Source organism: Balaenoptera ricei, chromosome 11 (genome assembly GCF_028023285.1).
Source record: "Balaenoptera ricei isolate mBalRic1 chromosome 11, mBalRic1.hap2, whole genome shotgun sequence".
Classification (NCBI taxonomy): domain Eukaryota; kingdom Metazoa; phylum Chordata; class Mammalia; order Artiodactyla; family Balaenopteridae; genus Balaenoptera; species Balaenoptera ricei.
Window position 1 is genome coordinate 19948488 of NC_082649.1, and position 121038 is coordinate 20069525.

Here is a 121038-nt window from a genome sequence, read left to right on the forward strand (position 1 = left end):
CTCTCTAATTTTACTCCTCCTTCCTGGCCATGCATTCTCGTATTCTGCTGCATCCATCTTCGATTCTTAACCATTAAATGTTGGAGGACCTAGAGCTGAATCACAGGAACTTTTCTCTTTCCTGTCTCACTTCCTAAGAGATTTTACCCAATCATATGGCTTTAAATATTTCTATATAGTCCCAAATGTATATATCTAGCTCCAAAATCTCCCCAGACTCCACACTGCTTACTTGATATCTATGCTTAGATACCTGTCTAGTAGAGCTCTCAAATTTAACATGCCCGGAACCAAACGCCAAGCCATCATCTGCTCTCCATCTAAACTTGCTCCTCTCCAAAATTCCCTAGCTCAGTAAATGGCACCATGATTGCCCAGTTGTTTAGGCCAAAAAATTTGGAGTCAGCTTCTATGCCTCTTTATTTACATCCAATCTGCAAATCTTGTCAACTCAGCCTTCAGTTTATAGCACCAAACCCATCCAGTCTCCCCTTCTCCACCACCTCCACCTTAACCCAAACCATCATCACCATCTCTCTGGTTCCACACTTACCTTTCTGTAATCTCTCCCCCACACAGCCTGAACAATCCATTTAAACATAAATCAGATTTACTTCTCTGCTCAAAGTCCCCGCAATAGCTCCCACCCTTCTCAGATGAAATTCTAAATCCTTGACATGAGTTTTAAGGCCATGTGTCTGGCCATGTCCCAGAGTTTTTCTAAGGCTCTGTAAGGGTCATCTTAAACAGAGTTGTCTCTTCATGCTGGGGACTAAGTTTTTAAAAAGTTATCACATATTGTTTCCAAGAAATGTCTCTGAAGGCACGCAATGTTCTTGAAAGATGTATTTCATCCTTGTTGCCCTTAGTTACATGAAAAATCTACCAGCCATGTACTATATACCCAGGGCTCTTTTCCAGACTTTCCAAACCCCACCCCATCCCACTGCCAAGGAAGCACTGCTTGAAGTCCTCCTTTGCCCTCAATGCTCAAGTCAGATGTCCCCTGTTTTGTAAGCCTTCTCTCTGTCTACTGCCTCCTAATCCATCCTCAGTCTCAATATCCTACAGGGGGGGAAAAAGTTCTCTCGTGCTTCCTCAGCTCTGTATTCATACATAGTGATTGAATGGTAATCTGTGAAACTTGTGTCTGCCTTGCATTTCTACCTTGTAAGGGACAAGTCTATTAACTCACACTTTAAAAAGATGTATATATACTATATTTCATCAATTCTAAGCCTCACTTTTTTTTCTTTTACAGACTGAAATTGGGATGACTCTTAAATGATATAATTAGAGAGCAAAGTTTATCAGCGATTTTTCTTTCTTGGTGGTATATAAAATGGCACCTTGAAATTGATACTATCTTACATTTGATTAAATACGGACTATAAATCCTACGCGTTTATGTTCCTCAGTCTTCACTAGCAAAATTTAATATATCATTCCATATGACGGTTATTTTTGCTACATTAAACTTAAATATAAATTGAGTTGGCAATGGGCATAATTTCTTCACTTCCAAATTGCAGACTGCATCATACGTATGAAAATGCTCCAGAGACCGCAAAGCATTATATACATGCTGGGTATTTTTTCACATTTAACGATTACTAGTTAATAGAAATAATCGACACTCTACGCGCCGACCTGACCGCTCCAAGGCCGTATGGGTCGAAGCTAGGTTAGAGAGTTCGACTCACGCAGGTAAACGCGCCCCGCCCCCCCGAGCCGGTCCCTACACGCTTTACAGGTACAGACTCAGGTGTAGGAGACAAACTCCGATTGGCCGAGGGATACGAGATGCCCACCCAAAGGCACCTTCCGAGCATGCGCGAGAAATTAGACGCAGGCGCGCTCCGCGCATGCCCGGTAGGCAGCGGCCGCAGCTTGGGCGCTCGCGTGAGGTCGCGAAGAGCCGGCTGCTCCGCTGCCGTCAGGTATGAAGGGCTGGGGTCTTGCAGCTGCCTCCTCCTCGCTCCAGCGCCATGGAATGCCTGCGGAGGTTGGCCCAGCTCCTGCCCCGCGCGGTGAGGTTGCCCCGGCGCACCCTGTGCGCTCTGGCCTTGGGCTTGACCCCCGGGACTCGCTCCGTTGCCGCCTGCGGCCGCGCCGCCGAACTGCTCGGAAGGAGGTGGGCCGCGCCGCTGTACGGGCCCCGCCGGCTCCCCACGGCAGGTACTCCCCTCTCCGCCCCGCAGCCCCGGGACGCCGGGCTTGCCGTGAACCCAGGGCCCCGACCCGACCGCCGGAGCCCACGTGGCTGTGGCTTCTCCGGCCTCGGTCTCCAGGTCCGCCCTTGGGCGCCCGGCTCTTGTACCCTTGCACAGGTCCGTGGGTCGAGCTTGCGTCCCACCAGCTCCGAACGCGACTGAGCACTGCGCCTTGTGACCAGCTAGAGCCCGACCCGACAGGCCTCTGTCTTTCCCACCGCCCAGCTGCAAATCTCCAGGCTTAAGTGCGCTTGTGAAAAGATTTTTTTTAAAGAGTTTCGCTCTTATCTGTCATCATAGTGCTGAAGCTAAGATTAGGCTTATCTACCTGAAATATTTTTTTAAGTATCTTCCCTGTCTTCTGTCTCTTCCTTATGGACGGACACATTTATACCTTTGTCCCGTTGCTCAGATAAGGGGTGGGGACGCACCTAGAAGTGAGGCTGAAGACTTTGAAACTTAATGGGAAGAGTTGCTTCTGAGAAAGATCTGACTTTTTTCCCAAGTACTGTGTAACCAGCCAGCCAGAAGGAGTCAGGAGATGGGGGGGAGAGGGGTTGAAATTTGAGTTATTTTTTTTTCCCCTGAATGATAGAGCATGACGGTAATACGTTGACATTTTCACAGATGTGACAGTGTGGGTGCTAATATTGCTGAGAAACAAAAGGCATTAAAATATATGGCTTCGCAAAAAATGTCCTCAGGTTTCTCAGTTGTACTCTCAAAATGCTCCCGAAGTAACTCACCATCTCCACCTTCTTCCCCGTACCCATTAGGAGACTCTTTCCAAATTGGGTTACATTTCATATTCCCTTCTTTGTTTGGTAAATCCCTGGGAACCCAGGTTCAGCCCATCTAATGTTTTAGGACAAAACATTAGATGGTAACATTTTATCTAACTTGTGACTGATTAGGAAATGCTGATGTGTAGCTCTTTAACCTTTATTCAGCTGACCCTCATAACATAGTTTGCATTTTGTAGAAGGGAACCAACAAACCTCAGGTGGTAACAAATTACATGTCTTTAAATGTAATAGGAAGGAATAAGATCAGAAATGAGAATATATCTACACGTTCTGTAGATAGGAATTCTGTTCATTCCTCTTATGTTTAGTATTTTGAACAGTGTCCTTTGTCAGGCATTAAATTTATTTGGTTATGCTCGAGAGCTCACTTCAGCTCAGTTTAAATCACATGTTTTAAATAGGTTTATTTTCAAATAAAGATTTGTCTTTATTCCAGTTCACTGGGGTCTCCATTCCAGTGCAGTAGGTTATTTCATAAGTATGTTCACTCTAAAGTATATCTGTGAAAAAGAAGTCAATACATAGAAGTAAAATCAGTAGGTTTCATAATTTATAGGTCAAATAATCCTGATATTGAAATGCTGAAATGTCAGGTGGTTCTTGGAATGTATGTTTTCTAAACTGTACCAATGTAACTTGCCTGAAGAGCCTTTCTAAACTAGGCAAAAAAGAATGGACACTTTATTTTAATCTCAGAACATTGTTATACACGTATTCATCCAACTATAAGATATCAATAATACTTAGAAAGGAAAAGCGGTGATTGGATTCCATAGATTATTCTAATGCCTCACCTAAGCTACTCATTCATTGCCAAACCTAACATTATCACCTACAAATATTAACAAGAGTGTTTCTTATTTTCCCTCTAGGAAAAAGATTCAAAACATAGTAAAATAGTCTGAAGACCTCCACACACTGTGAGAATTGTATCTTAGCTATATGTGAAAACCAATCATATGATCATAATGAATTCTCTGCTTCGTTTTTCAGGTGAAATTCACCAGTTTAGAACTTCTGATGTCTCTCAAGCCACTTTAGCCAGTGTAGCCCCGGTGTTTACTGTGGTGAGTTTGTGTGGTCCGTTTGATAATATTACTTACTTTGTTTTATAATGAATCCTTATACTTATAAGTCATTGTCTTTTGCTTAGCCAGTGACCTGAGTACCAGCTAGGTTTGCTTCACAGCACTCTTGAAACTTTGCTAATGACTGTAGAGCTCATCTTTTAATACTAGAACAGGTGGCTCAAATCACAATTCAGAGCTTCCTATTTGAATACTCGAGATTTCTCCAGAAATCTATTTAGAAGTCCTTGAAGGCTGTTAATTACAAAACGGCTTGAACCTGTGCTATGCAACATACTATATGCAGAAGCATTTTGAGGGCAGCACAGTGTATTAGCTGAGAGTGCATGCTTTGAAGGGTCATGATCTCTGCAGCTTTCTCTTTTTTTCAGGAAAAAAACTGAATAAAATAACACAAATGGTGTGTCTCACACACACACATATTTAGAGAGAGAAAAATAAAGTGCTTGCTCTGAGCCAGAGTTTCTAAATTCAGATCTCAACTCTGTCTCTTACTAACTGGATGGACTTGGACAAGTTATGATAACATCTTTGTGCCCTAGTTTTCTCATCTGTATACTTGGGGGTAAAAGTACCCACCTTATAGAATTGTGAGATTTAAATTAACTCACATATGTAAAACCCTTAAAAATAATACCTCATGCATGGTAAGCATTCAGTGTATATTAGCCATTATATATCATCCTTATTATTTAGGCTTACTAACATAAGAACTTTTCTTTATCAACTATACAGAACAAGATAACTTTTACACGTAGTTCTGGGGGTTATCACTGTTATTCACTGTTCTGGAAGAGTTAGCCAGTTTAATTAACAGTACAAAATCAGATGTTAAATATTGAAAGAAGGTTCTTTGCAGGTGAAATCATTGTCTACCAAGAGCACTTAAAATCAGTTGATGCTATTTGAAATAATGTGAGTTACATTACAAGGTAAACATTTTTTTAAAAAATCAGTTTGTCTGATCTCATGTTTTTTTTTTTAAATCAAAAAAATCCCATTAAGGAAAAAATATAAATACTGAGATGCAAAAATATTCACCATACATTGTTAACTTGAAGGTGGAGGGAAGACTGCAAAGAAGTGTGTGTAACATGAATATATTTAATAGGAAAAAGTCTGGAAGGACATTCAGTAAAATATTAGCATGATTTTCTCTAAAAATTTGTGACCAAATAGTTTTATTTATCTTTATTTTCAAATTTTCTGCAGCAGATGTATATATTTGTGAAATAAGTGTAAGGAGGAAAGCTAGTGTGTATTACACAAAACATAAAGCTTCCCTTGATGTAAATTTCCCTTGAACTCTGATGTTTTATGATACTCATATAATCCTGTTGATCTTATCTTTGCTCATGAGAAGCAAGCTGAAATATATATTGTGAGGTTTTATTGTGTTATTATTAACACAGCATGTGTATTTTCCATGGTAATAACCCAGGACTTGGACCTACAACTGTATCTTAGAGTGTGTCTTCCTGAAAATGCATATTTAATAGTAATTAACACAGCCCAGTACCTAGTGATTCATTAAATATTATTTGACATCTTCAAACTTGACTATGGACAAGTATTACAGGAAAACCTTCCCTCTGCTTTATAGGAAATAAGTACAGTTTCTGCATTGTGTCCTCTTTTTAAACTCTCAGAAGAGGTCTTTTTGTAAACATTTATTGATTCTGCAACACCCACCAGAGAGACTTCATAGCCTCCCATAGATACTTAGATTCACCAGATAAGCCACACTTGGTCCCAGTCTGTTCAAAAGGATAAAGGATAGGACGTGCAGAAGGGCAGCATTAGGTGTTTTCTCTTCAAAAGAAGTCCTTACAGCCATGCAGGGGCTCCTGTGGCCCCCTGTGTGACAGCTCAGGTGAGAGGAGAGGATATTCTCAAATGTGGGTGTGAGATCCACCTCGTTTTAGGATCCCAAGGCCCTCTAGTGCCAGTATCTTGTAACCATCCCAGAGACACATCCAGGGCTCCCACAAGGAGCAGTCAGTTACAAGAACCACTACACTCGGGAAAGGCAGAACCATGGCTTCCCAACAGGTGTCTGTAGTCTGTTCTTAGTCTTTCCAGTCCAGAGCAGTCTGTCTACCAGTCATTGGGCACTTTTACCATAAGCGTTGTTGCCTATTAACACAACTGACACTCCTTTATCAGATCTCCCAGGGAACCCAGTTAGAAAGTTAATCCAAGGTCAGATTTGTCCTAGCAAAGGGAAAGGGAATTTTTTTTTTTTGACCCTTAACTCATAACTGAATTTAACTTAAGGGCAGTTATAGTTTTTATCTGTATTTCAGTATTTGGGAGAATTATAATACCGTATGATATGATACCATAAATAATGTACTGATTTGGGAGAAAATAATATTTTATTATCTCTCTCCAGACAAAATTTGACAAAGGGGGAAAGGTTACTTCTTTTGGTGAGTATTTGTAATTTTCTTTTAAATCACTCATCAATGAATGAGTGAACCCACTGGAAGTCAAGAAATTATAATATTTTGAGTAGAATATTCTTTGCATATATGGATGTGTTGAAGGAGATCTTTTTCAGCACTTGCCCATCTGTCCTAATTGGAACTGGCAACACCTGACCTGTGTTGTTGTTGTTTCAGGAGGCCACTTTCACTCGAACAGGATGTTAAAGGAAGAGCGTAGGCTGGTGTGCAGCTCAGAGAGAAGCACTCTTCTCCCTTTTGTTTCTCTTCCTGAGTCTCCCTTTCACTGCCCCGGTCCTCATGTCCCTCTCCTCCTGTACCATGTTGAAGGCAGAGAATCACATAATACCACTGTTATTGCAGTAGCAGTGGGTGACAGCAGACAGAAGGGACAGGGCACTGGATGGCAGTCAGATGGAACTCTGCCAGTGATGGCTCTCATGGACGGTTACTTTTTTAAATGAAACCAAGCATTACTTTACTGTCTGACCTCAGGTGCAGGTTTCAGGTCTCCCATGTCCTTCCTACCCCGTGGTCCTGTTCCTGCTGTTGCTAAGATCCTAGTGGAGTATTTTGGGCGTTTTTTGGCTCGGCATCTCCTTCAAAAGGTGGTTCTACTTAGAGCTCTATCACAGGTGTGGCTTGATATTACAAGAATAGATGCTAGTATTACCAGCATCATTTCTTGAGTTTCTTCATCTGTTTTGCTTTCTCTTAGGTAATAAATTTAGTTTTCAGGAGAATCTAGTGTGAGAACTGACTTTATTTTCTCGTTTTGTATTAGTCCAAGAACAAAGAAAATTGAACTTGTCTGTTCATAGATTTAAAATGCTGAAGTTGATAATGTAGTAAGGAAAAAATAGAAAATAGAACTGTAGTTCTATACAGTTCATATTTAAAAATCCATGAATCTAGAGCTAGAGATTGATACTGTAAATTCCAATGATGTATAGCTATGGTTTTTATATTGGTCCCAAAGGGCTTTTCTAAGTACAGAGAAATTTTATGAAGTGTGGTTAAAAGGAGAAAAGAAAAATTAGTTTGACCAGATTTAGCCTGAGTATGTTTTTGAGGTAGAAATGGGTATTAAAAAGACCCATTTTAGCTCTTGTTTCTGGTAGTAATAGAAGATTATCTTGGTGGTGGGAGGGGTACTCTGATATAAAAATCTAAACTTTTTGGTATATTGGTTTACCCACTCTTTTTATTGAACATGTTTCTTTTATAGAAAGGAAGAAAACTGATTTATATCAAGAATTAGGTCTTCAAGCCAGAGATTTGAGGTTTCAGCATTTAATGAGTATCACAACCAGAAACAATAGGATTATCATGAGAATGGAGGTAAAGGATTTTATTCCATATACATTTCTCCACTGCAGTCTTATAAAAGTTACTTCCTAACTATCTTGATCAATAACTAGGTTAAAAGTAATTTCGTAATAAAAATAGCTATGTGAAACATAGAATATTTTATAATATAACATGTTGTTAAGAGTAAAACTCATTTTACGTGGATTATATACATATGCTCAGCAGGCATAGCTCTGCTCTGTTTATGATGGAAAAGATCTGACTTCGGTCTCCATTCTCACTGTTTGAATTTAGTCTCTAGTTTCTGAAATAAGAGAAAGAATCTTGATTTATAATAGACATTTTCAGTCGTATACGGTTATGTGTAATTGTAGCGTAACTTCAGCTACTAAGAATATATTCTGGTTTTCCGAATAGCCTAAGAATATCCTTTAAAGTTTATCATCTTAATTTAATTTTTTATTTTTATGGAAAGCTTTAAGTTATTTTGGTGGGCTAACGTTTAAGATTTGGACATAGATGAGGGGACGCAGGTGTCAATGGTATCGGCCCTGCAGTGGACATGAGACTTGCTTTCTTCAAGAAGTCTTTGATGGCAGGTTTTTGTCAATTTATCTAGAATTAACTTTTTAAAACATTAAAAAGGGAAGCAGTCTTTTCCCAAGTGATTTTTCTCCAAAACACATTCTTCACTTTTATTATCAATAGCTAGCACCCTTCAAAACAGTACCTCTTTAATGAAGAGATAGAGAAGTATGTGATAAAGCAAATTCAGCAGAATGTTAATCGTATCATTGAATTGGTATGTGTATAGGTATTCACTGTGTAATTTTTCAACTTTTCTGAATAAACATGTTCATATTGTAGTTGACCCTTGAGCCACATGGGGGTTGGGGGCGCTGAACCTCCACACGGTCAAAAATCCACATGTAACTTATAGTCACGGTTCCTCCATATCTGCTGTTGCACATCCTCAGATTCAGCCAACCACAGGTAGTGTAGTACTGCGGTATTTACTACTGAAAACAATCTGCATGTAAGTGGACCCTCATGGTTCATGCCAGTGTTGTTCAAGGGTCAGCTGTAAAATGGGGAAAATGGGAAAGAAAAATTTCTGATTTTTATATCAGTAATACAGTGGCCACAGGCTACTACTCTTCTGTGTTACTCTTCTAACATAAAAGACGTCAGTCTTTCTTTTCAGAATAAATTTTTAATTTCATCGTGTTCTAAATTAGAGCACTAAGGATACATTTTATCTTTATCATTTTGAATTAGCTTAATGTGTTTTGGTGATATTTTAAAAAGGAAACTTTCCCATTTCAGCCAAACTAATCATAATTAAGCTAAATCTTTTCTAAAAGTCTGCTGAATACCTGACTTTTAAGAAGACCTTATCTTATTTCCTTTGTTCTCTATATTTCTCATGATCACCCTGGAAGTCCTAATAAATACATAATTTGTTTAATTCTAGTTCTGTTGAGACTGAGTTAGAGGTATCAAGACTTGGATTTATTTTAGGCTTCCTCTCTTTAAAAAAAAAGTCTTGACTTTTTTTGAAAAACCAAATGAACAGTGATTTGGTTTAGGCTTAGTCCAAAATTAATAGAATATTAAATCCTATTTTATGAAGGTTATTTTTTCCCTACAACTCTACAACTTACATGTGCATGTGTGTGTGTGTGTACATATATATATATATGTGTGTGTGTATATATATATATATATATATATATATATGTTTTTTGTTTTTTCTCCCCCCAGTATTTGAAAGCTGTGATAACTCCAGAGTGTCTTCTGATACTAGATTATCGTAATTTAAATTTAGAGCAGTGGCTGTTCCGGGAACTCCCTTCACAGTTGGCTGGAGAGGGTCAACTTGTCACATACCCTTTACCTTTTGAATTTAGAGCTATAGAAGCACTCCTGCAATATCGGGTAAGCCTGTTTTTATTTAGCTTCTTGAATGTTTTCTGGTTTTACAGTGCTATTGAGGAGGAAGACACATTGGTATTGTTTTAATAGCACTTTCCCTAACCACACCCTCCCCCCAAATAAAAACATTTCTAAGGGTCTTATATGCAGAAAGTACTTAATTCTTAAACTTTATGACCCAAACAAATAGATCTAAAGTCTCTAGGTACGGTATACATAGAGTCTCTTTGACAGTCATGTTGTGACATTCAGTGAAGCACATTTCAGGTTGTCTATCCGTTGTTCAATTTTAATAAGTGTATTCAGGGATGCTAATTCAAAATACTTACCCTAAATATGATATAAATGAACATATCAAAAGGTTTTAACTGTACTCCATTTTATTCTCTAACTTGTTGTGTAACTGCTTGCACATGATAAATATTATAGCACGAATCTTTCATCAAATTATTCTGATAGTTTCCAGATCATTCTTTGTTTGTGTAATCCTTTGTTTGAGCTAGCTAAATGATGCCTGTGTCTGAGACCTAGTTTGACATAGAAACCGTGTAGAATTCTTCTTACGATTCCTCCTTTAATTTGATCATCATTGAGTGTCTGAGGATCCTGTCAGGCTCTGAACAAGGATGGTCACTGCTTTCCTGGCCCCGACAAATCTTTCATCATCTTTTCTTCCCCCTATTAGTCAGGATAGTACTGTTCAGGACCTGGCTACATGCAAGAGTCAGTGCCATGAGCCAGAGTGGGAGAAGAAGAGGGGAGAGTAAAGGGGACATGAGGTGGCGGGAGGGGGGGGTTGGTGGAACCTGGCACCCTTCTTTGTCTGCCTTGCTCTACTGAGGGAGTAGGAGATGGCTCTGTTCCTTACTCAGGTTAATGAGGCAATAGCACCAGCTGGTGCCAGCCAATGAGATGGTGTCTAGTTGAAGCCCAGTTACTAAGCAGGGAAAAAATGGAAAGAAACGAAGGTATAAACAATAGTCAGTGGCAAGCTACACAGACTGACTAAGCTCTCAGGAGCTGATGCTGGGATGGATAGTATATGTTGGAATTTACATTATTAATTAATCTTACTGCTTAATTCAGCTGCTCTTATGCTGTTTACCAACAGGTATGGAAGAATTTTAATATTTTAAGAACTAGTATAGCTGTATCAATGTATACCTGCTGATTGATTCCTGCTGTGCCTATATTAACCCGAATAATAAATACACTTTTGACTTTTCAAGTTTATTTTGTAAAGTTTAAGGTATGTTTTGGTTTTCAAAAGAGCCTTGTTCATAGGAGTTTTGAATTGTATCCTATTTACAAAGAACATATGTATTGTTTACCAGATGTAAAGTTTATGTTTTAACCAAAGAACGGCAGCTTTTCTTTTAATCAGTCCTCCATTCCTTTCATAATAAGTGTCTGGTGTCTGTAGGGGGAAGAGTCTTATGGGAGTTAATTCCCTAGCAACCAAATGGGAGCTTACTAACAACATTATGCATGGTTATCTTTTAACCTAGGACGTCTAGTTTTTAATCATCTGGGATGGGCGTTCCAGCAGTGACCATGTTCTGAAATGTTACCAGCCTTCCTAGCTATTACAGATTTCTGTATTTAATCAGAGGATTCACTGACCCTGAGTATTCTAAAAAGATTGTTTTAATTCTTATGAAAGGTCATGTTGTTATCTAGATCAACACTCTTCAGGGGAAACTTAGCATTTTGCAACCACTGATCCTTGAGACATTGGAAGCTTTAGTGGATCCCAAACATTCTTCCATAGACAGAAGCAAACTGCACATCTTACTACAAAATGGCAAAAGGTAAATAAGGGTGATTTACCAAGTTGGGAGTTAGACACAAATGTCTTAAACTTCTCTTTCAGTAGTCTTAACAGTGAAATGTTTAACGTAAATTCAGGTCCAAAATTAGTGTAATTCTTAGCTGTTTTAAAAATACCAACTAGTCTTGCTAGTGGTAATGACATTTTTTTACTTTGTGACTTACTCTCAGTACCTTCATTTCCATATTTGGTTTTCACTGTCTTTCATAACTTTAAAGTAAGAAAGTAGCCTAGGTGGGAAGTTGAGCTAAAGGGGGCACACAAACTAATGTTTATTGAAAAGCTATTTTGCATGAAATGCTGTATCAGTCTCTTTTATGTGTGTGATGTCATCTCATCCTGTCAGCAATCCTGTTGACATGGTCCTCATTTTGAAGATAAGAAAACTGAGGTCTAAGTAACTTGTCTAAACTTTAACAGCTACTAAATAGCAAATCTAGACTCAAATCCAATTTTCTTTCCCTCCAAGGTCCATGGGTTTTTTTGTTTATCATAATGCATTCCAGAATTTAAGGATAATATTTTAATTTATATTACAGACTGAATGAACATGCCCTCAGGATTTGTACCCCCTAAAAATCCATTCAGGAGTTAACAGTTAAAATTCCTGAATCAGTAGTTCTTTGTCTGAAAATATTAGGATGTTTTTATGAATTAAAAGTAAATAGTCTGTTCATCACTGCCATACTTATTAAGAGTAAAGATAAATTTCTAAGCCCAGAGCTTAAATCACAGTGATTATATGTTTCTGAGATAAATAATATATGCTGAAAATTATATCATTGGTTAATTTTACCACTTAATGTAGTTTTGGGATTGGGAATTGATTCTCAGAGTGCATAAATATAAAAAAAATTTTTTTTACAAATCAGTGTTTACCATGAATTTATAAGTGGATCTACTTGATAAGACACTAAAAAGGCACTATTCTTGTAGGGAAATATTTTTATAGGTTTATGTTATTGATCATTTCTATGCAACTACTTTTACAGCCTGTCAGAGTTAGAAACAGATATTAAAATCTTCAAAGAGTCCATTTTGGAGATCTTGGATGAAGAAGAGTTGCTGGAAGAGCTCTGTCTGACAAAGTGGAGTGACCCACAAGTCTTGTAAGCAGATAGTCATGCTTTGTTAGTTTCTCTCTTAGGATCAATTGTTTGTCTTTTCAGGATGACTTTTTAGGGAGGACACAACATTTTTCTGGGATAGAGGATGTAGGCACTTTGCATCCCCAGTTATTTCACTGTTTCCTGTACCATATTGCATCTGATTGAATTTCATGAGGAGATATTAAGTGCACACTGTGTATACAACAATATGCTGGGCTTTGACTATACACGCACCATTACCTTTATCTTCAGAGGACTGGCCACCAAAGTGACATACACATCTACCCAGATAACTTACCTGGAGAGTTCAGCGGGAGAGAGGAGGGAAAGGGTGGGGTGCAGGGAGGCGAGTAGAGACACTGGCACAGATTCTTAAGTCTGGTTAATATAAAAACGCTCTCGGGCTTCCCTGGTGGCGCAGTGGTTGAGAGTCTGCCTGCCAATGCAGGGGACACGGGTTTGGGCCCTGGTCTGGGAGGATCCCGCGTGCCGCGGAGTGGCTGGGCCCGTGAGCCACAATTGCTGAGCCTGCACGTCTGGAGCCTGTGCTCCGCGGCGGGAGAGGCTGCGATGGTGAGGGGCCTGCGCACCGCAGTGAAGAGTGGCCCCCGCTTGCCACAACTGGAGAAAGCCCTCGCACAGAAGCGAAGACCCAACACAGCCATAAATGAATAAAAATAAATAAATTAAAAAAAAAAAAAAACACACAAAACTGCAAATACTCTATAAAAAAAAAAAAAAACCCTCTCATCTTATAAACCTTTTATCTCTTATGAATTCAGGAATCATTTACGCTTCTTGTGCACACCCAAGTTTAAATGTTTACTTTTTAAATACCCCAAATATTTCATTTTTGTACTTTGCAGATCAGTATCAGAGATTAATACACCTTTGTAATGTGCATAGTTTCTGTAGTGTGTACAGATTTTTCAACATTTTGAGAAATTAGTTATCTATATTCTAATGAACGATTAAGATAAAAAGGGCTCTATAACGCTTGATATTATAGCAGCTAGATATAGTAGCAGAAACTTGATCACTCTTGTAACTCTTGCTTGCTTTGCTTCTTAGGCCAATTTATCTCTAATATGCTTTATAAGTGTCTTTTACAGAGTGCTTCATTCCCACTTATCCTCCTTGGTAGGGAGGATAATTTACAATGTGTGCTAATTTCTGCTATACAGCCAAGTGACTCAGTTATACACATATATACATTCTTTTTGTATATTTTTTTCCATTGTGGTTTATCCCAGGAGATTGGATGGATATAGTTCCCTGTGCTATACAGTAGGACCTTGTTGTTATCATTCTGTATGTAATAGTTTGCATCTGCTAACCCCAAATTCCCAGTCCATCCCTCTCCCTCCCCCCTTCCCCCTTCCCCCTTGGCAACTACAAGTCTGTTCTGTATGTCTGTGAGTCTGTTTCTGTTTTGTAGATAGGTTCATTTGTGCCATATTTTAGATTCCACTTATAAGTGATATCATATGGTATTTGTCTTTTTCTTTCTGACTTCACTTAGTATAATCTTTAGGTCCATCCATGTTGCTGCAAATGGCATTATTTCATTCTTTTTTATGGCTGAGTAGTAGTCCATTGTGTGTGTGCGCACACATGCGCATATATATATATATATATATATATATGTATATATACACACACAGACACACCACATCTTTATCCATTTATCTGTTGATGGACATTTAGGTTGTTTCCATGTCTTGGGTATTGTGTATAGTGCTGCTATGAACATAGAGGTGCATGTATCTTCTTGAATTATAGTTTTGTCCAGGTGTATATGCCCAGGACTGGGATTGCTGGATCGTATGGTAGTTCTATTTTTAGTTTTCTGAGGAACCTCTGTACTGTTTTCCATAGTGGCTGCACCAATTTACATTCCCACCAATAGTGTAGGAGGGTTCCCTTTTCTCCACACCCTCTCCAGCATTTGTTATTTGTAAAGTTTTTAATGATGGCCATTCTGACTGATGTGAGGTGGTACCTCATTGTAGTTTTGATTTGCATTTCTCTAATAATTAGTGATGTTGAGCATCTTTTCATGTGCCTACTGGCCATCTGTATGTCTTCTTTGGAGAAATGTCTATTAAGGTCTTCTGCCCATTTTTTGATTGGGTTGTGTTTTTGTTGTTGAGTTGCATGAGCAGTTTGTTTATTTGGGGAATTAAGTCCTTGTCAGCCTCATCATTTGGAAATACTTCCTCGCAGTCCATAGGTTGTCTTTTTGTTTTTTTTATGGTTTCCTTTTGCTGTGCAAAAGCTTGTAAGTTTGATTAGGTCCCATTTGTTTATTCTTGGTTTTATTTCTATTACCTTGGGAAACTGACCTAAGAAAACACTGGTACAATTTATGTCAAATACTGTTTTGCCTCTGCTCTGTTCTAGGAGTTTTATGGTGTCGTGTCTTATGTTTAAGTCTTTAAGCCATTTTGAGTTTATTTTTCTGCATGGTGTGAGGGTTTGGTCTAACTTCATTGACTTACCATGCAGCTGTCCAACTTTCCCAGCACTACTTACTGAAGAGACTTTTTCCTGTTTATATTCTTGCCTCCTTTGTAGACGACCGTAGGTGTGTGGGTTTATTTCTGGGCTGTCAATTCTGTTCCATTGATCCATTGTTTTGCTTACTGTAGCTTTGTAGTATTGTCTGAAGTCTGGAAGAGTTATGCCTCCTGCTCTGTTTTTGTTTCCTCAGGATTGCTTTGGCAATTCTGGGTCTTTTATGGTTCCATATAAATTTTGGATTATTTTTCTAATTCTGTGAAAAATGTCATGGGTAATTTGATAGGGATCTCATTAAATTTGTAGATTGCTTTGGGTAGTATTGCCATTTTAGCAACATTCTTCTAATCCAAGAGCATGGGATATCTTTCCTTTTCTTTGAATCCTCTTTAATTTCCTTTATTAATGTTTTATAGTTCTCAGCATGTGAGTCTTTCACCTCCTTGCTCAGGTTTATTCCTAGGGTTTTTTTGTTTGTTGGTGTGATTTTAAAAGGTATTGTTTTTTACATTCCCTTTCTGATATTTCATTGTTAGTGTAAAGAAATGCAACCAATTTCTGAATGTTAATCTTATATCCTGCTACTTTGCTGAATTCACTTATTAGATTTAGTAGTTTTTGTGTGGAGTCCTTAGGGTTTTCTATGTATATGGTATCATGTCATCTGCATATAGTGACAGTTTTACCTCTTCCCTTCCAATTTGAATACCTTTTATTTCCTTTCTGATGGCTGTGGCTAGGACTTCCAATACTGTGTTGAATAGAAGTGGTGAGGGTGGGCATCCTTGTCTTGTTCCAGATTTTAGTGGAAAGGCTTTCAACTTTCCACCGTTGAGTATACTGTATTTGGGTTTGTCATAAATGGCTTTTACTATGTTTTTATCATGAATGGATTTTGAATTTTGTTAAAGGCTTTTTCTGCATCTTTTGATGATCATGTGGTTTTTTACTTTTATGTGGTGTATTACACTGATTGATGTGCATATGTTGAACCATCCTTGTGAACTTGGGATGAATCCTGCTTGGTTGTGGAGTATGATCTTTTTTATGTGTTGTTGGATTCAGTTTGCTAATGTTTTGTTGAGAATTTTTGCATCTATGTTCATCAAAGATATTGGCCTGTGATTTTCTTTTTTGGTGGTATCTTTGGCTTTGGTATCAGGGTGATGGTGGCTTCATAGAATGTCTTTGGGAGTGTTCCCTCCTCTTCAGTCTTTTGGAAGAGTTTGAGAAGGATGGGTATAAGTTCTTCTTTGTATGTTTTGTAGAATTCACCTGTGAAGCCATCTGGTCCCAGACTTTTGTTTGTAGGGAGTCTTGTTTTGTTTTGTTTTTTTACAGATTCTATTTCACTTCTAGTGAATCAGTCTGTTCAAATTATCTACTTCTTCTTGATTCAGTTTTGGTGGGCTATATGTTTCTAGAAAGTTGTCCGTTTCTTCTAGGTTGTCAAATTTGTTTGCATATAATTGTTCATAGTATTCTCTTACGGGTTTTTGTATTTCTGTGGTATCGGTTGAGATTTCTCCTTTTTCATTTCTTAATTTGCTTATTTGGGTTCTCTCTTTTTTCTTGGTGAGCCTGGCCAGAGGTTTGTCAATTTTGTTTACCCCTTCAAAGAACCAGCTCTTGGTTTTATTGATCTTTTTCTATTGTTTTTTTAATCTCAGTTTATTTCCTCCCTGATATTTATTATTTCCTTCCTTCTGCTGACTTAAGGTTTTGGTTTTTCTTCTTTTTCTAATTCTTTTAGCTGGTATGTTAGGTTGGTATGTTAGGTGGTATGTTAGGTTGGTGAGATGTTTTCTTGTTTTTTTGAGGAAGGCGTGTATCGCTATGAACTTCCCTCTAAGAAGCGCTTTTGCTGTATCCCATAGATTTTGTGTGGTTGTGTTTTCATTGTTGTTTGTCTCAAGGTACCTTTTAATTTCCTTTTTGATTTCCTCATTGACCTATTGGTTTTTAGTAGCATATGGTTTAGTCTTCATATAATCATTTTTTTCTCATTTCTTTTCCTGTGGTTGATTTCTAGTTTCATGCTGTTGTGGTCAGAGAAGATGCTTGAAATGATCTCTATACTCTTAAATTTGTTGAGGTTATTAGTTTTGTGCCCTAGTATGTGGTCAATCCTAGAGAATGTTCCACGTGCACTTGAAAAGATGTGTATTCTGGTTTTTTGTTTTTTGTTTTTTTTGATGTAATGTCTTGAAAATATCAATTAAGTCTAACTGTCCTATTCCATCATTTAGGATCTCTCTTGCCTTATTGATTATCTAGAAGATCTGTCCATTGATGTGTGGGGTGTTAAAATCTCCTATTGTATTCCAGTCAATTTCTTCCTTTATGTCTGTTAGTGTTTTACGGATTTGGTGCTCCTATGTTAGGTGCATATATGTTGACGATTGTAAAATCCTCTTCCTGTACTGATCCTTTTACCATTATATAGTGTTCTTTTCCTTTATGGCCTTTGTTTTAAAGTGTATTTTATAGTCTGATATGAGTTTTGCAACTCCTGCTTTCTTGTCATTTCCATTTGCATGAAATATCTTTTTCCATCCCCTCACTTTCAATCTGTGTGTGTTCTTTGCCCTAAGACGGGTCTCTTGTAAGCAGCATATTGTAGGCTCTTGTTTTTTTTATCCAGTCTGCCACTCTGTCTTGATTTGAGCATTCAGTCCACTGACATTTAAGGTAATTATTGATACATATGTATCCACTGCCATTTTAAACCTTGTTTTCCAGTTGATTCTATGGATTTTTGTTGTTGTTCCTTTTCTTTTTTGTGGTTTGATGATTTCCTTTTATTTTATGCTTGTGTTCTCTTCTTTTTGGTTTTTGTGGATCTAGTGTATGTTTTTGATTTGTGGTTGCCCTGTTTTTCAAGTATGTTAACCCCTTCCTATATCTGCTTGCTTTAGACTGATAGTCATATAAGCTCAAACACATTCTAAAAAACAGGAATCTACATTTTCTTACTCTCCTTCCCCACGTTTTATGATTTTGATGTCCTTTTTTACAGCTTCGTATTTATCCTTTTGCTGTTTCTTGTGTTTATCATCCTTTCACAGTAGGGTTTTTTTTTTTTTTTTTTTTTTTCTTTTTGATCTTTATACTGGCTAACTTAAGTGATTTACTTTTCAACTGTGATTTCCCCTTTCCTATATCTTCTTCTTTTGTATTTAGAGAAGACCTTTCAATATTTCTTTTAGGATAGGTTTGGTATTGCTGTATTCTTTTAGTTTTTGCTTGTCTGAGAACTTCTTTATTTCCCCTCCTATTCTAAATGATAATCTTGCTGGATAGAGTATTTTAGTTTGCAGATTTTTCCCTCTCAAAACTTTGAATATGTTTTGCCGCTCCCTTCTGGCTTGCAGTGTTTCTGTGGAGAAATCAGCTGATAACCTTAAGGAGATTCCCTTGTAATTAACTCTTTGTTTTTCTCTTGCTGCCTTTGGAATCCTCTCTTTATCTTTAACTTTTGCCATTTTTATTATAGTATGTCTTGGTGTAGGTTTGTCTGGGTTCATTTTGTTTGGGACCCTCTGTGCTTCTTGTATCTGGATATCTGTTTCCTTCTTTAGATGTGGGAAGTTTTCAGCCATAATTTCTTCGAATACATTTTCAATCCCCTTTTCTCCTTCTGGAATCCCTATTATACATAGATTGGCACGCTTTATATTATCCCATAGGTCTCTTACATTGCTTTCATTTTTTTTCATTTGGTTTTCTGTCTACTGTTTTGATTGGGTAATTTCCATTATTCTGTCTTCCAGATCACTTATTTTTCTGCATTATTCATTGCCTTTGGCTTAGCTTTCATTTCAGCAAATGAATTTTCTAATTTTTCTTGGCTCCTCCTTATAGTTTCTAGTTCCTTTTTACAGTAATCTGCATTTCTGTTGATAGCCTTTCTTAATTCCTTCAGTATTTTCATTACCTCCTCTTTGAACTCGGTGTCTTTAGACTGAAGAGGTCTGTTTCATTGTTTGTTCCTTCAGGGCAATTCTCTTGGTCTTTTAACTGGGAGTGGTTCCTCTGCTTCTTCACTTTGCTTATATTTCTCTTACTCTGAGTTTAGGGGAAACAATTATCTACTGTAGGCTTGGAGGGCTATTTATATGCGGGAGCATTCCTGCTTAGCTTTTGTAGGTTTAATATTTTTTTGGCTTGAGGGCTGTTTTTGGTTTGGATGCTTGCCATCTGTTTCCTCAGCGTGGGCTGGCCATTATCCCCTTGTCAGAGGGTGAGCAGGTGTGTGCCCCACGCATGCTCCCAGGAGGTCAGGGGCAGCGGTTGGTGCCTGGTCACGAGACCCTCGGCATTGGCAGGCTGCTCCCACCTCTGGAGCCTGAGATGGCAGTGGTGGCTCGTGCCCGCACCCAAAGCTCATGTAAGCAGTGCCCTGCTGCCTGAGAAATAAGCTCCTATGGAGGTCCCACCCCTCTCCTCATGCCCCCCACCCCAACAGTGGTGCCCTACCTCTCTGGGGGTCCCAGGCTTCTTCCCTCAGTGGTGGCGCACCACACCCTAGCCCCCTCAGGCAGCCACCCCCAGTCTTCTCCCCTGTTCTGACCTCCGAAGCCTGAGCCTCAGCACCCAGCCCACACCCACCCCAGTGGAGGACCGTCTCAGGCTGGGGAGTGCCAGGCAGCGGCACCAACTGACTCTGCGGGGCTCTCTCCGCTTTGCCCTCCACAAACTGTTGGTTGTGCCCTCCTCCGAGGCTCTGAAGCTCCCCCTCTGTCCCAGCTGATCTCCCCACCAGTGAGGGGACTTCCCAGTGTGCAGACACCTTTCCTCTTTCACAGCTCCCTCCTGGGAGCAGGTCCCCTCCCGATTCCTTTTTCTCTCTTTTTTTTTTTCTTTTGTCCTACCCAGTTATGTGGAGATTTTCTTGCCCTTTTGGAAGTCTGAGGTCTTCTGCCAGTGTTCAGTAGGTGTTCTGTGAGTGTCATTCCACATGTTGATGTATTTGTGGGAGGTGAGCTCCCTGTCCTACTCCTCTGCCATCTTGAGCCCTCTGACTGTATTGACATTTTTCAAAAACAGTTTACTTCATATATGAAAATGATGTTATATATTTACCTTGGAAAGGAAATGCTCTTTATGTTCATTTTTAATTTTTGGTTTTGTTTTACCTGATAGTGATTTGGGATTTGCACTAATTCATCAGCATTCACATGTCTGCATTTTCCTGTAACTGGTAGCATTGCATGAGCGTCCCTGGGATCAGGGCCATGGAATACAGTCAGGCCTCTGTAGGGATGGAACCCGTGTCCTCAACTACCTGTGTCATGTTTAGGATCAGTTGGCAAAGCCACTCCAGACTGGCCTCAATCACAATAATAGTAAAGGCAAAGGGTAGTTTTTTCACTGGTAGCTGAATATTTTATACTAATTCAGGAAGTTCTGTGGTGCTAAATGTATAATGCATGTATTGGGGGCATGTTAATTATGTTAACTCTTTTAATTAAAGTGAAAAGAGCAGTGCTGGGATTGACCATGCAGAAGAGATGGAGTTGCTGTTGGAAAACTACTACCGATTAGCTGAGGATCTTTCCAATGCAGCTCGGGAACTTAGGGCACTGATTGATGATTCACAGAGTATCATATTCATCAACTTGGACAGGTAAGAAGGCATCGTATAAAACAATCAGTAAGTATTTTCTTTATAAAATAATACACAGTAATAAAGCTTTTAAGGATAGCTTTGTTTTTCCATTTTGGAAAGAATTACACCATCGTTATCGTTTGTAATTACTACATGGAATATACCATTATTATCGTTTGTAATTACTACATGGAAGTGTCTTTTTTTTAAGATGTATGTTTAATCCATGTGGTCTTTAGTAGACTATTTAGTGAATTTGCTGCATGTAGTTGGTAAGATCTTCTGAACTAAGCAGTTGTTCTCCTCCCCAGCCACCGTAATGTGATGATGAGGTTGAACCTACAGTTGACCATGGGAACTTTCTCTCTTTCGCTCTTTGGACTAATGGGAGTTGCTTTTGGAATGAATTTGGAATCTTCCCTTGAGGAGGTGAGAATGTGTTATTTCAGTAATCTAGAGATTGTTTTTAATGTTTTGAAGATAATTTTTTTTAATGGATTTTTTAAAAAAGAGACTTTATTTATTTATTTATTTTTGGCTGTGTTGAGTCTTCATTGCTCTGCGCGTGCTGGCTTTCTCTAGTTGCAGCAAGTGGGGGCTACTCTTCGTTGTGGTGTGTGGGCTTCTCATTGCAGTGGCTTTTCTCTTGTTGCGGAACATGGGCTCTAGGTGCGCAGGCTTCAGTAGTTGTTGCTCATGGGCTCTAGAGCGCAGGCTCAGTAGTTGTGGCACATGGACTTAGTTGCCCTGCGGCATGTGGGATCTTCCCAGACCAGGGCTCGAACCCATGTCCCCTGCATTGGCAGGTGGATTCTTTTTTTTTTTTTTAACATCTTTATTGGAGTATAATTGCTTTACAATGTTGTGTTAGTTTCTGCTGTATAACAAAGTGAATCAGCTATATGTATACATATATCCCCATATCTCCTCCTTCTTGCGTCTCGCTCCCACCCTCTAGATGGTCACAAAGCACCAAGCTGATCTTCCTGTGCTATGCAGATGCTTTGCACTAGCTATCTGTTTTACATTTGGTAGTGTATATATGTCCATGCTACTGTCTCACTTCGTCCCAGCTTACCCTTCCCCCTCCCTGTGTCCTCAAGTCCATTCTCTACATCTGCATCTTTATTCCTGTCCTGCCCCTAGGTTCTTCAGAACCTTTTTTTTTTTTTTTTTTTTAAAGATTCCATATATATGTGTTAGCGTACAGTATTTGTTTTTCTCTTTCTGACTTCTCTCTGTATGACAGACTCTAGGTCCATCCACCTCACTACAGATAACTCAGTTTTGTTTCCTTTTATGGCTGAGTAATATTCCATTGTATATATGTGTCACATCTTCTTTATCCATTCATCTTTTGACGGACACTTAGGTTGCTTCCATGTCCTGGCTATTGTAAATAGAGCTGCAGTGAACATTGTGGTACTTGACTCTTTGAATTATGGTTTTCTCAGGGTATATGCCTAGTAGTGGGATTGCTGGTTCGTATGGTAGTTCTATTTTTAGTTTTTTTAGGAACCTCCATACTATTCTCCATAGTGGCTGTATCAATTTACATTCCCACCAACAGTGCCAGAGGGTTCCCTTTTCTCCACACCCTCTCCAGCATTTATTGTTTGTAGATTTTTTGATGATGGCCATTCTGACTGATATGAGGTGATACCTCATTGTGGTTTTGATTTGCATTTCTCTAATGATTAGTGATGTTGAGCATCCTTTCATGTGTTTGTTGGCAATCTGTATATCTTCTTTGGAGAAACGTCTATTTAGGTCTTCTGCCCATTTTTGAATTGGGTTGTTTGTTTTTTTGATACCAAGCTGCATGAGCTGCTTGTAGGCAGGTGGATTCTTAACCACTGTGCCACCAGGGAAGTCCCTTTAATGGATTTTAAAAAGAAAGTTTTAACATGTATACACCCCTAGTGAAATTAAATATATACTCTAAGTCATTTAAAATTCATGCCGTATTTTTAGACTCTGTTATAACGTAGATAGCCTAGGTTACCTTATGATTCCCAAAACATGTAATTACACATAGGAAAGGTTTGACAAAACAGTAGTACACTGTGAGGCAGTGTTAATGAGGGATTCTTTTCTTTTTTTTTTTAAATTCTTGTGTGTCAGGCAGTGTTCCGGGCAGTTGCATGCTTTATTTGACTCAGTTATCAAAACTCTGAAAATGAATGTATTTTCCCTGCTTTATAAGTAGGAAAACTGAGGCTCAGAAAATGTTAGTAACTTGCCCAAGGGCACAGAGCTAGGAAATAACAGAACTAGGATTTAGTCCCCAAGACTTGCACTTTTCACTTTGCTCCATTTTAATATAACACTGAACTCGCAGAGTTTTTTTTTTTTAATTAAATTATTTATTTATTAGGCTGTGTCAGGTCTTAGTTGCGGCATGTGGGATCTTCGTTGCGGCATGCAGGATCTTTTGTCGTGGCATGCAGACTTCTCTAGTTGCAGCACGTGGGCTTCTCTAGTTGTGGTGTGCGGGCTCTCTAGTTGTGGCACAGGCTCAGTAGTTAAGGCATGCAGGCTCCAGAGTGCAGGGCCTCAGTAGTTGCGGCGTGCAGGCTTAATTGCCCTGCGACAGGTGGGATCTTAGTTCCCTGCCCAGGGATGGAACCTGCATCCCCTGCATTGGAAGGCAGATTCTTAACCACTGGACCGCCAGGGAAGTCCCTCGCAGGGTTTTTCATATCATTGTAGGCTTGTACTTTCAAAAGATGTCTTACTGTGAGATTTCTAGAAATGAATCTGCATGTGCGTTCGGCAGGCACACTCTGGCGCTGGATTCTGTGTCCTAGTTAACAGATCTATTCTCTGTCTCTGGCTGTCGCTGAAGTCCAACCCACGTCCTCTCATCAGGACCACTATTCACTTTTAGAAAGTGGTCTTTAAAAGAAGCAAATCTGATGGTCACTCTTCTGTGTAAAATTATTCAGGGGGTTTTGATTGTCATTAAGATAAAAATCCAGATTCCTTGGCCTGTAGGGCTTTTCCCGGTCTGCTGCACCCACATCCTCGTCTTGTCTCCAGACACCTTGCCATCACCGTCGGTTGATTCATCACTATTCTTACTCACGGGGCCTCCACACGTCTCTCCTCGACGTCCACCTGTTTTTGCCTAGTTAACATCTGTTTCTCTCTCAGGTCTCAACTTCTGTGTTACTTCCAAGGAGACTCTCCCCTGACTGCACCCCCAACCCAGCCAAGTAAAATTACTCCCCCAGTTATACGTGCCCAAATAATCCCACACTTCCCATTTGCCATGTTCCTCAAATTTGCAGTTGCTGTTTAAAAGTCTGCAAAAGATCATAGCTCCCTGAAGCAAAGTCAGCATTAGTCATTTTAATGCTCCTTATAAGATGTGAAAGAAAAATAAATGCAACACCCTTCATTCATTCATCTTACAGATACGGTTTTTGGTGCCTGTTGCACACTAAACACTGCTTTTAGCCAGGGGGATATAGCAGTGAGTCCCTGCCCTTGTGGAGATTCCATTACAGTGAGGTAGGAGAGAATAAACAGACCCATGGTATATTAGGTGGTAAGTGCCATAAAGAAAAATAAAGCCAGGTAAAGGGATAGAGACTGTTAGCAGAGGTGAGACGAGGGGCATCCTAGAGATAGGGTGGTCGAGGAAGGTCTTTCTGAGGAGGTGACCCTAGAGCAGAGACCTGAATGAAAAGAAAGTGGGAAGGCCTGGGGGGAAGGTGATCTAAGCAGAGGGAACCACGCATGTGAGACTGAGGCAGGGATGCACTGAGCTTGTTGAAGGAACAGCAAGAAGGCCAGAGTGGTAGGGGAGGTGCGTCAAGTGGAGAGAGGCAGGGAGAATGTCAGAAGGACAGAGGGGGAGGGCATGTTGATTTTGTGGAGCATGCTAAGAGTTTGGGCTTATTCTAAGTGTGACAGGAATCTCTTGGAGGCTTTTGAGCCCAAATATAGTAAAAAGTCCAGTAGTCGCCAAAATATGTTGTGCGACATAGACCAACCTTGGACATTCTCAAAAGGTACTCCCAAAGACCTTTGCAAATTCCCCAATTTGTGACTGCAGAACTCTTAAGTTCCTGTCATTCTCCCAAATTATTTTTGTTAAGAACTATTTTTATGTACATATACTCACTCTATAAGCTATCTTAATGCTCACTGTAATATTTTTCCCTAAATACCTATTTAAAAAAAGAATTTCTAGAAATTCCTTTCTGATAGTTTCAGCATATGCAATAATTCTGGTTGTAATGAGATCTGAGTAGAAAGTAGTGAGCTAGGCTTGCCCCCAGAGCAAGATTCAGATCAGTGTCTCACCAGAGTCGCAAATGACATCTCCAGGTTTCCTGGAGAAGAGTTGAAAGATGTTCATTAAATCTAGGAATATCAGAGGTTTCCCTGTCCTTGTATAGTTGGGGTTAATATTTACAACGGTGAATCCAAGATAGGAAAAACATTTTTCTTTTTTAAAATAATACCAGAGTGTCTCAAGAATTGTCAAAGAATTCCCATACAGCCTTTACCCAGATTCTTCAAACAGCAACATTTTATCATATTTACTCTATCATTCTATCAATATATACATACTTTTTTTCTAAATCATTTGAGAGTAAACAAAAAATGATGCTCCTTTACACCTAGATATTTCAGTATATATTTCCTAAAAACATGTGTTCTCTTACATAACCACAGCTCCAGAAAATTAACATTGAAACAACACTATTTTCTAATCTGTGGACCCTGGTCAGGTTTCACCACTCAGCTCAGTAGAGCCCTTTGCCTCATAGAAAACCTTGGATCGTGTGTTGTTATATAGTTGTCATGTCTCCTTAGGCTTCTTTAATCTAGGCCAGTTTTTCGGTCTTTGTCTTTCATGGCCTTGACATTCACAAAGAATGTAGGTCAGTTGTTTGACCCTTGATACTCTTTCTTCATTATTAGATTCTGGTTACACATTGTGTCAGTGTGTTCCTCACATTGAATCCCATCAGGAGACCCTTGATGTCAGTTTGTCTCATTACTGGTGATACTAACTATGATCATTTGGTTAAGGTGGTATCCGCCAACTTTCTGTCCTGTGAAGTTACTCTTTTTCTCTGTGGAATTAAGTATCTTGTAAGAACTCTGCTATTCATCAAATTTGTTCCCTCTAGTTTTTTTTTTTTTTTTTTAATTCAAGTATAGTTGATTTACAATGTTGTGTTAGTTTCTGCTGTACAGCAAAGTGATTCAGTTATACATATACATACATTTTTTAATATTCTTTTCCATTATGGTTTATCATAAGATATTGAATATAGTCCTCTGTGTTACACAGTAGGCCCTTGTTGTTTATCCATTCCATATATAAAAGCTGACATCTGCTCACCCCAACCTCCCACTCCATCCCTCCCCCAGCCCCGTCCCCTTGGCAACCACAAGTCTGTCCTCTATGTCTGTGGGTCTGTTCCTGTTTTGTAGATAGGTTCATTTGTGCTGCATTTTAGATTCCACATATAAGTGATATCATATGGTATTTGTCTTTCTCATTCTGACTCATTTAGTATGATAATCTCTAGTTTCATCCATGTTGCTGCAAATGGCATTATTTCATTCCTTCTGATGGCTGAGTAGTATTCTATCATACACATATACCACATCTTCTTTATCCATTCCTCTCTCGATGGACATTTAGTTTGTTTCATGTCTTGGCTGTTGTGAATAGTGCTGCTATGAACATAGGGGTGCATATATCTTTTTGAATTATAGTTTTGTCTGGATATATGCCCAGGAGTGGGAGAGCTGGATCATATGATAATTCTATTTTTAGTTTTCTGAGGAACCTCTGTACTGTTTTTCATAGTGGCTGTACCAACTTACATTTCTCACCAACAGTGTAGGAGGGTTCCCTTTTCTCCACACCCTTTCTAGCATTTGTTATTTGTAGACTTTTTAATGATAGCCATTCTGACCTGTGTGAGGTGGTACCTCATTGTAGTTTTGATTTGCATTTCTCTAATAATTTGCACCCTCTAGTTTTAGCATCCACTAATTGATCCAAAACTGATTCATGCCTGAATCAAATACTGCAGTGATGATTATCACATGGTGATTTCTAATTCCATCACTCCTCCTACTTTTATTCTTTATAAAATAGAGCCTTCCTTCTCTCCCAGTTATTTATTCATTTGTATCAGTATGGACTCATGGGGTCTTACTTTAGTCAATGAGTTATAATCTGTCACTACTGTCATTATTTATCTTGGTGTTCAAATTGTTCCTTTCATGGTGATGTCTGAGTACTTTTGACATGTCCCCATCAGTTTTAGTGCTTGTTTAGCCTCTGGCACATCAAGATGTTCTAGGCATCTTATTTCTAAGGAGTAGATAGACGAACAGTGGCAGAGATGAAGAGTTTGAAAGAGTAGGTACTTAAACATACAGTACTGCAGGGCACGCCCAGAGCAGAGGGGGCATTAAAAATCCAACTCTTAGACACTTGTCCCTTCCCTTAATCTCCTAGAGGTCTCACACTGTGCTGTGTGTGTATTTTAATGACACATAGAATTTTGGATTTCTTACCTCTCAAGTTTATCACATTTTAGCATTCCCAGACTTTTGATTTATAGGGCATTACAGAACCAGTCTATAGCAAAAAACAACGGTAATCTGGGTATGCTAAATCTCATTTAAACATAATTTTTACTTAATAAATTAGGGCCTTCGTTTAGGATAACTGGAAATGTGTTCATCCAAACAGTTAACTCACATTAGCACTTGTCTTCTTGATAAATTATGTCTAACATCTAATTTCATGTTTAAAAGGAGGCAGATTTCTTTTTCATACATAGCTTGAATTTCCATCAGTGGTTACTGATCATTTTGGAGGAAATTGAGCTCCCAATCACTGGAGACCAAGCCGTTGTTGATAATAACGAATGGCATTTCTGTAGCTGAGACTCCTTCCATGTGGGAGATTAATATAAATTCTGTGATTCTGTACATTAACACATGCACTCAAAAGCATCACACTGCAAAAAATAATACAATTCTGAAAATGACAGGGGAATTTCCTGGCGGTCCAGTGGTTAGGACTCTGGGGGCCTGGGTTTGATCCCCGGTCAGGGAACTAAGATCCTGCAAGCCACGCAGCGTGGCCACAAAAAAAAAAAAAAAAGAAAGAAAAGAAAATGACAGTGAGGGAAAATGTTCACTGTAAGTCAGAAGTTCCCAAACTTTCTTGGTTCATGATGCTTTTAGTGTCTTAGTAATTTTTTTGCAGCATCCCTAGACCAAAAGTTTCTTTTATTATGTTAGAGTTTCTGTCATGTTACCTTACAGTTTCTTTTATGAAGAAGGTAGGTCAAAACAATTTAAAAGTAGCAGTTCTCATGGTATTCCACAGATGGCACTGTGATTTCCTTCAGAATTTAAAGTATTCTGCGGTGCTGTAATGCCAGGACACCTCAGCTCACAGTTTGGCAAATGTGGCTATAAGCAAAAAATTTAAATTAAGTTGTATGTCCTATGTGATTATAACTATTATAACTATTAAAATTTGTGTGAATGTAAACAGACTGGAAGGAAACACAGAGTAAAAGCAGTTAATGTGGGTTCATTAATGATCATAAAATAGTCTTAAATCATGTTTTCCTTCTGATTTATTTTCTGACACTTGGTCTCTGGCTGCTATTTGTTCTTAGTTTCTATAGGAAAGAGCAGTACAAATAACAGAAGGTTTCTTTTAAACTCTGGGGCACCGATAAGTTCAGGAAATTTTATCACTAAGGAAACTAACCTTTTGTGATTGAAATTAACTGTGTGTTCTCTTTTAGGACCATAGAGTGTTTTGGCTGATCACAGGAATTATGTTTATGGGAAGTGGCCTCATCTGGAGGCGCTTGCTGTCATTCCTTGGACGACAGCTAGAAGCTCCTTTGCCTCCTCTGGTATGAAGGGTCTGGTTCACAGCAGTACCGCAGAGGGGCTACAGTCCTGGGCTCTGAAGTCCTGTGGCCTGGGCTTAAGCTGTCACAGGCTTTGTGACCCTGAGCAGGTTACTTAATTTCTCTAAGCCTCGCTCAGTTTCCCCATCTACCACCTGCTTCATGTAGTTAAAGGGAGAATTAGATAATGTGTGTAATGCACTTATGAGCACAGGGCCTGGCACAGTAAATAAGTTAGAAATTTATTCTGTGTGGGACACTGTGACAAGCATTGTACATTTAGACAGATGTTAGTAACTTTCTGGTGCAGCTTTTGTCATAACCAAAATTGAAATGTAGAAAACATTTATCATGTATAGGAAAAGATACACAGGTTACCTCTTTTTCTTACGTTTCTACTTATAGTTTATACCCCTGGAGCAAGTACTCAAGACACTGATACATGGCTTGCAGTCCTTTCCTCGTTTAGTGGTTAACGTATCGTTTTACTGGTGGCTTTTCTTTTAAACAGACACAACTAAAATTACGAATTTTTCTGCTTCATTTAGGTGGCCTCTTTACCTAAAAAGACACTGCAGGCAGATAGAAGGACGGAAATGAAACACAGCTTCAGGCCGGATGGACTTGAATCAAGCAGGAGTGTCCTAACAAACCGTTAGGCACAACCCGGTGGAAACTGAATTATTTTTTTATGGTAGTCACAGGAAAATTCTGATATTCTTCTATTATTTTCGTTTGTAAGAGTCAGAGACTTGGGGAAAAAAATCACTGACATTTAAATTATAGTGTCTGATGTTAAAAATATTATGGCAGTCACAATACTAGAACTTAATTGCATTTTCAGGATTCTGAGTAAAGAAACAAAGCACTTGCTTTGTAAAAGGCCAAAGTTCTATTTCCTACAAACTTAAGAAGCTGTTTTTATAGACATGTAAGGCACAGAGAGATTAACTTAACACAAGAATAGATTGTGGTATCAATTTTATTTAATTTATACATGTCAACAAAAGTGCAACCTCATGCCAAATGAAGCCTGGAAACTTGACAAGCCCACAGTTACGAGACCAGGTAGCCATAGTTCTTAGTACAAGGAATCACATTCTTGTGAATTTCTCTCTCTCAGGTGACTGAAAAGCTAGCAGAATATATATTAACCTTAAAACAAACTCTGGGAGTTTGTGCTTTAAACCAGTCTTTGACATAACCTTATTTTCTTGTATTTGCCCCCTTTTTATATGAGGAATAAAAAAAAAGGAAATGAGTTTAATGTCAGCTTTATATAGATTCCAGTTAATCAGAATTTTACTTCCTCAACCAATGAAACTATTTTTCTTTGCTTGACTATAATTAAAGCCTTTGGAAATTGAGCTGAAAGAAAGAATTTCCATTCTATTACTGCTTTATAGCTGTTTTGGTCATTGCCTTGTTTTTAGAACAGATAGACGTGTCACCCCAAAAAGGAAAATATATGTAGCCTAGTTAATCTATTTGCCTATACCTCGGAGGTTGACAGATGGGCTTCCTAAAACAAGAGGGTAGATAAACTTTAAAATTGTGATACCTTTTTGTTTTCACAATCAGATTTGGGTTTAAAACAAATGACTGATATTTGTATGTCTCAAAGCTCCTATCCTACTTAACATCTTCTGCCTCTTTTAATATTGGGTTTATAAACCCGAACGAACTTTTTGGCCAACCCAAATTATTTTCTGGAGGTTAAGTACAGTTATGCAATAGAACATGACAGTTACATTTGCCTCCAAAAGATGCATAGAAGATTCTAGAGTGTTCAGCTCTTGCACTGCAAATTTAGTTATAAAATAAATATGCATACCCTGATGATGTTGGCAGATACCTGATACCCTAATATGTCATATGAAGGAGTTTAGGGGTCCATTTACCAGGTGGTTTAGTGCTAGGAATAAAAATACTCTTCTAGTAGCTGATTTGAAAGAAAACAAAGTTACAATTATTAAGTTTTCCCTGTTCCCATTTCTGGTTATGAGAGGACATTAGAATAGCATGAAACAGGCTGGGCTTGTCTTGGAGCACACTTTACGGTGTGGTTGTTGGAATGTGAATAGCATCATACATCTGTTTGATGATTTCCAAGATAAAGTATCTTTGACAATATTTAGATTTCACAGGGCAGTCTTCTTTGGTACACCTCAGAGCACTCTGCTGCTATTTTTGATCTTAGGTCATCACTGTAAAATAATGTAATAAATATCACTTAACTGTGACATATGAAGAATTGGAAGTCCAGAGGGCAAATTTGATTTGGTTAAGATCAGGCATAGCATAGAATTTTGGTCTTTTTTTCCTTCTGATGTTGCTTAGTTTGTGGGCTTACATAATTTTTGATGAGTCATGTCGCATCAATAAATGGGAAAATAAATGCACCTACCTCATAAGTCTGATAAAGGGAAGGTACTAATGGTTTATAAATTTCCTGAAGGTGGTTAAATCAAGTATGATTTCCAGATGTCAGCTAGCTCTGCTTTGGTGATAGGTAGCAGGATGCTTCTTATATTAAAGAGCCCTCAAATAATAACAGCTTATGCTAAAAAAAAAAAAAAAAAGTTCAGCAGTTTTAAATTTTGAATTTAAATAGACGGAGTACATAAACTATTTGTAAGTAAGGTGAAAGAATACCAAACATTCAGTTATGAGTAAGCAGGCAGTCGTATTCTGTTTAACATGAATAAGTACAAGGAATGATATTCTTAACAGATTGCCTTTGTAAGGCCTTTAAGAAAGTGTGGCAAGAATAGACGTCATTTTAAGATGCTATTAACACTTGCTTCATCCTTGATAAAGACTGATAACCACTAAATAGTCATATTAAAAAGCCGTTTATTTTTGGTGAGTTATTCCAAGAGTTGTACAAGCTTTATGTTTTGGAATTGCAATATTAAACTCACTTTAAATTCAGGATTTATTGTCATTACCTTAGTAATAGCTATGCAGATGGAGCATGGAATAAGGAATTCAGAGACCTGAGTTTATTCCCAAACTCACTTCAAATCTCTTTAGGTCTGTGATACAAAGGCATAGAACAATTCCAATCTTGAAGCCTTGATGAAAGTTTTTGCATATACAGGTAATAGATAAAAATTGCGAATATGTAAGTATGTTCTGATATCTTAAAGGTAATTTTGAGTTAAATTGTATAAGTTCAGATTTGTGTTCAGGAGAGATTAAATCCCTAAGGTATTTTTGTTAAGTATTTCAGAATCAATGCTTAGAACTACAGTTAATACTTAGGTGGATTAAATTTTCACTCTACTATTAGGATAATACATTAGACTGTCAGGTATTAGACTTTTTTCCTGTATGCTGCGTTTTCACATATTTTCCATATACGCAGTAGAAGTACAATTTATATAATTTTGAATATGGGGTTAGTATGGTTTAATGTCCTATATGAAAACCTTCTAACTTTGTAAATTTTAACCTTCTCCTCCTGCTGCTTGCTATGTGGTATGTTTAGGCATTGAGAAAATAAAAATCCTCAGGTAAAGAATAATCATGTTTAAACATAGGCCCTATCATTTAGTAAAGCATAACACTTTCTATAATAAGGGCAATATGAAGGTATGCATCCTTCTAATCCAATAGTGAAAGCATGCCTTTACTGAAATGCAGTGTCATTAGCTTGTTCTACACTGACTTCTCAATTCATAAAAACTCATACTTACAACTAATGTCTGGTCCCCTAAAAATAAACTTCCTTTTAATTAAAAATAATTCTTCAAATACGTTGAGCTGCCAATAATTGTTAACCAAAAACCACATGGTGTTTCTGTGTGCTTTTTGCTGTGCCATAGGGGAACCATGCAGCTAGTATACCTCTTTAAGAAAGATGAGACAGTCGCAGGAGTGATCCAGAGGTCCTATCTAGGTATGTGCCTGTTTATGCTGTTTTCCTATATACATACTCACCTTATGCTCACAGTTGTAATTCTACTAGCTTCTCCTTGATTTCTGATTTAGCTTACTCTTCAGCTGAATTCCTGTCTCCTTTGACCAGTCTCTGTACTGCCTCTAGAGAAGCTAAGAGAAGGGCTCTGGTCATTTTTTATTTCTCCTGCTTTTTAGTATTTCACTAGTGTCAGAAGAAAGAGGTTCTACCCTGCCTGATAAGAGAATCAACTAGTTACTGTTTATGGATAACAATGCCTGCAGATTTTTAGTGAAGCTGAAATGCTATGGTACATTTCTTTTCCCTTAAATATGCCACCCTGCAGGACTGGCAGATGAGATCTACTCTGCTAAAACCAGCCCAGAAACAAGGGGGGCCAAGGCCTGCTTCACTCTCCTTGGTCCCTTGCAGTAGCCTCCGGCTCAGGACAGATCTCTCTTCTTTCTGCTCTAGTTCTGTTGGCACAGCTTGTGGCAGCCTAATGCACCCAAGGCTTCGTGGGATGACTTCAGGCTAGTTCACTAGGCTCATCTGCTATTAGAACAGTCATTTCTCCGAAAGCATCTGAGGGCACAGTAAGATGATATTTTACCTTTTATATTTGTCTTTCACTATACGAAACATTGAAAATACAATCATCCTCATAAGAAAGGACCACATCATTTGCAACATGATTTTGGAGTTGTGAGGTTATGCCTCACCCCTTACTTTTCTCCTCACTCTGTTTCTCCTCCTCGTGCGTTTTTCCTGTATACTGTGCTTTCTATTTCAGTTTGATTGGAATAGGTCACCAACTTTAAAAGGACATTTTTAGGAAGAATTGTGTTACAGAGGTTTTCCTAAGAGATAACCAGAGAGAGGCCTTTCCAGTCATCAGAAAGACACAGGTACTCATGTGGAAGAGGAAATAGGTTGTACAGCAGGTCTGAGCACAGGAAACAAGTTAGGAATAAGTTTATTAGGTACAAAGGAAACAAGTAAACTTTGGAAGGGGACATGAATAACCAGAGTATTTGCTGTTTCACATGCTTCTGATGTTGTCCCCATTTACTGTATCCTATATTTCCAGATAGTTTGGCTGTTAGTGTGTATGTGTCCACCCCCAGGAGCCCCACCTGTGGTAGGATCTACAAGGCTCCACTGGATGTGCCCCTCTGTCCACCAGAACGCTCACCCTGGAGATGACTTGGCATGAGAGGGAGTGGCAGGTTAAGAAAGTGGAGTGAAACCTTTAATCTTGGCCGAGGCTATAGATATGAAGCGCCCCAGAAAGTCGGGCTCCCAGAGAACTCTTTCCAGCAGCAATGACAACTTGGTTCTGTAGGGGACACAAAACAGAATTCATTTTCCGTTCATAACATCTATTAAGTAAGTTCCTGCTGTAGTCCAGGCATCATGTTATGCTCTGGAAATACAAAGATGAGTAAGACATTGGCCAGGCCCCAGGGCTTGAGCTTAAATACCCCTTTGGCAGATCTGTAGGTTCAGAAAACCACAGCTGAGGAAGTTCTCTCTAGTCCCTTCTCTGGTACATAAAGGAAAAGTGCGTCCACGCATGTTTATTCAGCATCCGAGCTGTGGTGCAGTGAAGACTTCCACAAACAGGCTGGCCTTTGTCAGTGTGTTCACACCACCTACTCTGCCCCTGCTGCTTGAAATATTTTAGGAACTGTCTTTCAAAATTGTCTAAGCTTGTACAAGTTTTTAAACATTTTTTGAGGTGGATTTTAGTTCTGGAAACTACTAAGAGTTTTTCTGGACCATGGCTGATAAATGAGATGTGGCTGATCAAACTGGCTGATAGGGTTGTGGTAGAGCAGGGAGTGACCATAAAATGACCAACCCTTCTGTGACGTTGCTCATTGACTTAATTTTGAAAACTACCAATGGAATCCAGAAATAAAGGCTAACATATTGAGCCTTTACCATATGTCAGATACTATGCTTAACCCTTTGCTTGTATCTTTTTTAAATACACTAGTGTCAGATAAGAGGGGAAATCTCAACTCTCATTTATGGAATTACTCATTTACTGGATTTGCGTGTAGTTTGGCTGTGAGCTAAGTTTCCTCTCCATTTCCTGGTTAAGCCACCTTCATTCCTAAAATCAAGTCTTCCCCTGCTTCTTGCCCTCTCTGCCCAGTCAACCTACTCCTATTTCCAGATCCACTCAGGCCCGAGAGGCCCTGCAAGGCCTTCCCTGACTCCACCAGCATAGACTTCCATTGATCTCTGACTGCCTTTGGTCGTCCTAAATGGACCTGCTGGTCTTACGGCTATTTTTCCACTTAGACTCTAAGAACCTGGGGGCAGGGACCAGGTCTCAGGTTTGTCTGCCTCTCTGGTACCCAATGTAACACTGCTCCGCCAGGGCCCTCAGGCTGACTGAAGGCAGCCCCACAGGAGGTTTTGGCAGTACCACTCAGGTAAGGGCCGAGTCCTCCTGGTTCTAGTTGGTTACTAGTTCAATACTTAACACTCACATAGAGAAAGGAGTCTTCAAAGTCATAACTTTTACTCAAGTAAAAGGCCACCCACTCTGATCATCCTCAGATTGTCTGTGTCCATTTTTAAAATATAACCTTTGATTTATCTTTACACTCAGAGTGCTTTAGGGGCCCCCAGTCTCAGGTATGTGTTGGGAAAGTGGAGTAATTTGATTATTGACTTGTGAAATGTAATTAGGAAGATGAATTTGCATTGTTATACAGAAAGGAATCAAATATACTTTTAGATGATCTATACCACCCCCCTTCAGTTGGTATAAATAATGGTTGAGTATTTGCTTTCGAGCTTGCCTATAAATGAGTTACAGCAAGGGCTACTTGAACTGTTGGCCCGTAGAGGGCAGTTTCACCACAATTCTCATAAGCCAGGGCCACAGCACCTACCTACCAGGCCCTACAAACCTGGTTCTGTACTCGAAAATCTTTGAAGGCTTCCCTAGCCTTTCATCCCATAGTTCACTTACTCTTTACCATTTAATCCTATACTGATTTGCATTTTATTTAACTTCCCATGTGTATAATTTTCCTCAAGAGCAGGGACTTGGTCTTCTCTTTCTGTCTCTCATAGCCTAGCATAATTCCATACAGTGTCATATCCTAAAATAAATGAGTGGAATCAGTGGTTTAGCTGTATATTTTAAGATAAAACCCATTTAATCTGTTGTATCTATTACAAATTCAAAATGTGCATACCCCTTGACCTAGCAGTCTTCTAGGAATCTTACCAGCAGAGAAATTTGCACAATTATAAAGATATAAAGTTACAGATACAAGAATGCTCACTAGAGCATTGTCTGTAATAGGGAAAAAAATGGAAATAACTACAAGAAATAACTAAATGTCTATGAGAAAGTAAACCAAAGAAATAAAATATGGTACATCCAGACAATAAATTACTATTCAGTCATTGAAAAGAATCAGTTCTCTATGTACTTGTCTGGAAGGAGGCATTAAAACACAGTTGGCATGTGTATGTTTCTAAAGTCATACAAAAACAGTCTTGTAGAAAAAGAACCAAAATATTAACAGTGCTTAGCCAATATGGCAAGGGTTGGCAGACTTTTCCAGTGAAGGGCCAGGATAATATGTTAGGCTTTGTGGGACGTCAGTCTGAGGCAACTGATCAACCATATAGTAGCAGCTGTAAAGAAAGGAGTGGCTATATTCCACTAAAACTTTAGAGACACTGCAAGTTGAACTTTATGTAAATTTCATGTGTCACAAAATATATTTTTTGATCATTGCAAACATGTCAATCATTTTTAGTTCGTGGGCTATACAAAAACAGGCAGCCAGCTAGAGTTGGCCCACAGGCTGTAATTTGCTAACCCCTGCTGTAGAGGATGAAATTGGAGGGGTAGTGAGGGAATCTTTTCACCAAAAAATGATGGGATTATGTGTGAGTGTTTTTTTGTGTGTGTCCCTCTATTTTTCAAATAAAAAAATCTACATACAAAATGAGATCATCCCCAAATCCCAGCCTTAGAACAAATGCAGATATCAAAGTGGTACAGTCTTGGTACTCACCTTTTTCTTTGACCTCACAGTGATCACAGAGCTCCCAAACCTTGAGCCTGCCTGGAAAACACACTGTCTGTTAGTAGCCTTTGAAAACGCACTATGGGGCTTCCCTGGTGGTGCAGTGGTTAAGAATCCGCCTGCCAATGCAGGGGACACAAGTTCGAGCCCTGGCCTTGGAGGATCCCACATGCCGCAGAGCAACTAAGCCTGTGCACCACAACTAACTACTGAGCCTGTGCTCTAGAGTCTGCGAGCCATAACTACTGACCCCGTGTGCCTAGAGCTTGTGCTCTGCAACAAGAGAAGCCACCGCGATGAGAAGCCCGCTCACTGCAATGAAGAGTAGCCCCCACTCGCCGCAACTAGAGAAAGCCCGTGCACAGCAACGTAAGACCCAACGCAGCCAAAAATAAAAATAAAAATAAAATAATTTATAAAGAAAAGCACCATGTTATTTTATCAACTTGAAATAAGGGGAAGGGCTGCTTTTTTTTTTTGGTAGTTTTTCATTTTTTTCAGAAGGTACTTACTTCAGGAGAAATCAATACATATTGGGCCTGAAAGAAAGTGATGAGAAAGGGAGACTATTAATGTTATTACTGTTCATGGGGGTTTTTTTAAACCAATTTTAATTACACCCCTACACTCATATTTCTTCATTTTAGAGAAGCCCTTTGTCACCAGAAATTCCACTTACAGGAGTTCCACTCTACAGGTATCTAGTAGATATATTGTATAAGACAATAGGAAGGCATAGAAAACTTAAAGTTGTATACAAAATCATGTACAATATGGTCACCACCGTTAAGATACACACGCACAGTGTAGTGGTTAAGAGTGCACTTGAGAATCAGCTCTTGGTTCAAGTCTCTGTTCTGCTATTTCCTAGCAGTGTGACCTGTAACAACTTCCTTCTCCAGTCTTCAGTTTCTTTATAATGGGTATTAAGTACCAAATTAATAGCTTTGATGTGGATTCGATTTTTTTATGTATAGCATAGTGCTAGGCACAGAGTGAATGCACAATAAATGGTAGCAATTAAGTTCATAGCAAAAAAAAAACTAGAAGGATACACCAAAAGGTTAATAGACGTTATCTCTGTAGAGTAAAATTCTAGGTAGATTTTAATTTTCTTCTTTGTACTGTGTATTTTTTAATATTTTTACAATAAACTTTCATTTTTTGCCATTTAAAAAGTAATTTTTAAGTTTAAAAATAACAGCCAAGTGTTTTAGACCCAGGAAACTTAAGGAAACCCACCTGAGAAAAGGAATAAAATAAAGCAATGAAAGATGAAATAAAAAGATGGGGAGTCTTCATGAAACTCCAATGGCCATGGCCTGTTTTCTTCTGCCCTGGGCTCCTAACCAAGCACTGGCCGGCTATGACCAAGAACCAATATGACACCACATCCAACTGCAGCTGTGGGGGGTGAACACTGCAGAACTGCTGGCAAGCAGGCAGCCTGGGCCTACAAACACAAGCAAGGGATTGTGTCCTGACCCCAGGGAAGGGGCAGGTTACCTGAGTTCAGGCAGAAACTCTTAATAAATTAGAGTTCTATAGTGGACATAATTTAGTAAGGCATCAGCAAGTAGCCATCCTTTCCCAGGATGGTATGGAATTGTGTACAAGAACAGTTACCTTTTCTTCTGGACATGGAGCTACCCATGATTTGCATTTGCCTGTCATGTCGCCCAAGGTGATCTGTTTGCCATTATACACGTAGACACGGCCATCTTCTCCCCCCATCAGTCCAGAGGTTACATCTGTGATCCTCAGTGGGGCTGCCATGATGATTTCATCTGTAAACAATGAAAACCAGCAGCAGGAAGTATCTACTCCTTGCTCTCATTGTGCCACTGCTGGATCCTGACCCAACCTTCCACAAATAATATTAGTACATCTTTTACTAGGTCTGTCCTGATTTCATTCCAACGTAGTCAGAGGCTTTTGTTTTCTGTTATAATTAATAATAGTTGATGTGGGTGGCTCTCGTGTCACCATGTTCAAAAAGTACTACTCTTGTACATCCGGCTCTGGTCTTGATTCATTATGAGGGTAGAGCCTAGGTGATCCAATTAGGGGGACTCATCAATTAAGCAAAGGACTTTCTTATTGGCCCGAGACACCGTTCCTTCCTACCTAAGCCATCGTTATCCAGGTCACTCAAGTGCAGAACGCCACCAAATCGGGAGAAGCGGCGGTCTCCATTGAAGGTGCTAAGCAGAGAAGGCTGCGAGTCAGGTGGCAGTTCATACATCCGAGTGCTTCCACCTTGGTGCAAGGTCGTGGTCAGGAATGCCATCTTAGCCAAGACATCTGAAATAAACGACAGTAAGGTAACTGCTGCCATCACAAGGACGAAGATAGGACACAGAAATTATAGGTTACTTTGTGTCATTGACTTTCAGGATTACTGTGAGATAGTCAAAACTATTAAATTTGTGAATGCCAAGGTTTCTTTTTATATATGATCATTATAAAAGGTGTGGGAAACACCCCAAAAAAGTATAAAGAAGAAAACGTATATAAAGCATATATTTCTTTCTGGACGATGATATATACTTACATATACATACACACATTTTAATGGGGTTTTTTGCAGATTATAAAATTCTTTTTTACGCTCAGGCCATTTTAAACTTTTTGCTTTTATAATTAATACTATGATAAATATCCTTCCCTATAGTTCTGAGTATTTTCTGAGAACAGATTCTTAGAAGGGGCCCATATAGCATTGGATTTGGGGAATGGCTCTTGCCATTTTGCCAAACCTCTTTCTAGAAAAGGTATATCGATTTACATTTCACAAGCAGTGTATGAGTTCCCATCTCACTTCAACCTTGCCATCATTGAGTATTCTTTTTCATACTGAAAGTACTTCATAGTTTTTAATCAGCACCCTAAAATCCTCACTGAATATTCAAACTTGTGTATAGTGGCCAGTCTGACCCAGAGATCCTGCCGAGGCAGGGGACAGGGTGAGAGGGACAAGCCTAACTGTCCTACTCAAACTTTCCCTGAAAGTAGATCAGATTTTTCACATTTAACTTAATCTGTCCATAGAGCTGCGATTCCCCAACTATACACTGAAACGCTTCGGCGAACTCACGGGGATACTGCAGGTGTCTTGAATTTTTGCTGGTAACTGACGTCTGTCTGACGCCACATGAGCTACCTGCTGGGGGTGGGTCACAGTTTCAACATTAGATCCCTATGTTCCTTTCAATGATGTCACATCTTTGCAAAACTGGGATTTTATCATAATGGGTTGTTACGGTAAAATGCAGGTACCACTAGAAAATCAGTGTGGATCAAAATGAGGATAGCGGTGTCTAATCTGATTCCAGGGTTTGAGAAGTGGTACAGTACCCCAAAGGAGCTAAGCTGTTAGGACATAAACACAGCGTCCGCAACCTATTGAGTCACACGGGGCCCCACACTGAGAAAGGCCCTGTGCTTGGCTTTATGCTCTCCTGTTACCTGAAATTCTGGATAATTTTTCGTAACAAATTTTAATTTTGTCTGGGCCCCTCAAATTAGGTGGGTGAAATACAATCAAAATACAAGTAAAAATAGGAAAATCTGAGCAAGATTGGTGGATTATATCTGTTGATAACCCAGTTGTGACACTGGTTATGGTGTGCAGATTATCATCATTGGGGAAAACTGGATAAAATGTAACATGACCTCTATTATTTCTTACAACTGCATGTGAATTTATAATTATCTCCAAAAGCATCATTTATATATCATATATATCATGATATATATAATTAACCTTTTTATTCTGTATTTTATACAATATTTGATAATGGAGAAAATTATTAAGGCAGTAAAGGGACTAAAACTGAGAAAATTTGGGAAGCTCTAATTCACATCACTCTGGGAGCAAGAGTGGTGAGACAGAATTAGTAATGTGTGTGGCAAGAGTTTAGAAATCACTACCTAGACTCTGTAAAGGAGAAAAACAAAAAACAATTCCAAAGCTAAGTCAGCAACTTTCTGTTGTAATGCTGTGTCCTTACTCATGCAAGGAAAGATTTAACCATTCCTTTGCCCAATCCACTTCTACGTATTATTCAAATATATTGTATGAAACGAAAATCTTTCTGAAAAATAATTTCACAATATGTAGTAAGAGTCTTAAGATTAGACCCTCTAGCAGTAGGATGATGGTAGTAAATGTTGGCATGTGCATATGGAAATAATGTGATACAGGTATCAAAAGTAATGTTTTAGAAGAATATTTAACATGAGAACATGCTTAAGATATAAAATATTAGGTGTGAAAAAACATGTATGCGTTTAAGCTTTAAAATATCTGGATAAGTGGTGATTTTTTTTTCTATATACTTCTTTATATTTTCACAATTTTCTACAATAAGCATAATTTACTTTTATACTCTTGGAGGGAGTAGATTTTTTTGTTCTTTTAACTCACCCATAAATTAAACAAAATAATGTTTTATTAACATATACCCTCAGAGTGGACCTATTCCTGGTGAACTGGTTTATAAAATTTGCTCCGTCTCCAAGCTCAATGGGATAGGAGCTTTAAAAACACACCAGGTTGGGGCTTCCCTGGTGGTGCAGTGGTTGAGAATCTGCCTGCCAATGCAGGGGACACGGGTTCGAGCCCTGGTCTGGGAAGATCCCACATGCCGCGGAGCAACTGGGCCCGTGAGCCACAACTACTGAGCCTGCGCGTCTGGAGCCTGTGCTCCCAACAAGAGAGGCCGTGATAGTGAGAGGCCCGCACACCGCGATGAAGAGTGGCCCCCGCTTGCCGCAACTAGAGAAAGCCCTCGCACAGAAACGAAGACCCAACACAGCTAAAAATAAAATTAATTAATTAATTAATTAAAGGGCTTTCCTTTTAAAAAAAAAAAACACATCAAGTTACTTTCACATGTGATTTTCAGCAAATCTTTGAAGCAGATATTATAAGCTGTGTTTTGCATTCAGGGAGTTTAAGTAACTTCCCCAAGGTGACCCAGCTTGCTATTAATGAGAAAAGGAAATATTCAAACGCAGGTCTGTCTGCCCCCATATCTCCTAACTTTCCCCCAAATATGACTTGGTCAAGGAGCCACATGACTAAAAAGAAGCAAATTTCATGGCGGGCGACCTACCTTGAGTTGGGGCCCCAACCAGCAGTACTTGTGTACGGGTCCCATTCATCATCACATGGCCGCTGGACAGGGAGGTACCCAGTTTCCCCATTGCCTGTGAAATAGCAGTAAGTCAATATAGTACAGCTAAGAAAACTTTCTCTGTGGTGTCCACTTTCCTGGGGAGGGAGGGGCTGTCATACCTTGTCTCCAGAAATGGTAAACCAGCTTTGACAATTTGGTGGGAAATAGCCAGATACCCGTCCAGGGCTCTGTTTCTCATCACGAGTGCGGAACAAATGGCCCAGACTGCAATGAAGCACACTGGTCTTAGCTGATGGGGCACAGGATTCAATGCTGGCCAGGTACTGAGGTCCAAGGAAAGACAACCCACATCTTCCCCACCCATGCCCCCCTCCCTGTATGCTCCTGGTCCCTGTGATCCTAGGCATGAGCGTGGGGTGCTTTCAGAATGAATCCCAATATCAAGGCTCTCCAGATGTGAGGTTGACCATTCTACTTCCCGACTGACAAAATAGAGGGATGCCTACTGTTATGGGCTGAATTGTGTTCCCCCAAAATTTATATGTTGAAATCCTAACTGCCAGTACCTCAGAATGTGACAGCATTTGGAGATAAGGTTTTTAAAGAAGTAATCATGCTAAAATGAGGTCATTAGGGTGGGGCCCTGACCAATATGACTAGTGTCCTTGTAAGAAGAGGGAAAGACACCAGGGATGGGTGCACAGAAAAGAGGCTGTGTGGACACAGGGAGAAGGTGGTTGTCTGTGAGCGAAGGAGAGGCGCCCTAGAAGAAACCAACCCTGCTGACACATTGATCTCAGATCTCTAACCTCCAAAACTATGAGACCATCAATTCGTGCTGCTTAAACCACACAGGCTATGGTACTTTGTATGGCAGCCCTGGCAAACTAACACACCCATCTCTCTTTTAAACGTCTAAAAAGGAACATTTGCAACCTTGCCCCAGAGCCTTAGCGTTTCCTTGAAGGGTAAGAATTCCTCAGCTGCTTCCTCTGAACCCCACACTCAGTGGGCTCCCACGGCTGCAGGCACCTGCCCTCATGCTCACTGGTCCCTGGGCCCCAACATCAGTGCTCACCTACTGGCGTTCTTCCAGGTCGGGCTCCCAGCCAACAGCAAAGTCCTGTTGTTGACACTGACAGCATGAAGGGAGTATCCTAACCAGGCGAAGTCCTCCTCGCCTCTCACCATCCAGTTGGCCGCCTCCACATTCAGCTCTTCTACACAAGACAACCAGTGCCTTTTACTTTACGTGGAAAGACTACCAGAATGGAAAGAGTGAGCCCCTTTTGTAGGACAATGAGAAACGGGTTCACTGGGCTGAGTTTTTGCCCCAACTCTTATGTGCCCCCACGCTGTCCCCAGGGCCCCAACGTCAGAAATGGAACTCACGCTTCATATAAGCAATGCATTTCTAGAGCTCACTTCTGTGGAGTGGAGGATGCTATTTAAAAAGAGGGCCTGTTAGGAGTTTCCTGGCGGTCCAGTGGCTAGGACTCCGTGCTCTCACTGCCAAGGGCCCGAGTTCAATCTCTGGTCGGGCAACTAAGATCCCACAAGCCGCACAGCAAAAAGGGCCTGTTGGACAGTTAGAGCATCACTGGGATGCTTGAGTGTTTCTACTCTTCCATTCCACTGAGACACTATAAGAATAACTATCGCCCCCTCCTTTGGATCTGGATCTACACGCTGGATCCCTCTTTGTTTATTCAGTGAATCTATCCATATCATTTGCCAGAACATCTGCAAGAATAAGAGTGTTAGAAAATTTAGGTGAAATGCTATGCAATGAGGAAAATAGGACAAAAACCCATATGCAAGAGAAGGCACCACAGACTAGAGCAGCGGAGGTCTCCGCCCATTCCACCCCCAGCCCCAGCAAGCACTACCTTTGTCGCTGTGGCTGGAGCCAGAATAAAACGCAGCCACAATTCCCTTCTGTCTCCCTCCACCTGGAGCAAAAGGGGAGCCAATCACCAGGTCAGGTTCACTGTCTCCATTCACATCTGCGGCCAAGAGTGTCCAGCCCAAGTTACAGTAGGTGTCCTGAAGAGGAAACAGGAAAACACGTCTTACTCAGCCCTTGAGGCAAGTAGGATATGGCGAGTTCTAAGTTTTCTGTACCTCTCAAAGGTGCTCAACATACCGGGCAAGAGATGGTGATGTTGGGGGAAGAAGATAGTCTTCCTTGTTTGGAACCGAAGTAGATGTACACTGCACCCTAGACAAGGGCAAACCACAGGGCGATCGTTAAGACTTGGTGGTGACCCGAGAACCTTAAATAATAACAAGACAAAGGTGACTGATGATGAAATAAATCACCGTCAGAGCCCTGTAGGTTCAGGAGCTTAGTTAACTGCCAGAAGTCAGTGTCCAGTCCTGAGTGCTGGCCACTTCCATCAGACTATTAGAGCCCCAAAGCAGAAACTGTCATTTTTATCTTTGCCTCCCCAGCGTCTTGCTCCGGATCTGCCATCCATAATTGTTCAGTGTATTTGCAGAATGACCTGCTCAACTCCCCACCCCTTCAAGGCTGAGCTCAGTTTCTGGCTTTTCAACGAAGCCCTCCCCCAGCCCAGCCCATTATTTCTCTGAACACTAACATGTCGTGTCAGTACTGCTTACTTGCCTTGGGATGCAGGCTGTGCTGTTATTGTGTTACGAACTAGTTCTCACTTCTCATCTTATAGCTTGCCTGTCTCCATCCCTACTCCTTCTACATGCATTTATTTTCCATAGTGAGCCAAGGACTGAGTACACAGTGATGGATAAGACCAACCTCTCTCCGCCCCAAAAGCTGGCCAATTGGCAACTGTGACACCACAGCGTGGGGAGCTACAAAGGTGCAGCGAGCACAGGACAACAAAGTGTCTCCTGAGCCAGAGATTAGATCACACTTCCTGCAAGAAGTGACATTTCACCCCTACAGAAAAAAGGGGAGAAAGGGCTTTCCAGGTGGAGGGAGCTGGATGAGCACCACTCCTAACGTGAGGGCACCTGATGCGTCTGGATGACAAATTGTTCACAGGACTAGAAACAGGGTGAGGAGGGAGAGGAAGAGGTGAGCCTGCAGTGGGAGAGGGAGACGAAGGCCCTTTGACTCCACTGTCACTCGTGGTGCCCGGCTACGGTGTGGAGGACTTGTGGGAGGAAAGCCCTGTGGGCCAGGACCCAGGATCTCTGCTCTCGGTAAGAAAAGAGGGAACCCGTTGGGTTCCTTGCATGAGAGGAAAGATCCAGGAAGTCACCTCCCTGCTGTGACGACAGGAAGCTATGGATTACCTGGAATGTCTGCCTTCCCTATCAGTCAGCATCCCGGGGGAGGGGGGAGGAAGAGTACAGTACCTGGTGGAGTGCCACCCATGAAGCCCAACTAAGGCCAGGGAGGCAGGAACAGGAGCTGCCAGGTAACCAGAGTCCCATCAAGCACCTGAATGCGGGGCTGGGATCATCTCCCCACAAAAGCTCTGCCCGGCACCCCTGCTGCCTGCTTTCCTCCAGAGCCTCCGCTCAGTGTCTCCTCCCCTGCCGCCCCATCCGCCACCATCACCCCCCGCAGCCTCCTTACTGTGTACATGAGCTTCTCGGAGCCCACTGAGGGGGCTCCCACGGCCAGGTCAGGCACGCCGTCCTTGTTAAAGTCCAGCACGGCCACGGCAGAGCCGAACCGACCTGAGGGCTGAAGAGGCAACAGTTACTTCCCCTGGCTGAGCCACAACCTCCAGAAGAGCACACCTGACTCCCTGGGGGACCCCACCCAGCACGCCAGGACTGAGGAACAGAACTGCAGCCGCCTGTAACACAGCCATGACCCGCCAGGTGGGTAGCTCTGCCCTAAGGATGTGTTTGGCTCATCTGTCTGCCCCGAGGGGAAGATGAGGTGCCGGAGAGAAGAAGGTCGGTTCTTAAAAGTTCTAGGTTTTCAGAAAATGGTCTGGTGTGTATCATGCCCCACGTTAAGGACCAGACTCCTCTTGGAAAGTATCCAAGATAATAATCACATAACAGTAGCTAACATCTGTCGAATACTCAGGATGTTCTAGAGCCATGCTGTCCAGTGCGGTAGCCACTAGCTAAATGTGGCTATTACTTTTAAATTTAAATTACCTAACATTAAACCAAAACAGTTTTTCAGTTGCACTGGCCACATTTAAATGCTCAAAAGCCAAAGCACTTAGTAGCTCCCACACTGAACAGCACAGCTTTAAAGGAGCTCCATTATCACGGAAAGTTCTATTGATGACAGTGCTGTAGACACTAAGCATTTCACATGGATTAACGTACATACTTTTATTACTCCTACTTTTGTGGTTTACAGCTGGAAAATTCACTCCATTCAGGGACAATTTTCTTCCAAGGTGGATTTTCTAGATCTTTCATCTCCTACTGTCTAGAATGAGCCTAGACCTAAAAATAACTCATGAGGTTCTCCTATTATGAAGAGTCTTGCACAAGTGATGCTTGCCACATAACACACATGCCCCAGAACCCACATCTGTTATTTGTTGACTGATCTCTCTATACCTGTGTGCAATAGCATTTGAGAACACAGCCCCTTTCTACAAGGCAGGAACTTGATAAACGAGAGAGGACTGCCCCGGAACACAAGCACATTGGGGAAGGATGGGGACAAATGAATAGAGGTCCCTGCCAACTGAAGATGGGTTCGTTTCATCACCACCAGCTTTACTATCAAGCCCTCCTGCAGGGTAACCATCATTCCAAGAAAAGCACAGCATTCTAAAGTAGGCAAATGCTTATCTATCCTAATCTTCCACTTTATAGACAAGGACCAGAAAGGTTAACTGCAGACCAGGGATGAGTACAGGATTCCCATCCCTAGCACATGCCTTAATCTGGCCATCTTCCAAATTATCAAAGGTCACTGGGACAAGAGAGCATGGAGCTACCTCCTTCCTCACCCCAAGTGTCTTTGAGAGAATTTCTCATCCACAGGAAGCAGCTGCCTTTCTTATTCCTTGTCTACAGGAGACCAAAGGATTACACTTTACACCACAGTCTGACAGGGGAATGGCTTGGTGAAGAAAGAAGTAACAAGAATGAGTTGATTTATTTCGGAACTTTCTCATGTGGTGTCAGAAGGTTCCAGAAAATGCTGTCCCTCTGGGACTGTGTTACCTCCTACACTGGCCATCAACTTAACACCTTTCGGACTCAGAGGCTCCTTCCATCAGAGCTTAAACTAGATTATATGGACTTCCCTGGTGGCGCAGTGGTTAAGAATCCGCCTGCCAATGCAGGGGACATGGGTTTGAGCCCTGGTCCGGGAAGATCCCACATGCCACAGAGCAACTAAGCCCGTGCACCACAACTACTGAGCCCATGTGCCACAACTACTGAAGCCCACATGCCTAGAGCCTGTGCTCCGCAACGAGAGAAACCACCGCAATGAGAAGCCCATGCACCGCAACGAAGAGTAGCCCCCGCTCGCCGCAACTAGAGAAAGCCCGCTCGCAGCAACAAAGACCCAACACAGCCAAGAATAAATTTATTTTTTTAAAACCTAGATTATAAACCATTGGACTTTTCATTATTTAAAGTATGTTCAGGTGCGCCATCTTATTTTTTTCACAGCATTAACTCCACAGCGAACGTTTTAACGGTATGTCTGGGACAAGAAACCATCTGACCCCAAATTCCCCTGGTGCTTGATATTTGGAGCTTGCAGTGCCACCAAAGCCCCAATACTCATCTGTGGCTGGTAGCAGGGCGCTGTCGGCCCCTCCTTGTTTATTGCTCATGTAAGGACTATTACCAAAGACGTCAGGGAGGAAAACCCTCCCGGTCTCTAGTGCTCCCACGAGGAATTCATGCTGCCTCCGTGTGGAACATCTGTACAGTCACTGCGGGACTCCTCTGGTGGTGAATAACCACTCAACGGAATGAAACCTGAACAGTCTGGAGTTCAGTTAATAGCAGTTTACCAGTGTTGGGCTTCCCTGGTGGCAGAGTGGTTAAGAATCCGCCTGCCAGTGCAGAGGACACGGGTTCAAGCCCTGGTCCGGGAAGATCCCACATGTCGTGGAGCAACTAAGCCCGTGTGCCATGACTACTGAGCCCGCATACCACAACTACTGAAGCCCACGCGACTAGAGCCTGTGCTCTGCAACAAGAGAAGCCACCGCAATGAGAAGCCTGCACACTGCAACAAAGAGTAGCCCCTGCTCGCCGCAACTAGAGAAAGCCCGTGCGCAGCAATGAAGACCCAATGCAGCCAAAAATAAATAAATAATTTTTTTAAAAAAATAGCAATTTATCAGTGTTGGTCTCTTAACTTTGACAAGTATGCCATAATTACGTAAGAAGTTAACACACAGGGGAAACTGGGTCAAGGGTACATGGGAACTCTCTGTACTGTCTCTACAACTTTTCTGTGAATCTAAAATTCTTACAAGATAAAATATTTATATTAAAAGAAACACACCAAACGAGGTTTTATATTATCAAGATATCACATTCTGATTGGCTACTCAAAGCCACTAAATAGTATGGCTGTTCCTGGAAGGTATTGGACTAAACACTCAAAGTTAATGATAGAATGAGATTAATGACGTGAACATGCTTTTAAACATGAAAAGTACTATACAAGTGCTGGCCACCAGCTGTTTGTTACTATCATTATTCTTGCTATTAGTCATTCATCCTGGAAGAGTTTGCCAGGAAATGCGGGCAGTGGCTTATTGACACTAAAAGGGAAAATATGAGATGGGGGCCTCACCTGGAAACCCTCCAGGATCCCATGGGCCTCCTTGTCTAGGTCCAGGTCGACGAGGGGCAAGCCCAGGTCGTTGCCATAGATGAGGTACACGCGCCCCACGTGGATGTGGCCGGGGCGGCTGTAGCCCGGGGCGCCCATCACCAGGTCACCGTGCCCATCCTGGTTGAGGTCAGCCGAGGTCATCGCCCTGTAAGGAAGAAGAGGGAACCCACTGCAGTGTCTACTGAGAGCTATGAGTAAAACTGTCTCCTGCTCCTTTCCTTTCTGGATTCTAGAATTTAACTTCCTTCTCATGGATTTTTCCATCCTGTATGACTGTTGTGAATATTCACCTCTGAGGTTATACTGTTTGTGTGATTCAGCCTTGTTCTCCGGCAGAAAAAATAACAACAAAATTGGACAAATCAAGGCCTCCGGGCATTTCTGGACCATATAACCTGAACACATAAAAAGCATCCTCACAAAAGCACCTTGTCCTACATGCAAAACCCAGAGCAGCCAAAGCACAATCCCAGGCTCCACCTGAGAACAGAGAGGAAATTCGCCATCAGCCAATGGCACAGGTTACTTTACAATCGGCTCAACTCATTTCAATTTGTTACCTGATCAAAGACAAGTTTGTGGTAAGTAGACCATTTTATTTCTACCATAGCTACATAGCGTGGCTTATATCGGAAAAAGTTCAATGCCTAACAGGTTTAGAGGATGTTTCTAAATGAGAGTCCATGACCTACCAGTTACAGAGCTGGACAAACTGAGTCAATGGTTCAAATGTCTCTGGCGGGGCTGGAATGACCAAAAGTCATTTATTTATTCTGGTTCTGATGACCACATAAGAATAAATAGCGGAACAGAGGAAAAAGAGAAGAGCAGTTTCTAACGGGTGTGACGCCTGGTGAACTGGGTCAGATGCACACCGTGGAGACACTGCTGGTCTCTGCACTCCCGAGGCTGGACTCTGGCCAGTAATGGCCCCCAGGAAGGACCTCTGTGCTGCCCCCCACCCCACTCCCCCCACCATGTGGCAGAGAGCCCAGCAGGAGGCCCTCATTTGGATTTTCAGGAAGGCAGCCAAGAAGAGCTATTCATTATTCACAAATGAATGGCCAGTAAAGACAGCATTCGCCCCCCATTCCTTGTGCTGGAGCTGAATGCATTAGCGGCCTGAAGAGGAAGGGCTGTCGGTTTATTGTTCCAAGGGAAATGCAATGTTATTTGGATTTAAAAAGTGTGGTTTAAAAAAAGAGGTTTTACAAAAACCCCCCAAAAATAGTCACTTTTATATCCTTGGGCTCAGTTTGGTTGTGAAACTGAGTCCCCCTAAAACCAAGTTCCCTTACCGAGTTTATGATTAATCTTTCTATCCAAAACTTTATTCCCTTTCTTGTCCCCTCCGACCTCAATCCTGTGCTAACTGAACACTATCTCAACCAGAGTCAGATGACTAAAACTGCTGTTGTCGATAACATCGTTAATGTACTAAAATGGCTGTTGTAGATATCATTAACGTACAAACTCAGGTTGTTTCCCCAGGCCAAGACGAGCTATCAGATCCCCGAGCCATGGACCACCTGGCCAGAGAATCATAAACCGAAACATCCTGACCCCTGACAGTATGATTAAGAAATGTCACAGAAATGTCACAAGACGATGACTGATCCCAGCTTCATTGGTCTCCCCCTTTAAACACCCTTAACTCGAAGACTGAATTGGAGTGGACCTGAGGCTTATCTCCAACTCCCTTGCTTGGGGCCCTGCAATACATGCTGTACTTTCCTTCACCGCAGCTTGGTATCAGTAGATTGGCTTTGCTGTGCCTTGGGCGAGGGGACCCGAGTTCAGTTTGGTAACAGTTGATCTTTAAAATCAGAGGAATCCCTAACATTCTCTTTATAAAATTGTTGTGGTGTGCTAGGCTTTTGCCTTATGAAGTTATAAATAGTCCAGTCACCATAACAGCTACCTGCTTTTATCCTTCTAATGTCATTAGGTGCCAAGATATCTGTAATAATCTATCTCCGAAAACGTTGAAGCTTTACAAATATTCTATAAAGTAATAGTTTATTGTTGTGGTTATTTAATAAAGTAAAACTTGTTTGTATTTAAACATATTTTTGACCAATTTTAAGGAGATAATTTTATCTTTACCAGAACTTAACCACAAAATTACTGTTTTTGTTGATGATGAATTGATTGGAAAATAAAGTGCTAACAGGCACCATTTTAAACATTTGTGAATGACTGCTTGAAATTAATACTGATGAAAACGTTCAGGAATTAGATAAACTCATACGTACCAACCAAGCCTTGTGTAGGGAAATGACAAGTAGTAAGATGCTGAGGGGCTAGAAACATGCTTCTGTGGCTGAGAGCTGCCAGTAAACATTTCCTGTATGCTCCTCTCCAAAGACTGGTACATGAAAGATAAGGAATCCTGAAATAAAATGATTACAGACAGAAAAAGACACGGCATAATCAACAAAGCTACCGTTTCCTGCCAAAAGCATTAGACTTTAGGAAACAAGTTATTACAAGTGCTGAAAAATAACTTATCGATTCCTATTCAACAAGTAAGACGACTTAAGACCGGCAATTAGGAGAGTGAAATCCACCCCCAGTGTGTGCTCACAGATGGGAGTTATAGCCCTAGAGGTCAGGGCCATCACGGAAAGAGTCAGCTGGGATTAACCTAAACCAACTCAGGATGGTCTATTAATTTGCAGAATGTAACTGAACAAAATAATTATTACGAACTGAAGTTTTTTTTAAAGATAAGTCCATTCAAATCTAGAACTGTAATTATATTTGTGTGTGTATATATATATATATATATATATATATATATATATATTTTTATATATATATATATATATATATATATCCTTCTTTCCCTCCCCCAAAACAAATGAACTGAAATACCACCAGGAATGCTAGAAACCCTCCCAACCACACTCAAATTGAGAGGCTGCTGGATTTGCTCTGAGTCCCAAGAAACCGGGCAGACACGAGGGGTCACATGCGGAGTGCTGGAAGCTGTATGCGAGAGAAATGAGGGGACGGCAAGCCCCTCAGCTTGGGATGCTGAATTGTTCTTAGCGTGGTTACTGCAGAGACACAAATACAGACTGCAGTCGCCCTGAACAACCTGGCCAGGCACTAGATCCATGCAAGTTCAGGGAACACAACCCGAAATCCACCCAGGGGTAACATAAGACCAAACAAGAATTCCCGGGCCTGCCCCAGAGCAGAATCAGCTCAGAGCCACGGGACAGCCCTGGACAGCTCAGGCTCCAGAGAAGTGCAGGTTATAAGGGCGCTGCAGGAAGGGACCGTGCCTTCCGTTTCTCCAGTCTAACACCTCTGGCCTGCCATCCGCAGATTGCTCATCTGATGCCCAGCTCTGGCATCCTCATTCATCCAGGAAGAAGCATGTCAGGTACCACCCAGGCCTTGGGAATATAAAGTCCTTCTCTTACACAGTTTTCCCTTTGCAAAGGAGACTGATCCACATAATTGCAAGACCAAATGAGAGTTGCTTTGACAGAGCTTCCCAGGTGTAGGTGTGGGTACATAATTTGTAGAACTCAGCAAAGTTCTTTGTTCCCAAGTTATTAAGAGTTTTAAGGCAATGACAGCAGAGCATTAAACCAAGTGAGGCGGCCTTCTGTGTGACCATGCAGGCTGCAGACCTGTGAAGCAGGCCCTGCCCGGGCCCTCGCCCAGCTCACAATGTTGTCTAAACCCTTCTCCCTCCCCAACTCTCGCAAGTACCCTGTATCCCTTGTCTTGTGTTCCAGGCAAACAAAACTACGCAGATTTCCAAACATCGTGAAACTTTCCCAACCCACTACCAGAAATACATGCTCACTGATGAAAAACCATCTAGTATTCAAGGCCTAACTCAAATGCCACCTCCTCCATGAAGCCTTCCCTGATAGTAGGGATATAATTTTTTATCCTCATGAGAGGCTATGTACCCATCCCCAACCCCAACCATAGGATTTGTTGCATCCTACTCACAAATGGTTATTTTTGTATTTATCACCCCTATTAGACTGAAATTTTCTAAATGTCAGAGGCTATTTCCCTTTCATCTTCTATCTCCCTGGTGGAATGACACTTAAGATGATCTCATGGAGGAACTTCATATGCAGTGGTGTTCCCCTTGGTGTGGGACCTTGCACAGTGGGCCTACAATATTGCTGACACACTTTGCCTAAGGACAGAGCAGGACTGGCCCCACGGCCACCTTGGGCTCCACCTGGCTTGCCAAAGGCCACTGGGGTCCAGACTCTCGTCATAGGATGTTTCCGGAACAAGCCAGACTTGGAGGCCAAGGATACTTGCGAGCCTGGCTCACGCCCAGGTGACTTTCAATGAACGATTAAACAGCCAGCGACTCTACAAAACGCAGTATCACAGGAAGCGGCAGGTGCCTGTCTCTCCATTAAAAGCTGAAAATTCTTACCATGGTCCAGGAATCCACACTAAATAACACTCCTCGTTTGGTATAGTTTATATGTTTTCCAATATCTTTAGTTAGGGCTGCAGTCACGTTTCTATGAAAATCATTTTTCTGTACTTTTGAGCTGCTGGAAAGAGAGAGGAATAAACTGGTTAAGACTGAGGAAATAGCAACTCACCCTGAATAACTGAGTTGAAAACTATAGTCAAGTTAATCACAGGTTAAAAGGTCATAAAATTTTAACATCTGCAAGTTGAAGGAACAGCAACACAAAAAACAAAATTTTAGAAAAACTTTTATAGGAGATTCCACAACATCTTTTAATAAACACATTTCCAAGGTTGAAAAAGCCTGTCCTTAACAAAAATAAGATCTATAAGCGTATAAGTTTGAATTCCTTCCAGATTTAAAAAAAAAAAAAAAAATCAAAAGTCAACATTTCATACAAATGGCCAAGAAAAGGTCATAGCTGTTCGGGAAACCAGTATGCAGGTGGACTGATTTATCCTTAAAGACATGCAATAATTAATTATACAATAAAAATACATTTTCAAATTCATATGTTTTAACCAGTCTACCAATCAGATGCCTAAAGAAGCCAGACAGGTTTCAGAAATGCTTACAGTGGAAGCTGGGCAACAAATGAACAAAGGGGGGCCGCATAAGATACCAGCCAGTGTAGGGATCCCAACAATCTAGAGCTTGCAAACCCAACCTAAAGGCGTTCAATGTAATTAAAACAAAACAAAACTTACCTAATTCGCATAAATTAAAAAGTGAGGGCTTACCTGAACACTTTTTGCACATTTTCAATTCTTTGGAAGGTCCGAACTCTCTCTCACCTTAGCATCTTTTATTGCGATGCCCTCTTTTGGAGTATCAGACAATTGCTCACCCTAAATATCTTGGTTGAAGCATCAGTTCTTCACAGGAAGTCTCCTGTGACTGAGGACACTCTGTGGTACATCCTGAGCACCCAACACTTGTCCTTCCTAATACTCAAGGGTATTTACAAGTTCTTGTTCAGCGCCCATCCACCCACCATCCTCTGAGAGCAGAAACTGTTTCTGTCTTGTTCCCAGTGAGGTCTCTAAATGTCTGAACTAGTTCCTGGCACATAATGATGAGGAAATATTATTTTATAATTTGTACTATTTTATTGTAATTGTATTATTAGTAATAATATTTATTAGGATTAATATAGTTATTAAATGCATGAATGAATGGTTGGTGGTTGGTACCTGAGTCCATCAGGGAATACCACCCCTTAGAATACAAAGTAGATCCTCTGGCCCTCTTCCTCAGAAACTAACTGAGAGGACTTCTCCCCACCCTGTCTTGTTGATAATTACTTTTTCAGGGTGGAATTTGGCCAAACTTTATGAATAATAACAATAATCGTGGTGATAATAATAATAATAATAATACTATTAACTATCATTTACCAGTTAATGAGCAACTTACTAATGTGTTAATTGCTTTACATCCATTCTTGCACATAATCCATACCATAATTCTGGGAGTATGGATATGTACTTATTCCAGTTTGCCAAAGGAGAAAGCTGCAGCTCAAAAAATAATTAGGCAACTTGTTTAAAAATCACACAGTTGTAAATGGAATTTGAACCTGGAAATCTGAACCTCTGTCTACAAAGCCCACGCTTTCAGAGTCTACTGAGCACCCCTCTGAGTGAGTGAGATGTTCTTTTTCTATGAGCCATTTCGGAATCCACTTACCCGTAGGTATTGTTTTGCTGGCTGCCACATGTGATAAACAGAGGGTTCTCAGGTAGGTTGCAGTTACTGGGGAAATAGTCAAATGAGTTAGGCAGTTTTCTATCTTCTTTTCAAGCATGAAATTTTCTGAGAATCAGTGTAACATTTCAAACCACCTCCAAAAGTCTTCATGCAGAGGTTTTATGACTTAGCCAGGCAGGACTGGTAAAGGGACCGAGTCCTACTTGATGAGGGTGGATAAGCAGGTGCTATTACGGTAACACAGGCAGCACCACACGGCTGGTCACCCTAGACTCACAGCCTTCCCCCTTCCCTCCTGATTCCACCTGCTGAGTTCTCCCTGCTGACATGAACCATCTCAGGGTTAGAGACTGAAAGAAACTGATTCCCAACTCTGCCACCTTTTGCCCATCTATGCTCAATGTTTTAATTTCTCATTCTCATTCCTTTAAAAACAAAAATTTATAAACTAATAATTAAATAGGTAACTAAGTATCCCTTTCTACAAGTGAAAAGGCTGCTGATAGAATGTAAGAGGTGAACTTTCTCCCTAACAGTGAACAGAAGCACTAAGGGAGTGGGTATTACATTGTAAGAGTCTCTTCCAGAATGAAGACTATTCTGAAGGCGAGGAAGCTTTGGAGGTCACTGAGGGAGTTTCAGGGCAGTATGAAGGAAGTATGAACCTGGGGCAAAAGGACTGGTTGCTAGAAAAGGAATTCAGAAAAGAGGTGAAAGAAGCTGAAGGCAAACTTTTCCCATCAAAATCTTTCTTAGGGCCAGCTTTAAGCTGAGGAAAAGGTTTTCCCTCAAATTCTCTTTTCTGCACCACCGGGATTTAGACGGCAGCCTTACAAGATTAGCACTACAGTTACAAATACTTTTTGAGTTAAGTAGAGTTCTGGCTGGGAACGTAACTACCATTATTTCACTGTTTCTTTAGGAAAATATACTATGCGTTTCAAGTAACACAAATTTGCTTTGGAAGATCACGTATTAGTAAGTTAAGAAATGGTTATAATGTGAAAATACGTATGCTTTTCTTTCTGTCATGAGTTTGTGTTCTTTCTTTGGAGCATTCTCCAAATTTCCCACAAAGTTGCATAAATTCTGATGAATCTTTCTTTGCAAATGTCTGTAAAGATACAATTAATTCATGGAATTTTCTGCCTTGATAAATTAAGACAGATCAAGAGACAAGAAATCTGTTCTTTCTCAGTTATCTCCTCCTAATTAAAGAATAAGGTCCAGCTACATAACTTTCCTTAGCTATGTTGGACAACTGAGCCAAAGACAAACACCAAAATTGTTTTTCCAATTTAAGGATCAATACACTTGGACTTTATAAAACAAATAAATGTAGGTCATTCACTCTAACATGGCCATGTGTTATGAATCCCTCCAATATAAACTTAACCTTTTTCTAACACTACTACTAGTAGCCCACATTTATCAAGTGCTTACTGTAGGCTAAACCCTTTACATGAGTGATCTCATTTACTCTTCACAATAGCCCTATGAGAAAGATAGAATTATTACTGCCTACTGTCATGCATGAGGAAACTAAGACTTAGGGAGATTTAACAATTTGCTTGGGATAGCTCAATAGAGAGTGACACGTCTCTTAAATTCCAAAGTTCATCCTCTCCACAACTCACATGGACTGAAACACCCACAGCCATAAAGGAGCTTGGGGATTTTAATGAAGGTTAATTTTCACTATTAAAAGTGCTATTTATATTGGATGGTTTCCATCTGCCACACTGTTACTTGCCGAGTCTTAAAAGCAAGGCTAAGGTCAAATTTATCAAAGGGAATTTTGTTTCAAATCAACACAATATATATAAGTGTGTTGTGTATACATATACACACATATATATATATATGTTGTATATATAATATAAAACATAATATATAATTATGGTTAACATTCTTTGAATACTAGCAAATGTTTTAAGGGCAAAGGAACATCATCCAGTGTATAGTATTCTGGAGCTGTGCTTATACAGGCCCCTGAACTTATAAAGCCCAACCCTCCTATGATCCTCACCCAGAATAGCCACCCCAGTGCAGCTCCTGCCACAGAACCCTCTTTCTCCCTGCCCCCCGCTGCTTAAGTTTCCCACCCTGCCCTTTCCCTGAAGCAGGTGCTGCCTCCAGGGGTCCCTATCCAGACCCATCCCTACCCTGCTCAGTTCAACAGCGTGGGAGGGAGGGGCTGCATCCTCAGTGGTATGGTCGGACATGGGTTCTGAGAGAACCTTGGCTCCCTCAGACCATGAACAGATTCTGTGAGAGCCGAAATGTCTACTACAGCTGGAACTGGGGACAAGACCAGTCTACCCTGGTCTACACGCCATCCGAGTCTCTGATGGACACTCGTCCTAGGTGTGCTGGGGAGGAACAGAAAAGGAGCTAGAGGTTGAGCAACTGTCCCATCTGGGCTAGATGTCAAATTCCAACAGAAGGCTGAGCTTTACAAATGCATTCATTTCCGATTTCATTTTGGAGTGTGGGGGTTAGGTGAAGTAACCTTTTAAACCCTGGAGCCCTGAGAGCTCGATCGGGTGGAGAGGAGGATGGCCACATCCATTGCTGGAGCTTGGGGAGGCGGACACCCCAGCCCACAGCATGGGGTCTCCCAGAAGAAACAGATGCAGTGCAGCTGTGGAAGCAGATTCCTTCCCACCTGAGCCATTTCTACCAGACCACAAACCTTGCAATATCTACCTCTTCATCCCTAAGACAGGAGAGACATCAGCAAACCTAAACAGATGGGAGCTAGTTGGAGTTTTGAGAAAACAGTTTCCATTCTTTTCCTTCTTCTTTTTTTTTTTTTTTTGGCCACACCACGTGGCATGCAGAACTTCCCCAACCAGGGATCGAACCCATGCCCCCTGCATTGGAAGCACAGAGTCTTAACCACTGGACCACCAGGGAAGTCCCATTCTTTTCCTTCTTGATTAGGATAGGATAGCACTTCATGAGACTTTCTTGTTCTTCATTTGATCAATTGAAAAACCTGAGAGTTATGTTGGGGACAGGGTAGCAAAGCAGGGAGTGATTGGAAGGAGAAATAGAGTAAGAATTCACCTGGTCCCATTCTTTAACATGAAACTTGTTAGACGGTAAATATTAGTGGACCAAAATGCCATATCATCCAGTCCTCCTAGGAAGTATTCTTGAAATTGTTCCACCAAAAACGGGGACTTTCTAGAATAAGTGGGATAAAGCTATGGCAAAGAGAAAGAAAAATAAGTCAAAAAATAAATGAATCAAGTGCTTCTCAAGGTATCTTTATAACACTTTAAGATTTTGAAGAATAAATGCCTTTACCTTGGAAATAGCTAACATCTCACCATACCTGCAACATAAACAATAATTTTGACTGTGAGCTGTGGTTTCCACAAAGAAATGAGGCAAATTAATGAGGAAGAGATTCCAGCAACACGTATCCACTATCAAGCAACTGCCTTTGAACAAGCAAAATCCATAAATCCAATACCCACTCTCAGAAAACTAAAACATTGGAAAGTGTGTTAAGGAAGTCACAATAAAATCGACTGCAAATATTCCTCTAGTTACACTTACATTTCCAAGAACTGAAGGTATGAACAGTCAACAATGGCATTTTTGGTGATGACTGCTCGGCCATAGAGTTTCTTATAAATTTCCAGGAGATCTTCAACAGGCACATACCTGAGAAAAGCATTAGAATAAGAGTTGTTTTGATTCTGAAGTTGAAGATAATAACAGCAGCAGTAGCAGCTACCAGTTATTCCAGGATTATTATGTGCCAGACACCATGCAAAGGGCTTTACATTCATTATTTATTTAATTCTACCAACAACCCCGAGTGGTTGGTGCTATCATAGTCCTACTTCACATACAGGAAACTAAGGCACAGAAAAGTTCAGTAATTTGCCCAATGCTGAAGAGCAAACTGGTACCCTAATCAAATATTTATACAAAGATAAGTAACTATAAAATATAAAAAGAATGTTTAGTTTTGTGAATTCAGAGTTCAAGGAGCTATATAAAGTATTTTTATTCTTTTGAGTCGAATTACTCTCAAAAATCATTGTTTTAAAAACACCAAAAATGGCTCCTTACCCCAACATCCTACTTTCAGAGTACATAGTGGAAGGTAGTAAAAAAGAATTCTAAGTCAATCTTTTGGTTCACAGATATTAGTTATTTCAGTTGGAAGAAGAGCAGCATTTTAAAAATTAGATTTATACTGTTATCTTTTATCTTTACTTAAAAAAACCTTAGAATATACCAGACAGAAATCACAACCAATAAAACCTGATTTTAGTATATTTATAAGAAGGAATCTATTGAGATGTCCATTTTTTACTTCACAAGCGCACCAGAATGGTCCTCCCCATAAACATAGCTAGACAAAATAAAATATTTTTTTAGATGAATCACCAAGCTATCGAGAAAGTGAAATTTTTCCAAAAGCCAAAAACAAATTGAAACTGGAAACTTTGGGAGGTAAGCGTGTGAGAAAGCCAGCTTTTGCCCTGGAGACATCTGCTAAACCTGGGAACCTAGGAGTTTTTTGTTTTGTTTTGTTTTGTTTGTTTGTTTGATAGCTGTGTGGTATGCAGGAGACAGGAGATAAAGTATAGGAACCACCAAATACCAAAAGTGGGCCCTCTCAGAGGAAACTCCTCATTAAAGGCTATACCGTCTGCATGAATATTAGTTAGAAATAAACTCAACATACCAACAAGGACAGCAAAGAATCCTGCCTGTCTTCATCTTGGCAAAGGATAGAGAGAGGGAAAAATATCTCCCCTGAGAACTGGTAACAACTACCCAGCCCCACAAATGTTTTGTCTTTCATTCATGCCAGCTGTGTAGTCAGAACAACTTCAAGGGTTGAATGTAACTTAATGTGGTCCCAGGTTGTGCCTTGAGGTAGCATGCAGAAGGCAAGACAAACCTTCTCTGGAGAAATGCAACTCAATGCAAGCCTCGAGTAATTCAAGCACCAGTGAATATAGCCAAAAGAAGACAAGATCCCCGATGACGCACAATTTGAAATGGACGTCTAATCCAATGCAGATGACCTTGTGTGGAGAGTTAGGGGGAAACCTCATGTCACTGCTACCACCACCTCTTCCTGGGACATCCAAAGCCCAGCTGGCCTCATCTGATCTGGGAGTGACCTGTTGGTTCTGGGCCTCCCTTAGCTCTAAGGCAGATGGACCAGGGATGGGAATGGGCAACTTGCCAAGCCCCCAGCTCTACTTCCTCTTTGTTCTGTAAGCACTCCTCCCAACTCTCAGCTCTCCATGCTCAGGGGCTGAGGCTGGGACTGAGGTATAGAGTTATGTCACCTGACTGCTTAGTAAACATTTGAAGAAAAAACAAACAACAAAAAGTAATTACAGTAATATCTGGTAAAGCGGACTTGAAGGCAATAAGCATTGTGAGATATAAAGAGTCACCAGATAAAAAGTTCAATTCACTAGAAAAATATAAGACTTTAAAACTCAAATATATTTAACAACATATCTTCAAACACATCTATGGCAAACTGACTACAAGGAGAAACTGAAAAATTCAACCATCACAGGGGGAGATTTTTAAACAAATTTCTCAGTAATTGTTAGACCAACCGGATAAAAATAGTAAGACTATCTTACTTATAGCTTACAAATCTTCTGATTTGAGCAGTACATTTAATAAGCTTGAGCTAATAAGTATATATATAACATTAAACCAAAAATTGGAGAATTAACATTCTTTTCAAGTACAGATAGAAAATTGATAAAAATAATCATATGCTGGACCTTAAAATCAAGACTCAAATTTCACAGGAACTGAAGAAAAGTAGAAGGAAGAAAATAAATATGAGAAAAAATAATGAAAGAGAAAAAGAACATATAGTAAAGAGGATCAACAAAGCCAAAAGTTTACCTTTTTAATAATAAAAGTGAAAAATATTAGACATGATTGTTTAAAAATATAAGAGAAGGCAGGATAAAAAACATTATGGGTAACAAAGGAACATAGGTACAAATAAAACAAGAAAAAACATAAGACATTATGAACTACCTTATGCCAAAATGTTTAAACACTTAGACAAAATGGAAAAGTCCTAGAAAAATATAAAACTCTTTAAGAAGAAACTGAAAAACTGTACAGTCCTAAAACCATTTTAAAAGTTTTTAAAAAGTCCCTGCTTTTTAAAACATCAGGCCTAGATAGCTTTACAGACAAGTTCTACCAAACATTCAAGAAATCAAAGTTATAATCTTACACAGACTTCCAGAAAATAGCAAAGAAAGGCATACTCCCCACCTGATTTCATGAAGCCAGGATAACTTTAATACCAAAACCAAACATGGGTAGAAGAAAGGAAAATTACAGTACAAACTAACTCATAAAGATAGATGCAAAAAACCCTAAACAGCAAGAAGAGATGAAACAAATATAAAAAAAGATGATATAGCTTTGCAAAATTGGCTTTGTGCCAGGAGGTAAAGTTGATTTAATATTTGCAAATAGATTAGTATAATTCACTATATTAACAGATTAAGAAACAAATAACTATCTCAACAGATGAAGAATAAGAGTTCAATACATATGAAATTAATTTATAATAAAAACTACTAACAAACTAGAAATATAGAAGGAAACTTCCTTAATTTGATAAAGGATACTCCCAAAAATCTACAGCAAACTTGATGAAACACTGAAAGCATTTTCTTTACAATGAAGAACAAGAAAAGCATGCTCAATATCACCACTTCTATTGTACTGGAAATACTAGCCAATATGATACAGCAAGAAGGAAATTATGGGTATAAAGGCTGAAAAGGAAAAGCAAAAGCAAGGAAGACCCAACACAGCAAAAAATAAATAAATGAATTTCAAAAAATTGTTACAATTTGTAGATTATGAATTGTGAGTCAATTCAAAAGAATCTCCTGATAATTAGAATAAGATAGCTAAGAAATGTTGCTAGATAAAAAATCAAAATTAGAGGGGCTTCCCTGGTGGCACAGTGGTTGAGAATCTGCCTGCCAATGCAGGGGACACGGGTTCGAGCCCTGGTCTGGGAAGATCCCACATGCCGCGGAGCAACTGGGCCTGTGAGCCACAATTACTGAGCCTGTGGTGTCTGGAGCCTATGCTCCGCAACAAGAGAGGCCGCGACAGTGAGAGGCCTGCGCACCGCAATGAAGAGTGGCCCCCACTCTTCATTGCCAACTAGAGCAAGCCCTTGCACAGAAACGAAGACCCAACACAGCCATAAATTAAAAAAAAAAAAAAAAAAAAAAATCAAAATTAGAAAGTCATTTACATTTCTATACACCAGCAATCAATTAGAAAATATAATTGTTTCCAAAAGTTACCATTTATGGTACTAAGTCTAATAAAATGTGTAAGACCTCAATGGAAAAACTTATAAAATTTTAGAGTCATTAAAGACAACTTAAATAAAACATATAGCATATTTTTGGATAAGAAGACTCAATACTGCAAAATTGTTAATTCTCTTCCGATTGATCTCTAGAGTCAATAGAATTCTAAACAAAATTCCAACAAGATTTTTCTTGGAACATGGCAGCTTGATCCTACCAAGAGCCAAGGCAAGAGAATGGACAAGGTACATTTGAAGAAAAAGGACAGGTTGAGAAATCAGCCCTAATACATGTCAAAATGTATTAAAGCTGTTGTAATTTTAAAAATCACTATTGCTCAGGGAAAGTCAATTAGACCAACAGAACATGACAGAAAGCCCAGAAACTGACCCGCATATGTACGGAATTTTAATTTATGTCACAGAGGGCATTACAGATCAGTGAGGAAGGGCAGACTATTGATAAATGGTTCTGAGACAATCGGTTATTTCTACAGGAAAAAAGTAAAATTTCTATCACAGAATCTACCAAAAAATAACTCCAGGTAAATTAAAGATATAAAGTTAAGAAATGAAACTATAAATGATTTAGAAGGCTAGGTAGGAGAATAACCTCATGCCCTCAAGGTAGGGAAGGATTTCTTAAATAAGACATCAAAAGTACAAATTACAAAAGAAAGGACCGATATATTCAACTACATTAAAATTAACAAATTCTGTTTATCAAGATACACCGTAAGTAAAAAGACATGCCACAAACTATAAAAAGATATTTATAACAAATAAATGATAAATGGACAAAGATAAGCCAGAATATACAGAGAATACTCAGAAATAAAAAGGACAACCCAACAGAAAAATAGGCTAAAAACCAAACAAAAGGTTTTCACTTAAAATGAAACACAAACAATCGATAAAATACGAAAGAATATTCAACTTCATTAGTAGTCTGGGAAATGCAAATTAAAACTTTAAGGAGATACCATTACACACCAAATAGGTTAGAACAATTTTAAAGCTGGACCATACCAAGTATTGGAGAACACAGAAGAAGCAGAACAAAGCTGATGGGAGTACAAATTGGGAAGACCGTTTTGATTAACAGTCTGGGATTATTTACTTAAGTTAAACATGCATAAGCCTTACAGCCCCGCAATTCCACTTCTGGTGCCACCTGCCTGAAAGACATTCCCGTCTAGTGCAAAAATACATGTGCAAAAAAGTACATAGCAACACTATGTGTAAAGCAAAAACACTTTACACTACTTACACATCCATCAATATTAGAATGAAGTCAAGTCATTTTGGTATATCCACTCAATGGAGGACCATATAGTGGTGAAAATCAAGGAACTACAGCCGAACATATCAATGTGATTAAATGTCAGAGAAATAATTTTAAGCAAAAACATTTAAGTTTAATTAAATTCTAATTTAATTTCAATTTAATTTTAAGCAAAATACATGCTGTGTAATTCTATTTATCTAAAGTGAAAACCCATATAATATTTTGCATATGGATATAGCTACATGGAGTAAAACTATAGAGAAAAGCAACTAAACGATTAAGAAAACCTAGGGTAGTGATTACGTCAGGTGGGAGAAAAGGTGACGTGATAGAGCAGGGAGGACTTGGAGCTTCTCGGTACCAGCAATGCTCTACTTCCTAAGCTAGGTGGCAGCCATGCAATGTGCATCATCTTACTTTTTTATTTATGAAAATACATTATTTTATATGTTTGGCATAATTCACACATTTTTAAAAGAATCTACTTAGGCTATTCTAATCTTTAGTTTTACTTTTCAAAATTTACGAATGCGGAAGGCTCCTAATTACATTGCAAGTTATATTTCCTAAGGAAAAAATAGTCAAGCTCCTAAGTGCCATTTGGGTATTCCACATTTAAATGTACATTGCTCTTACCAGTGCCGTGAGAGGTAATTAAAATTAAACTCAAACTGGCTCAACACGTCTCCTCCTATGATAAGAGAAAAATATTTGCATCTGGTGAGTTAATGACAATACACAGCATGCTTCTTTGAACACAAATTTGCACAATCCTGATTGTTAGTTCTTCACAGTGTTACAGGTTTCCATTCATTGTTTTAGGTATAAGCACGTCTTTAAGAAAAAGTGATCTTTTAAAATTTTAGTGAAACACATGAATTAAGAAAGAATCACCCAGATGACCAAAAGGTTTTTTACTTTAAGAAGGACCATAAGGGTTCTTGTAAATAAACACCACTCACAAATACTTCGTATATTTAAAGGTAATTTACTATAGAAAAAAAAAGATGGAGTTTACCAATTTAAAGCTAAAGTATTAGGAGACACTAGGCAATGAATTTAAATCTGATTTAAAAAGCAATGCTTTTCTAAAATAATGACACAAGTAAATGATAAAATGTAATGGGTTTTTTTTACCAAAAAAAAAAACATATGCAACTTTACAGAAGTACATCTCTATGTGAAATGAGGTGCTCCTGTACTCCAAACAAACTGCAATATTAAAATAGAAAGCTAACTCTGGTTTCTCTTCAGAACGCATAAAATAGAAAGCTAGTGGCAAGAGATTAAAAAAATACACATTTAAGGTACAATAGTGACTGCAAGTGAAATATAACTAGCGCAAAAGAAAATCTGGTAAATGTAAATAAACAGTACCGAAATCACCAGCCGGATGTGCCTCAGAATAGGAGCCGTGAAAATCAATCTGAGGAAAAAAAGAGACCCACCTGGTATATCTCACAAATTAAAGCCCACAATGAAGTGAGTAGTGAGATGACAGCCTAACCCAATGATTGTTGGGAATGCCTAGTGGATGGACTCACTTTTCAAAGAAACATTTAATTTTATTGCTTTATTTGTTAAAAAATGATATTGGCAGCTGAGTTGTATACTTAATGATATTGGCAGCTGAGTTGTATACTTAATATCTACGATAAAGCTACTGCAGACATTTGCATCCAACAGGATGCATGGAAAATCTCTACAAAGTGCAAGTTTAAAGTTGGTACAGAACAGTATTAATAGCAATGAATGACCAGAGGGGACTTTCAGAAGCTAAGTCACCAGGTAAGATCACAATTTTTAGTGGTGATATGGCATCCTCATATAGAAAAGTAAGAAGGAAAGAAAACAAAAACATGTGAACTTACTTTTAAATACGGTAGAACCAAGTAGTAGGTATTTATACCTTTGTTAAGAGGTACAGCTTGAATAAAACATACAATTTCTCAAATACTGCTTCTGACTAAAACAGAATATCACATCCATCGCTGTTTTCAGTGCACATTAGTCATTCTGCCCACGTGGATGAATTTACCCGGGAAGCAAGAAGAGTAAGAGGAATGAACAGGAAAGATGGAAATCTAACAAATACCGCATTGGGCAAAGTCTTGTTTCCATGTGAATCTGAATAACCTGAAGTTTTCCTTTTCCTCAGAGGGTCAGTTTTGGATCTTGGGTATGACAGTATCACTCCCATAAAGCCATTAACCTGAAGATATGTACTCACGGCTCCCATTGTCCTAAGGAATCCTTGTTCAATACCCAGGCTATGCCAGCTGACATCTGCCACCATGTGAGACGTAATTCCAAACAAGAAAGCTACCAATTTCTCTGTGTCCTGCCAAATAAGCAAATTAGAGTTGTGTGTGTGGGGGGGGGGGGGGGTTATTTTATAACAATCTTATTAAAGGATTAATACAGATGAATTCATTTCCATCATTGAGACTTCACAAAAAAATCAGAGACAGGTATACTGTAGTTTCCCAAAAAACACAAAGGACTTTTTGAAATGTTTTCGAGTGCCTTGGAACTGCTTTCAGATTAATTTACTATTAGAACAAAATGACCAAGTGACATAGCCCAAACTTTAAAAAACATCATTTACTGCAGATAAAATTGAAGGTATAAATTTCAAAACACAAACACAAAACCGTCACTTATTCAGGTATTAACTAGCCATCTACTATGTCCCACATGCTGTGTTCGGCACCGCAGGCACAACGGTGAGCAGCCCTCACAGAGTCTGGGCTGGGGCTGCGGGTCACAAATGGGGTTAATGTAGGAGCAGAAAGAGTACTTGGCAGGAACTGAGTATCTTTAGGGTTAGAGGCTGTGCCTACCTTATCCCAGGGAAGGGGATAGTTCTCCCGGATATAATGAACGCTTGCATTAAGAAATGGAGTCCAGTGAGTGCTCTCTGACACTTCATGGAATTGTCCTGATAAAACAAAAGCAACCCTCAGAATTCCTCCTTAAAAAGTTGGACATTCTCAATCAAATCTTCCACCACCACCTGATGTGTTGCTGCGTCCCTTCGCCTTCCCTCCAAGCCTCTTATTTTCCTGAGTCAGTGTTCCAAGGAAGCCTCTAGAACAGAAGGGCCAGTCAAAAGAAAAAGGAGCCTTAACTGCTCATAGCATCTGGAAACAGCTGGGCTGCAAGAGAAGCTGGAAGTGTTTAAGTTCTCTGCCCTAAAGCTAAGGAGATAAGTTGTCCTTTTTTTTTTTTTTTTTTTTTTGTTGGTTTTGGGTTTTTTTTTTTTTTTTCAATCTTCTTTTCCATCACAGTCAGTCTCCCTAACAGCACAAAAGACAAAAGTAGATACTCCAAAGGCTTTCAAGCATTTGAGTTTATAATATTTTTAAATGGGGTGTCCCATATGCCTCTTTATTCCCGCAGGAGGGGTGAAAAAGACAGGAACTGACATCTACTCAAAACCTTCAAGTGCCAGATTCTTCATAGAGTGTCACATGTCACGGGCACTCAAAAGCAAAACTCCAGAGTCAGATCTCTCAGGTCAACTTTTTTATACTGTTGTTAAACAAAAATAACCTAATCGGTTTTTGTTTAATTGAAGTATAGTTGATTTACAATGTTGTGTCAGTTTCAGGTATACAGCAAAGTAATTCAGTTATACATATACATCTTTTTCAGATTCTTTTCCATTATAGGTTATATAGTTCCCTGTGCTTGATACAAATGAACTTATTAACAAAACAGAAATAGACCCACAGACATAGAAAACAAACTTATGGTTACAAAAGGAAAAGGGAGGGAGGGGGATAATTTAGGAGTTTGGGATGAACAGATATACACTATTTTATATATATATATATATATATATATATAAATAAACAACAAGGACCTACTAACCAGTTTTAAGTCATTGGTTTCTCTGAAAATGATTTTCAAGAAGTTGTAACTAAGCAATCTGATTTTCTCCAACAGTTTTCCTAGAGATAAACTTTACCATTCCTGTTCTACAGAATACAGCAAAAATCCAGAATTAAGTATAGCAGTAGCTCTTTTGACAAAACTTCATTTAACCAAATTGCCAGATTAACTGAAGCTCCTTGTTCCCTCTGTAAATCGTATGGACTGAAAGCAAAAGAAAGCCACATCCCAGGACTGCTGGATGTTGGCAACTAGCGGGCCACTGTGCATAGGCCCAAGCATCTCGGTCCCCGTGGCTCTGCTATAGTTTATGGTAGGTCAGTCATGTCTGTTTCTAATCCTGTTTATTAAGCCAATTGTCCTTGTTACTGTGATGATAGAATTTAAGTAGGTAAATTGATGAAATATGAGTTCAAAAAGTGGCTTCTTTGGCAACTAAGTATCTAAGAAATTTAAGTCCTCTCGAAAGATGCAATAAAAGTGAATCACCAAAGAAGAAAAAACTGTTGAAGTAGATATGTATGAGAGAAAGGTAAGATTTAGAAAAACTGGGAAAATCTAGCAGGAGTCTGCGTGAAATTCCATGTAATTGGTACATGTTTTATAATCCTAATTGACCTTTTCACTTCAGTCACATACTGGTCCCAATCTTTATAAGAGATAAGAGGGTATATCTTATCTACTGATGTATTTTAAAAAAAAAAGGGCTTCCCTGGTGGCGCAGCGGTTGAGGGTCTGCCTGCCATTGCAGGGGACACGGGTTCGAGCCCTGGTCTGGGAAGATCCCACATGCCACGGAGCAACTAAGCCCGTGAGCCACAATTACTGAGCCTGCGCTCCGCAACAAGAGAGGCCGTGATAGTGAGAGACCCGCGCACCGCGATGAAGAGTGGCCCCCGCTTGCCACAACTAGAGAAAGCCCTCGCACAGAAACGAAGACCCAACACAGCCATAAGTAAATAAATAAATAATTTAAAAAAAAAAAAAAGAGAGAGAGAGAAAATGCTGGAGTTTGCATTCCTCTTACACTCTTCTCAGAACCTTTATTATTGTGTTGGGGTTTTTTGGTCTCTAAAAAGGGCATATGTTAAGCAAAAGTATCTCAAATTTAACTGACAAAAAAATCATTTTTACTTCTTTTTTTGTGTGTGTAAGATATCAAGGAGATGTTAAAAATATCAAGAGACATTAAAGCCTCCTAAATACAGTTCGGTAAATGCTAAATTAGAAGTAATAGGTTATTCTATTATTAGAAAGAACTATAACAAGCAGGCAAAATATAATAATAGGATAGAGAAAGGACAGTGAACAGACTAAGAGGGAAACAGGAAAAAAAGACCGTACAAATAGAGAAACACAAAAGCTGAGTTATCTGGGATCGTAACTAGAGGCGTGAGTAGCTCTAAACATTTCATTGACTTTAAAGGTATCACTGTATTGGGAAAAAATGAGATAATGGCTGATGACCCTAAGACTCCAAAAATGGTTTATGTGGCAACCCTATGTACTGGATGTCTTTCACTGGTCCCCCCCCAAACTCACTTTCCATCCTTCTCTCTCCTGCACTGTTCCTCTGAGGTGACCGGCTTCAACTGAATACTTTGTCCTCTGGCTTGGGGTGGGCTGGGTTTGGCCAATGGGGAGAACTGACAGGAGATCAGAGAAAAGGAGGAGAGAGAGGGTGGGGTATTCACTCTCCCAGCTCCCCTTCTGTGGGGTCACAGTGGGCTGGCTGCGTCCCTGACTCAAGGTCTGGCCCCATCAAGCGACCCTCTCCGCGCAGCTCTGTCTGCCCTCTCCCCTGCACTATGCCCTGCAATTTTCTTGTATCCTGTCCACACCTTTGTAAACTGTCCCCTTATAAAACTCCCCTCAAATTATTCGGTTTGAGTATATCTTCTACGCCTCCGGGGGCCCTGACTGAAACAACTCATAAGCTCAGTTCACTAATAACACTACCTTGGATTTGCATAAGACTTGACAAAATAACATGCATTAATGCCAACAGCAATTCAGTAACGCTGCAAAGCAGGCATTGATTACTATTAATTAGATAGTAATTAATTAGATATTACTGTGTTATAGATGTGGAAACTGAGACTCAGCACGGAAGTGACTTTTTCAAGGTCACATGCTAACAGACAACATAGAAGGAACAAAAACTCAGACCTTTCGATTTCTTTCAAAATGTTTTCTCTTACTGCCATGAAGCAGGAAGGCAAGTCAGGGTGCTTAGAATAAAGCTTTCAGAATTTCTATGCTTAAGCAGGTAAGTTTTGGTTAAATGGAAAATGCACCTAAGTCATTGATCAACAATAGTGGAAAATATAATGTGTTATTTTATATTTTCTTGAGTCCTAGCTATTCCTATCAACCAAGGAAAAGTGACATCATTTGGTCTATAAACCTTCAGCTTACCTCTTTCGCAGATTCTGGGGTAAAAGGCGTCAGGAAACACGGTTCCAGCCTGATATGCATCCTGGTGTTCAAGTAACAGCTGGGGAGCAGGAAAATATAGAGATTAGAGGGCAAGCGTCAACAGTCTGGGAAAAGCAGGCCCAGTCAATCTCCAGGTATGGGAAGTTAGAACAATGTGATGGCGGGGAGGGGGGTGATGGAAGGAAGGAGTGAAGGAAGGAAGGCGTAAATAAAGAAATTTATAAAAATTCATGTATAATCCAAACAGCACCCTACAACATATAACTTCAAGTTCTTTCCTACCAAAAGCAGACAGGCTGATTAGGTAGTAGCAAAAATCACCTGTTTGAATTTTATCTCCTTTCACTTTTTCTGTCCACCCAGTAGAGCAGGATTTCCCCAAGGCTATTTCACTGACCCAGAACTGGTTTGCGGTAAAATTTTCAATGATCTAGTGACAATCAGTGAAATGAGAAAAATACAGACATATATACATATATATGTGTGTATATATATATATATTACAACCTTTTGGAAGGTTAAAAAATATCCTTTCCCCCTTTAAAATGACGTACAAGTCAGTGGTAGAGGTGTTCTTTTCAGCATTCTTCCTTGGTGGCCTGGCTCACTCCATCCCATTCTGATCCCCTTATGGCTGTGCCCAGATGCACGCCAGAGTCTAGAAAATGAAGACTACATTTCCCAGCCTCTATTGAGGAGCCCACTTCTCCCTCTTTTGCTCCTTCAGCCAGCACGGAAGTGCTTGGCCTTTCCGCAGCAAAGGTGGAGGGGGCCCAGGTGATCACAGGCAGAGTGCAGGGCATCTATTTTGCTCGTACGGAGGGTGGCTGAGGTGATGAGCCCCCAGAGCCAACAGTCAAGGTGGTGGCTTCTTCCTTTCCAAACCACACAGGAGACAGCTGGACGTGGAGCTAGTGAATGGGACAGTGGCTGTCTGATTGCATGGTGGCCCTGGCAGGCCAGTTCTGCGTGTTTTCCTAGGAATCCGTTCTGGACACTCAGCTTAGAGCTCGCTCCTCCATTTCTCACAGTTTATCAGCACTGAATCCCCTAATACATGGTCTTATGCCCCTCTCAGCATATGCTAGCCAGAGGGGTTTCCACGGTCTGCAAATGAACTCTGACACTATGGGCAAAGTAGAAGTCTGGCACTCCAACTTTTTAATTTTTCAGTAGGGACTTACTAATAACATAGGCTATATATGAAAGCAACAAAGAAGTACCTCAAAGAACTTAAAACATAAGGAAATATAGTATCATCTACTTTTTGTTTTTGCTTTTTCAAGCAGTGTCTCATCCCCAGTCTTCTAAAGACAAAATCTCTTCCATACTGATCGGTGAGGCTGACCATAGGGGTACAAGGCCAGCATATCCACTCCCACTACAGTGCTTGGCTCAGAGCTGCACATTTGATGGAAGCTAGTTCAGCTAGAACTTTCCCCAAGACTTCTCAGCTAGAGCTGTGGGGAAGATGCCTTCCTCACATCAGGGATTTTAAACTTAGAGGTTGAGTCCTGGACGGCCAGTGCCTTCCACTGGGAGAGAGAGCACCATCTAGACCTCTTGGTCCAGCTCTTTCCCAGGGCTATCAGTTGCATGAACCCATAAAGTCTCCTTCTTTTCTAAAGATAGCTGGAGTTGGACTTTTGCCACTTAAAAGTAATAATTAACCTTATTGAATATTTACCTTCCAGCCACTGTTTTTCACTGTATATGCATTAAGACTTGTTGAATCTGCATCTCCCAGTGAGGCAATGTTATTTAACAGGGAAAAATAATTCTAAAGGAAATTTTTAAAAGTAAAGGTGTCAGAAAAATAGTCAAGAAACTGCTAGGGGGAAAAAAAGTACAGAGGGAGGAGGTATCCTTCAGATATAAAAATGTATTTTTAAGCTATAGAAATTAAAACAGTATGATATCAGAACCAAAAGAGACAGATCAATGAAACAGAATAAAGAGTAAAGAAACAGACTCAAGCATAGATAATAATTTAATGCATGATAGAAATGAATAAAGGACGGAGTAACAATTGTGTTAGCACAATCCAACGGCAATGAGTATTCCATTTTTGCAGGGAATCCATACTTAGCCTAGGTGACGCTGACTTGAAGTTGACATTACCAATAACAGGTCACTGGATCCCTATCATGCTTTATGTCAAAATGATACAAGATGAATTAGGGAGTTAAATGTCAAAAATAGATCCATGAAATTAACAAGACACATTTTAAGTGAATAATTGTATAATCTCAGAGTGGGAATGATATTTCTAAGGAAAACATACAGGCAGAAACCATGAAAGATGATGCACTTAACTACACAAAAATTTAAATGTTTCTGCATGGTTAAAAGCATCAGAAACAAATTTAAGAGAAAAATAAATAACCACAAGAATCACTTGACACATGACAGGCTACTATCTTTAATAAATAAGCCATTCTTCACATCAAGATTAGTATTGTAATAGAAAAATGAGCAAGGGCTTCCCTGGTGGCGCAGTGGTTAAGAATCCTCCTGCCAATGCAGGGGACATGGGTTCGAGCCCTGGTCCAGGAAGATCCCACATACTGTGGAGCAAACTAAGCCCATGCGCCATAACTACTGAAGCCCACATGCCTAGAGCCCATGCTCCAAAACAAAGAGAAGCCACCGCAATGCGAAGCCCACACACCGCCATGAAGGGTAGCCCCCGCTCGCCCCAATTAGAGAAAGCTCGTGTGCAGCAACGAAGACCCAAAGCAGCCAAAAATAAAATAAATTTATTAAAAAAAAAAAAGACATAGGCAATTCACAGAAGAAGCAATAGAAATAGTCAATAGACACTTGAAGTATATTTAACCTCATTAATAGTAAATCAATAATTTAAATGTCTGTTAAACCAATAACAAAATACCATTTTCACATATAAAATTGGCAAAAATGAAAAAATAATTTAAAAAAATAGACCATAAAAGTGAATCCATTTCCAAATCTGAACATAAAGAAGTTTCAATGAAATACATGAACAATTAAGGATATTAACCCTTTCTTGGTCATGTATGTCTTCCCTGTGTTTTCTTTCTTTCTTTCTTTTTTTTTAATTTGTTTCTGGGCCAAGGGGATTCGACTAGCAGGGCCAGGACTGAAGGGATTTGCCAGGTAATGGATCACATACAAGGAGATCTAGCGTGTAAGAATATATATATTGAGGATGATGGAGGCCAGGTTTCTCACTGTTGGAGAAAGGAGCTACAGATACACACATGGAGAAAGCTAGAATAAATCCCGTGCTGATGGGTTGGAACTGGAGATGTTTTTGTGTGAACTCAGGGTTTTAAATAGGTAAAGAGACAGACACAAAAGCCAACTTCAAGTGAAATCTGGAACAGTTTGAGCATCAAGATAAATAATGTTAGTAATGTGATATAAACCACTGAATAAAATAGGAATCCATGACTGTATACTAATATAAAGTAAGAGATAAATGGGGAATAAGGGAAAGCTCTACCTTACAGCAGAATACTAACTAATAAATGTAGAAGGAATGATGGAATCAGATAAACAATTTGGCAACCATCAAAATTATTTCAGGGCTTCCCTGGTGGCGCAGTGGTTGAGAGTCTGCCTGCCAGTGGAGGGGACACGGGTTCGAGCCCTGGTCTGGGAGGATCCCACATGCCGCAGAGCAGCTGGGCCCGTGAGCCACAACTACTGAGCCTGCGCGTCTGGAGCTTGTGCTCCACAACAAGAGAGGCCGCGATAGTGAGAGGCCTGTGCACCGCGATGAAGAGTGGCCCCCGCTTGCTGCAACTGGAGAAAGCCCTCGCACAGAAACGAAGACCCAACACAGCCAAAAATAAATAAATAATTTTAAAAAAAAATTATTTCAGGCAAGAATAATCAATGGATGCTAAAAAGTTTGATGAGAAACAGGATATTTACATTACTTCAATATATCTCCTCACAAAATATTTACTTACTAATTAATTTAAAAAGTAGAAAATATTTATTAACTTTCCGATATAAAAATGTGGCAGACACCATCTTAACCAAGTGATAAAATTAACATCAATAGGACTTCTGCTTCCAGACGTGGGTGTACTTTTCCCTATTCTTCTTGCTAAGTACAACTGAAACCCTGGGCATTATATACAGAACGAATATAAGATGACTCAAAGGTGGAGATAAGTATGCAGATTGGCTAAGAAACTCAGGACCTGAAGAATAACACTGTGGTGAGTTCTGTGGATTTTCTTTTTACTTCATGTATCCCAAACTGGATAATGGAAAAGCCAGCCACCAAGAAACTCCAATGGGTATAGACAAAACAAAACAATGCCACAACAAAAGCCTGCTCTCTCTAGCCACAGAACCAGGAAACGGACAGCCTAGCAAGACAGAGGACTTCTACACAATAACCTCTCTACTCCAGGTAAACACCACAGAAAAACCTGTGGCCCCACCGTTCCTCACCACCAGCTAAGGTCTAGTGAGGAGCCTAGACTTGTCCCCTCACGAGGCTGCAGTAAGGTGCCCCAGCGCCCCAACTACAGTGGTATCAGAAAAGGCTAAGGAGGCAGCCAGGACTTTCATCCCTGCCATCCTGCCCCCTACCCCTACCCTTTGATGTCAGTGAGACCATGAAGAGAGCCTAGGCATCCAATCCCAACTGGCAGTAACAAGGAATCTCTCCCCATCCCCACTGGGGAGGGGGGCAGTGTCAGAAGAAGCCCAGGGGAGGTCAGGACATCCACCTCCAGCCAGCAATAAGAGGCCACCTCTGCCTTCTGACATCAGTAGAGGCCATGGTGAGGAGCAGCAATTAGGCACTCCTACCCCTCCTGGCCAGAGAGGCATCAGGGCAGGCCCAGTGGGGAACCTTGAATTCTAACCCCAGCTGGCAGTTAGGAGGCAGTGTCCCCTGACCCCTTCCCCGACCTGAGTGGTATCAGAAGAAGACAACTAAAACAGGAAGTTTAAATAAGATCCAGTGTCTCATAACCTAATACCTAAAATGTCCAGGTTTCAATCAAAGATCCCTCATCATACCAAGAACTAGAAAGATGTCAAAAGGAATGAAGAGATAATCAGTAGATGCCAGCATTGAGATGGCAGAATTTTTTGAATTATCTGACAAATATTTTAAAGCAGCCATCATAAAAATGCTTCAGTGAACAATTACAAACACAGTTGAAACAAAAAAAACGAGTCAAAGAAATAGAAGATATAAAGAAGAACTGAATGGAAATTACAGAACTGAAAAATACAATAGCTGAAATAAAAGTTCAGAAATGGTACAAGTTGACATCATGTGCCTTCTGGTAAAAGGCAATGAGAAGAATACAGCATCACTTCAATGGTCTATAATATTTTTGCCCAAAAATAACCTGCAGGAGAATCTAATCATGAGGAGCCATCAGACAAAACCAAATGAAGTTGCATTCTACAGAGTTACTGGACTGTACTTTTTCAAACTATTGAGGACAATATAGACAAGGTAGGCCTGAGGAACTGTTACAGGTTGGAGGAGATCAGACAACTAAACACATGCTCCTGGAACCATAAAGTATATTGAGACAACTGGTGAAATTTGTAAGAGCCTGAGGATTGGGTGATAGTGTTATTTCAATGTTGATTTCCTGATTGTGATTATTATACTGTAGTTATATAGATACATATAGTAGTTATATATATGTATATGTATATATATGGTGTCCTTGTTTTTAGGAAATATAGTCCCTCCTTATCCATGGTTTTGCTTTTCTTGGTTTCAGTTACCCATGGTTCAAAAATATTAAATGGAAAATTCCAGAAATAAACAATTCATAGTTTTTAAATTGGGTGCCATTCTGAGTATCATGATGAAATCTCGAGCCATCCTGCTCTGTCTGCCTGGAACGTGAATCATCCCTTTGTCCAGTATATCCTGCCCATTAGTCTCTACTATTAGATCTACTATCAAGGTAGCACAGTGCTTGGGTTAAAGTAGCTCTTATCTTGCTCAATAATGGTCCCAAAGCACAAGAATAATGATGCTGGCAATTTGGATATGCTGAAGAGAAGCTGTAAAGTGCTTCCTTTAAGTGAAAAGGTGAACACTGTAGACTTAATAAGGGAAGAAAGTGTATGATGAGTTTGCAAGATATACAGTAAGAACTACTGTACAGTAAGAACAAACCTTCTAGTCATGAAATTGTGAAGAAGGAAATTTGTGCTAATTTTGCTGCTGCACCTCAAACTGTAAAAGCTACAGCCACAGTGTGATTAAGTGCTTAGATAAAATGGAAAAGACATTAAATTTGTACAATATTTTGATAGAAAGATGATATTCACATAATTTTATTACAGTATATTGTTATAATTGTTCTACTTTATTATTAGTCATTGTTGTTTCTCTTACTGTGCCTAATCCATAAATTAAGCTTTATCATAAGTATGAACATATGTATAGGAAAATACAGTATATATGAGGTTCGGTACTATCCACGGTTTCAGGCATCCACTGAAAGTCTTGGGATGTATCCCCCAAGGATGAGGGGAACTACTGTACACAAGGGTGTGTTGAAGGGTAATGATTACCACGTCAGCAACTAACTCTCAAATGGCTCAGGGGAAAATCAATACGTATACAGAGGCTCAAAAGGCAAATAGGATAAGTTATCAACAACTGGGGAAATAGGGTAAAAGGCATACAGGAATTATTTGTCTAATTTTTTCAACTTTTCTATCAGTTTTAAATTATTTCAAAATAAAAAGTTAAAATAAGGAACTGGTTAAATAAATTATGGTACAGAAAAGTATGTAATGGTTTAAAATTATTCTGAAGATGTCTACTGATATGGACATGAACAGATACATGACTATCTCTCTGATATGGTAAATGACAAAAAAGGCAAGTTTACAAAATAACACGTAACTTAAAAAAAGAGAGAAAGTGCTAATAAATGCAGAGAAAATGCCTGGCATGATTTAAAGCAAAATGTTAACATTGGTTATTTCTAAGATTTTTTTGTTTTTGTTTTTGTTTTTTTTTACAATGAGTTTCTATTAGTTTTATAATCAGAAAAGACGAAATCTATTCTATGGGCAGTGAGGGAGGAGCAGAGCAAAGAGAGGACAGCAACCAACCAAATACCCTTGTTTTGATTTCCTGGTTAACGTACCACATTCTGTTTATTGTTGTAGAAAGAGAATAAAATCAGGGCCATAATGACCACCAACGTGAGGTACACTTGGTTCTTACAGTTCTTATAACTTAATAAGCTTATAACTTTCTCAGCTTTATGCATTACTCTTATTAACTTGATTAGGGTAGGTCAAAGTCATTAAAATGTAGTCACCTCTGGATGTATCAGCAAATGATAATCCCAGAACCAACAAAACTCAGACCCCGAGTGTGCAGGGCTTGCTGAGATACCGCCAGCCTGTGGGGGTCTGTCTAGCATCCTTCGGGTAACCTCCCTCTGTATCCTTTCACCAAACTGGACCGATGAGTCCAGCAGTCACCAAAGAGCAGGTTTTAGTAGGGAGAAAGAGAAACTCCTAAGATTCCCACATATGGAGATATAAAATAGATCACCAATCCTTGAAAAGGGATTTTTTGACAACATGATAAAAGGTAAAGTAATCCCTATCTGTCTTCATAAGTTAAAAGGGGGGAGGGGGGCAAGATGGCAGAAGAGTAAGACGCGGAGATCACCTTCCTTCCCACAGATACAGTAGAAATACATCTACACGTGGAACTGCTCCTACAGAACACCCACTGAATGCTGGCAGAAGACGTCAGACCTCCCAAAAGCTTTATTTTATTTTATTTTATCCTCTTTCTTTCTTTCTATTTTTTTCTCCCTTTTATTCTGAGCCATGTGGATGAAAGGCTCTTGGTGCTCCAGCCAGGCATCAGGGCTGTGCCTCTGAGGTGGGAGAGCCAACTTCAGGACAGTGGTCCACAAGAGACCTCCCAGCTCCACGTAATACCAAACGGCAAAAACCTCTCAGAGATCTCCATCTCAACATCAAGACCCAGCTTCATTCAATGACCAGCAAGCTACAGTGCTGGACACCCTAAGCCAAACAACTAGCAAGACAGGAACACAGCCCCATCCATTAGCAGAGAGGCTGCCTAAAATCATAATAAGGCCACAGACACCCCAAAACACACCACCAGACGTGGCCGTGCCCACCAGAAAGACAAGATCCAACCTCATCCACCAGGACACAGGCACTAGTCCCCTCCACCAGGAAGCCTACACAACCCACTGAACCAACCTTAGCCACTGGGGACAGATACCAAAAACAACGGGAACTACGAACCTACAGCCTGTGAAAAGGAGACCCCAAACATAGTAAGATAAGCAAAAGGAGAAGACAAAAAAACACACAGCAGGTGAAGGAGCAGGGTCAAAACACACCAGACCTAACAAATGAAGAGGAAATAGGCAGTCTACCTGAAAAAGAATTCAGAATAATGATAGTAAAGATGATCCAAAATCTTGGAAATAGAATAGACAAAATGCAAGAAACATTTAACAAGGACGTAGAAGAACTAAAGAGGAACCAAGCAATGATGAAAAACACAATAAATGAAATTAAAAATACTCTAGACGGGATCAATAGCAGAATAACTGAGGCAGAAGAACGGATAAGTGACCTGGAAGATAAAATAGTGGAAATAACTACTGCAGAGCAGAATAAAGAAAAAAGAATGAAAAGAACTGAGGACAGTCTCAGAGACCTCTGGGACAACATTAAATGCACCAACATTCGAATTATAGGGGTCCCAGAAGAAGAAGAGAAAAAGAAAGGGACTGAGAAAATATTTGAAGAGATTATAGTTGAAAACTTCCCTAATATGGGAAAGGAAATAGTTAATCAAGTCCTGGAAGCACAGAGAGTCCCATACAGGATAAATCCAAGGAGAAACGCGCCAAGACACATATTAATCAAACTATCAAAAATTAAATATAAAGAAAACATACTAAAAGTAGCAAGGGAAAAACAACAAATAACACACAAGGGAATCCCCATAAGGTTAACAGCTGATCTTTCAGCAGAAACTCGGCAAGCCAGAAGGGAGTGGCAGGATATACTTAAAGTGATGAAGGAGAAAAACCTACAACCAAGGTTACTCTACCCAGCAAGGATCTCATTCAGATTTGATGGAGAAATTAAAACCTTTACAGACAAGCAAAAGCTGAGAGAGTTCAGCACCACCAAACCAGCTTTACAACAAATGCTAAAGGAACTTCTCTAGGCAGGAAATACAAGAGAAGGAAAACACCTACAATAACAAACCCAAAATATTTAAGAAAATGGGAATAGGTACATACATATCGATAATTACCTTAAATGTAAATGGATTAAATGCTCCCACCAAAAGACACAGGCTGGCTGAATGGATACAAAAACAAGACCCATATATATGCTGTCTACAAGAGACCCACTTCAGACCTAGAGACACATACAGACTGAAAGTGAGGGGATGGAAAAAGATATTCCATGCAAATGGAAATCAAAAGAAAGCTGGAGTAGTAATTCTCATATCAGACAAAATAGACTTTAAAATAAAGACTATAACAAGAGACAAAGAAGGACACTATATAATGATCAAGGGATCGATCCAAGAGGAAGGTATAACAATTGTAAATATTTATGCACCCAACATAGGAGCACCTCAATACATAAGGCAAATACTAACAGCCATAAAAGGGGAAATCGACAGTAACACAATCATAGTAGGGGACTTTAACACCCCACTTTCACCAATGGACAGATCATCCGAAATGAAAATAAATAAGGAAACACAAGCTTTAAATGATACATTAAACAAGATGGACTTAATTGATATTTATAGGACATTCCACCCAAAAACAACAGAATACACATTTTTCTCAAGTGCTCATGGAACATTCTCCAGGATAGATCACATCTTGGGTCACAAATCAAGCCTTGGTAAATTTAAGAAAATTGAAATCGTATCAAGTATCTTTTCCGACCACAACGCTATGAGACTAGATATCAATTACAGGAAAAGATCTGTAAAAAATACAAACACATGGAGGCTACACAATACACTACTTAATAACGAAGTGATCACTGAAGAAATCAAAGGGGAAATCAAAAAATACCTAGAAACAAATGACAATGGAGATACTACGACCCAAAACCTATGGGATGCAGCAAAAGCAGTTCTAAGAAGGAAGTTTATAGCAATACAAGCCTACATCAAGAAAAAGGAAACATCTCGAATAAACAACCTAACCTTGCACCTAAAGCAATTAGAGAAAGAAGAACAAAAAAAACCCCAAAGCCAGCAGAAGGAAAGAAATTATAAAGATCAGGTCAGAAATAAATGAAAAAGAAATGAAGGAAACAATAGCAAAAATCAATGAAACTAAAAGCTGGTTCTTTGAGAAGATAAACAAAATTGATAAACCACTAGCCAGACTCATCAAGAGAAAAGGGGAGAAGACTCAAATCAATAGAATTAGAAATGAAAAAGGAGAAGTAACCACTGACACTGCAGAAATACAAACGATCATGAGAGATTACTACAAGCAACTCTATGCCAATAAAATGGACAACCTGGAAGAAATGGACAGATTCTTAGAAATGCACAACCTGCTGAGACTGAACCAGGAAGAAATAGAAAATATGAACAGACCAATCACAAGCACTGAAATTGAAACTGTGATTAAAAATCTTCCAACAAACAAAAGCCCAGGACACGATGGCTTCACAGGCGAATTCTATCAAACATTTAGAGAAGAGCTAACACCTATCCTTCTCAAACTCTTCCAAAATATTGCAGAGGGAGGAACACTCCCCGACTCATTCTATGAGGTCACCATCACCCTGATGCCAAAACCAGACAAAGATGTGACAAAGAAAGAAAACTACAGGCCAATATCACTGATGAACATAGATGCAAAAATCCTCAACAAAATACTAGCAAACAGAATCCAACAGCACATTAAAAGGATTATACACCATGATCAAGTGGGGTTTATTACAAGAATGCAAGGATTCTTCAATATACGCAAATCAATCAACGTGATACATCAATATTAACAAATTGAAGGAAAAAAACCATATGATCATCTCAATAGACGCAGAGAAAGCTTTCGACAAAATTCAACACCCATTTATGATAAAAGCCCTGCAGAAAGTAGGCATAGAGGGAACTTTCCTCAACATAATATAGGCCATATACGACAAACCCACAGCCAACACTGTCCTCAATGGTGAAAAACTGAAAACATTTCCACTAAGATCAGGAACAAGACAAGGTTGCCCACTCTCACCACTATTATTCAACATAGTTTTGGAAGTGTTAGCCACAGCAATCAGAGAAGACAAAGAAATAAAAGGAATACAAATTGGAAAAGAAGAAGTAAAGCTGTCCCTGTTTGCAGATGACATGATATTATACATAGAGAATCCTAAAGATGCTACCAGAAAACTACTAGAGCTAATCAATGAATTTGGTAAAGTAGCAGGATACAAAATTAATGCACAGAAATCTCTTGCATTCCTATATACTAATGATGAAAAATCTGAAAGTGAAATTAAGAAAACACTCCTGTTTACCATTGCAACAAAAAGAATAAAATATCTAGGAATAAACCTACCTAAGGGGACAAAAGACCTGTATGCAGAAAATTATAGGACACTGATGAAAGAAATTAAAGATGATACAAATAGATAGAGAGATATACCATGTTCTTGGATTGGAAGAATCAACATTGTGAAAATGACTCTACTACCCAAAGCAATCTACAGATTCAATGCAATCCCTATCAAACTACCAATGGCATTTTTCACAGAACTAGAACAAAAAATTTCACAATTTGTATGGAGACACAAAAGACCCCGAATAGCCAAAGCAATCTTGAGAATGAAAAATGGAGCTGGAGGAATCAGGCTCCCTGACTTCAGACTATATTACAAAGCTACAGTAATCAAGACAGTTTGGTACTGGCACAAAAACAGAAATATAGATCAATGGAACAGGATAGAAAGCCCAGAGATAAACCCACGCACATATGGTCACCTTATCTTCGATAAAGGAGGCAAGCATATACAGTGGAGAAAAGACAGCCTCTTCAATAAGTGGTGCTGGGAAAATTGGACAGGTACATGTAAAAGTATGAAATTAGAACACTCCCTGACACCATACACAAAAATAAACTCAAAATGGATTAAAGACCTAAGTGTAAGGCCAGACACTATAAAACTCTTAGAGGAAAATATAGGCAGAACACTCTATGACATAAATCACAGCAAGATCCTTTTTGACCCAGCCCCTAGAGAAATGGAAATAAAAACAAAAATAAACAAATGGGACCTAATGAAACTTAAAAGCTTTTGCACAGCAAAGGAAACCATAAACAAGACCAAAAGACAACCCTCAGAATGGGAGAAAATATTTGCAAATGAAGCAACTGACAAAGGATTAATCTCCAAGATTTACAAGCAGCTCATGCAGCTCAATAACAAACAAACAAACAACCCAATCCAAAAATGGGCAGAAGACCTTAATAGACATTTCTCCAAAGAAAATATACAGATGGCCAACAGACTCATGAAATAATGCTCAACATCATTAATCATTAGAGAAATGCAAATCAAAACTACAATGAGATATCATCTCACACCGGTCAGAATGGCCATCATCAAAAAATCTACAAATAATAAATGCTGGAGAGGGTGTGGAGAAAAGGGAACACTCTTGCACTGTTGGTGGGAATGTAAATTGATACAGCCACTATGGAGAACAGTATGGAGGTTCCTTAAAAAACTACAAATAGAACTACCATATGACCCAGCAATCCCACTACTGGGCATATACCCTGAGAAAACCATAGCTCAAAAAGAGTCATGTACCAAAATGTTCATTGCAGCTCTATTTACAATAGCTAGGACATGGAAGCAACCTAAGTGTCCATCATCAGATGAATGGATAAAGAAGATGTGGCACATATATACAATGGAATATTACTCAGCCATAAAAAGAAATGAAATGGAGTTATTTGTAATGAGGTGGATGGAGTTAGAGTGTGTCATACAGAGTGAAGTAAGTCAGAAAGAGAAAAACAAATACAGTATGCTAACACATATATATGGAATCTAAGAAAAAAAAAAAAAAAAGGTCATGAAGAACCTAGTGGCAAGACGGGAATAAAGACACAGACCTACTAGAGAATGGACTTGAGGATATGGGGAGGGGGTGGGGTGAGATGTGACAGGGTGAGAGAGTGTCATGGACATATATACACTACCAAATGTAAAATAGATAGCTAGTGGGAAGCAGCTGCATAGCATAGGGAGATCAGCTCGGTGCTTTGTGACCACCTAGAGGGGTGGGATAGGGAGGGTGGGAGGGAGGGAGATGCAAGAGGGAAGAGATATGGGAACATCTGTATATGTATAACTGATTCACTTTGTTATAAAGCAGAAACTAACACACCATTGTAAAGCAATTATACTCCAATAAAGATGTTTAAAAAAAAAAAAGTTAAAAGGGGGAGGTGTGTGTCCTCAGGGCATTTCCAATGATGACATCAGTCTTTGGATTAAGACCAATTCTGAGGGGAGGTATGTGTGTCCATTTATCATGCTTAAGTTAGTGATAGGAGCTTGAATGCCTCTACTAGAAAATCACTCTGCTCAGGATTGATTGTTCACACCATGAATTAGATTCTTGCTTCTCCTCTTTCCTGTCGACTTTCTATCAGGGGTCAAGGAAGATGACAATCAAATATAAATGCTGTTTTTTTTTCTAGAGGGCCTGTTAAATTGGTGAATAAGGAAGTTGAAATTAATGACTAAAAGTGATTTATGGATGATGCTAGATTTCAGTTCTGTTGTTGTTTTTTTTAACCATACTGATTTCCATACTGGATTGTCAAGACTCACTGGTAAATAATTTGATCCAATTCTGTTTTTTTTTTGTTTTTTTAAAAAATTATTTATTTATTTATTTAGGCTGCACCAGGTCTTAGTTGTGGCGTGCATGCGGGATCTAGTTCCCCGACCAGGGATCGAACCCAGGCCCCCTGCACTGGGAGCTTGCATTCTCACCCACTGGACCACCAGGGAAGTCCCAATTCTGATGTCATGAGGGAATTTAAACACTTCTCTCAAAGGTAATATTTAAGAATCATCTTTGTCACAAAGTTTTATTTAGCTATAGAACTAGAAATAGTGTATAGGGCCAGAATGGGTTCAACTAATTTGAGGATGGGTAAAGGTGAGCCATCAGCTAGTCCTACCATGAATACAGTAGGCAGAAAAATTGGAAGGATTATCTCAAGGCATACTTCTCAATAAATACTTCCTTCTTCTCACGGTGATGCAATTTTTATACAGCACACAGAGATAAGAAGTGGAAAATAAATGGCTCATCTTAGGTATAACCTGTCTTTATAAGAACAAATAAGATTTAAATTTAAATGCTCTCAAATATTTTTCAAACTATCATTCATATAATTAAAATATTTCAATGATATTATTTAAACTATTATATATGTTCAAGTTGTGCTAGAGGAGACATATACATTTAACCCCAAATATTAATGTTTTATAAAGACATATAAATGACTCTTAAAATTACTATTTCAATATCTGTTAGGACCTTTGTTTTTCACCTACGAGAGAAAGTTAATGCCCAAGGAAGAAAAAAAAATCTAACTTCTTACCTCTTTGTAGTTAACAGTCCTATCCTGAAGGTGGAGAAACTCCAGAGCTCTGTGACCTGAGAGAAATAAATACATAAATCAATTAAATTCAACTATAACTGAAAACAGAACTTCCTAGAGATCATTTTAAAAGGAAAATATATAATTTTGTGGTTGTAACTGTCAAGGAAGTGGGAAATGAAAGTTAACTTTGTACTAGTAATTTTCATTAGCTATAATTAGATTCAAACAATATTAATATTGTTATAATACAAATCAAAATTGCATGATGATTTAAAGTTTCTACTTAACTAGCTCGTATGACCTTGGGTAAGTTACTTAACCTCTCCAGGCCTCAGTTCCCACCTATGTAAAATTAAGTAAATAACATCCACCTTACAGGTTTGTTAAGAGAATCACAGAAAATAAATGCTAAGTGAGGAGCTCATGGCAGACACATGGCAGGAACTTAATAAACAGAAGTTGTCATCATCAGATTTTGCTTCAACAGCCCACTGGGGTAGATAAACCCAAGTAGGAAATACAACACAGGGCCTAAACCATGGACTGAATCAGTGTCCCTCAAGTGTTTCCTCATCACTGGACTACTTTAGAAGGACAAAAAAAGTCTCAAAAGACGCCTGCTCCACCCACACGCCCACACCCATAAGATACGCGCACCCACACCCTGAATCTCCTTAGAATCAATAGGAAGACGAACACTAATTATGAAGAGACATTCAAAGGTGATACCTTATTTCTACTGGAAGTCACATCCAATTTTTTTTTTAATTCATACAACAAAAATATAGCCACTACCATATTATAAGCATTTATACCATAAGAGAGACAAGGTCACAGCCCACACAAATAACCTGTATATAGGATTCCAGTGATTTATAAACCCAAATCACTGAGTGAGGCCAATTCTAATAAATTAACTCACATAAATGTCAACCATCCACACAGGCCCTACATAAGAGGTGAAAACAAGAACCAAGATATTTATGAAATCTAAGTTATTAGTAAATAAGTGTTGTTTTAATCGCCTTTTATATAAAAATATTCAGTGTGCAGATTAGGAGTTGCCTTCAATTATGTCCACATAAACGTTTATTATTTTTTATTACATGTTTTATATTGAGCATAATTAGATTAATATATATTAACATATTATTAGCACTTTTGTTTTGCAACTACTGAATAAACATAAGGAATTATCTGATTTTTAAAAATTTTTAGATTTCATGTCTAATTTTTAAAATATAAAGATTAAAAACTTGAATATTCCCACTTATATTTGTTCCTCTTTGGCCCACTGCTATAATTTCAGCAATTTCATTTTCAGAGAACTTAGATGTGCAAAATAATTTAGAATTCATTAAGAAGTTCAGCCCCCTCGTTTTGCAGAAGAGGAAGAGAGAGAGAAAGTGAATTGTTCAGAGTCACCCATGTAGTTTACATTAGAGCTGGTACTAGAACCTAGGTCCAATTTCCTTTTCCACTGTCTCCTGACTCCCTTTTAGCAATAGATGTTTGTTGTTTTAAATAAATTTATTTTGTTTATTTATTTTTGGCTGCATTGGGTCTTCGTTGCTGCGCATGGGCTTTTCTCTAGTTGCCGTGAGCGGAGGCTACTCTTCGTTGCGGTGCGCGGGCTTCTCATTGCGTTGGCTTCTCTTGTTGCGGAGCACAGGCTCTAGGCGCGCGGGCTTCAGTAGTTGTGGCTCGCGGGCTCTAGAGCGCAGGCTCAGTAGTTGTGGTGCACAGGCTTAGTTGCTCCGTGGCATGTGAGATCTTCCCAGACCAGGGCTCGAACCTGTGTCCCCTGCAATGGCAGGCAGATTCTTAACCACTGCGCCACCAGGGAAGCCCAGCAATAGAAGTTTAATGGAAAGAACACTGGACCAGCTGTCAGGATATGTAATTCTTGACCAGGTCACTAACAAGTGAGCTGTGAAAACTCCCTGGGATCAGTTTCCTCTGCTGTAAAATAAAGGAACTGGACTCAGTGACCTCTAGTGTCCTTTCAAATCATAGAATTCTGTGATAATATAGTTCTTGCCCAGCTGAGCTCAATATTCTAAGTCTGTTTTGCATTGATAAATTTTCATATTTTATTTGTAATCTTGTTCTGCTTTGAATCTTCTGGAAGTAGCATAACTATAAAATATTGTTACTGTTTTTATCTAAAGAGTTAAAAAACATTACAAATACATTTTGTCCAAGAAACAACTTTTTGTGTTACCATTTACCTATATCCAGGTAACTCAGCCTTCGCCCCTGAGCTCATAGGCACTAGCTTGCTGTACCCCTGTGTTCCCCAAATCCTGCCATCATTCTGGGCATTTCTAGTGCCAGGGACCATTCCTTGCCCTCCCTAAAGCCAACCATCTTTAAAGCCACTTGACTTAGGGGACCCACTCCCGTGGCCACACATGGTCCTTTACACATACTTGGAAACGTAAAAACAAGCATAAATTCCTCACTCCTACCATATTCTACCCGTCTTTCTCCTCTCCCACTGTCAGTTCTTCTGCTTCACGGGAACCCCGAGTTTATCCAGTTCCTATTTCCCCACGCGGAGAAACAGCCAGGGACCAAGTGACCAAAGAAGCTTCCTGCTCCTCCACGGACCTCACCCCAATAGTCAATCCCCAATCCTGGATCACTCCATCTCTGGCTTTTTCTTCTCCACTGCCCCACGGCTCAGTGCAGCAGGGAAACTCATTATCAATACACGGGTTAGACTTTAAATCCCTTCCTTAACATTTCTGACAGATATACTGTCCTTAATACCATGACAAGGGGTTGGCACTTACCTATTTCTATGTGTGTTGAAATGCCACATGGTGAACTTCTAGGGCAGAGGGAGCCCAGTGCAATCAGCACTCCTGACCAGAATCTGAAAGTAGACATGCTCTCATTACTCCCTGCTCCTATGGTGACGAGAAATGCTCAGAGCTGCGGCAGCACGGAGTCTGAAATCCTGGCCCAGACCCACACTGCTCTCCCGCTAAGCAGGTCACTGACACGGGAAACCCAGCCTCATTTCAGAATAATATCATTTTCTAGTGAAGTCAACTGTTTAACTACTGTTTAACTTCACCAGAACAGCAAACAAACTCCACCTGGGAAAGAAAAAAGCGATAAACTGAAATCTAAATGCCTCCAGGTGGTGCATTCCCATCTTCTGACCCCAGATTCCCCTGGATTTCTTTTTAACATGAAATCTGGACGGAGACACAAGCAAAGTTGTCTCCAAATATTCTTTGCTTTCTTTAAAAAAAAAAAAAAAAAAAGACTCACCTGTCTCTATTGATAATCAGTATATTGGACCACCTCACCTTACAAGAGCTGATTTCTCTTGCATCTTTCCACACGTACATCTGGTTACCCTGTTTCCTTAGCCTCTGAAGCCACAAGTGCTGGGAAAGCTTTTATGATGGTCAGCTGGAACCAGCTTCTCTTTCAGTATCTGGTGACAAATTATGACACTTGTGTGAGATTACACAGCTGCAACCACTCCTGGTCTTTTTATCTCTGGCTATTCTTATAGGGCTTATCCAGAGCCTGCTGCCTGGTCAGATTCCTGCAGCCCAAACAAAGATGCCGATACCACTGTCGGTGGGTGGGGAGTGGAGGGGCAAGTGGGGAGAGACAGATTTAGGACCAAGAAAGAAGGATTCAGAAAATGCTAGGTTCAGAATACACCTGACAAAGTATCCAATCTATAGCACTTAACCCATGGGAAACATTAGGTTTAACTCTTCATAGAAATGATGGTGATCTTAAAGCTCGAATTATGCATATTATACCTTAAAAACAAGAAAGGAGATTTTAAAAGAGTGGGAGGACACGGTATTCCTTCTCAGGTTAGCCAAACAGAAGAGAAGAATAGAAGATGGGATGATTTGAGACCCTTAGGTGTCTGCCAAGTTTCGTCTGTAACCCTAACTCTGCATCTGCAAAGCCCCAAGGAAAGGAATCCTAGAGCTCTCCCTCAACCCTGACGGCATGAGGCCCCGCTGCTCCTGACTGTTTGTAGGTCAGAGGCCATAAGCTGATGTGTTTTGGTTGGCAAATAGGGTGTTTTATAAATTTAGGCCAACTTTTTTTTAATGGGGAAAATCCACATAGAAACCTAGGTTTCTACCTCTCTTTAAAAGAACAAAACAAAAAACTGTCTACATGAACTGACATTCCCATGTGATGTGACCATCAGCTGGAGCTGAAGAGCCAGCAGTCTCCCCTCCACAGACAGAGGGTGCCCTCCCCACGTCCTCCAGCCCTCACCACACACACAACGTGTACAGGTTGCCATGCCCCTCTGGCCATCAGAGGCCATAGAGTTTGCTCCCCTCTCACTCCGGGCTTTCCAAAGCCTGCAAGTGAGGGGGAGGCAATTATAACTTAGGGCTCTGGTAAGCCCAGAAGACCCAGGAGTATTCAATGAATGACAACAGTAAAGGGTTGCAAAGGGTCGACAGGGAAAATGTAACACTGCCTGAAGACAATATCTAATCAGATTTAATAAAACAAACCTATCCAAAAAGCACCAGAGAAAGAAATGGGTTCAGGGTTCAGTAACTAAGCCATATTAATGCCAAATTTCTCATTACATATATTTTTTGTGTTTAAGATTCAGAATGACTTAATTTTAGGTATGTAATAGAAAGGGAGGGAATTATTTTCTTAGGCAGTACAGTGTGATGGTTATGAGATAGGGCCTTTGTAGGACAATGCTGCTTGTAACAAAGATATGACTTTTAAAGGAAAGTTAAAATAGAGCTGGCAATATTAAGAAAACTACCTGACAAAGGTGTACGGAATTGTTTTCCTTTCCACCTCACGCCCTCTTTTCCTAATACAGGTGGCTTTGTTATAAAATAGACATCATGAGTCTACCATTTAGAGCTTTTCTGGAAATAGAGACACAAGCTGAGAAGTAAACATGCAGGTATATTAAGGAATGAGTGGGGAGATACAGGCTTGAGAGCCACAAGGCCTTGGGTTTCATTTGGGTCCCTGTTCTGCTACCTTCTATTGGGGTGACCTTGGGCAAGTTACTAAAAGTTTCTTTGCCTCAGTTTCCTTACTTATAAAATTATCCATAAAAATGGGGATGATAATAATGCCTACCATATAGGGTTGCCGTGAAGATGAGTATATAGGTAACATGCTTAAAAGAGACCGGTATACAGTAAGTGTTTAATGAATGTTAACTATTATCATTCAAAAGAAATGTTCCCTTTCTAAAAGATGCACCTTAGACTTCTATTGAGTAACTATATTCCATATTGAATTTAAAAATAAAAACTTTACACTCAGATATACAGTAATATACCTTTTATAACAATTTAGATTTGTGTATGAAGCCAACACAGGGTAGGGCTTTTGAAGTGAAGGTGGGTCTCCTTGTGCAGTTAAATGAGATACAATTTTGAGGTCCAGAAACTTTTGAGATAAAGCAGACAATTTCAGCTCGCTTCTGCACAGTCTAATATGTTGCTGTCATCATAGTGCCCTTATAGTGAATGGGAGAGAGGATGGAGAAAGTGAGAATTAGATGTGGAGGTGCTCAGGACAGGGGAAAGCCAAGGGGAAAGGAAGAAAGGTCCCTGTCAGCTGGTGGTTTTATCCTTTTAAGCCCTGGTGAACACAACTGGCCAGCTCTGGGCGGGGAGGCATCAGGGCAGCCTAGAAGCAAGCCCGGAACCAGGAGGGAATTTTTCCCACTCTAAATGGGAACTTGCAAAGAGCACAGAACAGTGAGCTGGGGAGAAGGGCAGGGGACATGGTGAATTTCCTAGGCCCTGGGCACTTTTGCCTTGGTTGGCGTGGGGGGGGAGGGTCCCTTCCTTCATAAAAATAAACAAATTTTTTAAAAATCACATTTTGCATCTGCATTGGTATAAAGGTTAATATATTAATACTGAATGTAAAAGCTTATTTTTTTATTCTGATTTTATAAGAAGGTCAACATTTTTGTGTTCCCCTAAAAGTCCTATGGGCCCTAGGCAGAGTGGGCACCGTTTGAAATAGAACCTTGAAAAAATAAGCAGAGTAATTTTGGATCGAGAGAGGCAGCCACAGCGGACTTCACTTTTCTGGGACTTAGTTTTTGCTCAGCAGAATGGATTTCCCCAACTCTTAGAAATCAACTATCCGTAGAGCTCCCTCTGCAGGCAGTAGGTGGAAGCACACCAGCTCCCCGGTCCCGAATGTGATACCCAACCAGCTGTGGTCTCCATCAGGACTGCCTCTCACCTCCCAATTCCTTCAATAGAACACAGAACCAAAAAGTGAACCCACTCACACAAAAGGTTAAACTCTATTTAATTAAGTGCTACTCCCATTTCTGCCAAATGTGACTGACTCAAGACTGAGTGACAGTGACTCAGCAAAAACCAAAGTCAAAATATAAAGTACCGCCTCAGCCTTTTGCAAATAAAAATCTAGAAAGGTGAAGAGCCCACAGGCTCTGCAAAAGTCAGCAAGAGACTCTCCACTCAGGAGAGATACAGAAGGGGAGTTTTTTGAGACTAGTGAGCCAATCAACACATAGAGTTAGGCTTCATTTGAACCCACAAATTCCGAGTATAGGCCTGCTAGTTTTATTTTTATCCTCATTGTAGTTGAGGTTTCCTTGCTACTTCTGGGGTTTTAGGCCAAGTCGAATTGTGATTACACCTTGGTTGATTGATTTTGACAAAATGGTCCCACTGACTAGTAGGTGGCCTAACTTTAGTCTTACTAGTTGTTTGAACCAGGGCAGCTAGCATGGCTTTGAACACTGCTGAATTTAACGTACTGAGTAATGCTGTGCTGAGCATTATACGTTAAATCACAACAAACCTATGGGGTAGGTATTGTGCCACTCTACAAAGGAAAGGAAGGTTAAATAACTTGTAGAAGGTCACACAGCTTGCCAACAACAGATTCTGAGCTTAGATCCAAGTCTGTTCGTCTCCAAAGGCGCTTATATCATGGGCACCCCTGCTCCCAGTTAATGGAGAGAACACTTAGACACACACCCAGAAAACCATCCAGGCAGCAGAACGGTGGACCACACTGCACCCCCTCGGAGAACCCTCGCCCCAAATCCTAAGTGCACAGGAGCTATGGCAATAAAGAATCGTGATCATGTCCTCAGAAGCTGGGGCAGACACCAGCATATCCATGGGCCAAGCACCAATTCCGGTGGCGGGGGAATACCAGTTTGGGGAAGTGGTGGGGAGAGGGAGCGGTTCTCTTGCAGCGGTTGAGGGGCTAAGGAAAAGTTACAGACAAACGAGAGGGACAAAGGTGATGGTCCAAAGGTGACAAAGGCGGTCCTCAGGTGCCTCTCCCAGCGACCCTTCCCAGGTCGCGCAGGAAGCCAAGCCGCCCGGCGCTCAGGGTTAAGGTTCCGAGTGCGCGGAGATGCAGAGCTAAGAGCGCGGGGAGAGGGCGCTGCTCCGCGTCTCGGCCACCCTCAGCCCGCGTCCGCCGCCACCCTGCGCGTCCCCGCCGCCGCCGCCGCCGCCGCCGCCTGGATCCCTGCACTCGGGTGCGCACGCTCGCTTGCCTGCTTCCTGCCGCCGCCGCCGCCGCCTGGGCCATGGCGACTTGTTTTCGGCTGCGGAGCTGCCTGGCCCTGCACCTCCCGCGGACGCCTCCCAGCCGGGTCCTGCGCCCCCGCGCCGACTACCCGGTGGCCCGGATTCGCGGCTACGCCCGGGGCCCGGCGCGCCTTTCCTCGGCCCTGCTGCGCACCGACGGCTTCGTGGGCGGCAGCTGGCTCTCGGCCGCCGCCACCTTCCCCGTGCACGACCCGGCCAGCGGCGCCGAGCTGGGCTTGGTGGCCGACTGCGGGGTACCCGAGGCCCGCGCCGCCGTGCGTGCCGCCTACGAGGCCTTCTGCAGCTGGAGGGGCGTCTCGGCCAAGGTGAGTGCGCGCCGGGTCCAGGGGGCGATCGGGCTTTGCCCTCTAGTGAAACCAGCCGTGTCACCACCCCCTCCCCAGTGCTCCGGGATACACCACGCGGAAAGTCATGGTAACAAGAAAAGAGATGGTCAACAAGTCAGTTTGGAGCGTCGGCTTTATGCCAAGCCCTGTGCCGGCGTGAGGGGGCATAGCCCCGGCCTCAAGCCTCATAAAGTATCCAGTAGGTGAGGCAGAACACCAACGTGCAAATACAAGCGAGCAGGCCGAGCAGGCCGGTGCGTGCGTGTATGTGTGTTGGGGGTGGAGGGCGGGAAGGGTCAGGGAAGGTGAGAGCACGAGTGACTTCAGAGCATCTGAAGCACCTCCCCGGCTGCTTCCGTGGTCCACGAGGAGGCTGGTAGTGAGCGCCCCGGGCTCGAGTCACGAACTCGGCAGTGGAGAGAACTGGGGAGAAGAATCGGGCAGGGGAAGGGACCAGTCCAGGACCAGTCTCCAGGTTTGGGGCCTGATTAGAGAGCTCCATCTATTAACTGACATAGAGAACAGTGGAGAACTGGGGGTGCGGGATGGGGGCTGTTAGAGCATTTAGCATGTGACACCTGGAGTCAGCCCAGTGAAGTGACTGTTCACCCTGTCCTTCGGCATCCTCCCTCTGAAGGAAGATACAAATCCAACAATAAGGTCCAAGTACCCGAGGGAGTCGTAGCTTTCATTCATCCATTAGAGATTGTCTGGGCAACTGCTATGCCAGGCACTGTGGGAGGTGCTTGCGATACAGAAATCAACAAAAGAAAGATTCCTGCCCTCTTGGAGTTCACCTGGGGGTGAGGGGTGGGAGGGGAGTTCTAACCTGTAAACAAGACATAGCTAAACAAATATGTTAGAAGTGATGGATGCTATGAAGGAGAAAAAGGTAGAGAAGGAAGGCTAAGAGGATCAGAGGCCAGAGAAAAGGGGCAAAGATGCAAAATAAGTAGTGTGGGCAGGTGTACTGGTTTGCTAGGGCCGCCATAAGAGAGTATCACAGAGGTCTAGGTGGCTTAAACAATAGGAATTTCTGGTCTTAAAGTTCTGGAAGCCAGAAATCTGCTATCCAGGTGTGGGCAGGGTTGGTTTCCTCTGAGGCCTCTCTCTCTTTGGTTTGTAGATGGCCGTCTTCCCCCATCTCCACATGCTCCTCCCTCTGAACTTGTCAGTGTCCTAGTCTCTTCTTGTGAAGACACTAGTTATATTGGGTTAGGATCCACCCTAATGACCTCATTTAACCTTAATAATCTTTCAGGACCCTATCTCCAAATGCAGTCACATTCTAGGGTACTGGGGGGGTTATATGAATTGGGGGGGACCCTATAACATCAGGGTAGGCCTCATTGAGGACATGAGATGCAAAGACCAAAGGAGGCGAGGGAATTCAGCTGGAGCAAAAATCCTGAGTCAGGGGCATGCCTGACACAGGTGTAGATCAGCAAGGAGGCCCGTGTGCTGAGAGTCTTAGGAGGAGGGTGCTGGATCCAGTGGGCTACGGAGCTATTTTAAGGACTAAGTGGGGTTTTACCGCGTGTGAGGCGGGGCTCCACTTCAAAGGGTTTCAGTCTATTCACAGTGCCGAGAATAGACTGAAGGTGGGGGGGCAATGGTGGAAGCCCAGAGGGCTAGGAGGCTGTGGCAGTGATTCATGTGGGAGATGCTGATGGGCCTGCACTAGGGTGGGAGCCGTTCAGGCGGTGAGGAGCGTTCTGATAAAGGATATATTTTGAAGGTAGAGGCAACTGGATTCCCTGACAGATTATTACAGACGAGGTGTGAGAGAAAGACAGGATGGAATGATGACCCCAGGGCTTTTGGCCAGAGCCACTGGAAGGAAGGAGTAACTATCCACTGAGACAGGAAGGGGGTGAGAGGAGCAGCATTGGGGCGAGACATCGGAGCTCAGCTTTGGACACATTGAGTCTGAGATGACCGTTAGTCACCAAGTGAGGGTGTTAAGTAGGATTGGCTACGTGAGTCAGGAGAGGGAGGCCTGAACTAGAGACAACACGCATGTGCGCTTACAGCTGTGGGAACGGCGAGCTTACAGGAAGGGTGGGCATCGAGGCTGAGCCCTGGGCCCTCTGCCGTTGTTTTGGAGCCCCACCAGGGCCCGCAGCCTCAAGCCTGCCGTGCAGGGGTGTTACATGTGCCCTGGAGCTCTTCCAGGTGCAGTCAGGTGGTCTCCCCTGGGGCTTCTTGAAAGGACCTTGGAGCATCTTACTAAGGAAGTGGTGGGACCGGCTTTCTAAGGAAGCTGGGTCCACCTCTGCAGCTTGGATGGTGGGGCGCAAACGCAGCTTGTAAAGCAGCTTTCTTGCCCCGAGGCCTCTGCTGCTCGCCCCGCTGCCCCCAGCTAGTTTCCGCTTCCCTCTCTAGGCCCACTCACGTCCCGCCATTCCTGGGGTCTGGCTCGTGTATTATTTCTGCCACGGCACCCGTTGGACCACACAGCCTTCCATCACTCTCCCCTGAACCTGTAGCGTGGCCCGTACCCTTGTCTCACCCTTCCCCTTGACATCTTTTGCATTACTTCACGTCCTTCTTTTCACGCGTTTTATGACCTCCTTTCTCAACCTTGTGAACTCCTGGAGTTCAGGGAAAGATGGTTACTGACGCGTTTACTGACTGCCTTATAAGCTGATGCATTACTTTCTTGTGGCCTGCTGTAACGAATCACCCCACACTCAGGGACTTAACAAAACACAACAACACAAACTTATTCTTACAGTTCTGGAGGTCAGAAGTCCAAAATGGGTTTGCAGGCCTGCATTCCTTCAGGAACTCTAGGGCTTTCCTTGCCTTTTCAAGCTTCTAGAAGCCGCCCGCAGTCTGTGGTCTGTGGCCCCAGAGCACTCCAACCTCCACCTCTGTATCACATCTCCTACTCTGCCTCTGACCCGCCTCTCTCCCTCTTATAGTCATCCTTGTGGTTACATTGGGCCCACCTGGGTAATTCAGGATCATCTCCTTACCGCAGGGTCCTTAATCACGTCGGCAGAATCTTTTGCCTTGTAAAGTAATATGTTCACAGGTTCCAGGGATTAGGATGAGGACCTCTTTGAGGGCCGTTATTGTGCCTTACACAGCTGAGTACTGTTCTTGGTGCTTCACGTGTGTTTTGTTTAGTCCTTTCAATGGCCCTGTGAGGTAGATAGTTGAGCCATGCTGTTCATGAGGAAACTGGCTTACAGAGGCTCCTAGTTCTGTAACTTCACTCTTGCTCAAGTGGAGGGTCTGGGATTTGAGTCCCACGTTACTCCATCCACCACCAGCCTCCCCAGGCCCCTGTCTGAGTCTTGCACACTTACTCAGCTCCTTACAAAGGCTGGAGTAGTTTCCTGGGGCTGGCGTCACGGAGTACCACAAACTTGGTGGTTTAAACCACAGAAATGTGTCATCTCAGTTCTGGAGGCAAGAAGCCTGAAATCAAGGTGTCGGCAGGGTTGGTTTCTTCTGAGAGCTCTGAGGGAAGGAACGGTTCCAGGCCTCTCTCCTTGGCTTATAGATGGCCGTCTTCTCCCTGTGTCTCTGTGTCATCTTCCCTCTGTGCGTGCTTCTCTCTTGTCCAAATTTCCCCTTTTTACAAGGACATCAGTCATAGTGCGTTAGGGCCCATCCTGTTGACCTTGTCTTAACTTGATGACCTCTGTCAAGACCCCATCTCCCCATCTCTGAGGTGCTGGGAATTGGGACTCCAACACACCTTTTTTGGGCAGGCGCAACTAACCCATAACACGGGCCGCGCACGCTGAGGGCAGTTTGTGGCCTCTGCTGGTTTCTGTGTTCAGACTGGACCTTGGGTTTTCTGCCAGCAAGCAGGATCTGCTTTTTATTCTTACCATTCTCATGCTGTTCCATGTTCTTCTCCCATTCTCTCTCAGACTATGTGTGGTGCTCTATTCCTTGCGGGCCATTTACTCATATTTCATTTTTTTCTCTAAGCCGGGCCTCCTAGATTTTAGTCTTTCCTTTCTTACCCAGAATAAGTCACAGCACACAGGCCTACAGTCATCAGATGCTTAACCAGTATTGCACAGAGTGAGGGTGAAATTACTGTAGCAATACTGTTTTAAGAGCTGTCAATGCCTGTTCTCTGGGGGTTTGAGATTCAGAAGACTTCATCTCAACAACACCCTTGAGAGCTAAGATAACGAAGCTTATTAGCTTATCCAAAATAGGGAAGGGAAAGAACCCAGAGAAAGATGGTTAGTGGTGTTTACAGTCTCAGGCTCCCTGCTCATGAGTGGAATGAGAAAATAATTTAAATCTTAACACCTGCTGGATGGATTAGGATGACAGAATGACAAACCAGGTTTGCTCGTTGCTGTGGGCAACCTTTCAGGCAGGTAGGAATAAACCAAAGATTCTCCTTTGCTTCGGATACACCTGTTCGGATGCAGGAAGCCAGAGCTCGGGGGCACATCTTCCTTCAGGGCACCTCTGTGTGGCCTGGTTGACCTGGATTCTCTGGGCCCCCTTTTTTTTATGGTTGTATATGAGTTCCTTTAAAAAAATTTTTTTAAGAAACCATTTCTTCCATAATATACTTAATAATCCAATTTATTCGTTCATCCTTTTATCTTTGGAAATTTTAAAAAATTGTGATAAAATGTACATAACATAAAATTTACCATTTTAGCCATTTACAAGTGTACCGTTCGGCGGCATCAAGTACATCCATGGTGTTGTGCCTGGGCCCTCTTCCTAAGTGTGCAAAACCCCTTCAGATGCCTTACACACCCTGCAACCTCCACCCCAATCTGTGGGACAAATTTCACTAGCCAGTGAGTCGTTAAAATAAAGAACTATACTTGAGGACATTGTGTTGAGTGAAATAAGCCAGTCACGGGACAAAGGCTGTATGATTCTACCTATATAAGATACCTAGAGTAGTCAAGTTCATAGAGACAGAAAGTAGAATGGTGGTTGTCAGAGGCTGCGGGGAGTGGAGAGTTATTGTTTAACAGGTACAGAGTCTCCGTTCTGCAAGATGAAAAGCATTCTGGAGATGGATGGTGGTGATTGTTGCACAGCACTGTGAATGTGCTTAATGCCACTGAACTGCATACTTAAAAATGATTAAGATGGCAAATTTTATGTTATGTGTATTTCACTGCAATTGAACATAACTTTTTTTTAAAGTAAGGAACTATACCTTAGTGTGGTGAAATTCAAGTTATTCATATTTACCATAAATAATAACAGCTGTTCCACAGAACTTCTTTCTCTCTTACAAATTATGACTCCGCACACCTTGTTAGATGCAACTTGAAATTGGATCTTTGTTATCACTTATCAAAGAAAGATCTGTACACCTGAAACAAATATAATGTATGTCAATTATACCTCAATTAAAAAAAAGGAAAGGTTAATGTATGTCTCCCCAAGAATGAGACCACACAGCAAATATTTTAGGAAACTGAAGATTATTTAATAGTCTCTCTTACACTTGGCATTTTACTATTTATTTTTTAATTCTTTTTCAGGAGAGGAGTTCTTTACTTCGGAAATGGTACGACCTAATGATACAAAATAAGGATGACCTTGCCAAGATAATCACAGCTGAAAGTGTAAGTTCAGGACCCTAACTTACTACCTGAAGAAATTGTCCAGGAGTTCTTAGACTGAAGCATGGGGAAGCCTCTAACTTCAGTGCTGTAGCTAAAGAAAACGTGAATTCCTTGCCTAATGATCAGATATCAGCTAATTCTTATTTTGGGTACAAAATTAAGTCAGGCACGCCTATTTAATAATATGCAAGAAATAGATTTTGAGTGGAACTATGTGAATACTGCTTTTCCACCATTCCAGGTTTTTAGCGTGTGACTGCTTTGATTGATTTTTTTCATGTTGTTTTTGTACATTTTCAAAGGTACCAGTTTTTTGGTTGCTCTAATAAATTACTTTCCACCGTTCACAACATTTAGAAGATATTAGAAGGAAAAAAAATTGAAGAGGCAGTTCTAGGTGCCCCCTCCTAATTGTAAACATACTGAGAATGCAGATGAGGATTGTGGCTCAGGGTGGTCTTGAAATCGTTAGGTGTCATTTCGGGGGGCTCCAAGGAGCCTGGTCCTTTATGTCTCAGCACAGAAACAATTCAATGAGAGGCAAAGTGATAGATGAGAAGTGATTTAGGACTTCCCTGGTGGCACAGTGGTTAAGAATCCGCCTGCCAATGCAGGGGACACGGGTTCGAGCCCTGGTCCAGGAAGATCCCACATGCCACGGAGCAACTAACTCCATGTGCCACAACTACTGAGCCTGCGCTCTAGAGCCCACGAACCACAACTACTGAGCCCACGTGCCACAACTGCTGAAGCCCGTGTGCCTAGAGCCCGTGCTCTGCAGCAAGAGAAGCCACCACAATGAGAAGCCCATGCACTGCAACGAAGAGTAGCCCCCGCTCGCCTCAACTAGAGAAAGCCCGTGTGCAGCAACAAAGACCCAACACAACCATAAATAAATAAATATATAAATTTATTTCTTTTTTTAAGTGATTTATTAGAATAGGTTGCTTGTGAGGCTTACAAGCGGGCAGGCAAGCATTGCGCTGCCCCAAGTACTTAGTGGGTTACATTTTTATAATCAAAGGAAGAGAGGGGAGGGGGAGAAGACCTTCTTTGTCTTTCTTGAGTAGGTATCACGCTCCTGTCATCGGCTCCGCCTCCACTTTGGGCTTTTTGTCCCTACATGGTCAGGCCAGGACTGTCATGGCACTTTGGAAAAATTATTTCAGGTCTCACTACAATGAGGGTCTTTCACTTTGAAATGTCCTTTCCATAAATGATTTTTGTGTGTGCACAGAGCATGTGCTGGGGGTCATTAACTTGATGACACCACCGGGCAGCTTGTAGGTCTCATGCCACCACTGTTTTATTGTATTGGGGCATGTCTCATGCTTCTGTTGTATAATTTTGTTGCTAATCAAGTTAGCTTGATTTTGTTGTTAAGCAAGCCAATCTGGCTTTGATGCTAAGCGACTTGTTCGGCTTTATGAGTCAAGCAAGCCCACATTGTTTCAGGATTTTCCCATTACTTTCTTGAGTGATCATTAACCTTACTGTGGTCTCCCAAAGCCCCCTAAAAATCCCTCTCTATCTACAGTCCCCTAATGGGGTTTCTAAGCTGACTATTGATTATCCTACTCAATGCCTATCAGCCTGGCAGGCTTCCTTCCATCACCATTTGTGATTCTGCTTTCTAAGACACACTGAGGTTAGTGTTGACTTAAAATATATTCACAACCTAAAAGTTGAGAGTTTTGTTTTATTCGGCGGGAATTTTTAGGACTTCAAGCCCGGGAGGCAGCATCTCAAGTAACCCTGAGAGAACTGCTCTGAGGAGGAGAAGTGCAGAGCCAGGTTATACAGAAGTTTTGCAACAAAGAGCAGGTAGTCTGAATGTCAAAAGATTATTGTAAAGAAAACCAGATCCCAAGTTAGGAATTTAGGGCTTTTCTTTGTATGGGAAGATGCAAGAGTCTGGGCTCACTGAAATCATTTCTTTGATATGCACCTCAGCTCTCTGGGGCCAGTATCCTGTGTTTTCACATCCTGAGTTCACTCAGGGCTCACCAGCTCACATTGGAGGGCTGCAAATCGCTGATGACTGTGACATCCTTTGTTTACTGATGTGGCAGGAAATATTCCATTCCTCATTAGAAATTTCTCAACTACCCTGTGGGTGTTGTAATGGGAGACTTTTCTGCTCTGCTTGCATCCTTGAAGAATTTAGAAACTCAGAATCATGCTTTCATTATTAGAAGGTAATGAGTGTGTCCTTTTCTGATTTAATTTAGGGAAAGCCACTAAAGGAGGCACAGGGAGAAATTCTCTATTCTGCAAATTTCCTGGAGTGGTTTTCAGAGGAAGCCCGCCGCATTTACGGAGACATTATCTACACCCCAGCAAAAGAAAAACGGGGCCTGGTCCTCAAGCAGCCCCTCGGTGTGGCCGCAGTCATCACCCCAGTATGTGGCAGGATCTGCAAGATCTTAGGGGAGGAGGTTGAGTGGGGTTTGAGCAGGTGTGCTCATCCTGTTAGCTCTGTCACCTGTTCTTGGCTTCCTGATGCCATTGCTGCATGTGGAGGTGTGTTTCCTGGTCCTCTGTGATAGGTGTGAGAGGTGTGGTGGTGGCCAGGGGGCATTTCTAATGCCTGCAGAAGGGGGATGACCCACTGGAGGACCCAGGGGCTCCTCTGACTTAGCATAAAGGCTTCTTCTTGGCATTGCCTAGTACATCTGAAAAGATCTTCTGGTATTTATCATTTTTTAAAAAGACTTAAGATTTGACAATTTTTAAATGTGCTACAGTTTTGAGAAAATTTTATGCTTAATTTATGGTTATCATCAACAGCAAAGTATTTATGTATCTACCAGCAGGCACTGGGCCAGGTTCTGAAAGTAAAAGGCTAAAAAATAAGATATTGTGTCTGCCTGGATAGGGCTGCAGTATACTTGCGGGGCACCCAGCTTTCTCTACATGAACTGCCTTTCTTGGGTCCACCTTCTAGATCCCCTATTAACTTCTCTACAATGTCTGCCAGCTGGTCTCAAGACTGCTTATCTTTCCCTGCTCACCATAGTTACAGAGAACTGCCCCCCTCAAGGCCTAGACTGACCAGGTTTGACTCAGAGCCGACTCTCCACTAGCTGTGTGACCTTGAGCAAATTACTTAACGGCTCTGTCTCACTTTGTCCAAACCTGCAAATGAGGAGAAAAATACCAACCTCATTGGGTTGTGATGAGGATTTAATTAATTATAGTTTAAAAGTGCTTAGAACAGTGCCTGGGACAGAATAAGCACTATATGAGTTTTTGCTGAAATAAAACATTGTTACTATAGATACACAGTTGTGTACAGAGAGCTATCTATAAATATATAGAGAGAGGAAAGTAATATATCATCTACCATTTTCAAAATCACCTTTGCTAATATTTTCCCCCACAGGGTCAGCAAACTACAGCCCTCAGGCCAAATCCAGCCTGCTGCCTGTGTTTGTAAATAAAGTTTTATTGAGACAGAGCCACGCCCATTCATATACATACTGTATTGTCTGTGATCTTGAGTCCTCGTGACAGAAACTGGACATCGCACAACGCCTAAAATTTTTACTACTCGGCCCCTTACAGAGAAAGTTGGCTGTCCCCAGCGTAGATGATTTTGTACTGTTTTAAACTCTGAAGATGTTTCCTGTCTCTATGAGCCTTTGTCTCCCCAGTCCCTGCAGTCAGCAGGTACCAGGTGTTCTAAGAGCTCACCTGTGCAAGAAGAGCTCTGCCAGGCAGTTGTGCACTGGGATTTGCTTGCTGACTTCCCAACCTGCCTGCCTTTGGACCAGGGGGCAGTCCTTCCTCTCACTTACCTCCTCTTTCTTCTGATCCAGTGGAATTTCCCCAGCGCCATGATCACGAGGAAGGTGGGGGCCGCCCTGGCAGCAGGCTGCACGGTGGTGGTGAAACCTGCCGAGGACACGCCCTTCTCTGCCCTGGCCTTGGCCGCGGTGAGCCTCTCTGCACAGAGTCCAAAAAAAGGATGTTACCTGGGACAGAAGGAAAGACTTTGGAAACCTCCTTCTTTGCCTGCGTCTCCTGTTTGATGGTGTTGTGTTTTAATTCACTAGCCATTATTTTAACCCAGATGATGTTCTTTTTAGACAAAAATAACAGATGGGGGAGTTTTCTGTCATCTGTAGGCAATGTATTGTTTAGGCTACCCTAAAAATGATATCTAGCCATCATTTTTATTAAGTCATAGTAATGTGACTAAAATGTGGGCATCTCTCAGATTCAGGGCACCTCTTATCTACCGTTCCCTTCTCCAGCTCAGTCTGCATCAGTCAGATCTTGTTCTTCTGTTTAAAACCCTCTAATAGCTTCTCATGTCTCTCAGAGTAAGATTCAGGCTTCCTGCAGTGGCCTTCACTTTTTTTAAATTGGGAATGTTTGATGAGTTTCTTCTATTCTGCACATTCCCCTTCATCCTTTTCTGTCCCTTACAATTTATCTTTTGAAGAAGCGGGACATTTGACCGGTAGAGCTCCCCATAGTCTGGGCTTTGCAGACGGCACACCATGCACCGTGTTCCCCTGTCTGCTGCACTTTCCACAGATTGGCAGCTGCATCCAGACGCTTCCTCAGACTTGGGTTTGATCCCATTTTGTGTCCTTTTGTCAGGAGGCGAGTAATGTCTGGGTGTCTCTGTTTTCATATTTGCAGCCATTGCTGTGCAATGCTGCTCAGTCTGTTAATTCATTAGGAGTGCAAAAATGGTGATATTTGAATTCTTTCCTTTTTCTTTCATTTATTCACCAGACCACGTCTATAAATCAAAGCTACCCATCATCTCCTGTGTGGTTACCCAGTGGTAAATTCCCATAGGAAAGACAGTATGTTTGATTCTTTCTTTTTATTTACAGTTTTTCAAATTAATACATCTATTCCTGTCATCTGCCTAAGGTTCCCAATTAGTTTGTCAGTAGCATTATGTGCTAGTAGATTTTAACGTATTTGATGAGTTTCAGTTTGCTGCGGTTATTATCCTTGATGAAGCTCAGATTGCCCCCATTTTTGGCCAATGGCAGCCTCTTTGAGTTGGCTCTTTTATCTTTTAACATAACTCTAACAGTTTTTGAGACCTTCCTTGCTAGTATGACAAGATATTTTAGACTTATTATATATATTTCTTGCCCCAGACCTGGGATTAACCATTTTTGCAGAAAGTCCTTATTTCTTCTGGTAGGAAATTATATTTTAAGACTACATTTGGGGCACTAGGGATGGTCATTGCTACTAGTTGGTCATTGTTTCTAGGCCTTTTAGTGTCAGGGCTAGGAAATATATGTATTCTCTCACACAATAAAATAGTGCTTAAATTCATACAGAAACTTCCAACAACACATTCATATTAATATCACATTAGCACTATTAAGAATCTTATTTCATTTCCAAATATATTCTGTCCCTAAAGTCAGCCTAGTTTTTTTTTTTTTGCCATTACTTTTTAGATTAAAACATCTATTTATTTCTCTTTTCTGTTTTTCCAGTTTGATCATTTGCTGGCACATGTTTGTTGTTTCTCTTTACAGCTTGCAGACCAGGCTGGAATTCCTCCAGGTGTATACAACGTTATTCCCTGCTCTCAAAAGAAGGTCAAAGAAGTAGGGGAAGCACTTTGCACAGATCCCCTAGTGTCTAAAATTTCCTTTACTGGTTCAACAGCCACCGGAAAGGTATGTGACTCAAGTCTCAAAAAACAAATGGCATTCTAATATCTTGTCTTTATAGAGTATCAAAATACTATTTCATCTCGATCACCATTTGTAGGAAGATTTCTGGCAGAGTGTTAAAAGCTCTGTCCCATAACGTAACATCCAATCATTTTCTGGAGATATTTGGATGCTGTTCCTTATTGTGACATGACCTAGGTTTCTATTTGACAAAACTGAAAGTTTAGGGGTAGACAAGGTTCCTATTATTTGTTGCATGTGAAGTAGCTGAAAGTTGTCCATAACTTTGGAATTCCCGTAACTCTGGAATGCATGTTTCTTTCATAATCTAGAATTAAAGAAATGGATGTCTTAGAATTGAACAAAAATTGTGTTTAGTATAAAGGTGCTAACAGAAACAGAAAGGTCTTTTTTTTTTTTTTCGTTTTTTTTCCCCCCTCATATGTTGAAAAGTTCTTTCCCGAAAACTTCATTTGTGTGCCTGTGAGTGCATTTTTACTTATCCTTTAAAATGTTCAAAAGAGAAAAAAAGCAGAGGAGAACAAAAGTTCTTATTTATGGTGTTTCTCTCCAGATAGTATACTTTTTTCTGCTGGTATTTATATACATACACACACACACACACACACACACACACACTCATGCTAGAGACGTACATAAACATATATCAGATAAAAATAATATAAATCTAATCTGAAAGTTTTGGTGAAACTGGTCATTTTTTGACACCATGAGAAGCAGGAGAGAATAAAGCACTTTTAGTAGCTCCCAACCATAACCGCATTTGTCACGCCATAAACTCACACTTGGGAAGCCTGCCGTTCATTCCAGAAGCAGGAATTTTTAGATCCATAAACTGCTACCACCCTGATCAATGGATCTTGCAGAGCAAACTTACTCTCGGAGGGTTTCAAGATATCAATAGTTAGAGAAAAAGAGAGAGGCCTGGGAAAAAGGGTTGTAAACCTTTGCCGTTGAAGCCAGAGAAATTCTCAGATGCTGGGCAGAGGCCAGCCACTCATTGCTCAACCTCGCTTTGCTCAGCGAACTATCCCCATTGGATAGACCCCGAAGGAAAATGTGGACCATGTTCCTGCCAAGTCCAACTGTGCCTCTTAAATTATTTACACAGGACAGTGATTCACTTCAAGTGGTTTAAAGGGAAGAGTGATAGGAATCACTGATAAAGGAATAGCCAAGGGCCTCTTCTGAGCTGATCTTTGCAGAGGATCAGTGGCTGAGCTGATCTTGGACCGCAGAATCTTGCCTCTACTGAACCCCATTCGGTCAGCCTGTTCTGGAGATGCTGCCCTGCCCTCACTGCTTCCAGGGGGACCACCCCTCCTGGGGCCTGCTGCCTGGACAGCAGCCATGCTTTATAGCACATAGTACCTCATCTGTTCCCCCGCAGAGAATTCAACCATGAGTGGTCATTTGACACGAGGAAAACAGATTCATAGGCTGGCCAGTGACCTAGGACGAGTGACCTGGCCATAGAGAGATGAGCTGGGCACTCACGGTCCCTTTCTAGGGCTTTGGAAGCTGAGATCCTGAGAAGGTCAGCAGGGGGAACTGGAGCAGAAAGGATTCCTTAAGACGTAGCAGGACTGCAGGCAGTGCCACAGGGGTCATGAAGGCCAGAGCCAGGTTCAAGCCCTCATCATGGGCACTGAGTAGCAAGAAGACGCAGTCAGAGGACACAGGTGGAGGCAAGCGACCCAAGAGTGAGCAGAATCAGAAAAATCAATGGCCTGGCAGAGAGCATTTCTTAAAAATTCAAAAGAAAATAAAGAAATAGGTTTACTCACACCAGTCAGAATGGCCATCATTAAAAAGTCTACAAATAAATGCTGAAAAGGGTATGGAGAAAAGGGAACCCTCCTACACTGTTGGTAGGAGTGTAAATTGGTGCAGCCACTATGGAAAACAGTATGAAGGTTCCTCAAAAAACTATGATCCGATAGAGTTGCCATATGATAGAGTTGCCATATGATCCAACAATCTCACTCCTGGGCATATATCCAGACAAAACTATAATTCGAAAAGATAACATGCACCCCTATGTTCATAGCAGCACTATTTACAATAGCCAAGACATGGAAGTAACCTAAATGTCCATCAACAGATAAATGGATAAAGAAGGTGTGGTATGTATATACAGTGGAATACTACTCAGCCATAAAAAAGAATGAAATAATGCCATTTGCAGCAATATGGTTGGACCTAGAGATCATCATACTAAGTGAAGTCAGAAAGAGAAAGACAAATACCATATGATATTGCTTATATGTGGAATCTAAAATATGAACTTATCTACGAAACAGAAACAGACACACAGACATAGAGAACAGACTTGTGGTTGCCAAGGGGGAGGGGGGGTGAGGGAGGGATGGAGTGGGAGTTTGGGATTAGCAGATGCAAACTATTATATATAGACTGGATAAACAACAAGGTCCTACTGCATAGCACAGGGAACTATATTCAGTATCCTGTGATAAACCATGATGGAAAAGAATATGAGAAAGTATAAACACACACATATATATATATGTATACATAACTGGATCACTTTGCCGTACAGCAGAAACTAACAACATTGTAAATCAACTATACATCAATAAAATAAATTTTAAAAAAAGAAATAGGTTTAATCTTAAAACTTGTGCTACTTTGTTGAATAGTAACATTTCATTGAGAAGACCATTTTTACTAGTTCATTGCTGGAATATTAACATCTGGGCATATAGAGAAGTACCAGCACTGAAGCAATTTTCCAGCTTTTCTGAATTTTGACTAAGAGACCTATCATAAAACCCACAGCTGTGTATCACAGGGACCAGTCCTGGAGTGACCTTGGGCTTTTGACCACTGTTCGTTTCACTTGAACCATCCAAGCGGGTCCATCGTTCTCATAGCTGTGGCTGGACAAAGACCTGCTATCGTGTAATAAAGCAAACATCCCTGGGCAGCTTTCCTAGGCCATAAGAATCTCTTCCTGGATATTTAAAGCCTAACAGTTATATGTATCAAAAAGCCTTACAGCTGTGCATTGAGCTAGTGATTATACTTTTTGTTGTTGTTGTTATAGTGATTCTACTTCTACATATTTATACTGAGGGAATAATTGCAGTGTTGTTTTAATAGCAAGGAATTGGAAGCAACTTAAATTTACAACAGATGGGGGCTGAATAAATAAATGAATGAATAGCTCTGCAATGAAATACTAGGCAAGCAGCTAAAGGATGTTCTAGAAACACACGCTGATATGGGTGTGTTTAAAGTGTTGTGAGCATGCTACGATGTTCCAGATATATGACTAATTGGGAAGATAAAGCAGGTTATAAAGCTGCGTAACTCTACCATCCTGTTTTCTTTAAAAAAAAAAAAAAAAAAAAAAAAAGGCACATGTCCCTGGTGTGTGTGGCCAAATTCTGGATGGATATACCTTAAGGTTTTATCAGTGGTAAGCTATGGGTTATGGGGTTATGGGTGATTTTATTAGCGTATCTCTATAATATGATAATTTTATCATAATTTTTATCATAATTTTTTATGCTTATCATAACAAATTTATCATTTTTTAATAGGTCATACATTGACATGGTTCAAAAATTGGGACAATATAAACATGTTTATATTCAGAAGTTTCACCCTCACCCCCATCCCCGATTTCCTCCCTTTTATAAGTAATTTTTAGTTTCTTTATCTTCCTTGTGTTTCTTTACCAAATACAAGCAAATATGAATACGTATAGATTATTATTTTCCCCTTTTCTTATGCAAACTGTCATCTTGTATACACTACTGTGCACCTGGCTTTTTCCACTACTGGGTAATTTTTTGAAACAAAGGCTTACCGGTCCATGTAGTTGATTCGGTGCTCACGGCATCCTCTCATCTGCTCCCAGGTCCTGTTGCACCATGCGGCAAACTCTGTGAAAAGGGTGTCCATGGAGCTGGGCGGCCATGCCCCATTCATCGTGTTCGACAGCGCCAATGTTGACCAGGCTGTCGCTGGGGCCATGGCATCCAAATTTAGGAACTCTGGACAGGTGAGTCCCAGGGCATTTTTCTGGGTTGTGTGTTTTACAGATCCTACCCCCTTCCTCACCTCCTGGGAGGACACTTCCCTCATTCTTTGTCCACGTCTTCTTTCATCAGATGTTTAGTAAGTGCCCCCTCTTTGCCTGGGACTCTGCTAGGCTCAGAGGGTCCAAAGAGACATAAGTCATCATCCCTGGCTTCAAGGCATTTCCTGAACAGCAGATGCCTTTTAATCAAATTGTTGTCTCTTCTCATCTTTCATCTCCTCTTTGAATCTGGTTATTTTCATAGTTTTACCTCGCTGGGCTCTTCTCTGCTGAACAGGTTTAAACATCTCCTCAGACACAAAATAGCCTGAACACCTAGGGTCTGAGGCCTACAGTCTTAAGGAAAAGAAGGGAGGAAAATGTTGAGATGGTGCCTTGAAAAACTCAAAGCCCTGCTGCCTGGATCTCATTCTTCCCGAGATGGAGGGGGCATGACAGGCACCCACTACAGGGCTGCACACACTACAGTGGCCCAAGGAGGGTCCAGGTTGTCCTTGGGAGAGTGGTGGCCTGAGCTCACACCTTGTAGGGAATCCTGGAGCATTAGATCTAGCAGGGACCTTCCCAGTTATCTGACACAAAACTTGCATTTTACAGCTGAAGACATGAAACTCTAGAAAGACTAACTGACTTGAAGTCATACATCCTTGGGTTCAGGATCTGGGACTGTGAACCTAGGGCCCGGTCGCCCAACTTCTATGCAAGCTGTTGCCAGGATCCTGGCTTCTTATACAATATTCTTAAGCACTTTGTCTTGGAGTACCATCACTAAGCAGTTTTAAATGCATTCCAGAAATGGAATGATAACTCCTGAAAGGTTATCTGGGGGAAAAAAAGGTGAAATGTTGTATAATATTCCATATTAAATAGTTTTCATTTTTGTTTTGGCCTTTGGTAATTAATTTTTCTCCTTTCACATAACCTAATAAGCTTGGTTGTTTCAGAAACTGGTATGTTTCCTTTTAGAAACACAAAATGCCAAGGTGAGTAACCTTCAGAGTTACACTTATAAATCTACAACTTTGGGGTGTATTGCTTTAAGCCGATAAAGATGCATAGGATACAAAATTATCTATAGGCTTGTTTCAATTAGAAAAATACATGATTAAGAAAAAAGCCAAGAAGAAAAATGTATCAAGGGTAACTACATTTCCTGTAATGTGTTTGTATTACATAATTTTTAAATATTAGGTCTAATTAGAAAAAATAATAAGCAAAGAGCTTTTCAATAATTTAGGCTGACATGGAAGAATGGTCTTGCGTCCATTTTCAAAAATCTCGGATTCCGCCAAGCACTTGAAAGGTTTAATAAGCTAGTGGATGTAAGTTAGCCTCTGAATCCCTTTCCTTCTAGCTCTGCTGTCACTGCAGCATCACTGTCTCAGGGAGTTACAGTTTCTTGTGTTGGTTTTATTCTTTCCAATAGGAGCCATTCGAAAAAACTTGGGTTAGATGGCTTTTTGGTTTTTTGTGCACAGATATTTATCCTCGCTTACCTGTTTAACCACAGAGATGTGGCGGCTGTAGAGGGGCTGGGAGAAGTACATGCACTCAGCACGTTTGTCTTTAGGGCCAAGCCCACGTGGGGAGGAACATAGCAGGTAGAACACAGGATGGGAATCACCTGGGAAAGTGCATTCACATTCAGAGGTAGCAGCAGTCACACGGTTATTGGTTGGGTCAATAGCTTCCAACAGACTGTCAGTGTGAGTTTGTTTCTTTTTGTCTAGACTTGTGTTTGCTCAAACCGTTTCTTGGTGCAAAGGGGTATCCATGATTCCTTTGTGAAAAAATTTGCCGAGGCAATTAAAACAAACCTGCATGTGGGTAATGGATTTGAGGAGAGAACTACTCAAGGCCCGTTAATTAATGAGAAAGCTGTAGAAAAGGTAAGTTCGTTTTATTATCTGTTCAATGTCATGGTTTCAGTATCAGAAACTTAACTAGCAAAACCACTCTGGTAAGGTGGCCAGCAAGGCGGTTTTGGAAATGATGGAGAAATTGGGAAAACAACTGAGTTTCTGCCAATTTGTATAAACTGAGTGGCACCACGTGGTTATAAGCTTTTCCAGCTCCGTCATTTCACTGAGTGCCCATGACATCTGTCACTTCTGTTCTCCTACTGCCCTCCCTAAATTTTCTTTTACAGTGGTGATAATTCTGTCTCCTGCTGCCTCAGGAATTAAGATCCTGAAATACAAAGTTCTTTAATTTTTGGAACACCTAAAAGGAAAGGAAAAAGGCTTTGTTTTTGAGATCGTTTATGTTTCAGCTGAACTGCTGGCTGGCATTGAAAACAAAATGCCCTTGCAGAAGAATCCTTGGCGAAAACATCCTGGCAGGAGCTGTAGAGCCACAGAAATCATGTTTAAGATTTAGAGATGGTGAGAAAGGGAAACTCCTTAAGCAAGGATTTGTTTGTTCAAATGTCACAATCTTGACTACTAGCGAGGTGAGTTTTCTCTTCTTGTTCTACTGTTTTAAAAAAATAATCCTCTTTAGAGTTGCCTACAAGGAGGTTTCTTATAATACCAAACATCCGGTATGCTCCCTAGATAAGTCCTTACTGGTAGAAAGGATTTCGATAGAATTTTAGTAGAAAATAGAGGCTGGAGGTTGTGTGTGGGGAAAAAAGGGGGCACAGCCAGCCTCCTGGGTCACCTGAAGAACCAAAATCAAGTTAGAGCCAGGTCAGCACCCAGGTGGGAAGCACAGCCCAATCGCTGTTCGTCGGCCTCCTGAGGGCCTGAGGACCTGAGGACCAAGCCCTGGCATGGCTGCCCTGACCCAGTGGGCAGTCTCGTTGGCTGAAGATCATGTCTGGTGCCTTCCCCAGTAGACACCAAGGAAGTACTGGGGTTTTGTGGAGCTCTAATAACATTTCTAGTTATTGCCTTGGGATTCTCTATCTCTAGATTAAGAACATACATTAAAGTTTACATCGGTACCACCTGCTTTTTTTCTTTTTTTAATTTATTTATTTATTTATTTATGGCTGTGTTTGGGTCTTCGTTTCTACGCGAGGGCTTTCTCTAGTTGTGGCGAGCGGGGGCCACTCTTCATCGCGGTGCGCGGGCCTCTCACCATCGCGGCCTCTCCTGTTGTGGAGCACAGGCTCCAGACGTGCAGGCTCAGTAACTGTGGCTCGCGGGCCCAGTTGCTCCGCGGCATGTGGGATCTTCCCAGACCAGGGCTCGAACCCGTGTCCCCTGCATTGGCAGGCAGACTCTCAACCACTGCGCCACCAGGGAAGCCCCCATCTGCATTTTTGAGGTGACTTTGGACCCTGGGCACTCAGCCAGTGAAGAAAATTTGGCTCTGTACCATCTGTGGTTCAAGTCCCAGAGGGCTGGTTCTTAACCCACCCCGGTACCTTTAACAACTACAGATGCCTCAGTCCTACTTGAGGAGATTGGGGGTGAATTTGTCTGGAGTAGGGCCTAGGCATTTAGGGCCCCAGTTATTGCTAGTTTGCAGACTGGGAAACCCGTCTGGAGATTTTGTTGTTATTCTTGCCAAAGTGATTGTATAGACATTGCTCTCTAGAGGACGCTGTTTCCTAGGACCTCAAGCAACTACAGTTGAAGGGTTTTTTTGTTTTTGTTTTTTTTTCCTCTGAGAGTTTAGTAGAAAACATCTTGTCTGAAAACAATCCATTATGCTGGCTTTAGTGTACATACAGTCACAGGGTAAATACCTGGGGGAAAAAAGTGCACATCACATTTAATGTGACAAGAGGAGGACAGAGCATATTCTATTTGAGGTCAAATAGAATGGGGCCTTGTTAAGTATGTTAACTATAGGTATTTTTAGAGATATTAATCATAGAAAGTAAGCCAGGCTGGCTAATGGCGATTTGTTGCGGACAGCGGACTATGAGAGCATTAGAAGGGGTGAGGGTTTCGAAAGGGTGAATCTGGACAGCAGACCGTGCCCAAGCCTGTACTTCTCTCTTCTGAAATCCTACAGCATATTCTGCTGAGAATGGGAGGCGGGGCGAGGCTCCAGTGGACCATGGATTGTGATGAACTTCTGGAAGGCAGCAGGGATCGTGTTAACGAAGTCAAAGCAGATGAGGCAGGCCCAGGGGAAGCCTGCAGAGGAAATGGGTGTCATTTCTAGGATGGAGCTTTTCTAGAAATGGCTGGGGTAGAGGGTAGCAATGGGAGGAGGGGAGAAATAGTGCTCATTGGTTCTACTTCTGCACAGTTTTCTGGGTCATTTCCCTCCACCCACCACCAACACATACAACATAACAGAGGCATTTGCTCTGGGCAGGAAAATGCCTCTGAAGAAATAGAGCAGCCAGCCTAGGAGGAGTACAGCTTGAAGAGTGAGGGTAGGCACGCCAGAGAGGAGCTCCCCTGCCTTTGCCCTTTGCTCGGATGGGGCCACCCCTAAAGTGAAGCCTGCCGAGTGAGACAAACCCAAGCTTGGCGTTGTCCCTCTCGTTCGGGGAAGAGACTGGAAACAGCAGAGGTCACCCTTGTCACCCATTGAAATTAACCAACCCCATCCTTCATTAGAAAGATGAATAACCAAGAATCACGACAGCCCTAGAGGAAAACCCATAGCAAGCACATCAGAGGAGGGTCAAGAAGAACAAACAGAACAGTTGACCCTCAAGGAAGCAGTTGACCCTCAAGGAAGCAGATGACTCTGTGAACAGACAGGATTTCTTCTAGGAATCTACTAGTATTCTCCAAGAGTTCTGAGAAGATAGTATATCTATAAAACAGAAGCAGGTTCTATGAAAATGAAGCAATGAGAACAAGAAAGAACGTTTTTATTTATTTATTTGGCTGTGCCACGCAGCTTGTGGGATCTCAGTTCTCTGACCAGGGATTGAACCTGGGCCACAGCAGTGAAGGCCTGGAATCCTAACCACGAGGCCACCAGGGAACTCCTAGAAAGAATGTTTTTAGAAATTAAAAACATGGTGGTCAAAATCTTTTTAAAACTCAGTAATGAAGATGGAAGACAAAATCGAGGAGAGCTCTTAGAATTTAAAGCAAAAGACAAAGAGATGAAAAATATGGCAGGAATGCACAAAGAAATCGATCTGAGGTGAGGGGTGTATCCATTTTAGTAATAGGAACTCTAGAAAGAAAGACCTGAGATGGAAGAAATAGGATTATCAAATACTAGAGGAAAACTTCTCAGAGCTAGGGGAAAATAACAATTCTTCAAAATTGAAAGACTTCATCAATTGCCAAGTAGAATAATAAAAAGAAAAACCCAGATATGTTTCATTAAAATTTTAGAATGTCAGGAACATACCAGAATATTCAAGAAGCTTCCAGAGGCGGGACAAGCTACCCACAAACCCACAAAGGAGTGAGGACTTTTTTTTTTTTTTGGCTACGCTGCTGGCATGGGGGATCTTAGTTCCCTGATCAGGGATCGAACCTGCACTCAGCGTTCTGAAGGAAAATTACTTTGGGTCCAAATTCCATCACCAACCAATGCAAGGTAAAACACCAGACATGCAGTGTCAGAAAACTCTGAAGGTAAACCATTTTCAGTGCACCTTGTTTGAAACAACGACTCAAGGAGAATGTATTAGAACAAAATGAAAGTGAAATCCAGGGAGGAGAACAACATGGGATCCAAGAGCCTGGAACTAACCCAGGAAGGAGATGAGAACAAATCCCAGGGAGACAGCTGAGCATCAGGCCTGCAAAGACATGGGCATATGTATATTGGACCGTTCGACAAACTGTAAGAGCAAACAGCCAGAAAATCACAGAGCTGGGAGGAGACAGCATGGTACACACCATGTGCCCTCTTGCCTCTGTACCTCTGTGTATTTGGTTCTTTCTACCCAGAAGGGACCAGGGTACATTAACCTATCTGAAAAAGAAAGAAACCCAGTTACAGTTTTCTGCAGTTTAAACATTTCCCAAGTATCCTGGACCACCTTGCCCAAGGGCTCTTCTTTTTCTCTTCACACAGGTAGAGAAACATGTGAGTGATGCCATTTCCCAAGGGGCCACCGTTGTGACAGGTGGGAAGCGACATCAAGTTGGAAAAAATTTCTTCGAGCCCACCCTGCTCAGCAATGTCACCCGAGACATGCTCTGCTCTCAGGAAGAGACTTTTGGGCCTGTGGCACCCGTTATCAAGTAAGGTCATCCAGCGGGTTGGAAGACAGGAGAAAGGGTAGGAAAGGAAAAGGAAACCTGGAGAGAAATCCAGTTCATGTGTTGTTTGAGGCCTGGGTGGGGGATGGGCTGAAGCAGAGAGCAGGGTTGTATCAGTGGAAACACTAAGTTCAATGTAACATTTAAAAAATTTTGTTTCTATTATTGCCTCTTTAGACCACAAAATTTACCAAATTCTCTACTTTGCTCTCTTGCTTTCTGCTGAACTCATTTTTCTTTGTAATGAAGTACATCCTTTAAGAGTTCTTTCAAGGGCGTCTGTGGGAAATGAACTGTGTGTTCTTATGTGACCTTTTATCTCACAGTCACAAGTAAATAATAGTTTACCTGCATAAAATTCTAGCTTCAACACTTTGAAGATGTCACACCTTGGTCTACTTATTTCGAGGGTTGTCACTGAGAAAGCTGATACCTGGTTCTTACTCCTGTGAAGGGATATGCTTTTTCTCTTTAGAGACTTTTAAAATTTCTCACGGCCTTTGACGTTCTTAAATTTTACCATGGTAGCTTGGGTATGGCACACTGTGAGCTTTTTCAGTCTGAGGTCCTAATGTCTTTCTTTAACGTCTAAAGTGTTTGTTTAGTCCTGGGAAATTCTTGGTCATTATTTCTCCAAATATTTCTCTCTCTTCTATTGCTAATGAAATTTATAGATTAATCTGACATTGGGGAAATGAACCACTTGGAGAACTTTCATCTTCTTTGTTTTAATAATTTTTTTTTTACCTGGAGTATGAACTTGACATTTTCCAAAAGGATGCAGTGGTTAGGAATGCAGGCTTTGGAGATGAGTTGGGTGTAGATTCAGGCTTTGCTACTTCATACCTGTGTCCCCTTGAACAGGTTAACTTCTCTGAGCCTCAGGGTCCTTGATGGGAAAAGGAGTAAAAACTAGTACCTGCCTAACAGGACAGTTGTAAGGTTTAAATGACATAATGTACGTAAAGCACTTAGCACATTGCCTGATATCATTATGGTTGTTGTTGTGTAAATAAAGCATTAGGTCAGGGAGGGGGACACAGTTGTTACTAGGGGTCTCTGGTCTCACACTTCTTCTGGGACACAGGGTGGTGGGAGCACCACCCACGTTAGCACAAAAAGGTGAAAATCCTCAAGGATGTCACAACTGATGATGTGATGACTGCATTTTCTTTTTATTTATTTATTTATTTATTTGGTTGCACTGGGTCTTAGTGGCTCCAGGGCTCCTTAGTGGCGGCACGTGGGCTCCTTAGTTGCAGCAGTCAGGCTCCTTAGTTGCGGCACGCATGTGGGATCTTGTTCCCTGACCAGGGCTCGAACCCGGGCCCCCTGCATTGGGAGCTCAGAGTCTTATCCACTGTGCCAGCAGGGAAGTCCCGATGACTGCATTTTCGAGGGACAGGTGGGCAGTGAGGACATGGGTGATGCCCTGTTTTCTGTTCTCTGGCGGGTAGAATGGCTTGCTCTCTACAGGTGGAGAGACAAGCCCTGGGAGACACAACTGGTCATCCTCGGAACAAATAATTCTCCTGGGGTCACCCTCCTTGACCTGCCCTCCCCCAGAGCGCTCTCTTCTCTCCCAGTCGTCCTCTTGCATTGACTGGGGTCCGCCAGCTCTGCCCGGTGCCTTCAGAGGGCTGGCTGGCTGGCTGCCACTGCTGCTGGACCCTGGATTGAGGAACTGTGAAGCGGACAATGTTTCGCCCCCAGTTACAGTTCTGGGGCAACAGAAAAAGGCCTCTGAAATGTTGTTCCAGAAATACGATGATAAAGCTGGAAGAGGCTGCATAAGGCTTCCACACTAGCAGTCTCATTTCCAAGGGGAACAGACCCCCAGCACCGTCACACTGTTCAGAGCATAAGTGGTGGGGCCGACACTAGAGCCCTGGGCCCCAGTGGCCTCTGGATGTTTTCCTTCTCCTACATTATGGCTGCTTCTAAAGTAGTTGTTATGATCGGTACATTTTTCTTTTTTTTTTTTTGGCCCCACCTTGTGGCTTGCGGGATCCCAGTTCCCCAACCAGGGATTGAACCCGGGGTCACAGCAGTGAAAGCGTGGAGTCCCAACCACTGGACCACCAGGGAGGTCCGATCGGTACATATTATTCTTCTTAGTAGGTAGCAAGAGCCGTAATCCTTTTCTTAAGGCGTTTTGTTCGACATGCTGAATACTCTGCAGTTCCCTGTGTGTCTCCCGATCTCCTAGAGGAGATGAACTGGTGTTGATCCGAGCTCGCTAACCTTGAACTCTGCAGGGTTGCAGTGAGTGATGGTGTTTTCCTCTGTACTCTCTGCAAAGCTCTGATTAACCCCTCGCCCTTATTTGGGAAACAAATCAGGAGGAAATCAGCTGGTTTTCCTTACTCTCCCCTTAGGGATTTTGCTGATGACCCATCTTGACTTGGCAGGTTTGATACAGAGGAGGAGGCGGTGGCGATCGCTAACGTGGCCGACGTCGGGCTGGCAGGTAGGCGTCCGTCCTCGCTCGGTAGCTGTCATAATCACTTCTCCAGCTGATGCCAGGGTGGCCTTTTAAACGTCACCCTGGGTTTTGAGAAGGCAACTTCACTGGAGCATGTGTTTCGTTGCTTTCCCAGGGGCGAGGGTGGGCTTGTGCAAGTCCGTGTTCTTTCGCCTCATTCCCGGATGCAGGATGGGGGCTCCCTGGTTGGAGCTGGGTATGGTGGTGGGAGAAGAAGCAGTGCCGTGTTTCAGGTGGAGAATCACACGCACCCTGTAAGTCCCATGTTCCCAGAGGCTCGATGCCTGGAAATTCCAAGGGCTTTTCCTCCCATTTTGTGTGGCTCCTGGAAGCCTGAACAAAAGAGATAGCGCCCGACCTCACAGAGAGCATCAGGGGCAATGAAGGAAGTCTCACAGAGTATCCTTCAGTTTGGACATGGACAAGGTGGCCACAGAATGTACTCTATGACCCTGACAAAATTATATGTGCATAAATGCACTCAACAAGGGCTTCCCTGGTGGCGCACTGGTTAAGAGTCCGCCTGCCAATGCAGGGGACACGGGTTCGAGCCCTGGTCCGGGAAGATCCCACATGCTGCAGAGCAACTAAGCCTGTGCGCCACAACTACTGAGCCTGCGAGCCACAACTGCTGAGCCCGTGTGCCACAACTACTGAAGCCCGCGCACCTAGAGCCCGTGCTCCGCAACAAGAGAAGCCACCGCAATGAGAAGCCCACGCGCTGCAACGAAGAGTAGCCCCCGCTCGCCACAACTAGAGAAAGCCCACGCGCAGCAATGAAGACCCAACACAGCCATAAATAAATAAATAAATAAATAAATGACTTTATTAAAAAAAAATAAGGCATTAAAAAAAATGCACTCAACCAATCTGTATTTAGCATTCAGAGTGAATGAAGTGCTGACGAAGATACGAGATACAGCTGTGCTCTACTGGAGCTTCCCCTCTGGGTGGAGGAGAACTGTTGATAACCAGAGGAAGGACGTCCACACCGTAGGGTCCCTTACTCTGCTGCTGAGACTGAGTCTGCCCCTACTCAAAGAGCCTAAAGCTGGAGTAAGGTGTGCACAAGTGCCTCCATAACGCCGAGTTTGGTGTTCCTTTCGTCCCTTCTCGATGGGATGGATGGTGGAGGAAGCCACGCTCCGAACCAGGTCATCAAAGATGGGCAGCATTCTGGTCGTGCAGAGATCGGAGGGGAGAGGTTCTGGGCAGAGGGGGACCAAGGGAGTTAAGAAGTGAAGTAAGATAGGACAGAGAGGATTGGGTGGACAAGTTTGGTGACAACGGCTGGAATAATGGAAGATAAAGCTGAAGATGTTGATTGAAACCACATTAGGGAGAGTTCACATGCCCACCAGAAATTTAACCTTATTTATAGGTAACAAGGAGTCCCTGGAAAGTTTGGGTAAAAACATCACGTGGATAATCTAACAGACGTGTGCGGGATGCACTGGACAGGAGGCCACAGGAGCGGCGTTCGTTATCGTTAACCGTCCTGATAGGAGATGGTGAGGGTGCTGGCGAGAGTGGAATAGGAGCAGAAAGATGGTTTCCAAAGGTTTTGAGATGAAGACATGCACAGGACCAACTCGGGGCTCCACGTGGGAGCAGGGAGGGTTCCAGGCCCGCATGCCTAGGCAGATGGTCATCCATGGCATCCTCAGCTGTGGACATGATGTCTTTAATCAGGGGTCCCCAACCCCCAGGGCCGCAGACCGGTACCGGTCCGCGGCCCATTAGGAACCGGGCCACACAGCAGGAGGTGAGCGGCGGGCGAGCGAGCGAAGCTTCATCTGCCGGTTCCCGTCGCTCCCCATCGCTCGCATTACCGCCTGAACCATCTCCCCCTGCTGTCCATGGAGAAATTGTCTTCCGTGAAACCAGTCCCTGGTGCCAAGAAGGTTGGGGACCGCTGTCTTTAATGACTGTTCTACATCCCATGTCCTTTATCCCCATGACAGGTTATTTTTACTCTCAAGACCCAGCCCAGATCTGGAGGGTGGCGGAGCGGCTAGAAGTCGGCATGGTTGGCGTTAACGAAGGATTGATCTCCTCCGTGGAGTGCCCTTTCGGTGGGGTGAAGCAGTCCGGCCTTGGGCGAGAGGGCTCCAAGTATGGCATTGATGAGTATCTGGAGCTCAAGTACGTGTGCTTTGGAGGCTTATAGGATTCTTTAGTTCTTTAAACAATAAAAAAGGAAGCTTCCCTACATGTATGGGGACATGCCATCCATTATTTTAAATCAGCCCATAGGGTATCTGAATTAGGAATTTTTTAAAGCTCATCCAATCCTCATAATCTTAAGCAGATGCAAATCCTACCCCTCCCCTTACGTGACTAGGGACCAATATATGCCATGCGCCTGAGGCCGCAGACTCCCCGAGAACCAGCGTAGGGTTTATAGAATGAAGCCCTGGACCCCACCACGACCCCGTCTGCCTCAGAGCAAAGTGCAGCGTGAGGCCAGCCGGCCCCCGCAGCCCCATGGTCACGGCTGGGTCACTGCCTGGGCGATGCCGCAGCCGGCACCCACACGGCTCCGGAGCTTAGACCCGGAGGGCGGCAGGGGAGCCCCCTGAGTGTGACTGACGGGCCACTTGGGGTGGTGAAGCACCCCTGGCAACCTGCCAGCTCAGCACTAAAGACACTTGCTGGGTATTCCGAGGTGTTGCTGCAGAGGCTGAACCATTCATTGTTTAAGACTTCAGAAACAGCACGGAATTGCCTGTGTTTCTTTGACCTGAAGGAACCCCTCTCCCTTTTTCGACCATTTTTTAAATTGAAGTCTCCATTGTCCTAAATTAACTGCTTAAAGATTCTGTTTTCATTTCTGTGCTGTTTTCCATGTCATGTTGTTTCCGTTAGGAAATGAGCCTAAGCATAAAGTAAAGCACAGCAGCAGCAGCTTGGTGGGATGGATGGCCCACAAGTAATGGCCTGGCCTGGCTTTGTCCCCATGGATGTGCCATTCAACCCCGCCCCGCCCCCATCCCTCAGGAGAGTGGAGATTCTATACATGCCTTATTTAGCTCCATGGGATATTGTGAGCCTCAGAGAAAGTGAAAGTCTTTGTCAAAAAGTAAAAATTCAGTGTAAGTGCAGGAGTCGTCATTATTACGAGCGGCACCTCCCAGCCCCGCTTGGGTGTCCGGCAGTGGCTTTGCCAAGGTGAGCGGAGGTTGGTACCCACCTGCCCAGCACCTGAGCCTGAGTGAGGGCTTGTCACCTGCAGCCTCTGCTATTTCTGTTCTTAGGAAGTGCCGCTCCTTCACCTGGAAAAGAGCAAAAGCACTTTCACGACAGTAATCCCAAAAGGAAAAAGAATTTCCATAATTGCCAATGGGAAGACGCGTGAGGTTTTGCCCTTCAGGCACCTTTTATCCAATAAGAGTTTTTATAGTTCATCATTGAAAACAAAAACAAAAACAAAAAAACCCTATGACCACTGTTTCCTGTCACTCTGAAAGGAAAACTCTGATTAAAAACACACTAGGCTTTTCTGTATCATGTCTCCGTCTGTCCTGATATACAAGGAAAAGGAATAAAAGCTGTTCCTGGTGGAATAGACAAGGATGAAGCACCTCCTTTTCCACTCTCTCTGTGTGCACACTCCACTGACATTCTGTGGATATTCTGGGGAGGAGAAGGAAAACATGAATGAAAGTATTGCTAGAGGCAGGCACTCCTGGACCCAGCTGGGATGTAGCGTCCCTCACTGAGCCATGGGGAGCTGAATAGCTAAAGGTCTGAGATGTCCCTGTGCACAAAAGTACCACGGCCAGTCCTGGAGCTGCCTTGTGTTTGCCCTGGGTTACATCAGCCATCTCCCCTAAGGCCCAATAAGGAATGAGCTGAAATCCACCTCCTGGTAACATGCATTGCTCAGACCCTGTCCAGAATCACGTACGCATCGTATTGACAGTGAATTTCTACTTTTTAGTTTTAGGGTTGTTTTGTGTAACACCCTAATTACTTAATATTTGGGTGTGCCCATCTGTTTTCTATTAACGATAAAAATGCTGTAACACTAGTTCTTAGAAGTCTGGAATACTGGTGCTTGAAATGTTTGGAGGAATACATTCAAATACATTTGTAACTTTGTAAATCAGTGAATGTCTTGGCTGGGTGGCAGATTTTGAGTTTTCTAGTATATTTGGCTCACCAGGTACATAAATTGAGGGCCAGACACTCATTCCAATATCTTTGATTAATTTTGGAATTAAAATAATTTGAAAAGGAAATAGCTTACTGTTCAGTAAAATTGTTCTGGGTTGTGGGGAAAACGGAGAAGTATTTTTAAATGAACATTTTGGGGGTTATTTTTCAATAAGGTAACCAAATGTGATGGATTTTTAAAAAAATGTATGTTATAACATGAAATAGAAAAGGACCATTAAACCAGGGGTTGGCTCACAGCCCATATCTGGCCTGCCATCTGCTTTTGTACAACCCAGAGCTAAGTATGGTTTTTATATTCCCAAAGGAGTGGTTGGGGAAAAAAATCAAAAGAATAGTATTTCATGACACGTGAAAATTTTGTGAAATTCAGATTTCAGTGTCCAGAAATAAAATTTTATCGGAACCCAGCCACATCCATTCATTTACCATAT

At 41.4% G+C, this 121038-nt stretch overlaps 3 protein-coding genes across 6 annotated transcripts; 2 read left to right on the top strand and 1 right to left on the bottom strand.

Moving 5' to 3' along the window:
• The first annotated feature begins 1865 nt into the window (after positions 1–1865).
• Positions 1866–31217, top strand: MRS2 (magnesium transporter MRS2). The gene is made up of 11 exons (XM_059938030.1): positions 1866–2178; positions 4013–4086; positions 6503–6539; positions 7783–7895; positions 9630–9803; positions 11481–11611; positions 12624–12740; positions 20737–20889; positions 21183–21300; positions 28683–28796; positions 29342–31217. The coding sequence occupies exons 1-11, from the start codon at positions 1989–1991 to the stop codon at positions 29450–29452; spliced, it is 1332 nt and encodes a 443-aa protein (XP_059794013.1). The 5' UTR covers positions 1866–1988; the 3' UTR covers positions 29453–31217.
• A 2440-nt stretch (positions 31218–33657) lies between these two features.
• GPLD1 (glycosylphosphatidylinositol specific phospholipase D1) lies at positions 33658–87989 on the bottom strand. 3 transcript variants are annotated; one of them, XM_059938027.1, is made up of 26 exons: positions 87862–87989; positions 87337–87419; positions 84536–84591; positions 69837–69915; positions 66365–66462; positions 65752–65862; positions 64899–64947; positions 64158–64212; positions 58441–58548; positions 58186–58213; positions 57943–58082; positions 54850–54915; positions 53116–53236; positions 50945–51081; positions 48648–48834; positions 45477–45587; positions 44055–44129; positions 43798–43954; positions 42987–43128; positions 42067–42172; positions 41885–41978; positions 38892–39068; positions 38391–38551; positions 37277–37303; positions 36753–36803; positions 33658–34036 (listed from the first exon to the last, which is right to left on the bottom strand). In XM_059938027.1, exons 1-26 carry the CDS (start codon positions 87885–87887, stop codon positions 33950–33952), a joined length of 2532 nt encoding a protein of 843 aa, XP_059794010.1. In that variant the 5' UTR covers positions 87888–87989; the 3' UTR covers positions 33658–33949. The 3 variants fall into 3 exon arrangements, with proteins under 3 accessions (XP_059794010.1, XP_059794009.1, XP_059794011.1); XM_059938026.1 differs by having other exon boundaries at positions 53116–53239; XM_059938028.1 differs by lacking the exon at positions 87862–87989 and having other exon boundaries at positions 87337–87492.
• Positions 87990–91996: 4007 nt separating this feature from the next.
• On the top strand, positions 91997–120669 carry ALDH5A1 (aldehyde dehydrogenase 5 family member A1). 2 transcript variants are annotated; one of them, XM_059938031.1, is made up of 10 exons: positions 92020–92444; positions 97961–98044; positions 100276–100446; positions 101866–101982; positions 103567–103710; positions 107615–107758; positions 109528–109686; positions 113753–113922; positions 116352–116410; positions 118390–120669. In XM_059938031.1, exons 1-10 carry the CDS (start codon positions 92118–92120, stop codon positions 118593–118595), a joined length of 1581 nt encoding a protein of 526 aa, XP_059794014.1. In that variant the 5' UTR covers positions 92020–92117; the 3' UTR covers positions 118596–120669. The 2 variants fall into 2 exon arrangements, with proteins under 2 accessions (XP_059794015.1, XP_059794014.1); XM_059938032.1 differs by lacking the exon at positions 118390–120669 and having other exon boundaries at positions 91997–92444; positions 116319–116404.
• The last annotated feature ends 369 nt before the right edge of the window (positions 120670–121038 follow it).

What these genes read in the sequence shown, in the direction of transcription:
- ALDH5A1 (XM_059938031.1), top strand. Translation starts at nt 92,118, where the DNA reads ATGGCGACTTGTTTTCGGCTGCGGAGCTGCCTGGCCCTGCACCTCCCG. An exon ending in AGATAATCACAGCTGAAAGT is followed by an intron (nt 98,045 to 100,275) that starts GTAAGTTCAGGA and finishes GATTTAATTTAG; the next exon opens with GGAAAGCCACTAAAGGAGGC. An exon ending in GGCCGACGTCGGGCTGGCAG is followed by an intron (nt 116,411 to 118,389) that starts GTAGGCGTCCGT and finishes TCCCCATGACAG; the next exon opens with GTTATTTTTACTCTCAAGAC.
- GPLD1 (XM_059938026.1), bottom strand. Translation starts at nt 87,887, where the DNA reads ATGCAAGAGAAATCAGCTCTTGTAAG. An exon ending in CCCTACACAAGGCTTGGTTG is followed by an intron (nt 48,835 to 50,944) that starts GTACGTATGAGT and finishes TCTTCCTTACAG; the next exon opens with GGCGATGACCTCGGCTGACC. An exon ending in ACATCACCATCTCTTGCCCG is followed by an intron (nt 43,955 to 44,054) that starts GTATGTTGAGCA and finishes TTTCCTCTTCAG; the next exon opens with GACACCTACTGTAACTTGGG.
- MRS2 (XM_059938030.1), top strand. Translation starts at nt 1,989, where the DNA reads ATGGAATGCCTGCGGAGGTTGGCCCAGCTCCTGCCCCGCGCGGTGAGG. An exon ending in TAGCCCCGGTGTTTACTGTG is followed by an intron (nt 4,087 to 6,502) that starts GTGAGTTTGTGT and finishes ATCTCTCTCCAG; the next exon opens with ACAAAATTTGACAAAGGGGG. An exon ending in TGGAATCTTCCCTTGAGGAG is followed by an intron (nt 21,301 to 28,682) that starts GTGAGAATGTGT and finishes GTTCTCTTTTAG; the next exon opens with GACCATAGAGTGTTTTGGCT.